Source organism: Siphateles boraxobius, unplaced genomic scaffold (genome assembly GCF_051911475.1).
Source record: "Siphateles boraxobius isolate OS27281-9 unplaced genomic scaffold, OSU_SipBor_1 8, whole genome shotgun sequence".
In the NCBI taxonomy this organism is placed as follows: Eukaryota; Metazoa; Chordata; class Actinopteri; order Cypriniformes; family Leuciscidae; genus Siphateles; species Siphateles boraxobius.
Window position 1 is genome coordinate 35,166,364 of NW_027509208.1, and position 121,896 is coordinate 35,288,259.

The 121,896-nt window shown below is 38.9% G+C and overlaps 4 protein-coding genes across 6 annotated transcripts; 3 read left to right on the forward strand and 1 right to left on the reverse strand.

Annotated features, from left to right (window-relative positions):
• Positions 1-56,193: 56,193 nt before the first annotated feature.
• htr1e (5-hydroxytryptamine receptor 1E) lies at positions 56,194-57,780 on the forward strand. Its single transcript, XM_077220821.1, has one exon. It carries the CDS (start codon positions 56,267-56,269, stop codon positions 57,380-57,382), a length of 1,116 nt encoding a protein of 371 aa, XP_077076936.1. The 5' UTR covers positions 56,194-56,266; the 3' UTR covers positions 57,383-57,780.
• A 3,092-nt stretch (positions 57,781-60,872) lies between these two features.
• Positions 60,873-93,035, forward strand: znf292b (zinc finger protein 292b). Of its 2 annotated transcripts, none has more exons than XM_077220284.1 (8): positions 60,873-61,069; positions 80,055-80,209; positions 80,292-80,370; positions 83,016-83,151; positions 83,262-83,464; positions 84,958-85,094; positions 85,253-85,394; positions 85,486-93,035. In XM_077220284.1, exons 1-8 carry the CDS (start codon positions 60,908-60,910, stop codon positions 92,449-92,451), a joined length of 7,980 nt encoding a protein of 2,659 aa, XP_077076399.1. In that variant the 5' UTR covers positions 60,873-60,907; the 3' UTR covers positions 92,452-93,035. The 2 variants fall into 2 exon arrangements, with proteins under 2 accessions (XP_077076399.1, XP_077076400.1); XM_077220285.1 differs by having other exon boundaries at positions 60,894-61,069; positions 84,958-85,098; positions 85,257-85,394.
• A 193-nt stretch (positions 93,036-93,228) lies between these two features.
• gjb7 (gap junction protein beta 7) lies at positions 93,229-96,387 on the reverse strand. 2 transcript variants are annotated; one of them, XM_077220286.1, is made up of 2 exons: positions 96,288-96,387; positions 93,229-95,339 (listed from the first exon to the last, which is right to left on the reverse strand). In XM_077220286.1, exon 2 carries the CDS (start codon positions 95,324-95,326, stop codon positions 94,553-94,555), a length of 774 nt encoding a protein of 257 aa, XP_077076401.1. In that variant the 5' UTR covers positions 95,327-95,339; positions 96,288-96,387; the 3' UTR covers positions 93,229-94,552. The 2 variants fall into 2 exon arrangements, with proteins under 2 accessions (XP_077076401.1, XP_077076402.1); XM_077220287.1 differs by having other exon boundaries at positions 93,229-95,333; positions 96,281-96,387.
• Positions 96,388-100,396: 4,009 nt separating this feature from the next.
• On the forward strand, positions 100,397-119,733 carry smim8 (small integral membrane protein 8). Its single transcript, XM_077220371.1, has 2 exons — positions 100,397-100,777; positions 119,181-119,733. Exons 1-2 carry the CDS (start codon positions 100,634-100,636, stop codon positions 119,337-119,339), a joined length of 303 nt encoding a protein of 100 aa, XP_077076486.1. The 5' UTR covers positions 100,397-100,633; the 3' UTR covers positions 119,340-119,733.
• Positions 119,734-121,896: the final 2,163 nt, after the last annotated feature.

Below are 121,896 nucleotides of genomic sequence, written 5' to 3' on the forward strand. Positions count from 1 at the left end.
TAACTTTGAAGCAAGACCTGCTTTGAATTGACCCTCGTTCACAAAACAGTCTGTCAGAAAATGATTCGCGCAAACATAAATGTATTTTGGAAGTTTAAATGGCGCCTTTCCTTCCTAAATAAAATCCATCCACTGTGTTTTCAGTGGCTCTGATGTCGGAAGTAAGTGAAAACTACTATGAACATTATTACATCCCACAACAGAACAATTATGTTTCTTAGGAGACATTTTCGACAAGGCAGCACAAATCGTTAGAACACCGGATGTCATTGAAACAATGGAGAATGGTGAACAGATGACTGATCAAACCACGTCGGTGGGGCTTGCTCAATTCTACGTCACACTGAGCCGAATCTTAGAACAGCTCGTTCTGAGACAGTGCTTATGATTTATTGAGATTGTAAAAAAAACACTGGGTGGATTTTTATCCTTCTAGGGTGGTTTTGCTCACATACTGCCCACACACATTTATGTTCAAACACCATGTAAAAGTGAATTTTGCATAAAAGGTGCCCTTTAAATCTTTTCCTGTTTAAAAATATAAATAAACAAATAAAAAATGGAAGAAATCTGCAATCATGGTTTCCACAAAAACATGAAGCTGTTTTCAACATTGATAATAATCATAAATGTTTCTTGAGCATCAAATCATCATATTAGAATGATTTCTGAAGGATCATGTGACACTGAAGACTGGAGTAGTGATGCTGATTAAATTCAGCTTTGATCACAGGAATAAATTACACTTTACTATATATTCACATAGAGGTATTTTAAATTATAATAATATTTCACAATATTACTGTTTTTACTGTGTTTTGGATCAAATGCAACTTTGGTGAGCAGAGGAGACACATTGAAATGGCACTGACAAAATGATTGACAGCCTAGATGTGATATTTTGGTCTCACAGCCTTTGGTCAAAATAACTGCAATCAAGCACTTCCTAAAAGCATCAAGAGAAAGCGAAGTACATCACTGAAGATCCTCCATGTTTGACTGCCTGTTCTTTTCTCTGAAAGCTTCATTTTATTTTCTGAAAACAGAGATGGTGTGGTTTACAAGTGAGCTATAATTTGGTCTCGTCTGTTCTCACAGAATTATCCCTGAAGGGTTTTGGCTTGTTCAGGTGTTTTGGCAAATTGCAGTCAGGCTTTCTTACAGGCTCCTCATAATTCATTGTAACTCTGTTTCATTGAACTGGCGCCGGATTGTGCGAGCTGAGCCTGTCGTACCTTGAGTCTGATGCTCAGCTTGAATCTGTCTGGCTATTGGCTGATATGGTTTCTCCACAATTGGATCAACAGTTTGCTGAAATCGTCCATGAAGTCTTCTCTTGCGAACACGTCCAGTGGGGTTGGCTAAGTGCCATGTAACTCAAACCTCTTGTACGTAACGTTACGTACAGTGGACACAGAAATAATAAAGTCTCTGGAGATGCACTTTTAGCCTTGAGATCGTCCATTTTTCATTATAATCTTGTGTCTGACCATCTCAGTTATTTCATTGGTTTGATTTTTCCTTCTGTCCATGTTCTTCTTGGTGTATGTACAGTGATAAAAAACAGGAGAATGAGTCATTTTCTCTGAATACCTGACTTCTATACTTCAGGCATTTTCAATTCACACTCAGTCCAAAGTAAACCAGAATAATTTGTTCGAAATCTAACTATTTTTGACTACTTCAAGAAGGAGCCAGTAATATTTTATAGGACATTTCTGTGGAATTACCTAAGATTTAACAAATTATTCAGATTTGTTCAACTGCACACTCAAGATATACATGTGGATAACAAAATATGTTTTAATTTCTGCAATTTTCTGGAAGAAATGGGGGATTATTAAAAAAGAAAAGAGGCAGGCACTTTACATAGTCCCACAACTGAGAAACAATGCTGATGTAATACACCTGTCCCGTGTGAACAGCCGTTGAGAGAGTGATGTGGTTATGAAATAAATCATCAGGAAGAGCTTCAAATCTCATTATCATCTTCAGTGATTTCTCATTATAGGGGCTTTCGCACCGGGTAGTTCTAGGAACTAGAACTATATGTAAAGGTATTAGTATTTGCCGTGTGTTTGATATCCAGTGTTGCTATCTAGCAGAAATACATAATCATAATCATCATAATCGTTTCTCTTGGTCTCCTCAAAGTTGCGTTGGATGTTCTCCTCAGTGTAAAGGTTGAGAGGCTCATCTATCACTGTTTTACATGTTCGTAGAGTTAGTTTGTGGAGTAAATATATTGGCTATAATCTGTGTTTACACATCCTTTTTCATACATTTTGTTCAAGTGTTAGAGTCACGGATTGGTAAAATAGTGAAGCGAGGATTCAAGTGCAGGAAATAGAAGGATCTTTAATTAATAATAAAAAAGGAAACAAAACTACAAACAAAAACTCCCCGTGGGGGCAAACGAGACAGACATCTGACAGTAACAGGAACCACTAGACAACGAACCAGCACAGGACTGCTAAATAGGGAAGCAAACAAAAGAGGGTAACGAGAAAAGCAGGTGATGCAAATTAATCAATAATCAGATAACAAGATAGGAGGGGCTAGACAATTGACAGGAGAGCACATGGCACAAGGAAATATATCACAAGCCATATGGTCACAACATACCAGACTATACACAAACACATGACAAACCGGGAATGTCAGAGCTCTGTCACCAAACCAAGATATAAACTAGACAAAAGTGACAGAACCCTGACAGTTAGGCCTAAAGGAGAAGTAAGGTTTAGATGTTAGAATTATGATTAGATTGAAATACAGTTTACTATATTATCTATTAAAAAATCCATCACAACATATGCCTTTATAATTTGTAAAACACTTTTTTTAAATTATAACAAATGAAATTTTTTATTATAATTATAACAAAATATTTTAAAGGGCACCTATTATGCAAAATCCACTTTTCCATGGTCTTTGAACATAAATGTGTGTTGGCAGTGTGTGAACACAACCATGGTATCATGATATAAATCCACCCACTCCTTTTATTTTAATGCCGATTAAACCAAAGCAGTCTCATTAGACATTTGATTCTCTGAGCAGTGTGATATCATCCTGCTCAAGCCCCGCCCATGGCTACTGATTGACAGGCCTGCATTACCATAGTTTCCGCCCACAGGGAGTTCTACACTATCCGCCATTTTCTCCGGCCTCCAGCAGCTGTAGCGACAACAATGTGTCGTAAGCAATCGCGCTTTTCTGTTGGTGGATGTAAGAGTGAACATAAGTCATCATTTCCTCTCATCATCCCAGCCACTGAGGATGCAGAGGATAAGTTTTATTTTTGAAGGTAATGCGCCACAAAATATACCTAAATTAATTTATGTCTGCGCAAATCATTTCACTCCAGCCTGCTCTATGAACGAGTGCCAATACAAAACAGGCTTTGCTAAAAGTTGTTACTCGAGGATGGATCAGTATCAACTGTTTGTGATCCAGATTGTAGTCTCCGGAGAGAAACTGGTCACGGCAGTAATGAAAGGGAGAGCACGCACTTTATTACATTTACATTTAGTCATTTAGCAGACGCTTTTATTCAAAGCGACTTACAACTGAGGACTAAAGCAAGCGAGTCATCGTGAAGAGGCAAGAACAACGCAAGAAGTGCTCAAAATACAAAGAGTAGCAAAAGCCAGACAAGGGAAGATTTAAAGGAGAAGGAAACATTTTTTATTTTTTTTATTTTTATTTTATTTTATGTTACTCTTCCAGTACGGAAAAGATGAGTTTTCAGTTGTCTTTTGAATGCTGTCAGGGATTCTGCATTACGGACGAGGGTGGGGAGATCATTCCACCAACATGGAACCGTGAATGAGAATGTTCTGGAGAGGGATTTAGTGCCTCACTGTGATGGTACCACGAGCCGTCGCTCCTTGACTGATCGTAGGCTTCTGGTAGGGATGTAGACTTGTAGTAGGGAGTGAAAGTAGGACGGAGCTCAGTCTGTGGTAGATCTGTAAGCAAGCGTCAGTGCCTTGAATTTGATGCGAGCAGCGAGTGGTAGCCAGTACAGGGCGATGAGGAGAGGAGTAACGTGGGCCCTTTTGGGCTCGTTGAAGAGAAGGTGGGTTGCAGCATTCTGGATCATTTGTAGAGGTTTAGTTACACATGATGGAAGTACAGCCAGAAGAGCATTGCAGTAATCAAGCCTAGAAATAACCAGGGCCTGGACGAGAAGTTGTGTTGCATGCTCAGTTAGAAAAGGCCTGATCTTCCTGATGTTATGCATTGCAAACCTGCATGATCGAGCTGTCTTTGTAATGTGGTCTGTGAAGGTCAGATGGTCATCAAATATTACTCCAACAAGATTTCTGACCGACCTTGATGGCGTGATTGAGGATGTATCTAGCTGGATAGTGAAGTCATACTGTAGAGACGGATTGGCAGGGAGGACGAGAAGCTCAGTCTTTGCCAGGTTGAGCTGCAGGTGATGTTCCTACGTCCATGCCAAGATGTCCGCCAGGCAGCTTGAGATACGTGCAGCTACTGTGAGATCATCTGGTTGAAATGAGAGGTAGAGCTGGGTGTCATCAGCATAGCAATGGTAGGAGAAACCATGTGCCTGTATGATGGGTCCCAGTAATGTGGTGTAGGAGAAGAGGAGCGGTCCAAGAACTGAACCCTGAGGAACCCCTGTGTTCAGTTGATGTGCTTTGGATACCTCGCCTCTCCATCCAACCCTGAAGGACCTACCTGTGAGATAGGACTCAAACCAGAGGAGGGAAGTTCCTTTGATGCCCAGTGATGAGAGGATGGACAGAAGGATCTGATTATTCACAGTGTCGAAGGCAGCAGAAAGATCCAGCAGAATGAGAACTGAAGATTTGGAAGCAGCTTTTGCGATCCGCAGGGCTTCTGTGACCGACAGTAGTGCAGTCTCGGTTGAATGTCCTTTCTTGAAGCCAGCTTGGTTGACATCTAGCTGGTTGGTCAGAGACAGGAAAGATGACACTTGGTTGAAAGCAACTCGTTCAAGTGTTTTCGCAATGAATGGTATGAGAGAGACAGGTCTGTAATTCTCTAAAAGTGATGTGTCTAATGTTTTTTTTTAAGCAGTGGAGTTACCCGAGCCTGCTTGAATGTTGTAGGGAAAATGCCAGTATGGAGGGATGAGTTGATGATGTGTGTGAGTGCTGGTAGAAGTGTGGGAGAGATGGCTTGTAGAAGGTGTGAGGGGATGGGGTCTAGAGGGCAGGTGGTAGGATGACTGGAGAGGAGAAGTTTAGATACTTCTTCCTCGGTTAGCGGAGAGAAGGTAAAGAGAAGTTTTCTGGTAGTGGGAGAGGATGGTTTGGGTTCCTGTGTGTGTGGAGTTGAGAACTGACTGCTGATAGTAGTTGTTTTGTTGGTGAAGAAGTTAGCAAATTCATCAGTAGTTAAAGAGGTGGTTGGTGATGGTGGAGGTGGACAGAGGAGAGAGTTGAATGTCTTGGAAAGTGTTTGTGTGTTAGAGGCGCTGTTGATCTTGTTGTGGAAATATGAAGATTTTGCAGCGTGAACATCAGCAGAAAAGGAAGAGAGCATAGATTGATACATACTCAGGTCAGACATGTCTTTTGATTTGCGCCATTTCATCTCCGTTGCCCAGAGTTTGGTTCGGTGTTCACGAAGAACCTCGGATAACCAGGGGTTAGAGGGGGTAGCGCGTGCTGGCCTGGAGGAGAGAGGGCAGATATTGTCTAAAGAAGAAGTTAAAGTGGAGCATAAAGTATCTGTTGCGGTATTCACATCCAGAGATGAGAATTGTGAGGATGAGGGAAGAGAAGATGACACAGCAGAGGAAAGATGGGAAGGAGAAAGTGAGCGCAGGTTTCGTCTGAAAGTAACTGGTATGTTGGTGGTGCATGGGTAGGGAGTTGAAGATTGAAAGTAATGAGAAAATGATCTGAAACGTGGAGAGGTTTCACCAAAATGTTATCTGTGATGCAGTTGCGTGTGTAAACCAGGTCCAGTTGGTTGCCTGATTTGTGAGTACCTGTGGTGATGAGCCATTTGAGATTGAATGAGGCTAGAAGAGAGATGAAGTCTGTTGCATACGAAATCACCAAAGACTACGAGTGGGGTGCCATCCTCAGGTAAAGAGAACAGCAGCACATCTAGCTACTCAACAAAGCTTCCCAGTTGACCTGGGGGGCGATAAATTACTACAATATGGATCCTGATGGGAGTTGTAAGTGTAATTGCATGATATTCAAACGAGTTGTTGTTGCATAGAGAAGAGAGAGTTGAGTATATCCAGTTGTTAGAAATGAGAAGACCAGTACCCCCACCCCTCCCAGGCTGGTGAGGGGTGTGGGAGAAAGAGAAGTTGTTAGAGAGAGCAGCAGGGGTTTCTGAGTCTTCAGGACGGATCCAGGTCTCAGTCAAGCCCAAGATATTAAGAGTGGAATGAGATGCAAAGGCTGGAATGAAGTCAGCTTGATTGACTGCTGACTGACAATTCCATAGACCTATAGAAAGAGAGAGAGGTGTGTGTGTGTGGATAATAGAATGGGATGCAGATTAGCAGTATTGCGCTGCCATCTGTGCGTGATGACTGCACGTTGTCGATAGACAACAGGAATGTATTGCAAGCACATATTGAGTAAGGGAAATACGATACAAGTAGGAAAGGAAAAGGGGAGAAGACGATACTTCTCGATACAATTACATTGCCGGAGTCCTTGCTCGGTGGAGTCGTCCCACCGGTGGAGTCGATGGTCTTTACCTGAGTCGGTCTTCACACGAAGAGACTGAACGCTTCCGCGACAGCGTGCACACTACATAGATATAGTAACGCCTGCGTGAGGACAGCTGTTTCGGCCCAGCAATTAACACAGCAAACGCAAATTACCCGAATAATGGGAGAAATCGAAACTAGCAGTTGGCCAGCGCTCACTTAAGTACTATAAAATTTAAACTGAAGATACTATTTAGACACGGCTGTTATATAAAGTGGGAACGCGTCTTATTAAAATACAGATTTGTGAGAAGGTAAAAAATTAAAATAACCAGAGAATCGAAAACAACCTTACCTTGTGGTAGATACTAAACTGAAACAACAGGAGAACTGGATATTCAGAAAAAACGACTTGCGCGCTCTTGTCTTGTATATAGCGGCTGTTATATAAAGTGGGAACGCGTCTAATTAAAATACAGATTTGTGAGAAGGTAAAAATTAAAATAACCAGAGAATCGAAAACAACCATTACAGTTCATAGGAGTTGTTTTATGGATATACCATAAATATCCATAAACTAATTTTTTACCAGTTTATTAAGCACCCCCTGAAAAGGTGTGTATATATTAGTTTTCTCTTAGTTGTAATTAGTGTTTTTGTGTAATTCGCTGTGTATGTTGAGTGGAAGAGAGTGTTTATGGAGAAGAGTTTAATGCGCACGTCTTCTACTGTATTTTATTCAGCTCTTACTGTGATTTTCTGGAGTGAAAACAGACAATGGAGGATCAGGCCTCTGACTTAATGTGGCTTTATGTGAGGGGCTGACACTTATTTTCGTGTTGTTTTATACGTTTATTTTGCTTTTTAATTTGACGAAACACAATAAACGCTGTCATGTTCTCTTGCGTTCGGATACAGATGAGATGCTTCTGGAGGGAATTAAACCAAGTCATTCTGATCACACACTTTGACTTCCAACATCTGAGATGCAGTGGAATGAAATTGGTCCGCTGGTAATGCCGTCCCACCGCACCACATTTCCACAATTAAACACACGTTGCCGTTGCGCTGTATAAGCTGACCTCATGTGCTGAATTCAGAGTTGTGTGACCACTGTGCATGTTCTGTGTGTCAGGATATTCATGCACACATGATGAGCAACTCCAGAAAACTACCTGACCACACAATATGGAGCCCTGGACGGAAACCATGTCACAAACTCACAGGACGCTTATGTTGAGGGATTTATTTGTTAAACATGTTTCCATCGTAGTTTATGCGCATGTCTTCTTATCAGATAAAAAGTGGATGTAATCATAGCTAATGATTTGGAGATCCATGTTAGTCTGATGGAACATTAATATGGTAAAATGAAGCTGTACCATGGTATTTTTGTAAAACATGCTGTAAAGTTCTGCAGTCTTGGACTTTAATGCAGCAGGTTTTTATCAGGTCATGTGAGCGTTTGAGGTCGTTGCAGAACATTACGGCAAGGAGCCGACAACTTGACAAATGTTTCTACAGCACTTCTGCGCTTTTGGGAGGCTGTTTCTGCAGATCACTTTTCAGGACCCCCAGGTGGGCATTGACTTTATGCTCTTTGTAAGACCAGTGTGTGTGTGTGTGTGTGTGTGTGTGTGTGTGTGTGTGTGTGTGTGTGTGTGTGTGTGTGTGTGTGTGTGTGTGTGTGTGTGTGTGTGTGTGTGTGTGTGTGTGTGTGTGTGTGTGTGTGTGTGTGAGAGAGACAGAGAGAGAGAGAGAGAGAGAGAGAGAGAGAGAGAGAGAGAGAGAGAGAGAGAGAGAGAGAGAGAGAGAGAGAGAGAGAGGATGAGCTCAAGGACAGGCTGAATCTGCTTAAAGTGGATCTCAGAACGTGGTAATTGGTTTGAAAGCATGAAAGTATTCACAGAAACTATGATTACATGTACCAATATAATCGGTTAGTAATCATCAATCAGACATTGACTAAAAACAACTTTAATGAAAACACCCAAACGGATCTGAATAAAAATGTTAAGCGATTGAAAGTTTGTGTAGACCTGAAGGAATCTGATCAACTGGGGAAAATGAAGCATGTAAATACTTGAATCTGACTATTTTCTCAGTCGTATGCAAAACAAATGTAAATTGTGCCCATGTGCAGTGCTGTGTTTCACATCTTACATTTGTGAACATGTTTATCTACATCTCATCTCTCATCAGTGGAGGTGACTGTTATGTCATGTAATGCACATATAAACCGTTATGTGAATCAGGCTGAGGCCCGAGGAGTATGTGAGCGATTGACAGAGTGTAAAGTCCTTTCCTTCGTTCAATAGATAGTATTTATTCAGCCTCAGTGCTGATGGCAGGGCTGTGTTGACAGGTTTCTTCTCTATCACGTAAAATAATTTTCTCAATGGAGAAAATTAATGTTTGATGCTCAATGGTTGCTTCATTGCAATTGTGTCTAGTTGAGTTTACCCTTGTGAAAAATAAGTCTGCCTAATTATATTGAATGATTATAACCCTCAAAAGTATGTTTTATTTGCAGATATTATAAATAAATCAAAAAGCCATTTAAGTCCATTTAAAGAAAATAAAATTTAATGAGTGTTTCTTGACACACACAGACACACACGCACACACACACTAAAAACAGCAGCCTAAATTTGTAATAATGTCGTGCTTTAAAGAAACACACTTGAGGTGTTGACTAACATAATAGACCAATTGTAAAGTACTTGAGTATAATTAAAAAAAAAATATATATATATATATAACTATATATATATATATATATATATATATATATATATATATATATATATATATATATATTAGTGTTATTCAATATTACATTTAAAGTTCATATATTTTAAATTTCAACTTTATCATTGCAAATTTGTAATTGCAATATTTCAATACATGACAAACAAGTTTCATTAGGAAAACATTGTGGTAAACAAATACCATATGGTAAACAAAGTGTATTTTAGTTTACCATAAATTCTTGTCAGTACAGGCACCACTAATTATGAAATTACATATAAAGATGTGCTTAAAGTGGGTAAAAAAATAAACTCATGTTTAACTAATAGCATTACTATAATAGTTTTCATTTAACTGTAAATAACATTCAATTCAGTGTCTGAAAACATTACATTCATCACTTAAGTATATTCTTTTAAAGTAGATTATTTCCATTATTTTTATTTACAATAAAACATGGCTATGACCGCTTCCCCCAACGGTTCCGTGTAACACTGCATAACACCTTTAGCAACCACTCTTAGCAACGTGAACTTTTGTTCTCATTGATATTGTTCATTGATACTACGTTTACAATTATCCGGATACATTTGAAAACGGCGTTTTGTTTAAAAACTTTCCCCGGTCACACTAGTATTTTCAGGCGTTTTCCAAAGGTTTCTCATCCACACTGAAACGAAAACGTATTGTGGACAAGGCCTGAAGCTTACTTTATTATGTAGAAGAGTATTGTGTGTGAGAAAGAGAGAGAGAGACAGAGTGAGCGAGTGTATTACATGCATTTAGATACAGTATTTTCAATCAGGTTGATAATAAAAAAATCTGTTTAAATGTCCGCCTGCGATATCTTGTCCTTTTAACAGTTATGAGGTTTTCCCGTGCCTGACACTGACAGATAGTCAAAGCATTTCTCCGTTGCGTCTTGTTCCCTTGTTCACAACAAGTTTCAGTCCTTTCAATATAAAAGTCTTCTCCACTGACTGACTCACTTCAAAAGACTTAAAGACATCTAGTGACAAAATAATGTAACTTATGTTGCTGTTCACGGTCAGGGACTATTGGAAGGAAGGCTTTTAGCAATTTTACCAGAGGTGGGAGCAAGTCACACATTTTCAAGTCTCAAGCAAGTCTCAAGTCGCAGTACACCAAGCAAGCAAGTCAAGTCGAGTCCTGGTAAGGGTCAAGTCAAGTCAAGTTACAATACCAAACCGAAAAAAAAGTAGAGTTTATATTGGCCTCAACCTTATTTATTTTCCCCTCAGAAATGATTACCTTTCTTATACATTTATTGTATATCGTAATATTAATAATAATCATATAATTTATTATTGCATGTCTTTACGATCAATATTTTTAATTATTATTATTAGAATAACAATTATACGAAAAATGTTGAAGAGAAAACATTTTCAGGTAAATGAACAAGTGTGATGCATTAAATATATTGGTTTTATAGTAAATGCCATATGTTTAACTTTGCTTTTATATATATATATATATATATATATATATTTTTTTTTTTTTTTTTTATGGAATATCACCGGCAGAAATTAACTTTCCCATTAAGGGCCAATATTTGACCCCTTAAATTGATTTCCTTTTGATACATTGATAACTATGTTCTAACCATTTATTTTCTAACCATGCATTTAAACTGCAATTACAACAGCATAAATAATCTTATGAGATTAATGAGATTAATTATTTGAATATAATCATTTTAATATAGAAAACATGAGATGCTAAAAAATAATAAATTATATTTTTAATTATGAAATCAAAACCGCCAGTAGGTGGCGGTAAATCTCCATCTTAATGTACGAGTCATAGAAGCATAGCATTCATTCAACTGATTCGTTCTAAATGGCAGATTCATTCTGGAACTTAGCAACTAGGTCACCGAATTCGAGGATTCGTTCAGATACACGTAACTCTTAACTCTTTTTCTGTGGCTTGTTTGAAACTATTGTCACTAGGCCCATTTTTTCCACCATATCTTGAATTTTGGGTGCATTGTATTAATTCTCTTGCCGTTTTGCCCCCCAACCCCCTGATAACATCCGACCCTGCTTCAAGTGAAACATAAAACATGACAAAACATCATTAACAGTTTTCTATGTTGTTTTTTGTCATTGGAAAGAGAGACATATTTGGCATTAAAGCACTATGATTTGAAAGAAACTGTGGCAAATGTCTGCAAATTTATGCACGTTATATACAAAACATATGCCATCATTAATTATCATTTAAATCTATTGACACCCTTAAGCTACATTTGAAAACGTAATTTTATATAAAGAGACATGCTGTTTGACCACTATTCTCTCTAGATTTACAACAAGCCATAGCTTACTTTTAGGCATGGTGAATGAAGTTCGAGGCTGTGATGGTCGTGTCCGATATCCCTTGCCAGTTATTATGCGTTCAGCAAATCTCCTTTTATGAATATGGTAAATTTTTAAGTGTTTATATCTAAAAGGAAACAATGTGCTCACCGCAATGTATGTTTTTTCCGTGCTTGTGCAGCTTCACACAATCGTGCAGAATCTGGTCACTGGTGTCAATGGTTCCGTTGCTTTCATTTTGTTCATCAATTGACATTTCAATGATTTATATAAAAATGTATACAAGTCAAGTCTCGAGTCATTCGATCTTAAGTCAAGTCCAAGTCAAGTAATTTTCTTAATTTAGTCAAGCAAGTCTCAAGTCTTTAAATTTGCTACTCGAGTCAGACTCGAATCAAGTCATGTGACCCATCTCTGGATTTTACTTCATGAAAGTTGCATTGACATATTATTTGGCTTTAATATTTGTATTGTGTGGTAACCATTTTATAAAAGGTACTCGAGGCTAGAGCTGTATGGTGAATAAGTCATGGCTAAAGTGCGTTGTTAGTCATGACACAAAGAGGAGTGCCTGCAACTTATTCATGATACAGCACTAGCCTCGAGTACCTTATTGCTTCCATAAGTGCTCTTTTTAAGAGTGTACTTCTTTTTCCTCAATGGTATTATATTGCAGAGATGTTGTAGGATATTATGACTAGCACATTTTAGACACAGTGGCGCTTTCTGAAATGTTTCTAGCAGCCCAGAGCTCCATCAGCATGAGACTTTCGGCCTTAAAGAGACTGTCAGTCAACACTGAAGAGATGAATCCCCCTGCCTGGAGACACACACAGCAGTCTGTTTCTGGGAGTCTCACTGGTAGACATCACGTTTTCCAACATGGCATTTCTGCTCCGCCGCTGCATTTAATGTCATCCTCCAGTGAAGTGTTGTGCTGGTGGCTGAACCGTGATCAGATTTGTGGTGGATGCTCATCACTCAGCAGACATACTGTACGCTGGGTTATCGATACACACAGTAATGTAATAATCAGTTGTTTAGTAAACTCTTTCATCCACACTGTCTGCCTGCAGTGATGTTAGCATGTGTGTGCGTATTATGCAATCATTTTAGACATTTCTCCATATATAGAACATTTTGGCATAATGACACATCTGGTCTGTGTTTTGCTTCATTTGGACTTTGAGTTAGTTTTGCACTGTTCCCAGTTCAGTTTCATGTGTTGTCTTTGATCATGCTAATCTGTTGCCATGGTTTTTGATTTGCTCTCATGTGTCTCACCTGTGTTAAAGTAACAACAGGTAGTTTTTTGCTCTCGGGGTCCCCCTACAGTTGGGAAACAGTATTGTCCTCTACTACTGTCGTAAACTCTGTCATCCTACATGCACGTGCATTTGTTGACAACCATGATAGCCCTGAACACTGTAGGAGGAGGTCACATGCAGGTGTTCTCGCGTGTGTGAAATGTCTTCATCCCAGGTACAGTGGCATATATTTCAGCATGTCATATGAATATAATTTCATGTGCTTTATTTTTTTTATAACGACAAATGATCGCGATGATCACTTTTACAAGCCAGCGTCATTATAGTAGCCTAGTCTATTGGTTACTGTTTTTCTGAATCTATATGGCTATTCATTCAGAATGAACTTTACTTTGCATTCTACAAGACACACGTTTGTGTGTTTACACTCAGCAGTGTTGTCTAGTTGCTAGTGATGAGCAGGAACGTGAGAAGACAGGTTCTTCTTGGAGAAAAGTCACATAATCCTTATGTGAAGAATCACATAAAAGGGCAATTACTTTGTTGATTACTCAGAACAAGCAACACATTTGAGTTCTACTTTTGTTGAGGTAACTTAGTCATGCACTGAACACAACAACCCTTCATGTTTGTAGAATCTAATCACACAGAAGTATTGCACAAGAACAACATGAGGGTGGAAATTAGTCATCCGAAAAAATTGCGACAAGAATCCCGTTTGCCTCTGTATCTAGCAATAATCGGAAATTACACAATCAAGTAACTTTACACATGTAACAAATGAGAAGCTATGAACTCAATGATAATATTATTATCTTCCTCTGTTTGTACATGTTGAGTAGACTACACTTTTTAGGTCAAACAGAACGAGAATGCTAAAAGAACGAGAATAGCATTTACTAGCTACCAGATTGATAATTCGCTACTCTACTATCATTACTTCATTCATGAAGATAAACGGAGGATAAAATAGCTTCCATAACATAATCAGGCAGCCAAAAAAACAAAGAGATAGTATGCACGCAATATACTTACTGGTCCAAAAGCATGACAGCCAAGTCAGCATCTGTCGGGAACCCCTCCTCCTCTTTCAGCTCACGCCAGCGAGAAAAAGCTGGCCCAATGTTGATCCTCGTCCTGCCTTTTATGCGATCACTTTCTCTTTTTCTCTTTTTGCTTTCCTCCGACAAAACCTTTGCTTTCTTTTTTCTCTGTGCTGCTTCGGCCATGACTGTATAAAATTTGGCTCGCACGTCCGACTTTAAGGAAGTGGGGGTGGTGGTGGAAGTGACGTATATGCCGTAAAGCAGTCGAATTATGTAGTTCTCTTTGTTCGCCGGTTACTACCAGAAACCCGAAGTTTAAAAGTACAATTAAAAACGCTACAGACCCCGTCAGGCTATGGCAGACGTGTCATTCAAACTATTGTAAGTCGATGTACCATCACAAGAGACTTGGAAATGTATTCTGAAGGTTGAAAAGTTACCTGTTGTTACTTTAATTACCTTGTTTAGTCCCAGTGTTTCCCTGTGTATTTATTGCCCTCCGTTTCAGTTGCCCTTTGCCCATTTTATCCAAAAATGAATATATCCACAACCATATAACTTTTAAATAACAATATATAGCTTAAAACAAGCTGGGCTTTTCAAATAAATAAAAAATAAATAAATAAGCTCATAACACACTATGGCTATATTTTTTTTAAGACTATGGGCCTTCTTTAAGGCATGTTTGCATTCAAAAAACAAGCTCCCGGACCTTGGATGGGCTGAGCCTGTTTCTTCTGTCTGAGATAATCGGCCCACTCTTTCAGATGGCAGAGATGTGGCCACATTCCTTTGATTCCTCTGATACCGGGCAACAATCCCATGAAGACCTCTTGTCATCAAAATGACTTTGGATGCAGTCACAAACCTACAAAATTAAACAATTGTTTACATACAATTAAATATAAAAAGTCAAAATCAATATTACACATACCTCTCTCTTAAAAACAAGGCTAGTGTCACAGTTCTGTCACCTCGGTCTGGATTTTCCCATGGGTTTGTGACAGGACTGTGACACGGCCGGTTTGTCTTGTGTTTATGTCTAGTCTGGTCCTGTGTTAGCACATGAGTGTCTTGTTGTTTCTTGTGCCATGTGCTCTCTTGTCTAATTATCAACCCCGCCCATCTTGTTATCTCCTTATTGGTAGGGATGGCTGACTTGAAACAGTCGTTCCGAAGCTTTGCGAGATCCCGAAGCGCAGATGTTTCGAAACACTGATTCGAAGCGTGATTCAAAACACCCATGTCACGTGACTATGGCCAATCGAAGCCTCGAAGTGTTTCACTAAATGTTTCATCAGGTGTGATCCGCCGAATCAGTGTTTGATTGACACGGTCGGAAACAGACCACACAATCGCACATCTGTATAAAAGTGAAATCAACGCATATTGACCTCGTGGGTTTTTGTGAGAGGAGTTTGATTTTGATTTTTCGGATTTTTGGTGATATAGTGACATTTATAGTGCGATTTGTTTAGTTATATTTAGGCTTACATTTAAATTTACACAACACATTGACTGATAGGCTAGAGACACAGAGTATACATATAGTGACACATTAATAGATACATAGATATAAATATATATAGACAGCTAGATTAATAGATAGATAGATAGATAGATAAAAGATAGCCTACATATATAAATACATAGATTATAGATACATGTCTAAATACATATATTATAGATACATATATATACATATCTAAATGATAGATTGTAGATACATATATCTAATTACATAGATAGATTAGAGATACATATCTAGATAGATTTGGATAGATAGATAAAATGGAGGCTCCCCAGAAGAGATGCCATACATCTGTGGTGTGGGAGCATTTCCATTTAGAAACCCCAAATAAAGTGAGATGTGTGTATTGTGATCGGCAGCTCGCCTACTGCAACCATATATCATCCATGATGCGCCATTTGAGGAGCACTCATCCTGCCATTTTGCAGGGTGCAGAGGATGGCATTCCCCCTGTACCTAGGCCTGCTACTGACACTGCTGGGCCATCTAAGCAAGGTATGCATAGATGTATCCATCACCATCAACATCATCACCATCACCATCACCATCACCATCAACACCAGTAGAAACACAGGGCATTTTATGGGAACTTTTTGATACTCGTATCCATCAAACCCAGATGATACACAGTGCTACAGCTGATGCCACAGTGGAAGTGAAAAAATACATCAACGATGCGTATTCGCCCAGAACTCATGATCCACTAATTTACTTGAAAGAGAGAGCTGTAATCTTTCCTCATTTGTATGTCCTAGCTAAAAAATATCTTTGCATGCCAGCAACAAGTGTCCCTTGTGAGAGGATTTTATCAAAGGCTGGAGAAATTATCTGTAAAAAAAGAAGTAGGCGAAGTCCTTCCACAGCAGAAAAATTTATATTTTTGAATAAAAATATGTAAAAAAGTGAGACATTGTGGCTTGATTTATTTTATTAATATTCATTTTGCAGGACCAAAATAACATTATGCACAGGGAGGAGCCTATAGGTTATAAGATTCACATATTAGAAAAGTACAATAATAAAAAAACACATTTTCATTGCTCGTCAAGGTTGTTTCAGATCAACACCTGCAAGTGACCACTAGGTGTCACCGTTGATACGGGTGTCGGATTGATTCGAAGCCTCGAAACAATATGGACCATTTGGTTCAACTGTTTCATTGCTTCACGAAGCCTCGATCTGCCCATCACTACTTATTGGTTTATTTCCCCCACCTGTCTGCCTTGTTACCTCTTTTGTTTGTTAGCCTATTTAATCTCCCTGTGTTTGCTGTCTTGTGCCGATTCGTTGTACATGTTACGTGTTCCAGTTTGTCTCCTCCCATTTGTTCCTCGGGTTGGAGTTTGTGTCCTCCCATTTGTTCCTGGGGTTGGAGTTTGTACCTTTCCTATTTGGCATCCGAATAAATCACTCTGCATTTGAATCCGCATCTCTTGTCTACTTCACGTGACAGCAAGAGGAGAGCATCATTAAATTAAATCGGTAAATTATTACCCTGAATTCATCCTAGGTGTATATGGCATTCTTCTTTCAGACGAATACAATCAGAGTTTTATAAAAAAAAATGTCCTGTGCGTCAAGTTCAAGTGTTACTCTTGTGGCATAAGACGACTTGTGTACGGCCGTCTGCCGGAAGCTAGTTATTTTAGTCGATCAAGTTTTAAATATGGATATTTTTCTTACACGAACGCATTGCTTTACTTCAGAAGACATTTATTAATCCGAAGACATAATTATTAATTAAAAATAATATTAATGGTGGTGGACGAAATCACCAGACTGGAGAAGGAGCGCTTCCATCTGAAGGCAATATCCCAGGGCACACAAGGAGCCTGGATGAGATGGGATGCTATCATCAACAGGCGTATTACCTGGGCGGATATCTGGAGGACACCTCAATCCAGGCTCAGTTTCCTGTTAAGGGCGACCTACGACACCCTTCCATGCCCCAGGAACCTCACACTGTGGTATGGTGAGGAAGTGGGCTGCCATCTGTGTGGGAGCGCCAAGGCAAGTCTCCGACACGCTTTGTCGGGATGCAGAGTGGCACTGACCCAGGGACGCTTCAGGTGGCGCCATGATGCAATCCTGGCGAAACTGGCCGAGATTCTGGAGGGTGGTAGGGTTGCAGCAAACCAGTCACCGGCAACAGAAGAGCATGCCCTGACAGGATTCGTAAAGCCTGGCGATATACACCTATTGCCTGCCCAGAAGAGGATCAGCATGCTCGCACCTGGTAAAGAGTGGCAGATGCTGGCAGACCTTAGGAAACAGCTGGTCTTTCCAAGAGAGATCATGACTACCACTCTACGACCAGATATAGTCATGTGGTCAACAGTGGCGAAGCGAGCCCTCCTCATCGAGCTAACCATCCCCTGGGAGGAGAATATGGCAGCAGCCCACGAAAGGAAGCATCAGAAGTACGCCGAGTTAGCAGCGGAGTGTAAAGACGCTGGCTGGAAAGCAACTGTTCACCCGGTGGAGATCGGCTGTCGAGGCTTTGTGGGTAAAGCAGTAGTCCAGCTGCTACGTGGAGTGGGCGTAACAGGTTCAAGGCTGAGGAAAGCCACGGGGGTGCTGGGAGAGGAAGCGGAGAAAGGGAGCTACTGGCTTTGGTTGAGGAGGAAAGAGATGGGGTGGGGATCATCACCCCAGTAGTGACAGCTGCAGGGGGTGGAGGGGAGACGTCCCCAGCATGCCACCGGCCCCCCCGCCTGAAGATGTACTGGTCGTGGGGGCGAAACATCTATGAACGGCGGTGTCCAGCTGATGACCCTGCAGCTGTCCCAATTGGCACCGGAGGAGGTGCGTCAGGCTTGAAAGCCAGAGCAGGTAATGCCACCTCACCTGTACAACAAACTGAATCCGCAAGAGCAGTTTCGAGCACTTTTTTAACGAATGGATGCGCTTTGACGGACTTATACCCATTAACTCCCGTTATAAAGCTTGGAAGAGCCAGGACAATTTCGGATTTGGCCAGTGACTGATTATAATTAAAGCTTTGCCCCCTTAATTGATATTAGCAGAGCAGGTGTAAAAAATTCACATTCTTAGGCCTTAATTTATCAGGCATTAGAATGTTAAATTGATTGTCAATGATTATTTTAATTATATTAATTTAATTGGATCTTTGTTATTAAAAATAAGCAAAAAAGCAAATTACAAACAATATGACAAATACTATAAGGCCTAGTCCACACGGACACGGGTATTTTTTATAACCAATAGGTTTAACCAGGAGTTTTTCCACCTGCGTTTAAAAAAAAATCCCATCCACACATGCTCGGTTTAAAAAAAATCTCTGTCTACATGAAAAAGCAAAAACCCGCTATCAAGTGCAGTTAAGAGCATGCCACACCAGCAGGCGGCGATATAACCCTAACCGAAAAGCCACGTTGGCCAATCAGAAGCCTAACAAAAAGTTATTACCGGTTCCGGTAGGCTAACAACATGGCGTACAGAGGAAAGGGAGAGTCATAAGTTTGGACTTTAAACAGCGAAGCAGCTCACTTAAAGTCAACAGCGATGTCCTCGACAAACGAAAATTCTCTCTCCATTCTTCAGCAACAACCACTTCGTTCTAAAAGCTGCCCCACCAACTAGAGGTCCGATGGGGTCTCGTCCAAAGCCGGCGGCGGGGTCTGTGTTGTGGGAGTGTTGTCATTAGCAGTGCCCTGCGTAGAATTGCATTCTGACGCCTCTGTTTCGCAATATAGTAAGAGAACTGAGCATATATCTGTATACATGTTATAAGCCCTGTTAGCACAGTTATTATCAGCAATATTTGGGCTACGTCCGCCATTGCACAGAATCATCAACAAAGCAGTCAGCGGCGCACAATCTGACGTCAAAAACAGTGGATAACGGCGCACACTCTGACGTCGCAAGGCAAAACCCCCGGTTTTACTGTATACACGACAACACTGCAACCGGCATTTCTGAAAATCCTCACCCCGGCAGGGGTTTTCAAAAATGTTCGGTTTCAGTGACCTGATACTGCGGATACTTCCGTGTGGACGAATGGCCGAACCGCGTAAAAAAAGTCACGGTTATAAAAATACCCGTGTCCGTGTGGACAAGGCCTAAGAGACAAATAAAATAAACAGTGCTTCATTTCTTTTTTGAATACTACTCTTAAATAGACCTAGTACTGTAGCTGAAAAAAATGAAGTCTTCACTCTATTAATTAACTATAGACTGATTCTTAATAAATAGATACATTTATTCAGTCAAGCATTAGGTGATTGTCTATTTTCTGTTGTTTCATTAACATTAATTACACAGAATATTAGGCTGCTGGTCCGGCCCTTTAAGACCTACACGTAGGCTACCCAATGGAACACATACGATTTATTTTTCTAAATTTTTTTAAAGACATACCTGACTGTGTTTACGTGAATACTTCCCAGGATGTACATTTTTACCTAGAATTTTGATTATTCAATCCAAATAATCCACGAAAGAGAACTGAAGTCGTGATCGCATGCTGTGTGAAAGGCGTGTGCGCGCTTCAGGTCTGAGCCCGGCAGCGCGAGCACGTCGCGTGCTTTATTTTCTCATGCATCCATGTTTCGCTGTGCGTATATATTTTACTATTCTGCTTACGTTATTTAGTGAATGAAAACAGTGGAAGCAGAGCTCTGCACACATATCCTGACTCCGCCTGTCACACATCGACGCAAATTAAAGAAATACTGCTCTTATTATTTAGAGTGCTGTCACCGGTAGGCCTACTAATAAAATTTCAAATCGTACCGATTTTAATAGCTGGGTATCGCGATACCTTTCTAGTACGGGTATATCGTGCAACACTAGTGGCCAGTGTATATTAGAGAAAAAAACATTTCATAAAGACTCAAACTCTCGACTACACTAAGTCTAGGACTATTTTAAACCATAACAGAGAAGGCAGATTTCTGTTAATCTGGTTCAAAGGGCCATTTTAGTCTAGGACTAGGCTTAATCTCTGTCCGGGAAACCGCCCCACAGTGTTTAAAATTTGGTTTTAAAGGATTAGTTCACCTCAAAATGAAAATTTCCTAATAATTTACTCACCCCAATGCCATCCAAGATATCCATGTCTTTCTTTCCCCAATAGAAGAGACATTTTTTTTTGTTGAGGAGAACATTTCTGGATTTTTCTTCGAATAATAGACTTCAATAGCACACAACGTTTTGAAGTCCAAATCAATGCAGTTTCAAATGTATTTGAAATGCTTCAACGGACTGTGCTGTCACGGTTTATAAATCCGATGTCTCTTCCTTGTCTCGTGCCTTGTTGTTTATATGTGTGTGTGTATGTGTGGTGGGCGTGGTGACTCGTTACCTTGATCAAGCAATCAGCTGCAATCACTTCTCTCCACCAGCTGCAACTCATTTCATCTCCCTTCAAATACTCACCACTTTCTCATCTCCTTTGTCATTGGAAATTTATAAAACCATCTGTGAATATAAGTTTACAACAAATACTAAAAGAAAATTCAAAAATAATGCCTGAGTGGATAATAGTTCAAAATTATGTAGCGCAGTATCAAGAAAAATAATTTATATTTACAGATGGATCAAAACAGCCAGAAACAGGCCGTACTGGTGCAGCTTTTTTTATTCCACGGTATGAAGTACCAGTTAAAAAGAGGACAACAGATTACCTGTCAGTCTACATGGTGGAGGTGGTAGCAATTTTACTGGCGTTAGGGTGGGTGGAAGGAAATAGTCAGAACCAAGGAGTTGTTATTGCTTCAGACTGTTTATCAGCATTATTAAGCATTCAATCTGGGAGAGCATCATGTAGACAAGACATCATTTATCAAAAAAATTCACATGCTCCTCATACTTCATAATAAAAAAGTAGCTGTCTCTTTCCTTTGGGTTCCTGCTCATGTAGGGGTGGAAGGAAATGAAGTTGTAGATATGCTAGCAAAAAACTCTATAAAGCATGAAAAAGTAGATGTGCACATACCAATAATTAGAGCAGAGGTTAAAACCATTATAAAACGACACTCACTTAAAATATGGCAGGAATATTGGAACACAGCGGATACAGGACATCATCAATGTTCCCTCTAATTTTTTTTTCTTTAAAACTTTCTCTAAAACTTTTTTCTATGGGGCGGACATATTTCGCCACCTGAGCAAAATTATTCTATATACCTGACCTGCACAGCATACGTAGAAACACAATGGTTTCAACATTCAGTTGTAACTTTTAACTTGAATGTGGCATTTCTATTTTATTTGACCCTTGATGTAACTTATTGGTATTAAATCATATTTTTGAAAAACAAGCAGTTAATTAAGACGTCACTAAATGAAGCACATTTTAGGTTACCTGATACTTTTTTTCACAGTGCTGTCAACTGTACAGTCTTTACCAAGAAATCCTATGAAAAATAATTTACAAAATCTTCTGCAGGACAGTTCAATTCTTTACAATAATAGAATATAGTATGAAAGAAAAGTAAGCTGTTACACTGAGATGGTTTGGGAAAAACATAAAGTGTTTTTGTACAGTCAATTAATTGTGTACATTAAAGCATTAAACCATCAAAGTTAAATGATTGTTTACTTCTTATGAATTTCCAATATTTTCTTTTTTTTCTTTAGCGTTTTATTTAACTAAATACATCATAATCGGCTAAAACGCATGCGCAGGATACTTTACTTCCTGAACAAGTGCGCACCTGAGTCCGTGTTGCTTTCACATTCACGCAAACCGCGCCACGGTTCGGGAGCAACCGAACTCAGACCACCTCCTCCAGGTAGTCTCGGGTTCGGGACCCAGTGCGCTCCCGGGTCCACATGACAGCGTTCACATTAGAGATTTTTCATGCGAACCGTGCCCCGTTCCGAACTAAACTGCCAGTGTGAAAGCCCCCTGAGTTTGCGCGGAGCAGCGTTTACTGTGAATGGAGCTGAGGTAATTAGGGGGCAAAGAACCAAAGGTGCGGAGGCACCTATTGTAATCGTTGGCGTTCTTCTTATTATTATTATTCCGCCATTGAAGTCTATGGCAGCCCATAAAAAAAAGTCACTAGTGCAAATTTGACATCTCAAAATCAATCTCTCTAGCGCCAACACCTGTCAAAATTGAACTCATATTTAGTCTTATAACTTTTGAACCATAATAGGTAGAAACAAATGTCTTTTTTCCTCTGATTCCTGAGCTCATGCCGATTCAATTAATCTTTAGCGCGTAGTCTACTTCTACGGGAGTTTGCACATCAAGTTGAAGTACAACTAGCCAGAACTGCAGTATCTCGAGGTCATGAAAAGGAAGACAATGAAAATTTAAGCTCTTATATTTTCGCATTTTGTTGCAACAATTCGGAAAGGCACAAACACGAACCATTTCTTCTTCACTTGTAAGCAACTCGTCGCATATGATCAACGCTCCTCCCACCTGGACATTGTTTACCTTCTCCGGCTTCAGCACGGGACTGCAGCGCGAGACTACAGCTTGCCGTCTAAAAGACTATTTAGGTGAGTTGAAACAATGGCTAAGTTGCTAAACCTATCTTGTTTACATGTAGGGTCCCTGTTCATGTTGGACAGACATTTTAATTGCATTTTGTGTCTGTTAAGAGGCTCAAAAACGCTCTTTATGTCCATGCCCCCATAGCTGCCGTTTTAGCTGGGTGGGAGCTCTGGGCATTCGCGGTCGCAGCTCCGAGTAGCAAGCACCAATCCGGTTCGTTTTTTTTTTCTATAGTCAGTACTCACAAAGGTCTAACGATCAAGATTAACTTAAAAATTGCCCGGAGTTCTCCTTTAACAAATGCATAGCTGTAACATTACGAAACTCAGAATTTGCCACCATCAAAATCCCCTGAAGGTATTCAAAAGATTTAGAGACAGCGTCACCTGTTGGTCAAAAGTTATAATAAAATGTACAAAAATGCTAATAACTTTTGAATAAATCAGCCTATTAAAATGTCACTGGTCTTAATAGATTCCTTGGGTCACTCCGAGAACATAGATATCAAGTTTGCCGTATTTGGCTGAACTTCCTTTCCGCTATCTTGATTTTTATTCAATAACTACTTTTTCAAACTCCTCCTAGACCGTTTGTCCGATTTTCACCAAAATCGAATCGTATCATCTCCAGACCGTGCCGACCAAAAGTTATGGATTTCGTGACGATAGACAAAACCGCTTTTGTATACCACAGCATCAAAGTTGAGGCATGCTGCCAAAATTACTATTCAGGCTTTATCTATGCAATGCTTTCACATTTTGACACCAGACTTTGTATGTGTCATTGTCACCTCACTCTGATCACATCAGTTTTGTAACTGCGCCGCCTATTGGTCGAAAGTGATAATCCATTAAATCATATTTTTAGTTACTGTATGTGATTTTTCAGCTATTTTGCCTAAATTCATCTTAAAATGTCTTTAACTGCTCCTTGCTCTAGTTGGTCTGAAAACTCCCAGCCATGTTGGCATGTCTTGTCGTCGGTTGCTTTTGCGGTTGGCCCCGGTAATTGCTGCTTGCAGCTATATTTTTAATTTGTAATCTGCATGCATGTAAATTATTAAAGCCTCATGCTTCTCTGTGGGGAAAAAAAAAACAGCGTATTTGTTTATTTAACTGAATCCCAGCCATTGTGATTTCACAGTAGCACTATGCTATATTATGATTTTAAATGGTTTTCATATATCGCGTAGCCTTAGAAAATGGTGTAATAATGTGGTGCATGGATTCTCCGTGGAACGCGCCACTTCCGGTATTATGCCGGTTACTTCACACAGGTAAATTGCAAACGGACAATCCGATGCAATCGAGGATTTGTTTTTAATTTAATACTTTAATTGACTTTAATCAAGGAATCGTGACAGCACTAATGAGGGCTATTTATACAGAGAGACGAGGAACACTTGAGAACAATCAAACAATGAACCAATGTGAACACAGGACACATGACTAGAACAACCAATCAGGACATGACGCATAGACAAGGGAAGCACATTGCAAACAGGAAGTATGACAGTGAGAATTACAAAATAAAGGACTTAATAAACATCAACCTGAACCAAAACCCAAAACCAATGTTACATTATGCCACAATGTCGCTCTGATCAATAATTTTATACAAATATTAGACTAATATGTAATACCAGCAAAATCAAAGCATGTGTTTGTGATATTTGTTTACAACAAAATTACTTGGAAAAAAAGATTTTACAACACTCACACATTTTTTTATATTTCCTCAAAACACACAGAAATACTTTAACAATATAATAAGAATTCAATTATAAAGCAACTTTCCTCATGCATAACTTCACATCTCAACTGGTGTTCACATGAATAGAAAATAATTTAACCCTCTGGGGTCCTTCATTTCAGGGTCACACTCAGGGTCTTCGGGACCAAATGGTCCGGAAGGGTTTGATTCATATTTATTAAAAGAAAATCATATATATTTTTTTTTTTTATAATTTGTTTTATAATATTTTTTCTTTTCTTTTTTGGTGTTTTGAGATAATTTAAGATTTATAATTAATATTTATGCAATAAATATGACCCATTTTCCCCCCATTTTCCCCCCATTGAATATAATAGAAAATAAAAAAATATTTTTTTTTATTTTTTTTTAAAGCTGTATTTCATTTTAGAGTCAAGCCTAGACCTCATTAAAGCAATTTTTGAAATTAGATGGATGCCATCTGGTGGACAAACTGAGCATTTTAAAAATGCAAAACCCATATGTAATCTGAATTTATTCGTTTGTTTATGTATAAAAGTGTGTGTGTGTGTGTGTGTGTGTGTGTGTGTGTGTGTGTGTGTGTGTGTGTGTGTGTGTGTGTGTGTGTGTGTGTGTGTGTGTGTGTGTGTGTGTGTGTGTGTGTGTGTGTGTGTGTGTGGATATGTCTGTTTTGCACTCTTGATGTTTTATAGATTCACCCCTTCACTGTTGTGTGCTTTTTTTCTGGATCGTGGCTGATTTGTAGATTGTACGCACAAAAAAACTCTGTATTGTCACATTTTTGCCAATTTCCCATTCATTTCCTATGGCGGGACCATTTGGTCCCGAAGGCCCTGAGTGTGACAATTTTTTTTACAACCACTTAGACTATTCAAATCCTGTCCCCAATTTTTTGGGGTGTTCATATACCAAGTACCAACAAAGTCACCAAATTTCGGACCATTCCGATGAAGCTATGATTTTACACATTTTTTTATTTAAATTCTTCGGGACCATTTGGTCCGAAGAACCCCAAGTTGATATAGTGTGATATACTGTAGACATCTGTCAGTCAATATTTATTTTGTTTCCAGGCAGAACGGCTGCGCGCAGGTCAGCTGAATGAAGAGAGACTTGAGTACAGTGTTTTGCTGATTATTTTTCGTAATGAACATGCACTGTACAACTGTTTCTCTCGCAATGAAAGCAAATTTCAATCAAAGAGAGCATTTAAATGGCAAATAAATCAAGTCATGACAAACTTTCTTTATGAACTTGTATCTTCTTATACTGTATATTTGAGGAGATGTTATGTGTTATAGTGCAGGGCTACACTAAAAAAAGCTGATGTAGGATTTACTTTAAAACTAATTTTTCCTCAGAATTGCGTGTCAACTTCTGACTGTAAAATTCAAATGTAAAATATTGAATGAAACATGACATTTTGAAGTAGAAAGACTATACTATTCTGAAAAAGTATTTTCAGTTTCCTTTTAAAACATACTAAAATATATATATTTTTTAAATTATAACTTTAAAAAATCATTATTCACAGTGTGTGTCAGGCATGTCCAGTGACTGCTGGAGGACACTGAGGATACTCTGCTGACTAGTACTCGTGATTACAAGTAAATATAGGGATTACCTCTTTTATACACTTTTTATACATGTGTAAGAACACAAGCCCAGAAAAAGCTGCGTTTAGGTGGTCCTGAGACTCATTTGCATACATTTAAATTCCATTGGCATGGCTGGCCATTCAGAAGCCTCGGACAGCAAACGGACTGTAATCATCCTATCTAATGGGATTTCAAATTGAGATGTATCCACACCTGAGCGCTCAGTGCACTTCCTCCCGCAGCTCTCCGCGGTTTTGTGAAGGAGGCAGCTGTGCTGTTATAGACCACCGCTGTGTGCTGATGGAGGATCTGTCACTCTTATGATATAAGGAGTCGTGGCAGCTTTGTGCCTGGTCTGCATCACCCTAGTACATTTCACCGTGAAGAGCCCTTAATGTGTACTACAGATGAAATTATGATTAATCACAGATCAGATGAAAGATGTTCAAGCACTAACACGGGCCATGCAGACTCATTTATATCGGCTGTTCGTGACAGTGCCATTAAATGATCACTGGGCTGCAGATGAAGCTGGTTATTTTGTCATTTACTCATTGTGTGCCACAGGTACAGGAGACATTTTTCATTACAGAAATAGTTCTGTCCTCATTTTCTTACTCTCTTGTATGCTGTTAGTTTCTTGGTGGATCACAAAATTAGGGTTTTGAAGAACTTAATGTGATGCATATTTGTCAGTCATACATGAATGAAACAGGCTTGTTCTCTTTAAATACGGTTCCCTTTGCATTGCATATTTCTGACGTGTATGGGGAAACTGGCGAAAGCACAAAAGAGCAGCAATGTTTGATGCAAAATGTTGCACCACGATTGTAGCTCGGACAAGCTCACAGAGTGCATCGCTTGCCTGGGACGCGTCCACGCCGTGGCTGCAGTCACTGAGACGAGCTGCTAGCTTGATCGCAGCGAAAGCTTTGCAGACCTGTTGCAAACCTGGCCTGTCAAACTGAATCCGCTCTCCATACGATGGTGGTCCTTCAAGTGTTTCAAGCCAAACTCCTCCACACTATGGATGAGTCCAGCTCAGAGCCTGCTGCTTTCAAGGAGCTGCACTGCGCAACCAACATTGGTCTGTGCATTACTAAGGGGGCTTTCACACTGGCAGTTTAGTTCGGAACGGGGCACAGTTCGCATGAAAAATCGCTAATGTGAACGCTGTCATGCGGACCCGGGTGCGCACTGGGGTACCGAACCTGAGACTACCTGGAGGAGGTGGTCTGAGTTCGGTTGCACTCGAACCATGCCGCGGTTCGCGTGAATGTGAAAGCAACAAAGACCTTCACAGCAACACCTTCATTGTAAAAAACAATCGTAAAAAAATGGTCAAATGACTGGCAGCTACGGCTGCCAAACAAAAACCATAAAATTAAAGTAAAATATGCTGATTTAAATAAACCGAAAAAACACAGTTATTTTACAGGTATTTCCTGCATTATTATGATCAAATACCTTCATTGTAAAAAAATTGTAAAAAAGGGTCAAATGACTGGCAGCTGCGGCTGCCAAACAAAAACCATAAAATTAAAGTAAAATATGCTAATTTAAATAAAGTGTAAAAAACTTTAAAATAAATTTGATGTCACCATGATTGGGATCAGTGTCTTCTTTAGTTGGGGTCATGACCCTTGAGATTTAACTTATGCTTTTCTCTGGCTGCTTTAACTGTGTATTTGATACACGTTTGTCATAAATGCTGGAGAAAATATCAGATGATCTCGATCATTAATTGATGATGTTATAGTCATCATATGATGATCTGATTCACTGATATGACAGTCAAATCTCTGTATATGATATATTAGATTACAGAGTATGTAGGTGGAATTTAGCTTTATACAAAGTCTTTAATTAATGTCATAATTTTTCTATATTCCCTTGAATATTGTGGTATCAGTATTATAACCTGCATTTAAAAAAAAATATATATATATATATACTACACACAAAAAAGTTTTGTCGTTTTTTTAGTTGTATAGAAACATCAAGAATCAACATATGAATCTCAACAATGGTGACAACCAGAAAAGTTTTTTTTTTTCATTGTCACCATTGTTGTGATTCATACGCTGATTCTTGATGTCTGAGTGAGTCTATATAATCCTGTCAAATATTTTCTGTATAATGACTTCATAAAATCTGAATATCACAGCACTGTAGAATGTTTCATAAAAGCTTTGTCATGCAAAATGAATAACTAATATTTAATGACATAATCACATATTATACTTCAGATGGTATCAATGCAGCCGGACTCTACATGATGACTATTCTCACTACGAAGTGACCAACATTATCTGATCCGAGTTTCTCTGAGACTCTTACCATAACAAATATGCATCAGAGACACACAGTTAATGCAGCCAGAGAAACATTAAAGTTCAACACTAAAAGTTCAAGAGCCCAACTAAAGCAAATACTGATCTCCATCATGGTGACATCAAACTTTATTCTTTTCAATAAAGCTTTAACTTCTAAACCTCTGTTAATTCTCAATAATAATGTTAGTATGAAAGAAATAAAGTCTGGATTGTAATAAGTGAAGATGCTGCGATCCTGAGAGATCTGGTAGTGTTTAATGTTCTGTTGGGGTTTAAAGTGTTTCTGTATGGTGTGTTTCGTGTGCCACCATTGTGTTGAAGCGTAGAGCCTGAGCTTCAGTCCAGGATGAGCAAATAAACACTGTTGAAATGCTGCATGTTTCTTTATTTAAGTGACAGTAACTGTGCAGTTGCTGATGTAGTGACGTATATAGTCAAAGCAAATCATGCATGTAATTAACTGCATGTTTTTCAGTAAATAAATCAGAAAATAAATGTGAAATAACTGTTTTAACTGTGTGTTTTAACTGTGTGTTTCTGTTAAAAAAGATTAATGAAGATTTCTGTAAAAGTATTTTGCACTTATTTAAATTAGGATATTTTACATTAATTTTATGGTTTTTGTATGGCAGTCGTTGCTGACAGTCATTTGACAGTTTTTTTATGGGATTTTTTTACAATGAAGGTGTTTGATTGTAATAATTCAGGAAATAGTTGTAAAATAACAGTGTTTTTCTGTAAAAAAAAAAAGGAAAATTTCTGTAAAAGTTTTTTGCATTTCATTTAAATTACGATATTTTACTTTATTTTTACGGTTTTTGTTTGGCAGCCGCAGCTGCCAGTCATTGACCGTTTTTTTACGATTTTTTTTTTTTTTACAGTGTATATACTTTGAACGTGGACAGAGGGTGTCCGCCATCCAACAGCTCCTGAAGAAAAGAGAGAATGGAAGCGATCTGGCTTACAGACCCCATATCTTGTGAGATCGCTTCCATTCTCTCTTTTCTTCAGGAGCTGTTGGACGGCGGACACCCTCTGTCCACGTTCAAAGTATATACGGCAGCTATCGAGGCGTACCACACCCCCATAGCTGGCCAGTCGATTAGTGAACATGACCTGATGGTTGAATTTCTCAGAGGGGTCAGTAGGTTAAACCCACCTCGTCCCAACACAGTCCCTTCCTGGGACCTGTCCATTGTCCTGAGGGCACTCATTCAGAGGGCACTCACTCGTTTGAGCCGCTCACGACAGCCGACCTTCGGCCTCTCTCTCTAAAGACTGTAATCCTGCTGGCTCTGGCATCAGCCAAGCGAATTGGTGACCTGCAGGTTCTCTCAGTGGCCTCTTCCTGCCTTGAGTTTGGCTTAATGACAGTAAAGTGGTCCTTAAACTCGGACGAGGCTGTGTGACTAAGCTGCTCTCCACTCAAGGCACAGGTTATTTAACTCTCTGCTCACCCCTCTGCTGAGGGTAAACAGACACCACATCCACTCTGCCCGGTATAGGCACTGCAAAAAAATGCTTTTTTTTATTCAGTATTTTTTTTCTTCTTTCCAGTCCAAATATCTAAAAATTCTTAAAGGAAATTTAAGTTTCACAAAATTTTCGCCCATGATTTACCCTGAAGCCATCCTAGTTGTGTATGACATTCTTCTTTCAGACGAATACAATCGGAGTTATATTAAAAAATTTCCTGGCTCTTCCAAGCTTTATAATGGGAGTTAATGGGTATATTTTTTTGGAAGTCCATCAAAGTGCATCCATCCATTATAAAAGTGCTCAAAACGGCTCTGGTTGGTTAATAAAGGCCTTCTGAAGTAAAGCGATACGTTTGTGTAAGAAAAATATCCATATTTAAAACTTTATCGACTAAAATAACTAGCTTCCGGCAAACGGCCGTACACAAGTCGACCTGTGAGTTTTTGCTTAAAACCAGCTAATTATCTGCCAATGGGGTAAGAAAAATAACCTTAATTCAAACGATAAACAAGATTATTTTTCTTACCCCATTGGCAGATCATTTTTCTTGTTTTAAGCAAAAACTCACTTCATTTTACATTTTCCCCCTCGGAGAAAGGCCTAATATCTTATAGCATTTTATTACTTTAGTAAATTATTCTTGATTTAAGAATTTAGATATTTGGACTGGAAACAAGACAAAAATATTGAGTATAAAAGCATTTTTTGCACTGGGCCCTTGGGGTGTACATTGACCTATCTAGCCAATTCAAGCAATCGGAGCAGCTGTTTGTGTGTTTCAGAGGTAAAGGGCTGCCAGTCACGAAGCAGAGACTGTTCCACTGGATAGTGGATGTGATAGAGTTATCCTACAAGTTTCTGGACTTGCAGTGCCCTATTGGGGTGAAGGCCAACTTGGGCATGGTCTAGCAGAATATCCATGGCTGACATCTGTGCAGCAGCTGGTTGGTCCTCGCCATCCACCTTTATCAGGTTCTACAACCTGGACATCCCAGCCCTTCAGGCATAGGTTCTGTGTGCCTAAATCAGTCACTGTCCTAAAAGGTTTTTTCTAAAGTTCTAAAGTTTTTTCTATCCACAGGTCCGGTTCTGTACCCGAGCCTGCCATTTCTGGGCATTTTAAGTCCTTGACACTAGTAGCCTGCCTGGGGTCCTCCTCACTGTATGCCCCATGCTACAGCTTCACAGGACGGCTTACCTTCTGCTCTAGTAGCACTGTGTTTGCAGTGTGTTCCCCATACATGTCAAAACTGATGCAGTGCGAAGTGAACCGTATTGAAAGGGACTAAGGGTGCTTTCACCCTGGGCTCGTTTGCTGCGGTCCAAGCCCGAGTGCAATTGTACAAAATGTGTATGGTGAAATTAAGTTTCACCTATATTGACCTATATTAAGTAACATTTTTACGTATCTAAAAAATTTATTAAACTTTTTACTTTCTATAAATGTTTTGTCTTTGGGAAAATAAATCTTTTTGATTAATATTACATCAAAATATAAGATTTGATCCAAACCATAAGTATAATTTGATAAAAACTCACAAATTTGTCTGTAGCATATTCAAATATTTTTCTTTATAAGCTGGTACGAAGAAAAAAAAATTCAATGCATAGAGTAAATATTTGTTGTTAATAGGTATATTTAAAATGTTTTGCATTTTTTCATTAATTTAAATGTTTAAATGGAATGTTGTGTTGTGTTAAGAACATGATGATCTCCGATTTGTTCTAAAGTAGAAATGTTGCCATTTAAAAAAATGAATGAAGTAAAATTGTGGGAAATGTTTTGAATCTTGTCTCAAGAATCAGCGCAGCTTATTTTTGTCATCTTCAAACAGTGAACTCTTTTCTATTTTGAATACTAAATAGCTCTCCATCTTTCACATTCTTCTGATTTAATGCTTTAATGACGGACATGTTTGAAGCTTTCACTTGAATCACGTTGTGATTTCTCACACCTTTCATGCAGTGGACTAGGATGTAATGTGGTTAGTAAAGAAACTTTATGACACTGGGTTTTTCTAGCTCTCTCAGACCCTTGGGATTCTCATGCTATGGGAAGAGAGTCCTTCACATCAATCTGAACACTTTCACATGACACTGGTCCTGAACAAGAGACTAAATCCATCAAGCCGAGTTCCTCAGTGACAGGAGAAGATTTAGTGCTGTGCCATCCGTGAAGATGACCGGGGTTTGCAGAGGAGCTTGGCATTATAAAGTGCTGTGGCCAGCATATCGTCTGCGATGTGTAATCTAATGTAGCCATTGCTGAATAATTCATGTGTCTCCAGAGCTCTGAGCACCTGGCCCTAATTCATGATCTACTGTCCGTGTGCTGATCATACGCAACACTTTGATCAGTGACTAATGTAATCTTCCCTTAAATAGAGCACTGAATACTCAATGTGCCCACAGCAGATGGTGTCAATAGCAGGCTAGTTTAGCTATGTTTGTGCTAGTTTACAAGTCTGTACTGATGTTCGTCATTAGAGCTCTGCTGCTGTCCATAATCATCACAAAACAATCGTATTATGAGATCTCCATTACATCCTAGACTGCGTCTGAAAGCTTAGGCAGCTGACTCACTTGTGAGTTATTATATGAATATCATACATTACAAGACAGGGTTTGAAATTAACTTTCACTCACCTGCCAATTTGGCTACTGATTCTTTGGTTACCAGCCATTCAGAATTTTTTCTAACCAAACAACTAGTCAAAACAACCCCGGAAATAAACCAGATAATCAAAATCACTTCTTGAATTTAATTTCAAACTCTAATTACAGAGAAAAAACATAATAATTAGCTTTTCAAATGCAAATTAAGCACTCAAGTGCACAGATAAAGTTTGCTGCAGCACACTGGCAAAAGTATATTGATTATGAATGTGTCAGAAAAAATTACATTTGAAAAAACAAAAGCACTGCTTCAGGAAACAAAATGATCTGACTCTGATCATTCGAAGTGACAGACTGGGTAGTTCAAGTTTACTTTTCCTCCTACTCTCAGAATAAAAGAGGTGTTGCCACTCTTATAAATAAACATCTGCCTTTTATTCTGGAACATAAAGAATCAGATCCCGAAGGGAGATTTATTTTGATTACAGGCTCAATTTTCAAACATCATATAACTATTTTCAGTGTTTATGCGCTAAAACTATGATTCACCACTTTTATATCACGGATGATTTTATTGTTTAATTATATCATTGTAAAGGCTTGGGTTTTCTGGCTGGTGACTTTAATTGCATAATGAAAGCTTCTCTAGACAAATCTTCCTCTACAAATGTCTCAAATTTATAGAGAACCTAGATGATCTGGGGTTTAAGCAGGGATACAGGCTTTATAGATAAATGGTGGCAGTTGAATCCTAAACTGAGTGACTACACGTTTTACACCCGCTTAATTGTGCACATTTCACCTATTTTTTTATTCCTAAACAATTTGTGCATGCAGTTCAGCCTTGCCAAATTGAATCTATCGTTTTATCAGATCATGCACTAGTGCATTTGCAGATTGTTTGTACTTTCAGCATTCCTAGAACTCCAAATTTAAAAGGTTTAATACGTCTCTTCTAAATAATGATCCTGTTTTCTCTTTCGTCATAGACATTTTATCACAATTTTGGCTCAATAACAGAGACTCCCCTGTGTCTTCAGCTATGATATGGGATACAGCTATAGCCCCGTTATGTGGTCAAGATAGCAATAGGAAAAATCTTGTAAAGTTATTAGGCTAGAGCAAATACACAATCAATTCCCTAGTTTCAAATCTAAAAACGTGGGTGAATGCAACATTGAATATGGATCACACTTGCCATATTCAAAAGCTATTGCTTTTCACCAAACAAAAATATTACGAATTTGGTAACAAGTCCAGTCGTTTGCTTGCTCACCAACTAAAGAATCACAATAAGGATTGTTCAATTAATACGATACGGAATGCAGGTGGTGACATCTCAAGCGATCCCTTGATTATAAATATTTTTTTCAGAGATTTTTATAAATCTCTTTATAGCTCAGAAGCGATGGATTTGAATATTGCTGCCTATCTAAATTATATTTCATTACATTGTATTACAAGAGGAGGATCAGCCTTGCTTAAATGTAGAATTTACAATGGAGGTTTGGGCGGCAATTCACACCAAGCCGAACGGGAAGTGTCCAGGCCCAGATGGTTTTCCATTGTAATTTTTATAAAACATTCTGTCCGAAAATCCATCTAATTCTTATGCCTGCTATTAATAACATTTGGAAAGGCAATATCCATCCTTCCTGGAGACACCCCAGATGGCACGATGACATTGATACAATGTTGACTCAGTGTTGATGCGTCAACGCTATTTGCATTGAATTAACGTCACAAAGTGATGTTGCTTTAGTATCACTCTTGCTCCCTCAGTTAATGGTGAAGCAATGTTGAGATTCCAACCAAAAATCAATGGTAATAGTATTGATTCAACATTACAAAGTGATATTTTATCAACATCACTTTTGCACCCTCAGTTAACGTTGAAATAATGTTGAGATTTCAACCAAAAATCAACGGTAATAATATTGATTCAACATTACAAAGTTATCAACATCACTTTTGCACCCTCAGTTAATGTTGAACAAAAAAGTCAATGGTAATGCTATTGGATCAACATTACACTATGATGTTGAATCTACATCACTGCTGTTGAATCAGCTCTAAAATTAACAAAAACAATCTTTGGTTATATGGTTTGATCAATGTTACAATGCGATGTTGATTCTAAATACATTTTGTTGAAACACTGAAAATACAACTGAAAAGGAATGTCAAACAATGTTGCCATCCGATGTACCAAGTTAATGTTGAAACAACATTAACATTTCAACTACACTTCAATGGTGCGTCAACAAATTCCTGACCATTTCAAAATTTGGTGAAAACCTTTGACACCTTTCCAGCAGTTGAGTCAATTTAATTTATTCAATCAATCAATGAAAAAAATATATTAAAATATTATTCTTTAAAAAAGACAGGGGGAGAAATAGGACAAAAGCATTTCAATCTTTAAAAATAAAATTGGCTTCAGAAGTCTGAAGTCCAACGGTTCAGGTTTTTAAAAATCTGTCTTGCATCAGACTACTGCCTCTTTTCCTTTGGGTTCTCTGAAATCTGAAAAAGAAAGCATGATGTTACTCAAAAATTAGTCAATTCAGTTATCATACATATAGTCACATTCAAGAATGTTAATATACTAAACACAATACGGTTTACTTTTTAAAAAAAATGTTGCTGAACACAAAATATTCCATCTACGATTATAGTATTGTTAAATTCTGTTTATTTAATTTATTTTTCTAAAATCTATTAATGCTTCAAAGGAATAGTTCAGCCCGTAATGAAAATTCTGTCATCATTTACTCACCCTCAAGTTGTTCAAACCCTGTATGAGTTTCTTTCTTCTGTTGAACACAAAATAAGATATTTTAAAGAATGTTGGTAACCAGAAAGTTGATGGTGGCCATTGATTTCCATTGTAGGACAAAAATACCATTGAAGTCAATGGCTACCATCAACCAAATCATGTCTGGTTACCGACATCCTTCACTCTATCTTCTTTTGTGTGCCGCAGAAGAAAGACATTCATACATGTTTGAAACAACTTGAGGGTAAATAAATGTACAATTTATTCATAATTTTCATTTAAGGCTGAACTATCCCTTTAAAGCTGCAGATTCACCTTATGTAGACCTTAATTTCTTTAAATATCACAAAATAGCCATGCAAGTCTCTTTCTTAATAAACACAAGATGTTATTTGTTATAGTGTTTCAGTGGAAACAAGCTAAACTGAATGGAAATCAGTTACATTTCTTAAATTGAATACAGATTTAGGAATATGGATGGTTACCTGATTAAGCAGTGATAAGTCTCAGGATATTATCAAGTCCCAGGTCAGGTGATTATGCTGTCGACAACAACTCAGTGTATAATCAATGTCAGCATTGTCAGGAGGGTGCTTCTCTATTTTTTATTGTCCATCTTCATCTGCCTTCATTCCTACTAAAGGAGCAATGTGCTCTGCTCGCAAGCACTGACAGATACAAGACATGGGCTATGTTTGCATTGTCACATTCTTGCTCATGTTCATGTCTCCTGCACTTCAAGGAATCTGTTAAATAATGTTAGAACTGTATTCAGGAAATTCCTAATAAACTTTACTAAAGCAAGAGGCATCTTTTAAGAATGTACAAAAATAGATGCTTTATTCAAACTGTTTAATACATTTTTAATGCATCTAATTACAGTGAGTAACAACGCAAATAAGCACGCAAAAATTCAAATTCAAATTCAAAAAACTTTATTATCTATCAACCAGTGATAGAAATTTGTCTTTGGTTAAAAAGGCTCACATACACAATACACTCATACTCTCATTACAATTTAAAATTGTTACAAGGTAAAAAGTAGGCCTGCCTTCCACTATGTAATCAATAAAGGCTCAAGCCCAATACACTAATGATACTTTTTAGTCTTATTTAAAATGGAAAATAAAAGAGTTCCTGTACGCTTTCTTTTTGGCCAAATGAGCTCTAAAGCGGCAACGTGATGGCAGTAACTGAAACGAGCTGTACAAAGGATGAGAGGGGTCAGTAACGATAGTGTCTTCCTCTTTACTGCACAATTATAGAGGTCTACTAGTTGAATCTGCGGGGCCCCAATAATTTTTGATGCTTGTTTGATTACCCTGGATAATTTGTCCTTATCTTTAGCAGAAACAAAATTAAACCAGGATACCATATTAAAAGTCATAACTGATTCAACAAGAGAGTGATACACTGTTATCGTGATATTTTGTCTAACATTAAAACCTTTCAAACTTCTCAAGAGAAATAACCGCTGCTGAGATTTCTTATAGACAATATTCACATGTTGAGAAAAGGATAGATGCCTATCAACCATACATTCTTACATGTTGGGGTCTATCTTTTAAAAAGTCCTTAATCCATAGGACAAGAGTTGAATTAACTTGTAGTCTGTGCAGGCAGTTCAATAATAGACAAAAGGAACAGAGAAATAAGGTAGATGCACCATTGTTTGAAACTGTGCTAGAGAAGTCATGTAAGTATGTCAGGTGCTTCAACAAACAAGAGGTCTGTATAGGATGCGCCTATGTTTTCTCTCTAATGAGGAAGCACTAGACTACAGAGAAGTGCACATGCAAAACCAAAATGGGTGTTTACCAATCATTGGCCAATGTCAAACTACAATAAATGTTTTTCAACCATTTTTCAACAGACTTGCTAAAATCTTGAAGGCGCACCCCTAAACCAAGTCCCAAGTGGATTAGAGCAAATCGGGTAAAGCGGTTGAAAATGACCATTGTGGTTTGAAAACGCCCCACTAATTGAGAAACACCCACTAGTGTTCTGCAGAGATACATGCCTGAATGATCTTGTGCTCATCAACTACAAATCACTGTTAGTTCAATGTCACTGTCTCCACCCATGTTTGCTGTTGGCTTTCTTTAAAATTTCAATGCTGATCCAACACACTTTAAACATTGAAATGTCAATCTCAACCAAAATGATGGTTTGGATCAAAACCCAACATTGTATCAATGTCACCATGCTATCTGGGGCACCAGTCTATCTTGCTGAGTTGGTGCATTCACGCAACTCTTCGCGACCACTCAGATCGGGACATGTAGGAATGTTGTCCATACCGAGTTCCAGATGGAAACACCATGGTGATGGAGCTTTTTCTATTGCTGGTCCAACACTCTGGAACAAGTTCCCTGTAGCCATCCCAATAGCACCATCTCTTTTTGTTTTTAAATCTATCCATAGATCCTATTTTCTTCAACATATGTTGTTAGTCTAAAATATATTATGTAGTTGTATTTTATCCCTTTGTAAATTTGTTATGTACAGCACTTTGGTCAACTCATGGTTGTTTTTAAATGTGCTTTATAAATAAAGAAAAGAAAAGATGATTTCTGAATCTTTGTAGTGATTTGAACAAATCAGAGATGAGTTTCACATTTTCTCAGAGTCTCTTTTTAGGGAGAATAAATTCCGTTTAAATTGATCAGAATTGGAAGAAGCCATGATTTCAGCTAAATCTCTCAAAGGGATTATTTCCCAGTTTTATGCCCCATTGGTATATTATGATTCTTCAGGTTATGATTATTTGAAGCCGTTGTGGGAATGGGATCTGGGAGTATCATTCAGTTCAGTAGACTGGACTTAGATTTCTAATGGCATTTTTCCAAAATGTATTTCAATTTCTCTACATGAACAAAATTTCAATTTTTTTCACAGGATTTACTTTACACCTGTACACCTCCATAGAATGAACTCTAATTGTTCGAACCATTTTTTCATTTATTTTGGTCCGGTGATCACATTCAGCCGTTCTGGAAAGAGGTTCGATCCGGGAGATAATTGGAAAACATTTTATTTCATCCCCTCCACTTTATCTGTTGAACCATAATCATAAAGAATTTTTCGACCCGGATACCATGTCTTTATTTACAATCCTTTTATTTCTGGCTAAAAAACTGCTCTGCACCCCAGTTTCCATCGGTTACCATGTGGATCTCAGTTATTAGCCTTTTTTCCTCTGGAGAATCTAACCTGATATTGAAGTCAGCACATTTAAGAGACTATAGAAACCTGTGCATTATTTTCTACAGAAACTCTGACCACCTGTTTCAAGAGGACTATGGGTTTTTACTCCGTTTTTATTTATTTTTATTTGTATGTCATGTTTCTGAATAATTTATGCAGGAAGAAATGTATACTTTTTTTTATATGTAATTGTTTTATCTCAGCGCTTTGGGTTTGTTTGTCTGTCTCTTCTTTGATGTTATTGTAAAAATCTATTATAAAAAAAATAAACCTGATAAACACAGTTAAGTTAATCAGAGCTAATAAAAAATGCCATTGATTTTTAAACCCAATAAACTGAACAGAAGGAGAATCTGATATCAGTCACTTTTGCACTTTTACTCCATCTAAGTTACACTGTAAAATGTGTTAACCTGCATTTGTTACCTTAAAGAGAGTTTTTACTTGATTTAATTGAGTTATTTGGTTTGTATAAATGGATGTATATCGATTGATCTATCAATATTGAATAATACTTTTGACTGAATACAACCATTTAATTGTAATGTTATAATTTTTAGGTTATTATTTTTTCAGTTTAGTTTCCTGATGATTCACAGTGTTATAATGACAGGCCACTTTATAAAACCACTGTCTTTAAGTGAGTTTGTCATTTAAAACAACACTAGTGTGTGTTCAAAGCTTTCCCAAACCATTTGAGATTTACAAACGGGGTGAGCTTTACAAAACCTGTTAAGAACCTTGTCATATTTCACCCCAAAATGAAAAGAAAGATATGAGAAATTATATTTTCCTTATAGAAAATGAATCATCATGATTTGTTGTATTGAATTTGATAAAGAAATGTTCAAATAATTTAAATAAATGAAAATGAGCAGTAACATGACATTCAATATATTATAGGAATGCCAATTTAATGAGTAGCCTATGATTCATTTTCTATTTCTATTTTGAGGTGAAATAAACCGCTATATCATCACACCCTTACTTCATTTGCAGTGTGCATAAAGTGAGTGGTGCTCATGAATGTGTAGACATGATAGTGTTTTTGTCTCTGTCCCCACCAAGTGGATGAATGAAGAACCTCCAGATATGGATCTTCTTCATCTTTCCTGAGACAATCTGAGATGTGAAAGCATCATCATGATGTCTTGAGGTTACGACCCCAGCGCGTCACTGAGTTTCCAAAGCTCATTCCCACTGTCATCGCGCCACTGTGAAGCCAGACACAACAAACAAAGCGGCGTTTGCTAGACGAGGCCATGACAAATGAAGATGTTAGAGACGATGAAAAGGCTTAATGCGTCTGAAATCACGTTTCAAAAGCAGAAGCCAAGGTTTTAGAGATGTACTCTCTGTGTTCATGTTGGAATCTTTTATTTTGTTTTGTTTTTTAACAAAAAAGTTGATTCAGTCAAGTGGTATGTTTCAATCATGTACAAAGTAATAAAATATTTTCCCTTTACCTTGATCTTGATCTCTGTCATTATTTCAAAAAAAGTTTATAAAAAAAAAATCATGATTCAAATATTCTTTAGACATTTTTTCTTCAAGCCCAAAATCAAAACTGAAAACATACAGTATCACAAATGTATTCAAGTAGTTGTCTGTATAAATAGCATTTTATTTTATTTTATTTTATTTTATTTTTTAAATATTTTTTTTAACATTTTTAATGTGAATAGCAATGGGAAGAGCATCCGTACAGAAACCTTTTTCTTTCACTTAAAACTGTAACACTCATACAAAGTCCGATCTTATGGGCTTGACATACTCAGACCACTTTGTCCAGATTTTGTAAAACATGTCTCTTTGATTCCTGAGAGTGAATGAAAGCTTTTCCATACTATAGATTTCCTGGATTATGTTGACCCACTCTTCGATGGTCGGAAGGTCTGGTTTTAACCATTTCCTGGTTATGGCTTTTTTACTCGCTGCTAGTAGTATCCAAAGCAACCTCTTGTCCTTATTTCTCCAGTTATTAACATCAGCAATGCCCAAATACACAATTTCAAAATTGCAAGGTAATTTACTACCAAATACACTCACCTAAGGATTATTAGGCACACCTGTTCAATTTCTCATTAATGCAATTATCTAATCAACCAATCACATGGCAGTTGCTTCAATGCATTTAGGGGTGTGGTGCTGGTCAAGACAAACTCCTGAACTCCAAACTGAATGTCAGAATGGGAAAGAAAGGTGATTTAAGCAATTTTGAGCGTGGCATGGTTGTTGGTGCCAGACGGGCCGGTCTGAGTATTTCACAATCTGCTCAGTTACTGGGATTTTCACGCACAACCATTTCTAGGGTTTACAAAGTATGGTGTGATGGTTTTCCACTTCACTTCGTTTCAATTTACTCCGTTGTCGCGTCTGGGGTGTTCCTCCGGAATGTGCGAAGCTTATCTTTGTAGCTGATGTCTCGAGTGGGGTCGCGTGTAACGTTAGCCTTCTTGGCGCGCCGATTCACTCGGGTCCAGGACAGCTGTTTTATCCGCTCAGCCAATGACGCTGGTGGCGGTGCTGGCATTGTTGTGACCACGTAGCCTCTTTTCACAAGGTCTTTGGCTGCTTCAGTTGGTAAATAATTTATTCCGGTTCCATCTTGGTGCATCACGCGTAGTCTAGTGGGGAATAGCGTTTGAAACTCACATTATTAGCTTTCAGAACCTTCCGGATATCGACATACTCCTTCCGTTTAGAGATGATGGATGGCGGATAATCATGATCGAGGTTTACATGATTGTCTTTCCACTTGAATTCTCTTGTCTGCCACGCTTTATGCAGTAGCACCTCCTTCACCTTAAAGCTCAAAAACTTGACCACAATAGAGCAAGGCGGTGCACCAGCTGCCAGCTGACGGCCTAGTGAGCGATGTGCCCTCTGAATTTGCAAATCAGGCACTTCATCAGACAGTTGAAGGCCCTCGCGAAGAAGTTTGTCCACAAAAGACAGCATGTTAACGGAGTCTTTTTCGGTCTCTTCGGCTACCCCATAAATCCTTAGATTATCGCGTCTGCTATGGCTCTCCATTTCTGTTAGCTTCTCATCTAACCTCATGTGTAGCTTTAGCATCTCCAATGCTGCATGATCTGAGGTTTGTATCCGTTCTTCTGCTTTTTTGATCCGGTTTTCGGCCTCTCCCAATCTGTTGTTGAGACCCGATATGTCACTTCTTAGTTCCTCAAAATGCTGTCTATTCTCCTGGCGGAATTGTCTCAGTTCTTGCAGAATCTCTGCTTCCGTCATCTTCTGCTAACTTAATTGCTAATAGAGCTAGTTAGCCTTGACCGTCGAGGATAAAACAGTATTTCACTCCTCAAGCCGCCTCAGAAACAAATTAAATGTTTAAATCTTGCCCCATTCTTTAAGTTAAATTCTTAATATATCTTCGATATAAAAGGGGCTTTTGGTCGAATTTCGCGGTTCCTATCGGGACCTCTCTACTGTGCAACCGTCATGGCTGATGTTCCAACTGGAAGCCATGAATAGCATTTTAATATGTTTTGAATAAATGTATTTAAAGATAAGGCACAATATGTATTTTTTTCGCCGCTAGGGGTCGCTAACCTCTTCAGAACAATAGCAAAGGCGTAGGTTGATGACGCATAAGCGATATTATTGAACTTGTAGTCATGCTGATGGATCTAATAATGTTTATGGATGAGTGAATACATGGATGTTTTTAACATGACTGTGGTGTGAAGCAGGACACGATTGCTAATGTGAGACAGATCTCAGCACCACACGCGAGTACCGCGGATATAAATGAATAAGGACATTTCATTCTACCGAGCTACACACAAGTGCTGAATTGATACTCACAGGTCAGTTTATTAGACTAATGAAGCTTGTGAGGAAACGCAGCGCTGTTTCACTTGGTCTACACTATCACACTAAACTGCATTTGAGTGTGTTGAAACTTATAACGTTATTCTATGTGTTAGTTTGTTGGCTGTATGAGACTAGCAGTAAGATAGATCAACATTTGAATAATATACTGATCATATTCTAAGATTGCATCATGTTGAGCTATATAACATTGATTAGTTTTAGTCTAATAAAGTACATGCAAGAGCTGTGTCTGTCAAGTCGAAGTTTATCGCAGATGCTAGCTCTCGGCATCTCGAAAACGCCACGCTGATATTGATCCTTGTTTTACTTCTCCTTTTGTCCCAAAGTCTGCTTGCCATGGTCCATAATGTTTGAACGAAAACAACAACAGCTAGATGTTACGCAGTTATCCATGTCTGTCATAGTACAAGCGGAAACCAGCGATAACGCAGATATTACGGGCACTATTTAAAATTATGAATTTCTCTGCATTCTTGGAAACATTTAGGATAATGTAAGTACACAATTGAATGAAATACATAACACTGTGCAAGTGGTTTTTGGATATTTTAATACAAAAATCTTACATATTGTGCCTTTAAATGAATCCAGACCCACATACCAGTCAGCTTATATGGAACTGCAGTTTCTGCACTGTAAAGATGATTTTAGGTTAGACACAATCCAATCCAAACCTTGGAAAATAAATGGGAAAAGATAAAAAATGGGAGACGAGCAAATTAATTTGAATTAAATTCCAAGTTATGAATGTCATATCATGTCTTAAGGATGCGTATGTCTTGTTGGGTCTGAATCAGGGTATTATATTTAAATAAAACGAAAACTAAAACCATAGAAAAAAACATATTCGTAATACGAATTGAAATAAATGTCAACTGAAATAAAATAGTAAAAAAAATTCTTTACTGTCATATATATAGTTTTTATTAATTTTTATTTCAGTTTTATTTATTTTAGTACATCCATTCAAACTAAATGAAAAACGAGAAATGTTGCTTTGGCAACTATTTGAAAATAATAAAAAAAAGTTATTTTATTTCAAGCATTTAAAATGTTTTTTTTTTTATGGTTTCGTTTTAGTTAACTAACCCCGAAATGTAATTCATTACATATCAAACACTTGTCTTTATTTTTTCATGTGTGAAATGGAATAAACGCCAGTGAAAGTTATGCAGTGCATATTTAAATCATTACTGAAGCGTATGTTCCAGCAGGGCAGTGTGTCCTGGGATCTGTACTGGCTGTCCTAGTTCTCATGCGTTTCACCTACGGGCTTCACTTCTGGACGTGTGGACAGATGTGTGTGACGACAGCGCTTTAGAAAGATCCCAACAACTGCATGTAATGAGTCAGCCTACGCAAACACGGCTTGCGCGGAAAGGTGGATGAACTGCTTGTGAAGAGCGTGATTGTGTTATTGTGAGGCTTGAACCTCTTCTCTGACCTCTAGTGACCGACACACCTGTCAATCAAACCTGTGAAATCACAGGCTACTGTTGTGTGATTGCTCATTCATTACTGTGATTGCACTGGCACCCGAAGGAGACACCTAAAACACTGTGTTTGTGTGTGAGAGTGAACATGGAAGGAAATACACAGTCCCGGGGAAGGACTGGGTGAGTTTATTAACACTCTCTTAGTTATTAATTCTTTAATGCTGCTGGTTTTATGAATGCTAGTTAGCGAACTACACGTTATCCCTCACATAATGTGGTGCTGGCCATTAATATACATGCTCATAATGCTGTAGTGTTATTGGCCAACACTGTTATTGGCCATCAGTTGACTTGCTGGACACTGGAACATCTAATGTCCACTTTCAATTGAAGTGACATGAAAGTAAACACAAAAACATATATTATCCAGACAGGAGAAAAAAAAGTATGTACAATAGCAGGTAATTATTTGCTAATTAACTATTTTATTTGAGACAATTGACAAACAATTGACATTGTGTGTGTGTGTGTGTGTGTGTGTGTGTGTGTGTGTGTGTGTGTGTGTGTGTGTGTGTGTGTGTGTGTGTGTGTGTGTGTGTGTGTGTGTGTGTGTGTGTGTGTGTGTGTGTGTGTGTGTGTGTGTGTGTGTGTGTGTGTGTGTGTGTGTGTGTTGGACAGATGATTTAATGAAGAGATTCAGTTACAGGATCAGTTCTTGGTCCGGTGTTGTCAGGGATGGGCAGTATTTCAGATACAGTACATGTATTTAAAATACATATTTGAAATACAAAATACTACTTTGTATTTTAAAGACTTTAGTGGGTAGGATTTATTGGCACATTAGAGCAATAAAGAAACATGGACGAAAGAGTAATAAAGAGCAAGATGTACTTGATGTTAAAAAGAGTTATTAAAAGTGCAATATGTCACCAAAGAGAACTCAAATCCAGTATTCGCACACTGACAGCTAAATGGTCAAATACTCTCAAAAATGTTAAAATCTCAGGTGAACACAGTCAGTTTATGTCTTGAGTGAAGGTACACAGTTGGGAGAATCAGATGTGTATCAGTATATTGGATCAGCGCATAAGCTCTTAAAGGGGTGGTTCAGGATTTTGGACATCGGACCTCATTTCCAAGTTAGCCTGGGTGTTATTTATCAGTGGAGACAGTTTTCAAAAATGTTCATCCAGTCCTTCCAGTTGCATAGTTTGCCGGTGCTAGCGCGTGCTAGCGCGAGTCAACAGTATCTGCTAGCCTGCCATTAAAAACAGTTTTACCCACTCCACAGTACACCAAAAGCAAATAAATTATAACGCCAGACTATCGATGTAAATGTCTGTTGAGAGAATAATGTTAGAAATCAAACTACGGTACTCTTGCATCTCAAAGATCGCATTACATTTACAGGAACTAGTTTCTCAGCAGCGGCGGAATTTTACTTTGCTCCGTTTAGTATACTGCGCCGAAAAGAAAACACAGAACAGAAGCCAGACATCCCAAGTCTCCCAGAAGTTCCGGGAGTCTCCCGCGTATTGATAGTGGCTCCCTGATGCCCGCAAATTAGTTCAAATCTCCCGGAATCTAGAGCTTGCGAGCTCCAAACCGTGTAGCGCGCTCACGGCAGAGAGGGAGGGAGCGAGAGACCTTGCGTGTGTGTGCAAATGTGAGTATGTGCCTCATGAAGCGTATGTAAACCCCACCCCCCCCGTCAAAAAAACCGAACAATCACACCCCCTAAACCCTGTCTGGCGTTATAACTTATTTGCTTTTGGTGTAATGTGGAGTGGGTAAAACTGTTTTTATTGGCAGGTTAGCAGATACAGTTGACTCGAGCTAGCCTAGCACCGGCGAACTATGCAATTGGAAGGACTGGATGAAAATTTTTGAAAACTGTCTCCACTGATAAATAACACCCAGGCTAACTTGGAAATGAGGTCCGATGTCCAAAAACTTGAGCCACCCCTGAGTTCACCGTCCCACAGGTAGGACGTTTGCCACTATATATTTAAAACAATAATATCTTAGTAAAAACCTAAAGTAATATTGACAAACTATATATCATTTGAAAGCTTAAAATCTCTAGTTTCCATATTTGGTGGCTGTTTTCTAAAATAAATTACAGAGGAGCAGTAATTTATCAATTTGCAACAAGAATATTTCATATTCATTAGGTTTATAGGCCTTTATTTTGAAATAGCAATGAACATGAAAAATCATGAAAGATTGGTAGAAAACTCAGTTTGTTTTCATGCCAAGAGTTCAAAAGATAACACCAATTCCATTTTATGAGAAAAAAAAGGTCTGAAAATGTTTTAAATATAAAGAAAAATTTATGGATTATCCATTTGTGATGAGGCTGCGAGTTATAACGCACATATATTATTGAGGACCAAACCTGCAGAAATTAAAAATGAATAAATTAATAAATAAATTAAAACAAATAAATATGCTAATAAATGTAAAAATAAATAAATACATGACTATTAATACTTTTATTTCCTTATTTATGTATAATTATATGTTTTCCTCTTTTATTTATTTTTCATTTATTTATTCTTACATTTATTTATTCTTACATTTATTTATTTTCAATTTTATTTATTTTCATATTTATTTATGTATATATGTATTTATGTCTACATTTATTTATTTATGCATTTATTTATTTATACATTTATTTATTTATATATTTATTGATCTGTATGCTAATGAGGGGGGGCGTGTTTTACCTAAGACATAGCAATCGATCTCAGAGTGGCAGTGTAGAAGCATTGAGGCCACAGTGACACCTTGTGGTGTGACCAAACAATACGCAAGAGGTTTGTGGACGTGACTTTACAGGGCACACAGGAAATAAATGACTTAGAGATGGGCAATATGGCCAAAATCTTATATCATGGTTTAAGTCCTTTAATATGCCTTAACTATATGTAGCTTTTTTGCGGACATGGCCGTAAAACATCAGCCGGTCAGGATTTCTAAAATGTCTGGGCACACATGAACAGAATCTGCAGATAACAGACACTTTGACAAGGAAGCGCATCAAATTATCCACTATTACCTACATTTTATGACATAAGGCCTACATGGTAGATCCGTACACAGAAGCTAACTGCATTTTTAATGTATCTTCCAAAAACAATGTTGACAGCAACAAATTGTTCCATAAATAGGTGATTTCCGCTATAAATTGATTTCCTGGGGCATTTTTTAAAACCTTATTATAGGCTATATGAATCATTATGTAGCCTATATGTTCTTAACTTTAACTGATCAATTCAGTTAATAAGGCACTACTATAGGGCTGTCACCAGTACAATAAAAAAAGGTTCAACAAAATCCATCTTCGCACTGCAGATGTAGCCTACATGCCGACGCTGACTCTAAATGGCATTAGATATTATTTACACAGACTGTTAATGCAGAGGAGCCATGGATGCATTTACACTGCAATTATAATTGCGTAAATAATGTTATGATATTCTTTTTTAAATATAACATTTTGAATATTGAAATATGAAATGAAAGAATCGATGAAATTATACGTTTAAGTACGAAACTAAAACAGCCAGTAGGTGGTGCCAAACCACCGTCTTAACGGGTGACTTCAATCATTGATTCAGACGATTCGTTCAAATAGGCTAGGATTCGTTCAGTAAGAAAACACCACGTGTTGCTTAGAGGCGCAGCGGTTCTGTGGAGTTTGGAACTTTTTTTCTTTTTCTGAAGAAACAGCAAAAAAAGAAAAAAAGAAAGAACAAGTATTGTTCAACACACTTCCCGTGTGGTAGTATCATAGTATCATATTATGTTATATGATAAAATTATAATAACATTATCACATACATAGGCTTTTTTACACCATTTTTAATTGGGGCATTTATTTATTAATTTTGTTGTTTGCGAGGTGGCGGAAGAACGTTTTTTTTTGTTCGTTTTTGAGAAATAAGCCAATATATTGGCATTTAAAATAGGCATTGAACAAACAATAGGCTATTAACAATTTACAATTCTCAAAAGGCAGACCTAGTTGAAAATTACAATAAATAACAGCAATGAAGTCTCAAATCATATTTACAACCATGAAAGGCAAGGAAGATAAAATAAATAAATGAATTAAAAATATTATAATTGAAATAATTGAAAGAACAACATTTAAATAGCAAAGTAAGTTATTGCAAAGTAAGTTATCCATGTCCGGAAATAAAGAGTAGGCCTATGTATTGTTAACCTATATAGCTACATACAGTTAGGGCATATTAAAGGACTTAAACCATGATATAAGATTTTGGCCATATTGCCCATCTCTAAGTCATTTATTTCCTGTGACCTGTAAAGTCACCACAAACCACTTGCGTATTGTTTGGTCACACCACAAGGTGTCACTGTGGCCTCAATGCTTCTACACTGCCACTCTGAGATCGATTGATATGTCTTAGGTAAAACACGCCCCCCCCCCCCCCCCCCCTCATTAGAATACAGAGCAATAAATGTATAAATAAATAAATGCATAAATGTATAAATAAAAAAAAATACATGTAAATGTAGACATAAATACATATAAACATAAATAAATGTGAAATAAATAAAATTGAAAATAAATGCATAAATAAATAAATGAAAAAATAAATAAATGTGGAAAAAAATATAATAATACATAAATAAGGAAATAAAAGTATAAATAGTCATTTATTTATTTATTTTTACATTTATTCACATATTTATTTGTTCATTTATTCATTTATTTATTTATTCATTTATTCATTTAATTTCTGCAGGTTTGGTCCTCCATAATAAACCTCCATTTATTAGAGGTTGAATTCAAATCAAATACTGCCAAACCACCCATACTACTTCTGAATAGGATGTCTACTTCATAAATTGTATGAAAATTATTGAAATACATGGTTCAGATCACTCAAAACATATATGAAAATGGAGGCGCCCTTATATGGGCAGTAAAATATATTTTGTAATATATATATATTGTATATAAAATATTAATAATTATATTTTACATTGCACAATTTCATAAATTCAGACTTATATAACTTTTTTTTCTGTTGTTATATGACCAACCATAGGTCTATATTCCAAAGCATTCTTGAATTACAACCATTTTGGTTTGGATAGTGATTTTTATGTCTATGCGAAAAAGGGGGGGGGGGGGGGGGTTTGACAGTGACAGCAGCCTAATATTCCTGCTGCCGTCTGTCATTAATGTTAATCTACTGTAACAGCAAAAGACAGAGAGACAATCACTCACTGCTCTCGACTGAATACCTCTTGTAGCTTTAATAAATATCAGTGTACATTTAATTCATACAGTGTTGATTATGTGTTTTGTTTTATTTTTAAATATCATTAATTTATTCAATTTCTGTATTATTTCTTACTTCTGTAAGGTAAACCTATACCTGGAAAAAATTAGCACTCTTTATTTAATTTGTATTTTGTTCTATTGTATTTATTTCTCCCATAGCTTGTCATTTGTTTCTTTATTTTATTACGTACTGTTTGCTTGTATTCAATAATAGATTGAGAACTTTTTACTTACTTTAACTAGCCGAGTATTCGTTTTTGCTGTGGTATCGAAACTGGTATTGAGAAGAGTGAAATTTCACTCTTCATGTCTAAAATGTTGGTATTGTAAAAATCTTATTTCCAGACAAAACTATCAAAACTATATAATGATATATTATTATTATTATTGTCATTAGAATTGGGTCATATCACCCATCCCTACTACTTACTATATAGCAAGAAAAGTTCCCACATTTTTACACATGATTTATTTAGTAGAGTTCGCCACACGCAACAGACTGCAGTGTAACCTGGTCAGTTCAGAAATGACATCTTAAACCCAGTCAGTGAAATGAAAAACAAACGTTTCTAAGCAGTTGTAGACACAAACATATTCTTTGCATTCATAACAGATCCAGATTCATTTCAGCCTGATATAGTGATTGTTCACTGAATGGTCAATTTCACATGTATTTTGTGTATGTTCAAAATCCAAAATACTGTATTTAAATACATTTTATTTTGATACATTTCAACTGAGGTAGCCTATTTTTTGTTTTTATTTGAAATATATTTTCATTTATTAATGCCCTCTGGGTGTTGTTTTCCCTGTACATGCCTTCTCTGGCCTCTATCTTTTTTATTAATATACTTAGATGAATGATAAATCTTTTTACTGATGCTGCCAACACCCAAATTTACCTTCCCTTAACCCTTTAGAAAATGAATCTAAAATAGGTAATTTCTTTAACTGTAAAATCCGAACACAATGTGATATTTTCAAGTGCAAGGTGTCCTTTTTTCTTTTCTTTTTTTTTTGTGTGAAAAAAATACAGTTAATGACCATTACTGTGTGTGGTGAGTTTAGCAAAAAATGACTTTAGATAAACATCATTTGTGTTTAATTTTTTAATATATATTTTTTTATTGATGAATTTTCTTTCTTCTTCTGTGGTCCAGTATGGCAGCCACAGCACAGTTGAAAGGGTTGTTTGAGAGGCGCCCTCTACTGTACATACGTGAATTTGCATTTCCTTCAGCCTGAGGCTTATTATTTCACTTCTGCTGAAAACTTTAATTTTGTTTTATTATTTTGTTATTAAAAAAACAAACAAGCAAAAGTAGTGAGAAAAGGTAACATAACACATTACTGTCTATAAAAAGTAATTATGTAATGCAATTAGTTACTTCATTAGGGAGTAACACAATATTGTATCACAATACTTTTAAAAGTAACTTTCCTCAACACTGGGTACAAAATCAGCTGCTAGACTTCTTAAAGACCCCTGTGGTGAAAATCAAGTTTTTAATGTTGTTTATATGTGTATGTGGTGTTTTTAATATGCTTTAAGACAAACCATGAGTACATTCATAAGTCAACACCATTGCTGAGTATTTTCCCCTTAAAACCAAAGATCGGAGTTGTTCTCTACGTCAAAAAATATGTTGCAACCAATCACGGGGGGCAAGGCTTCAGCATATCATCACATACCATGTTATGAAGAAATATATGCCTTTCTCCACTGAGTTGTTCAAAGTATTTCTAAGGATGCTGATGATGTTTAGAAGGCAGCTGACTCTGAGATGGCCAACAGGAGCATGGTTTGTGTAACATTAGCAACACATTATTAGCTTCAGTCTTTGCTTACGCAGCGCTCCATTGTCACGTGACAGAGAGCTGACCACTGCGCGAATTTTAAAAGGCTGAATAAGAGAGATGAAACGAGGTTTTTCCTGCATTATATATTTTTTTGCCGACCGCCAAAGCCTTATTTGCTCGGTGAGTGATAGATGACTGACTGCTGCGCTTGAGATAGGGCTCATTACTGAAAGAACGAGCATAGAAAGAGAGAGAGAGCCGGTCGCGCGCGCACTCTCACAGTCTTCAAACTGTCTTGCTCTCCCTGCCTTGCGCATATTAAAGCAACACTATGTAACATTTCTTACCTTAAAATAATGTTTCCAAAATCTTATCAGTGGTTCATCAAGTCGTAACAGGGTGAAAGGCACTTCTGCCATAGCCTGACGGGGTCTGTATCGGTTTTACTGGCACTACAGAACTTCGGGGTTCGGGTAGTAACCCGACCACAAAAAGAACTACAAAATTCAACTGCTTAACGTCAAGCGCTACAATAGTCATTATTTCGTTTTTCTTCGTTTCTGATGTCGCAATACATCATCCTTTCATGAACTCATGTAACATACTCTACATTGTCTGTGGACATCATTCATTCTAAAGCCGGTGCTGGATAAACAGCGAGCGTGCGTGCGACGGTAGGCTAAATTATTTACGACAGCGGTAATGGACAATTTCGTTTCCAACCAGTAGGGCGACCGTAGAGGAAAAGTTCCATGGTGTTGCTTTAATCGAAATCAATTGAGAATTTACACGATGGTAAAAGGTAAGAAGACCGAAGTTTCCAGGGAGCATTCGGAGATTTTTCTCCTGAATTACTGCAGGGTGTGAATTGTGCAAAAAAAATAAAAAAAATAATGTTGCCTTATCTTCTCTGAAAAGTGTCCCGCACATTCAGCTGACATAAACCACAATTTCAATAAACTAAACAAACTATCCATGCAGTGATTAAATGTTTTCAGTGTTGACACAAATCTTGTGCGATGTCCTAAACTTCCGGGATAATCACACAACAATGCGTGCCGTAGCCCACACGTCCGCTAATGACACGTGCGATTCGCGAACTAACAACTCCTTTGAACTGATTCCTGAATGGTTAAAACAACTGATCTGTCCAAGACTGAACTCACGAGACGTCTGAATCGGTGTATAACAAATCGGTAACACTTTACAATAAAGTTCAATTTATTAAACTCTAGTTAACTACATTAGTTAACAGTAACTATTAATAAACTGCATTTCTACAGCATTAATCTTTGTTAATGTTAATTTAATCATTAATAGTAGACTTATTGAAATCAAAAGATGTATTTGTTAACATCAGTTAGCCTATTGCACTGTGAAGTAACATTGACAAACAATGAACAGCTGTATTTTTTTATTAACTAAGATTAACAAAGATTAATAAATACAGTATCAAATGTATTGCTCATGGTTCATGTTAGTTAGCCTAATGCATTAACTAATGTTATCAAATCAAACCACATTTACTCAGAACACCTGAGAATGTAAGTGTGCACACCCCATTTATTTTTAGTAAGAGTGGTTATGAAGATTAAACCTTAATAAACTACGGTATTTGCAGGTTATTTATATGACAATGTGAAGAAAACTTACCCAAAAAAAAAACTTGGCAAGAAAGGATGACAGTGTCCATCGGCCAGTACATTTTAAGTGCGAGAGCTTGGTTAAACAAGGAGAGAGTGCCAACACAAAAAAATGCAGGGGACAAGTGTGTGGAAAACAAATCAGGATCGATTATTAAGGCTTTTAATAACCAGAATGCTGCCGGTCGGTCCACTCTACTGGCAGAGCAAACGTCAAATTTGGTGGGTGCTCCTAAATTTTTGCTGGTGCTCCTAACTTTTTGAAGTTGGGAGCACCAGTGCTACCAAGTAAAAAATTATTTCGAGCCCTGTATTACACAAATGTGTGTTGATGCATGTGTTTCTTTGTGTTTATTTGTGCTCTCTTCCTTCTGTAAAGCATTTCTTTTCCCTCTAAATGACTGCATTAAAATAAATGTGTTCGGGCTTGAGACACAAATCCCGCATTAAATCCCTTCATTCATTCTGTGCTGTTTGTACCCAATGGCCTGTAGGTCAGAGCCGCTGTGAGGAAAGCAAATCCAAGCAGAGCCATACATTTATTTGCCATCAATACTGAACACTGAGAGGACATGGACAAACCAACAATATCTCAATATCTCTTTCACAAAACCACTTCTTCACAGATCAGTGATTTTTAGTTGAAAACCGCTGCTTCATAAAACCATCACAACACCCTGACAAAGCACAGATTAATTCATCATCATATTAGAGGTGCAGTAATTGATTTCTGAGAAATGCTGCTGAACGTGGATCAAGTAGCCAACAGGTTGCTCCCACATGACGTCACGCTGTGGCCTGAAATGCAGATGGAGGGCAGGAAGCAATTTACTACATAGTAAAGCACTATCACAAACTCAAAAAGCCTTTGTTTTGCATAATTTACCGTTGCTCAAATCGATCAAACCGAGAAACCACAAGTAGCTTTTATAGTTTACGTAATGTTTTTTTTTTTTACTTTAAAAGTTGTCGCCTTTAATGGCGTTTTGTGTCTGCTGAAACTGAAATTAATATGGATACCTGCTTATCTTTTAACTTGGTTAAATATTCACATTCTTCATGGTATCGTTTGCAGTGAAGAGAAGCTATTTTATCGCATTGTATGATCACTTGGTGTTTTCACTGAAGTTTTGTTGAATTCTGTCCACAAACTTGATCTGGTTACCATGCCACAAGTGTCCTGCTTCACCCAGTATAGTAAAAATATCCAAATAAAAAATGTGTTCAACAAGCTGATTGAAGTCGATCCATTTCTTTGCTAGAAAGGTGAAATGTAACTGAAGTTTTATTGTTGTCTTTGTATATTCACTTTCCCATATGGCCACGGAGGAGAATCGGAGAGGGTAATGTTCAGCGGACACAGACAAACGGGGGGAGAAAATGACAACCAAAATCGAATCCATAGAATCTTGTGAAAGGTTTTGAAGTAGCTGCGTGCAAGTTCTGCTAATTCATAAACCAAAACCAAACAAATTAAACCAAACAAAATACAAAACTTTCAAAAACACTCAGCAATGTGATTATTTTTTTAAGTGAGTAACACTGAGGAACACTGGTTAACACTGAGGAACACTGAGTAACACTGAGTAACACTGAGTAACACTGAGTAACACCGAGGTACACTGAGGAACACTGAGGAACACTGGGTAACACTGAGGTACACTGGGTAACACTGGGTAACACTGAGGTACACTGGGTAACACTGAGTAACACTGGGTAACACTGAGGTACACTGAGTAACACTGGGTAACACCGAGGTACACTGGGTAACACTGGGTAACACTGAGGTACACTGGGTAACACTGAGTAACACTGGGTAACACTGAGGTACACTGAGTAACACTGGGTAACACCGAGGTACACTGGGGAACACTGGGTAAAATTGAGTAACACTGGGTAACACTGAGGAACACTGGGTAACACTGAGGTACACTGGGTAACACTGAGGTACACTGATGTACACTGAGTAACACTGGGTAACACTGAGGTACACTGAGTAACACTGGGTAACACTGAGTAACACTGAGGAACACTGGATAACACTGAGTAATACTGGGTAACACTGAGTAACACTGATTAACACTGGGTAACTGGGTAACACTGAGGAACACTGAGTAACACTGAGGTACACTGAGTAACTCTGGGTAACACTGAGTAACACTGGGGTACACTGGATAACACTGGGTAACACTGAGTAACACTGATTAACACTGGGTAACTGGGTAACACTGAGGAACACTGAGTAACACTGATTAACACTGGGTAACTGGGTAACACTGAGGTACACTGAGTAACTCTGGGTAACACTGAGTAACACTGGGGTACACTGGATAACACTGGGTAACACTGGGTAACACTGAGTAACACTGACTAACAATGATTAACAATGATTAACACTGGGTAACACTGAGTAACACTGACTAACAATGATTAACAATGATTAACACTGGATAACACTGGGTAACACTGAGTAACACTGATTAACACTGGGTAACTGGGTAACACTGAGGAACACTGAGTAACACTGATTAACACTGGGTAACTGGGTAACACTGAGGTACACTGAGTAACTCTGGGTAACACTGAGTAACACTGGGGTACACTGGATAACACTGGGTAACACTGAGTAACACTGACTAACAATGATTAACAATGATTAACACTGGGTAACACTGAGTAACACTGATTAACCATGATTAACAATGATTAACACCTGGTAACAATGGGTAACACTGATTAATACTGATTAACACTGATTTACACTGATTAACACCGTGTAACACTGAGTAACAATGGGTTTGAGTGTCATTGTTTGTCTGGAGCTGCTGTGCTGTTGGCAACTAATAAACAAATTCTTGTTTGTAATTACTATTGTGTACTGTACGTTCATTTCTGCTATGATAAACAGAAATCCACTCTTAGATTGCGAGTGTAACGGAGGCCAGCTAGTGAGAGTCACGCTGACGACTGCTAGGGACGGGGTTTAGTGTCATTGCTTTTGCACTCGCCTGGCATGCCGGGGGAGCGGTGTTTCGAGAACTATTCAGAGCAGGGCGGTTAGGATTGGAGGTGGAGTTTTGGAGGCAGAGCAATGAAGAGAGGGGTGTGTTTGTTTGGGTTGATTGTATCAACCTAAATATCAACAATGTCCAACAGTGTTTTTTAAAAATAGCTTACCCCACCTTTAAGATCAAATGGTTGATCGGATGGTTAGAGTGGACAGATAAAGTGTCATTGATATATAAGACACTTGTTAACTCATCATCTGTCTGTGTGTTTGACAGGCTGTCGCTGATCCAGAGCAGGAGTCTTCGGGGCTTTAGTCCTGGAACGGAGCCAGTGGGATTCTCCAGCTGACGGATGGAGATGGAGCGATACCTGGGAGAAACCACTGGTGCTTCGGCCAATAGCACCAACAGCACGGCCACACCAGGAGCGGCGTTCCCCGTGGAGGTGCTCTCGCAGCGGTTAGCCGTGGTGGCTCTGCTAGCCCTGCTGACGCTGCTGACAGCCCTGGTGAACGGCGCGGTCATCGCCGCCATCTGCACCACCAAGAAGCTCCACCTCCCTGCAAACTACCTGATCTGCTCGCTGGCCGTCACAGACCTGCTGGTGGCTGTGCTGGTGATGCCCATCAGCATCTTGTACATCACGGTGGAGGTGTGGCTGCTGGGGCCGTTCGTGTGCGAGGCCTGGCTGAGCGTGGACATGACCTGCTGCACCTGCTCCATCCTGCACCTGTGCGTGATTGCACTGGACCGCTACTGGGCCATCACTAAAGCCATCGAGTACGCCCGCAAGAGGACGGCCCGGCGCGCCGCCGCCATGGTGGCCACCGTCTGGCTGATCTCCATCTTCATCTCCATCCCGCCGCTGTTCTGGAGGCAGCGCGGCGACGGCTCGCAGCAGTGCATCATCGAGCACGACCACGTGGGCTACACCATCTACTCCACCTTCGGCGCTTTCTACATCCCCATGACTCTGATCCTCATCCTGTACTCGCGTATCTACAGCGCCGCTAAGATGCTGTACCAGAAGCGCGGCTCCTCACGGCACCTCAGCAGCCGCAGCACCGACAGCCAGAACTCGGTGACCCACTGCCGGGTCACGCACGCCTTCTGTGTCTCGGATGTGTCCAGCTCCGATCCCACCGCGGAGAACACCGTCCGCGCGCCGTCATTCGACACGGAGGCGCCGGACCTGGACGAAAGGAACCAGATCTGCACGTCTCGAGAGAGGAAGGCGGCGCGGATCCTGGGCCTGATCCTGGGAGCCTTCATCCTGTGCTGGCTGCCTTTCTTCCTGAAGGAGCTGCTGGTGGGGCTGATGCTGCTGAAGCCCTCGCCGCAGGTGTCCGACGCCCTCACCTGGCTGGGCTACGTCAACTCCCTCATCAACCCACTGCTCTACACCAGCTTCAACGAGGACTTCAAGCAGGCCTTCAAGAGGCTGATCCGGCGCAAGGAGCACACATAGACAGCTGCCTAACTGCGATCAGAGCGTTCTAGAAAGTTGGATTCATATGTCTAAACGGCCAGCTGGAGTAGGGAAAGCACACATGATGCACTGTCCTTGGTAAGAGCGGAATATAGTTTTTTAATAAAATCCAATGAAAAAACACCGTCTGCTTTTCTAGCACATCATCATTTGATTCCTCAGCAACGGCTTAAAAAGCACAATAGTTTGGGTTAGGCTATTTCCTGTTCAACTTACTTCCTACTTAAACTGGAGTTTGGACGGGACACATCCAAAGGGCTTGTTCTGTGTTTTTGTATGTAACTAATAGACTCCAGGTCATTATTTCATTCTCATTCTTGGCATTTGATTGGTCAAATCTGTGTAGTGCAACATGAGTCATCAACATTATAATCTGTTTCCAGGTGGAGAAAGACAAATAAAAATGCTTGTAATACTAGTTCACTGTTAATCAAACTTTTTTTTTAAGTTGATGAACTTTTAGTTTAATATTTGGATTGCATGCAAAGTTTCCAGGTCTGTGTATCAGATCTAGCGTACCATATGCCACTCCCCTACCTGAAACACATATATTACAGTCACTGGGATGTGTTATACACTATTTAAACTAGAAATATATATATAATAGTTATCATAAAATATAATTTATACAATACATCAAACCTTTAACCCACAGGAAAACAATCAACCCCAATTTTTTAATTATACCTCAAACACTACAACATTATTGCACTCAAAATCATGTATCTCGTAGTGCATTGCCTCAAACTCATTAGAGTAACACTAACTCAGGCAACTCAAGGTCATGTCTTCAACTCAACAATGCTTTCTTAGGGATGGGATTCAGTTCCCATCATGCACCCCGGCTGAAATGTATAATAATTGATTTTATTGTTTATTAACTTTATTTTTGTTAACTATATTGCAATAGTGTTGTTGACATTGGCTTTTCAGAGTGACCAAACCAACATTTGAGATGAAACTGGTCTGCTGGTGGATCTGCTGAGGCAAAGTCACATGAGTTTTGTTTTTTTTATGTGCATTAAGAGATTTTTTTGGTAAATGTGCATCATAGTTTATGCACATGTAATCTTATTGGATAAAAATTGAGCTAAAGCCTGGATTTTTATATCTACACTGCCGGTCAAAAGTTTGGAATAATTATGTTTTTGCTCACCAAGGTTGCATTTATTTGATCAAAAATACAGTAAAAAATGTAAATATTATTAACATTTTGTGGAATGTATTTTTCAGGATTCTTTGATTAATATAAAGTTCAAAATACATCATTTATTCATTCATTTATTCAAAATAGAATAATTTAACAATATACATTTCTTTACTGTCAATTTTGATCAATTTAATGCATTTAATGCAAGGCGAACTGCACAGTTTGCCCGAAAAGCATTTTAAGTTTCTCACGGTGGTCTGTGCTGCTAAAGGGCATGTATAAACCTACTGAATTTGGGTAAAATATTAATATAGGCCTATCTATTCATATAATATTCCATACATTATCAGAGCTTGGTAGACAGATAATTATTATATTTTTTAGACATTATTAGATCATTAATTAACATTATAAATTATGTTATTTAGATTGGTATTAAGATTGAATCTTAGGCAGCACAACTGTTTTCAACATTGATAATAATCATAAATGTTTCTTGAGCATCAATCATCATATTAGAATGATTTCTGAAGGATCGTGTGACACTGAAGACTGGAGTAATGATGCTGAAAATTCAGCTTTGATCACAGGAATAAATTAACTTATATTATATATTACTATAACTATATATTCACATAGAAAGCATGCTGTTTAACATTGGAATAATATTTCACTGCTTTTACTGTATTTCTGATCAAATAAATTCAGCCTTGGTGAGACTCTTTCAGAAACATTAAAACATTGTACTATAGAGATGTTCAAATCTAACACACAGACAACGCCACAACATTATCATTTAGATTTTTATGATTCTTTAAAGAACTCCATTTACATGCATATCTAAACACTTTAGCTGAAATACCAAGTATTAATGCATTATTTAGTAATTTCAATACAACCCTGCATATTTCAAAAGCAAAAGCATAAGTTATGGCTGATCAATCTGACTATGCAGAATATGTCCATGTCCATGATATGTGGCCTAATATATTGAATAAAACAAAGCTAGAAATCACATTAGATAGTTTTCTTTTACCATAAGTGGACATAGAGGTGAATCTGAAATCATTTCTCTACTCATGTTGATTTCTACATTAAACTGATCATTTATGCAGAAGTATTCTTTATTCAGAAATATTCAAGGTATTTTTTTTTATTTCTCTTAAATAAAGCATGTCGGGGATATTGTGTTCATTGATCATCCATCCTGTTTGTCAGGGTAAAATCACTTTAACTAACAGAAAACAGACCGTAGTGACACCATCTTTCTTCCAGGAAGTTGCATAATTTTTCATGTACACAAACATCAGTAAGTATTTCCCTGTGTTTTATGAATTTTGTGCTTCGTGGTTCGAGTCAAATGCTTCATCCTATTTGATTTTAAAAAATCAAATCAGTTTGATCATATCAAAATGCCATAACCGGGCGATACTAATAAAGATACTGAAAAGTGTTTTCAGTGGTAAATGAGTGATACATACAATCAAAGGTCAAATGATGTGGTTGAAATGGAAAAAAAGAGACACTTTTACCAGTCATAAAGTAGTTTGTACTCCTTATGATGAACTGCTTTCTTCCTACACATAATGATCTTATTCATGTACACACACACACACACACACACACACACACACACACACACACACACACACACACACACACACACACACCTGATGACATGCTTTAAGAGATTTATGAAAACTTGTGTCCTTGATGTGCACATTGAAAGCAGACAGTAAGCAGATTTGAATAGCAGTGTGAGTTTCAGATCAGATCAGATGAGCTGCTGTGACTGTGAGTTTCTCATCTGTCAGAGTTTTTTTTTAAACTCTGTCTTTTAATTTTTTAGCCTTTTAATGCTGTAGGAAACAGTTGATCTAAAGAAAATAGCTACACTTTTAAGTGTTACAGTGGTCTGTCTGTCTGTCCTTGATGAAAGATATACTGTAGGCTACTTCATACAGTACTGGACACTGACTGGCTTATACATTTGCAGCGCTTTATAAACAAAACGCTGCATAAAAGAGAATTGCTTATTATTGTTTGGCATTCTGAACCCAATTCATAAACAGGACCTTTAAAACCACATAGCCTATTATGGAGGGAAATAAAAATAGATAAAATAAAATCATCAACAAATCATAATACATGGCGAGCTATACTTTGATATTCTATATACTTCACCTGAACAATAATATTTATTGGAATCGAATATTATCCACAGAAATGTACGCGTAAGAGAAATCTTTGCCCCGAGCAAGCGCAGGTCACGTGACCCAGCCAGTACGTCAGCACGCACAATGATTTGGCGTCACGTGACGCGCTGTGCGTACGCGGCGGAATTGGAAGTGAAGATGGCGGACGAAGAGGCCGAGCAGGACCGCGGCGAGCGGAACGACGCTTCCAGCGCTCTGAACGCGCTCGCAACGCGCCTAGAGGACGCCGCAGCGGCCCTGAGGAGCAGCCAGGAGTCTCCGGCTGAGCGCGCGTCGCAGTACTGCTTTGAATTCTGTCAGGTGAGCGCGCATTCACAGCAGTGTCCAGCTCACTCATAAACACAGGCATCCCGCGGAGGAGAAGTGCTGCTTCAGTGTGTGTTCGACGAGCGTACACACTGCCCTGCTGTCCTAACGCGTTTATAGAGGGTCGTTGTGTTATTCCGCGTCGTTGTTGTGTCCGAATCAGTGAGTGTGTGTATCAGACGCAGGACTGTAAACAAGCACGCAGCGCGCGCGCGCACAACTGCACAACCACCATCACCACCATCATCATCATCATCATCATCAATAACAGCATTATAACCCATCATATACTGCACAATACTCTCATAATCCTACACTAGTCCTGCACAACATCATATGTCACACCCAGGACATCATCATTATAATATATTACTAACCTCACAGTCTCTCAATGCTAATCACTGCTAAACAACAGACCCTCTCTACACTTACAGCGTTACATCATCATCAGGATCTGTAATGATGTGCATTGATTATAACATCAACATTGTAATTTGATTTGTAATCTCGCTGCACATCACTAATAATAATAATCTGTCAATCTATAATTATATGCGGTGAGTGGCAGATTATGTATTGCAGGAACATCATAATGTGAGCAACATAATCGATTAATTACTAGCTGCACATCATAATCATCATCATCTACCTTGTTGTCATAACGTAAGAAAATACATGCAGTTTGCCTGTAAATCTCTTTTTCTTAACTCAAGTCACCAACCACTGGTGGAGGAGATTCCTCTCTTCTATGTACAGCGCTTTGATTGGCGAGAAAAAGCGCTATATAAATGTAATGAATTATTATTATAAGTCTTAAGTTATACTCCATAATGTTGCTCATGTTGTCTTAACTCAGGGGAAGTGTGTAGTGCTGATTAAAACTGATGCTTCTAGACTAAAACCAGTTTAACACCAGCCCGACACTCTTTACCCATCCAATCCCGTTATCTAGATCAGTGTATAACGTCTATATCCGATGATCACCCGTTATGTGTTCAACACTATCACTGCTGCATTATACAATCCGCACATTCTGATAAGTTCTATGATTAGCCATACAGTAATTATGATTATTCACTTACGGTGTAAACTCAAGCTTCATTTATTCATGTTTAACTTGTGATCGCAGTGAAATGGGACTGTATGATGTCCTTTGAGGCTTTGAAAATATTAATATTCAAACACTTAAAATGTATAACTTTAGTCTTGGTCAGTAAGCGTTTGCTGCTGCTCCAGACTCAGTGTTTTAAGGCCTGATGCTACAATAGGGTTTAAAAACTAAGTTATTACCATATTCCCCAGATGATTGATTACATTAAGAGTTGCATACATGATGCATGATATAATTAAATATGCACTTAAGTGCACACATTTCCAGAACAGAAATCTGAACATTGCATAAAATCAGGTTTGAAATATTTGTTGCCATATTAGAGTCAACTGTTTTTACAGTGTTGCAGTGTTTTTCCTGTACTGTAGTGTCTTCACACACACACACACACACACACACACACACACACACACACACACACACACACACACACACACACACACACACACACACACAGACACACCCGGAGAGCACATTACACTTCTCTCATGGAGACAGTACTGGTGTGATTCTGCTTCAGAAATGCAGTGTATGCTTGTCTCTCTGAGGTCTCCATCCCCCGGTGATGACCTTTTACCTTTAGGCTCTGGTTATGCTCTCGATGAGACGCACGTGTGTGTGTGTGTGTGTGGAGAAGACACTGGTGTTCATTGTGTAGTGTTAACGTGTAGCAGCAGTGGTTTATTGCACCGTGTTAGTTGTAAATAGTTTATATCAGTGTAGCAGTGTGTCAAAACAGCACAAGCGCTCAGGGTCGTCTACGGTGATGATCTTTCAGAGCTATATCTATAATATTTTCATCTAGAGCCAAACGTGCTTCATTCAAGCCCTCTCTGGCTTGCACACTCTGCTGTCTCCCGATTAAGACATAATACGGCGCATTAAGATCTACAGATGATGCGGTTATTTTAACAACAGGAGCAGAAACACGGCGAGCAGCAAAACACTGTTTAACTAAACCAGGTTTGAGACGAGTTAATATGTGGCATTTTTTTCATGCATTTAGCATTATAAGTCTGCATATGAAGAGCATTTCACAACAAACTAATGTTCAAATTTGAAAAATTATTTAGAGATGGTAAGGAAAGACAAAAAAACGTCGCAATTATAGTTGACTTTGTTTGGTGCTGGTGATGAGTTTAGATTACCGGTATGTACTAGGGGTGGTTAATCTGTCTGATTTCCCGATTCGATTCGATTACGATTATTGAAGTCCCGATTCGATTACAGTAAATTTTCGATTATTAACGATTCTCGATTAGCGATTATTGATTTTCCATTTCACAACAGTAAACGAAAATACACTACAAAGTGATTGCAGTATTAAAAAAAGTCAGCTGCTGAATTACTTAACTCTTTTATTGAGTAACAACAACTCAAAGCACTTTCTGTGTCGTGTAGTTATAACTTCAGAATTATTTGTATTTAGCTTATGTTCTGTACAACACAGAAATGAATACATCACATTGTGTTGTGACTCATCAAGTTGAACTAAACAATAACAAATAAATGAAAGGCTTATTTCCTTTAGGAAGTAGATCAGAACCAACATACTGTAGAAATTGGACAATTTTCTTCTAGAAAGACAAGGTGTTGTTCAGGTGGAGGAAGACTGTAGGTTGCAGTCGAAACATATCAAGGTAAAGAAAAGGTTTTCTCTCCACCTGAACACCTTTCTAGAAGAAAATTGTCCAATTTAATCTTCAAGAAGACAAAATGAACATTTTTGAACAACTTACTGTAACTTCAGTAACACCTATAGGCCTGTCATGATAACAAATCTTGCTGGGCGATAAATTGTCCAAGAAATAATTGCGATAAGCGATAATATTGATAATAAAGTCGTTCCATTTTCTTCTAAAATAATGATAATGGCATAATAATGAAGGTACACCTTTTCAAAGATCAATAAACTTTTATTTCTAAAGACTATTTAAATGATCAAAACAACCAAAAACAATAAAAGCAATGGACTCTGTCTCTGTTAACAAAAAATGCACTTACCAATATGTGATTTCTGTTCACACTGAGAATCATATCATGTACTGTGTGAGCATGCGTCTCAGATGAGTGTGTGTGTGTGTGTGTGTGTGTGTGTGTGTGTGTGTGTGTGTGTGTGTGTGTGTGCTCGCGTCTCATATGAGTATGTGCACGGAGAGTTTGTGTGTGTTCCGTCTCATTGAGTTTGTGCGCGAGTTTGTGTGTGTGTGTGTGTGTGCTCGCGTCTCATATGAGTATGTGCACGGAGAGTTTGTGTGTGTTCCGTCTCATTGAGTTTGAGCGCGAGTTTGTGTGTGTGTGTGCTCGGGTCAGTATGTGCGTGGAGAGTTTATGTGCGCGCGCGCGTCTCATATGAGTGTGTGCGCGCATGTCTCATATGTGCGTGGAGAGTTTGTGTGTGCCACGCGTGTCTCATATGAGTAGGCTATGTGCGTGGAGAGTTTATGTGCGCGCGCGCGTCTCATATGAGTGTGTGCGCGCATGTCTCATATATGCGTGGAGAGTTTGTATGTGCGCGCATCTCGTGTGTGTAGAGTTTGCGTGTATGTGCGTGAGCGACTTTAGGTGTGTCGTTGTGCATTTCATATGTATTTGTTTGAGCATTCAGCAGTATACATGTATGTTTGACTACTTAATATATGTGTATGCAAGTGTTTCATATATGTGTGCGTGAATCAAGTTTGATATAAGCCCTAAACGGCGCCTCATATGAGGGTAAGAGAGCGCGCGCGAGAGAGAGAGGAACGAGCGAGAGGTAGTGCTTGCGCTACGGCGCTCTGCAATCAAATACGATTGTAAATAGGCTCAAACAGGCTTTTACACACCTGCTCTAACTCGCTCTGGCTGGTTACACCATAGACAGTGCGTTACACGCGCTTGCTAACTGGAACGGGGCGCGTTCGTGACGTTCAACTTCCGGTATAATTTTTTTTACAAAATAAAAGAATGCAATTTTTTTTTAAATAAATAAAAAATCGATTTTTGAAGATTTAATAATCGATTCATACTCGTCGATAACATATTCGCGATTAATCAATAATCGATTTTTTTCACCACCCCTAGTATGTACATTGTTTATTTTTAGTAGTTTATTACTTTGAAGCAAAGTATTTTAGTATAATTAGGGTGACCAGATTTCTCAGAGTGGAATACGGGACAGACACAGAACCCACAGACCCACAACACCTACTGCACACATACAAGTATTTACACTTAATAATATTGTTAGCTATGTAAAAAAATAAATGTAGACTTACATAAAATTGCAGATCAGTGGGAACAAGATGGTTCAACAGCATCATTCACTGTTGCTGTTTTGTATTTTTCACTGGAACCAATTTTTGCCAGCGTGCGCTTGTCTTTTAAGAGTTTATCATAAAATGCGGAGCAGTCCAGTCCGAAATTAATTCGTACGAAAAGCATTGCCTTCATTGTTGTTACACTCAGTCGAGATTTTTCATCCGTCCATGATGCATTCATTAACGAGAACACACGCTCCACAGGTGCAGATGTACCAGGCAGGCATAAAACAAACTCCACAGCCAAAGATAAGACTCCAAAGTTGAGTGACTTGCTCCCCATCTCACTAAACACGTCTGTCCATCTATCAGACACATCCACCTTGTTTTTGTTCCACTCAGTGATGTGACAAGTGACAATGTTTTTAGCACAGGCACAAAACTCCTTGAGCTCCCTTACGCGCACTGTATAGATATGAAAGTATTTATATACCTTCACAGCAAAACACTCCAAATCAATTGGTAAGCAATCCACTGCTGTTTGCAGGGTATTGTGGATGATGTGTGCATTACAGCCAATGCCCAGAATATCCCTTCCTAGCTGCATTTGCAGCTTTCTCCAGATATTGCCTTTACCAGCTCTTTTAACACCACCAAAGTTTGTGTTAGTGTTATCAGCACAAAGTGCAACTATTTTCTGATCAAGGCCATGTTTTTCAATGACATGGGAAATGTAGGCAGTTTGCAAATCAGATGTCTCACCTGGCAGAGATGAAAATTCAATTATCTTGACCTTTACACCCTCTAGTGGCTTGAAGTATCGCACAAGCACAGGAAACAATTTAAAGGGACACTCCACCCATTTGCATTAAGAGGTCCATTGTTAGACAACCAGTCATACTATTGAATGGTCGTGCAACATTCTTTCATTTTCCCCTGAGACGAGAGAAATCTACTATTTACCTTTTTCACTTCCTCCTACAATGACGCAAAAATCGTCATTTGACGTCATTGTAGGAGGAAGTGTAAAAAGGGGGGATTTCTGTATAGACTACAAGCACAAATTCCCACCCTTTCAAACCCGCCCATAGGGGGTTGTGCCTAATGCGCTAACAGAGCTATCACAGATCAGTGGGTGGGACTTCACTTGCAGATACTGAAAGCAATATCAGCCATCTTGTTTATAAGCTAAGCTAACAAGCGCTGTGGATATAGGAAGTTACGACAATGACGGAAGAAACTAAACATGATATGGAATAGAGGATTTTGAAATTCTGCTGCTCGAATCCGCTGTTCGTGGCTATCTTTACGAGCCGCAATATAGTGAAGAGCAGCTGAGGCTGATGGAGGATCAGGAGGCGGCTGCCTGTCGCGGACGAGGAGCCCGGACTGGGTCGAGCTGAGGCGGGCTGCTGGTGCGTGTGCTCTCGCAGTGCGCTACGGACACAGATAGAGTCCGTCTGCTGCAGAGAATTTCAACGATCGCAATTTCTCCTGGACGAAATCTCTGAATCAGACGACCACACGGACGTTTGTGTTGTGATGTGAACCATCCTAGTTTCGCCTGACTGAACATCCAGGTATCATGCAATAATTCACCATATAGAAAGAAATACAAACGAGTAATTCACTAATGAGTTTGCCAATGTAACGGGGTTCATTGTTGTGGGAAGAAGGAGGCTGGAACCGGCGAACATTTGAACGTTTTAATAGTAAAATAAACAAATACAAAACAAAAGTATAAGCCAGCTGGCCACACACAACAGAAACAAAACATAAAATCAGGCCTGTTCCTTTTGTGCTTCCGCTCCTCCGTGAGAGATATGAGACCGCTGCACAGGTGTCATTCATTATCACTCGCGTCGTCCTCTCACGTCCCTCGCCCTCGTCCTGCTCGCCACAGCCAACTAACTAGACATTTTTTGTGAAATGAATTTCAAACTCATTTGGCAGCTAGCCTTCTTGTAGACGGAAGAGTTTTTTCTCTGATGTTTGCGCTATTCTGGATTAGTGGGAGTGGCTTGCGGAGCTGCATTGTGGGAGTTGTTGTCTTACATACAATGCGCCCCCAAAGTTATTTTCTGTCTTTTCTCGGTCAAGAGGGCACCAAATTCAAAATTTCTTTTACATTTCGACTACATATATAACCCACTTTCAATAAAGATTAATGTTGAAATGGGTGGAGTGACCCTTTAATGTCTTTGTGGTTGGATGCATCCACAGTTAATGTGACACAGGAGCACTTGTCCAAATCATGCTGAACTTCTTCCTCTGACAAAGGACCAAGAACGTTGCATATTATAGCCTCAGATTTAGTGCGAGCAGAAGAAAATTTCGGATCATACAATTTCTTGATCAATTTTGCAGTGCAGTCAGCTGACCGAAAACTATGGCCATGAATAACAGAATGCTATGCAAAAAGTCCTTCACTTGTATGCACTTTATCAGATTCGCAACTTTGCTTCACAAAAAATTTGCTGACACTTGGAGTAGCACACTTACTTTTAGCAGCGTCCATGTGCTTTTTTGTGTGCATATGCTGCGTAATGTCGGCTCGGCCTCCGTGAGCAATGGAAAAGCGAGCCCCGCAAATGTCGCATCTTAATTTACTTGCCTCTGATAGTGACTCTCTTTTGAGAAATTTAAACTCTTTTTGAAGATCCTCATTAAATGTACATGTACGCTTCTTTGACATCTTTGCACCTGAGTCAAGCTTATCCGTGTGCTCTCGTCTCGTATACACTTAACTGTGACGTCGGATTCCGCCTTCACTAACTGCAAGTTGATTGAGTGAATTGTGATTGGATGGAATTGTCCTTCTGCCTTCTCTTATTGGATGGAAAAATGTTTTCTCTATGAGGAAAATATATGAGGTGATTTGCTAGTTTTATTATTAGGCTATTTCGAAGAGTACTCGCGCTATCACTCAGGAAAAAATAAAATAAAAAACCTAAAATATTAACGATGAAATACGGGACAAAACATGATTTTTTCATAATAAGTCGGGACACTAAAATTAGAGTTGAAATACGGGACTGTCCCGGGAAAAACGGGACGTCTGGTCACCCTAAGTGTAATAGTACTCTATTAAAAATGCAAAAAGAAAATAATAGCCTGATAAAACATCTCTTCTTACCTTTTTTATGTTCATATCCAATTGGAAAAAAAAAAAAAATTTGTAAATAAAATGTTTTAGATATCACTGCTTGTTTTCTATCTTTTTTTATTTTTTATTTTTTTATTTTACAAAGTATGAAATGTATAGGCCTAACTGTTCCAAAAGTATTGTCCGTACCTCCGCTGCGAAGAAATATAGAGACTCTGGCAGCTTTAGTTGCACACTGCTGGTTTAATATGGTGCATGTGGGTGAATGGTTCCACACCAGTGGGTGATAGAGGATCCTGTATCATCGAGAGTCAGAGATATCGCCCAAAGCTGAGGCCGTTGCATATGATTTCAACACCATGTTTGGCTCGCTCCCATGAATTTTTTTTATTAATTACATTATTATTATTAATATGATTATTAATAAACTAATTACATTTTAATTTGCCCAGCTATTAGCCTAATTCATTATAACATCAGCACATAGCCCAACCAGCACACGCATGTGAGAGTTTTAAACATTAAAACTATTTTCTCAGAAGAGTAGTTATCACGTCTGTAATTTCAGAGCTATATCCACTCGAGTCTTGATATGACCCATGAACACAGCGTCACCATTACACTGTAGCATTTAATTTGCTTTGCGTAGCATATAATCATACCATATTAATAGTACTGCTACTACTAAATACTAATAATAATACAATAACAAATTGCTATTACTTACTATTATAGTTAAAATTATAGGCTATAATAAGTCTAATAGGTCCGAAAACGCAATAATTCAACAATTCAAATTAAAATCATCTTTATTTCTAACAACTTCTCCAGAAGAACATCACCATATTGCACAAAGTAGGCATTCAGATTAGATTTCTGGTTAAAGGTTGTATCAGCGATTGTGGGTGAAGTCACTTCTGTTTGTGTTTGAAGCGAGATCCCAAACAAACAAATTTAGCTCGCCCCTCCCTCAACGAATTCCAATTCGTCAGAATCAACTCGCTCACTAGCATGCCAATCTCACACACAAAATCCCTCCCTACAATCTGATATTCGCTAGAGCTATTCAAGTTTAGTCGAGCTTCACTCATATTTTTTTAAGAATTATATTTTCACACACAGTTCACATACAAAAAAGTCATCACTAGCAGCTACTCACCTGTCCAAAAGAAACAGTGCAACCTCGGCGTCCGGTTTAAAAATTTTCTCTCCACCGTTTAAAAGCCTTCCCGATTATTATTTGTTTCTTTGACGAAAAACGAGGGTATTCCCTCGCCCTAATCCTCCTTCTCTTTTTGGGGATTGCCTCTTCCATGTTAAATGTATCTGGTCCGTTGATAACATAGGGTTGATAGACGCTGCCTTATTCTTCAGCTCCGACTTCGCGTGCAGGCGCCGTGCACGAGCGCAAAAACAAACAACACCCGCCCTTGTCGGTGATTGGTTAGAACACTGTTTATTTTGATTTTGAGTGGTGGTTGTACCCATTTGTTTTGTTTGCAGATCTCAGAGCCTAGGCTGCCTACAGAGACTTGGTTTTTTGACAGCCTGCTTATGGGGCGGGTAGCTAGCGGATCGTTAGGAAAGATTAGATGAATGTGATAATTTTTGTTTGGGCCTGAAATCGCTGATACAACCTTTAAAGTGCAGTAAAATACTTTAATGTCACAGTCAATGTAGTATTATTAGGAACACCATACTAATACTGTGTTTGACCCCCTTTCGCCTTCAGAACTGCCTTAATTCTACGTGGCATTGATTCAACAAGGTGCTGAAAGCATTCTTTAGAAATGTTGGCCCATATTGATAGGATAGCATCTTGCAGTTGATGTAGATGTGTGGGATGCACATCCGGGCACGAAGCTCCCGTTCCACCACATCCCAAAGATGCTCTATTGGGTTGAGATCTGGTGACTGTGGGGGCCATTTTAGTACAGTGAACTCATTGTCATGTTAAAGAAACCAATTTGAAATGATTTGAGCTTTGTGACATGGTGCATTATCCCGCTGGAAGAAGCCATCAGAGGATGGGTACATGGTAACCATAAAGGGATGGACATGGTCAGAAACAATGCTCAGGCAGGCCGTGGCATTTAAACGATGCCCAATTGGCACTAAGGGGCCTAAAGTGTGCCAAGAAAACATCCCCCACACCATTACACCAACACCACCAGCCTGCACAGTGGTAACAAGGCATGTTGGATCCATGTTCTCATTCTGTTTACGCCAAATTCTGACTCTACCATCTGAATGTCTCAACAGAAATCGAGACTCATCAGATCAGGCAACATTTTGAGTCTTCAACTGTCCAATTTTGGTGAGCTCTTGCAAATTGTAGCCTCTTTTTCCTATTTGTAGTGGAGATGAGTGGTACCCGGTGGGGTCTTCTGCTGTTGTAGCCCATCCGCCTCAAGGTTGTGCGTGTTGTGGCTTCACAAATGCTTTGCTGCATACCTCGGTTGTAACGAGTGGTTATTTCAGTCAAAGTTGATCTTCTATCAGCTTGAATCAGTCGGCCCATTCTCCTCTGACCTCTAGCATCAACAAGGCATTTTCGCCCACAGGACTGCCGCATACTGGATGTTTTTCCCTTTTCACAACATTCTTTGTAAACCCTAGAAATGGTTGTGCGTGAAAATCCCAGTAACTGAGAAGATTGTGAAATACTCAGACCGGCCCGTCTGGCACCAACAACCATGCCACGTTCAAAATTGCTTATCACCTTTCTTTCCCATTCTGACATTCAGTTTGGAGTTCAGGAGATTGTCTTGACCAGGACCACGCCCCTAAATGCATTGAATCAACTGCCATGTGATTGGTTGATTAGATAATTGCATTAATGAGAAATTGAACAGGTGTTCCTAATAATCCTTTAGGTGAGTGTATATATGTAGTGTGTCAGTAGGAAATTTTAGTTTACATTTCCACACATTCCTGTTGCCATTAAGTGTAATAACCCAGTGAGACTCGAGTCTGACAGCAGCCAGTCTGATCTGATCCATCATCACCGAGTCTGTCAGTGAGACATGAAGAAACTGACAGAATAAACCCAGAAGAACAGCGCTTGAACAAACCTTCCTGCAAAGCTACTGTACTGAGAGAAATTATAGGCACTTGTGTAAAAGTGCAGTAAAGTGAGGATGCTCTTAAAAATAGTGTCATAAATAGATTTGATTTATCAAGTAACTTGCTAACTAAATCAAACCAATATTTGGTGTGACCACCGTTTGTGTTTGAAACAGCTTTTCCTCATTTATATAGTGCTTTTAACAATGTAGATTGTTTCAAAGCAGCTTTACAGAGATAAAGATATAATTTAAGGTAACAGAGATTGGTTTGGTTTTATAGTGGCTCTTGAAAAATGTTTTTTCCAGCTAAAGTTAGTTTTGATTGATTCACTTCCATCTAAATGATAGTTTGTTATTAAATTAGGGGCCGCTAAGACGACACCGTTCTCTCTAAACAGACTTTAAACGTGAACCTGTGATAGACGCTGATGGCGTTCACATGCGCATTAAGAATTGATTCTATAGTTATGTGCGTTTGAATATATGTGCGCAGGTTTATAATTCCTTACAAACCATGCCTAAACAAACTACTTGTCTATAAATTTTGATGCAGAATTCTTATTTTATCTTATCACTTTGGGTAGGTACGCGAACCGAAAAATTCCACAACTCTTTATCTGTAGAGTGGTATAGGGATCCTCCATAGGGAGAGGCTAGTTGGCACTTCAGCACTGCATTGTCATCAGGTCCAGGTGAAAGTCCTTCGTCAGATCTGGAAACGGCCTGGATCCGGCAGGCTGCGGGAAAACCTCGGGATAAACAAAGACACTAAAATTAGCGTAGATGCCATTCTTCTTATGATGTAACGAGTACATCAGGATTTGAGGGAAGTGTTCCCAGTTCCGGCTGACCTAATCTAAGCAGCCTAATATTAAATTATAGAAGTCTATAGAGTGTTATGTGAATGCTAGGTCAAAGAGATGTGTTTTTAGTCTAGCTTTGAACTGACAGACTGTGTCTGCTTCCCGGACAATGTTAGGAAGATTTTTCCAAAGTTTTGGTGCTAAATAGGAAAAGGATCTACCGCCAGCAGTCGATTTAGATATTCTAGGTATTATCAACTGGCCGGAGTTTTGAGATCGCAATAGACGTGAAGGACTATAATGCGTTAAGAGCTCGCTCAAGTACTGCGGAGCTAAACCATTTAGTGCTTTGTAAGTAATCAGCAATATTTTAAAATTTATACGATGTTTAATAGGGAGCCAATGCAGTGTTGACAGAACCGGGCTAATATGGTCGTACTTCCTGGTTCTGGTAAGAACTCTAGCGGCTGCGTTTTGGACTAGCTGTAGTTTGTTTATTAAGCGTGCAGGGCAACCACCCAGTAGAGCATTACAATAATCTAGCCTTGATGTCATGAACGCATGAACTAGTTGTTCCGCATTTGTCAATGAGAGCATATGACGTAATTTAGATATATTTTTAAGATGGAAAAATGCGGTTTTACAGACACTAGACACATGACTTTCAAATGAAAGATTGGTATCAAAGAGCACAACCAGGTTCCTAACTGACGGCGAAGACTTAACAGAGCAGCCATCAAGTGTTAGACGGTATTCTAGGTTATTACGTGTGGAAGTTTTTTTTCCAATAATTAGAATCTCCGTTTTTTCAGAATTTAGTAGTAGGAAATTACTAGTCATCCAATTTTTAATATCAACTATGCATTCCGATAATTTTGTGAATTGTCCATGTACACTTGTTCATAGATTTGCAGGAAGGTTTCTTCAAGCGTTGTTCTTCTGGGTTTATTCAGTTTCTTCATGTATCACTGACAGACTCGATGACGGTGAGATCAGATCAGACCTGCTGCTGTCAGACTCCTGTTTACACAAATATCACTGGATTATTACAATTAACGGCAACAGGAATGTGTGGAAACTCTTTCCGTATGACATACACGCATGTATTTGACTCGGCTCGTTGTAGATGTACAACAGTAATTGATTTCCATTATAATAGACAGGCTGTGAAACCAGTTAGCCAAAAAAAAATAGGCTGTAGTAAACACAAAACAACAATGAAAGAGCAAAATATTTAAATGACAACCTCAAATGTTCTTGAATAAACTTATTCCCACCCAAACACAAGGCCAGAAACCAGAGAAGCTGGTTTCTTCTCTCAGGCTAGTGAAGGTTGCCATTAAGAGAAAGTGGTTTCCGTTTTATTTTTTCCACCATCCCAGTGTCTTGTCATGGTGTGTGTGGATTGTGGTCATAGAGGCTTCACTGTGCCAGAAGTGTGCCGGTGTTTGGTCCTCTTCATCTCCTCTGCTCTGAGGCGCACAGGCTTGAGGCTCCTGGTGTTCTCAAAAGTACCGAGTTTGGTACCAAGTCGATACTGAAATTTTAAAAATGTGTGGCTTTGAGCGCTGTTGAGCAGAATCGTAAACTCCTCTGATTGGCCAATGTGTTTACGCGCTCATCGGATATGTCTGTGATCGGCTTCAATGATCAGCGCACGGGAGTGTTAGAAAGCACTAGCAGGACCGGTCCGCTGATAGACGCCTGGTTTCATACGCTCTTGCAGGGCTTGAATTTCGGTGCGGGTATTGCGCATCATTTTAATCATTCCCGCAGGTCTTGCGTTTATAATGCGGGAAATTCATTCAAATCTAGCATGTGGACCTAGGTTATATGAGTAAATTTAACAGATTATAAGATCAAATCAGTCATTTTAATACTTTCTGCAAGACGCAATTTCACAAACAGCGTGAGTAATTCATACAATGCCGCGTCTTCTCTGTCTCTCAAAATGGGTTGCACAAGGCAAGCCAATCGCGCTGCAGGCAGTGATTCTAGACTCACGCGTTTCAGGAGTCGGGACATTTGATGGAAATGTCACTTGCACAATCGGGCCATTGCGTCTTCACTAAGGTTTATAATTTTGTACGTCTTTTTAAGTCTTACCTTTTTAAACATTCAAGCGATTTTAAACCGCATAAGAAACAGCTTGTGAGTAACAAAAGTTCTATTTCGCAAATTATAGCGCTTTAACGGTAAAAGCACACAACATTGTCTAAATTCCGGTCTTGGGGAGAATCCTCTTAAATAAAAATAATACAAAAAGAAAATGCATGTGATACTATTAGGGCTGTAACAACGAATCGATTAAATCGATTAAAACCGATTATTAAAATAGTTGGCAACGAATTTCATTATCGATTCGTTGTGTCGCGCGACTATCAATAAGTCGCGGAGATGTTTGAGTATAAAAAAATGTGTTCAGCGCGGTGCAGAGCTATGAGGCGCCGGACTGGACGCTGCGCGCGAGAGAGACCGGGTGTGTCAGCGCGCAAGCGACAGTGTGCGAAAGATACCGAGTATGTCTGCGCGCGAGAGATACCGAGTGTGTCTGCGTGCGAGAGATACCGAGTGTGTGTCTGCGCGCGAGAGATACCGAGTGTGTCTGCGTGCGAGAGATACCGAGTGTGTCAGCGCGCGAGCGACAGTGTGCAAAAGATACCGAGTGTGTCACCGCGCGAGCGACAGTGTGCAAAAGATACCGAGTGTGTCTGCGCGCGAGAGAGACCGAGTGTGTTTGTGCGCGAGAGAGACAGAGTGTGTCGGCGCACGAGCAACAGTGTGCAAAAGATACCGAGTGTGTCTGCGCGCGAGAGAGACCGATTGTGTCCGAGCATTAGTAAATTGGTACATGGGAATGCAATTATTAAGAGGCATGGAAGTTCGATAAATGGACAACAATAAATAAAACCAATTAAATTTTTACCACTGAATAAGCAGACTGTGATTTCAATCAGATAGACAGAAGATGAAAACACTTTCTTGTCTGTCCCAAGTACCACTACAAGAGGAATATTTTTTCCACAATTTGCAGCACTGAATTTTTCATTCTAAATGACTCCGAGAAACTTCACTATATGCTCCGAATGGATGAGCTGCAAAATAGGCCTTACACACCATATGAGGTGGTCAATCCATTGTATTTATATTTTGTATACATTGTATTTATAATTAATATTAGGATAGACTAGAGATATTATCTTCTGTTGTAATTATTATTGTTGCTATTATTATTACCTATTATCCCACTGCACGAGACTTGTCTTTTGTGTGCATGTGCTTGTCAAATAATGTCAAACATTTTGTTAAAGATTACAACATATTTGACAAAAAACAAAACACACAAGTTTGTGAGTGTGTGCTTCTGTGAGTGTGAGAGTTTGTGAGTGTGTGCGTCTGTGAGTGTGAGAGTTTGTGAGTGTGTGCGTCTGTGAGTGTGTGAGTTTGTGAGTGTGTGCGTCTGTGAGTGTGAGCGTCTGTGAGTGTGAGCGTCTGTGAGTGTGAGAGTTTGTGAGTGTGTGCGTTTGTTAGTGTGTGCGTCTGTGAGTGTGTGCATCTGTGAGTGTGTGCGTCTGTGAGTGTGAGAGTTTGAGTGTGTGCGTCTGTGAGTGTGAGTTTGTGAGTGTGTGCGTCTGTGAGTGTGAGAGTCTGTGAGTGTGCGTCTGTGAGTGTGAATGTTTGTGAATGTGTGCGTCTGTGAGTGTGTGCATCTGTGAGTGTGTGCGTCTGTGAGTGTGAGAGTTTGAGTGTGTGCGTCTGTGAGTGTGAGTTTGTGAGTGTGTGCGTCTGTGAGTGTGAGAGTCTGTGAGTGTGCGTCTGTGAGTGTGAGAGTTTGTGAATGTGTGCGTCTGTGAGTGTGAGAGTTTGTGAGTGTGTGCGTCTGTGAGTGTGAGAGTTTGTGAGTGTGTGCGTCTGTGAGTGTGTGCATCTGTGAGTGTGTGCGTCTGTGAGTGTGAGAGTTTGAGTGTGTGCTTCTGTGAGTGTGAGTTTGTGAGTTTGTGAGTGTGTGCGTCTGTGAGTGTGAGAGTCTGTGAGTGTGTGCGTCTGTGAGTGTGCGTCTGTGAGTTTGAGAGTTTGTGAATGTGTGCGTCTGTGAGTGTGAGAGTTTGTGAGTGTGTGCGTCTGTGACTGTGAGACTTTGTGAGTGTGTGCGTCTGTGAGTGTAGTGTAGAGAACAAGTTCTGACGTTCAAACAAATCATTTTAAAATCAAATGATTTATTGTTCTAACAGCTCAGGTCCCTTTTAACAAAAATATACATCTTTTTGTTCACTATTATAGTTAATTCAATAATTAACTAATCGATTAATCGAAAAAATAACCGACAGATTAATCGATTATTAAAATAATCGTTAGTTTCAGCCCTAGACACTATAATGAAAACAGTATGGGCCGTTCACGTTACGTCTTTTGCGCGCTCATCCTTTACTGAAACGTCTGAAAGAACATGGCAAATGATTGCTTAGCAACAGGGAGCCCTATTTAAAAGAGGAGAAAGTGGCGCGGACTGCGTTTTTCACGCAACATGTGAACGGCCCCTTAATGGATCCGTGCACTAGCTCTTAAAGTGAGAGTAGCCTAAAATGTGTCTGTCATTATTGTATATAAAACAACAAAAGATAGCATTAATTGTAAGGAATCAGGATTTATAGCCTATGTATTCAAATTATACAGGACTAAAAGACTATTCCGTGTTATTTTACATTTGATTACTTTTTTCCGTTTCTGTAGTATTTCTGAATAGTAGTGTTAGACCTAAACTTTTCTCTTTATTTCATGTATTTATTTGTGCTACTTTTTTTTCCAATTTAATTCAAAGATTGAAATCAAGCTTCCTTTTGTTGTGTAAACTAAAAAAATTACCCCATTGTAAAAACACAAATACAATGAGTGAGCAAACATTTAGCTAAATGTATTTTTTTTTTTAATTGTCAAAAATAACTGTCAAAAATAAACGAGTGTTTCAGGAGTGTTTTCAGTCTGGTATTGGCATCAGGGTCAATTATGTGACATTTGTTTTTGATCTTACCATTATTCAAATACACACATGTAATTCACACATTCAGTGACTTGAGCTCAGTGTGTGTTGCTGCCGTGGTTTATTCAGATTCTTTCGCTGTTCTATTGTCTAACTTTATTTATTATGTCTTCTGATTCTGGTGACATTGTCTTTTCACTCTATAAGACCACTAAGTAATGCAATATGTACATAAGTATGTCATATTTTTACAATTTCAGTTTCAGCTTGGTACCTTTGAAAAAGACACGTGTGAATGTAATAACTGCATGAGCTGAAGAGTGAATAAACACCTGCTGAAACTGAAGCCTGTTCGATATGACGCATCCTATGTGAGATTAATCGTATATCCTAGATAAAAAACATTAATGTAATATTGCAACTTGTCTCTGCACAAAAGTGAAAGTGGCACGTTATGGAAAAGGACGCCAAAGGAAAATTCAACGCAAATGCAAGTGAACTTGAACTAGGTTTAGTGCTACCAAGAAAGTGTTACTCCAGTTGTGGATGTGCTTGTCCCTTAACAACGCACTGAAACTAAAGCACAAACAATTCACATTCGAGAGCGTTCTCATTATAATGTTATATGTAAATGGCAGATTGGCGCTGCACAACTTGCACTTAACTATTTTTTTTATCTACTTTATCAAATTATTCCAGACATCCCTGTGCGTTTCGAAGCCATGGCATGAGAAGCGCTTTGCTAGTGTGTTTGGAACTCTACTAAATGCATAATTTATGAGGTTAATCAGATATACAACATAAAAATACTATTACATTTACACTGCCAATCAAAAGTTTGGGATCAGTTAGATTTTTTATGTTTTTAAAAGAAGTCTCTTCTGCTCACCAAGGTTGCATTTATTTGATAAAGAAATTAATAATATAATATTGTGAAATATTATTACAATTTGTGAATATAAAGTAAAATGTAATTTATTCCTGTGATCAAAGCTGAATTTTCAGCATCATAACTCCAGTCTTCAGTGTCACATGATCCTTCAGAAATCTTTCTAATATGATGATTTGCTGGCAAAGAAACTTGAATCAGTGTTGAAAACAGTTGTGTACTTTTTTTTCAGGATCCTTTGATGAATACAACGTCCAAAAGAACAGCATTTATCTGAAATTGAAAGCTTTTGTAACATTAAACACTACCTTCTACTATTTTGAGCATCAAATCATCAAATTAGAAGGATTTCTGAAGGATCATGTGACATTGAAAACTGGAGTAATGATGCTGAAAATTCAGCTTTGATCACAGGAATAAATTATAATTTTAAAATATATTCAAATAGAAAACAAAATTTTATTCAATAAATTCAGCCTTGGTGAGCATAAGAGACTTCTTTTAAAAATAAAAATCTTCCCATCCCAAACTTTTGAACGGTAGTGTATATCTGCAGAAAATGACATGAAGAGGACAAAAGAGTGTATTTCTTTAAAGTCACAGCGATCGGCGCCGTCATGTCTGAGTACTCGTGCAAGTAAAAATGAGCAAAAATGCCTAATTCTGTTGTAATGACTGATGTCTCTGTGCCTGTGACACTGCAAAGTCTGATGGGTAACGGCTGGAAAACGGTTTAAGCTCTTATAATGATGGACGAGGAATAGGGATTGGCATTTTTGCAATATGACCAAAATATGACCAATATTTTACTTGACTATATCATGATATTTATTGTTATCATGATGTTATTTTAATTTTGTATTAAAAATGATAACAAAGAAGCAAACTTCAAACACTAGGATTAATACAATAGAACAAGCATACAAAGTAAATCATTTTTATTTTTATTTTAACTCTTTTATGTCATAGCTGCCCCGAAAGCTAAAAGCAGTTAAAATCAGGTGCGTAAAAACAAAACAAAAAATAACAGTGGTGCACAATCCAACAAACTTAGTAATGGAGCTGCCAATGACTCTGATTGCTTAGACTTCAAAAACGGAAGGGAAGGGAAAAATAATGTATAAAAGGCGAATATGTTTGTTTCAAATAACCCATAGTCTGTAATGTCAGTGTTTGCTGCTAAAGCTGAACAGTGAACGAACACCTGTCAGCTGAAGTGTGTTTCTCAAGCGCTTCATACCAGATCAATCAGATACATGCAACATCACTGTGACATCAGCTGGTGTAATGGCCGTTACATAGTCAACGTGAGCGACACGCTCACTTTCATAGTCTAAACAGTGGACGCAAGCAGACGAAAGCGTCAAGGGCGATGCGTGAAATGCAATACACCGCTCACGCAACAGGGGATAGTAGAGTCGGGTGATATTAGAAATAATATAATATAATATAGTAGAAAATGGCACAGGTAATTACAAAAAGTGGTGTGTATGTCCCTCTTTTCGCTTTCCCTCTCCCTCTCTCTTTTATCCCTCTCTCTCTCCTGACGTATTTCCTGCAGCCTATCGAGGAGCGTAACATAATATACTTGAATTAATGTACAATACTTGCAATGTCGCCCCCACTGACAATGCATAGTATTGCGTGCATCGGTGCATCGCGTATCAAAAACTAGGACGACACATTTGGCTACGCATCGACGCATAATGGTGGCCGTAGCGATGCGTATGCGTACCGATGCGTTGACTATGTAACAGCCCTAAGTGTGGTGTGTGGTGTGTGCAGGCGCTGGTGGAGTACGCCGGGCTGTGGCGGGTGGAGGAGGAGCCGCTGCCCGTGCTGGAGGTGTACATCAGGGCTCTGCTGAGCTTCGCACAGGTGTGCCCGCATCTCTCGGCCCACTGTGAGAAGGTGCCCGTCGTGCTGGAGAGGCTCTCACTGTAAGTCTGCTCTCCGCTCTCTGTATTGATGCTCATGTGTTACTTGAGTTTATTCTGTGAGTTTCTGTTTTTTCTTCTGTAGGAGTTGTGCAGAGTTGCTGATTTCCATGCCCAGGAATATCCCAGATGCACTGTGGGACAGGTTCAGGTCATCTGTCCAGGTATATTCACCAGGCTGAAGTTCTTAGGCTACGTTCAGACTGTCAGTCCAAATCTTATTTTTGTGCATATATGATTGAAATCTGATCAGAGTTAGCGAATGTGAACAAGAAAATGCGATTTTTACAAAGCCGTTCCAAACTACATCCGTATGTGATTTGAAATCCTATTCGAAAAGGATATCCGTTCTGGAAATTCGTTTGTATGACTGCTCTGATCAGATTTCGGGTGGTTTATGTGACTCTCACGCCACGTAAAACATAAATGTCGTTTTGTTATAGACATTATGTAGCCCCGCCCCTTTTTGAGCACTGCACTCTTTGTCTTTTGTCTTTCGGTCTGTATTTTCACAGCAATCCTGCGTATTTATGAATGAACGGTTTGTTTTAAAATCTTCCCGGTCTACTGACATCTGTTAAGACATCTGCTTTAAACATTACAATCCTCATGAAAACTTTCATTAACATTACATTAAGTAAATCCAGTTCTCCAGCTAATTACTCCTGGACAGCGATGCCATGGAAATATACAGAGCGACCGCAAAAACGGAAGTTCAAAGACAATATTCTAAAGATGCTGCGCCCTCATTTCTCTGGCACATAAGGTCTATAGGAAACATGTTGAAAGTCGCTGCAGAAACAATGCTGTGTTGTTGCAAAGTGCCGGACGAGCAGAAAATGACAATACCAGGGTGTCCGCGTGTCCTTAAAAAGTCTTAAAGTCTTAAATTAGATTTTAAAAATGTAAGGCCTTAAAAAGTCTTATTTTTACTTATGAAAGGTCTTAACTTTTCGATGGCTATTTGACTTCTAAATGTTTTCCAAATTAAAACTATCTAATTAGCGTACTTTTTTATTTATTCATTCTTTGTGGATTTGCTTGTTCACGTGACATTTCGCGTCACATTCGCCCCAGCATTACGTCTGTCTCCTGCACGCGAAACAGCAGGAGAGGAGAAGAAAGCTGGTTAATTTCAGTTAAATTGTAAGTTCATTCTTTATGTGTGTAGTGGTGTGCGATGTGTATTGTCTATTATGATATTGTAATCATTGTTTTACTTTAACGTTAACTATGTACGAGGGCGCACTGCGAGCTAGACGTATAAAGTTTTTGTATTTTATCATATGTTGTTATCATACAATATTACATCAGCAAGAGGGCTGTTTTCCCGTGCACAATAGCAAATATTATATATATTTTATATAACAGTTAACTTAAATTAACATTGTGATTTACATTTTATAAACAATATTGTCAATATTATTTGTTTTCCCTTTATTTTGCTGACGAGAATTTCAAAATGAAACCGTAGCAGAGTCTTAATGCAAAAGACAGCGATGATTTCTTGACTGAAATCCGCGTTTTGAATGAATCATTTTAACGATTCAATGAACAATCACTTGCACTTCCTGAATGAATCAGCCGTTTGAACAAATCGGTTGGTAGAATTTATGACTCCCTGAGACTTGCCGCCACCTACTGGCGGGTTTAGTTTCACATTTAAAGTACCCTGTAATTAAAATGTTACAATTAGAAATCAGTTAATATTTAAATATTGAATTAAGAATTGAAAGAATTGAATATCTCATAGCTTTATTTATGCAATTGTAAATGGAGTGTAAATATATTAATGCCAGTTCTGATGCTGCTGCTGTGTCTCCTCTGCACTGCAAAGATGGATTTTGATTCAATGATTTAATTTAACTGGTAACAGTGCCATTGTGTTATTATTCTAATTTAATTTAATTTGAATGTTAGAATTTGACATAAAAGGTGATGCATACCTCTAAGTAAAAAAAGAAAGTCCATATATGGGTGAAAATGCCCCTGGAACTCAATTTAAGGTTGCAAATATTGTCCTTTAATAAAAAATGTTAATTTCTTTCACTGCTGTGAACTGACCAGTGCATAGAATATGAAAAATATATGTATCTTTGTGAGTCAGCGGTCAACAACAGGCCTAAACCAGCCATGGTACCAGTACATAAACACAATATAAATATCATCTAATTATCAACAAAACTTTGAAAATATTGAGACATATTTTTGTCAATATTGCGCACACCTAATGTAAGGTATTAATTTTGATTTCTTCAGGTCTTAAAAAGGTCTTAAAAAGCCTTAAATTTGACTTTAAAAAGTGTGCAGATAGCCTGAATACAACGGAGACATGTTAGACAACAGCAGGAAAAAAGCTCCAAATCCCAGCCTCCGGTTCTGCCGCTGCCTCAGAAGACACAGTCCAGCGCACGGCTACACATTTCTATGTTGTAAAGTTTAAATAAGACAACATCTGTATTGCAAACCCCTCCATGTTGCGGTTGTTGTTGTATTTGGCGTATTCCTACCAACGCAACGTCATTGCCATAGAACCCAATGTAGATATTCCGTAAAACGAAAGAGCTGCATGGACACACAAACCGGATCTGAACAGTTGCGATACACAGTGTGAACATAAATCATTTTAGATCAGATTCCAATCGGATACACAAATAATCGGATTTGGACTGACGGTGTGAACGTAGCCTTAGTTACTAGTATTCGCATTGATCAGCTTTGTCGTCTACTACAGTAAAGAACAAAACTTGATAGACAACAACAAATAAGTTTACTAATGTTTATTTTGTGTGCTGTCATGCCTGTGTAGATCGCCCATCCTCTTGTGCAAGAGAAGGGAATCAGTCATCTCGTCATTCTCTCCACCATCGCACGAGAGCAAGGGGTCTGGACCAATCCTACGCTGCAGGCCATTCTCACTAGTGATGCGCCACCGCCAGAGACAGGTGACAACCCATAAACTGGTGTTTCTCTATTTCGTCAAATAAGACCCGACTACAATCAACCTGTCGATCTGTATTACACAAGCATTGAAAAGTTTTTATTTTCTGTGTAGTGCAAGAGTTCCTCGCCCTGGAAGGACCAACACTTCTGAGGATGCGAGTGAAGCACCTGATCAAAGAGAGCTGTGTCGATCAGGCTGCGTCGCTGGCCAAGGCCTGTGCCGAGCTCTCGGAGTTTGAGGAGAAGGGACACTTTAAGCAGATGTACCTGGTGTGTCTGTGCACTGTTGCTCCGCAGGAACTCATAATGGAAGAGGTAAGATAGTGGACTGTTTACTGAGAATATACTTCTATTTCTGCATCTTACCACTCCTGTTCAGATTTAACAGTTAGGAAAGTATTCAAGTATCAAGCCAAAGCTTAAATAAAGTTGAACTGCATTAAAGTGTCAATTAGGGCTGACAAATAAAATCTTGAATATTCGTTGAATTAAAAAACAACTACTACACATTCGAATGCAAAAACTTTTGGTGTGTCAAGAGGAGCACGGGACATGATAACGTATCTGACGCGTTTTGTTTGTGTTAGCTTATCTAGGGCCCTATGAAATCCGTTTTATTTTTTCTCAAATTCAGTTTTATTTTTTTTCAAATTCCATTTTTTGGGATTTATTTTTTAGCCCTTTATGATTTTTCGGATTTGCTTGTTTTCTTTTCACTTCTAAGCAGTATTGACCGTTAAATTCAGTTACACAAACTCACAATTCAGCTTTTTTATTTAAACTCTTAATATATTCAGCAAAGTACATTCAAAATTCTCCAAAATTAAGCCAAACCTTCAACAAATCTCTGGCCAAAAATAACAGTAACATGAAGGTAACAGTTACAAGGTAGGATTGATGAATATTAAATCAAAGATTAAATGCAGACATGCTGCAGGGAGACAGAAACATTGAAACAACAATATGTGCCTGACAGAAAGCCAACACAATGACATTAAAACCACTTTTCCTAAAGTAAAAAATTCTTTATAACTACTTGCATACATCATTTATTCTTTCAAGCAGACATATTAACAAACATATTACGGAAATCATAGGGCCCTACTTATCCAGTACAGCGCGGTGCGGCTGTGTTGTTAATCTGAAAAATGGCGGGAAAAGGCTTCCTCCTGGCGAAAACCCTCTCAGTTGGTGACAAAAATCGTGCAATGACATACTTGACCATACCTGCACATCGGTCAGAACTGAGCGCGTGTTTTCATCAGCTAGAGCAAAAAGCGCTCAGCACTCGCTACAGATCAAGTTGACTGTGTTGACCATTTGCTGTTTTTGACAAACAATATTTAGATGTGTAGTGAGTAGAAGTGGATTGATTCTGATTGGCAGTTTGCCATTTTGTATTCATGTAGTTCATTACGCTGTATGTTGAAGTGTTCCTTAATGTTCACATTAAGGAAATTGTTTTATTTCAGAACAATTGTTTTAAAAGTAAGTGATTTAATTTAAAGAAAGATGTGATGCCTTGATTTGGTTTATATATTGCGCTTGCTTGCGCCCTCTTGTGGGCATAGGAAACTACAGTACTGTTTTCCTCTAAATTTAAGTATTGCCTTTAGAATTCGAATATAATTTGAGTTTTGCTAATATTTAAGAGAAATTCGAATTTAGCTTTACAGCCATTTTGCAGGCCTAGTGTGAATTCAAATTTGAACTTGATTGTTGCCATAAGGCCTTTGGAAGTCGAATTTCATAATACAGAGGACAAATTATAGGGTTTACATCTGCAATTTCTTTCCCTTACTTTTCAGCTCTCAAAAGTGGACTGTCGTGATGCTCTAGAGATGATTTGTAACCTTGAGGCAGATGGTGACGAGAAAGCTGCATTTACATTGTGCTCTGGTTTTTTGACCCGTCAGATTCTACAGGAAGATACCTACTGTGCTTGGCAAGTCACATGTTTCCAATGCTTGTAAAATCTGTGTAAAGTTGGGAAATGAAAAATAAGAATTTGCTGCAACTACAATAAATATTTTTAAAAAGGCCTTTTAATTTAAAGTGTGCTATTTCTAAATAATTTGAGGGATGTTGTGTAATCTTTGGCAGGGAGTTGACTCTGTTCTGGGGAAAACTGCTCAAACGATTAGAGCCTTCAGATCAAGGCTTTTTGGACCGATGTCGTCAGATGTCATTTCTGTCTAAAACTGTATTCCACCTACTCTTCTTCATCAAAGTCATCCAGTCAGAGGTGAGCCTGTTCTTTTTCTTGCCTTCATGCTGTTAATTTTATATGAGATCAAATGTCTTGAGTACTAAATACTCCTTTTCCAAATGAATAGATGGACAAAGTTGGACTTTCAACTTGTGTTGAGATCTGCATACGAGCTCTGCGATTGGAATCGTGCGAAGGGAACACCAAGGCCACTGTCTGCAAAACCATTTCTTGCCTCTTACCCTCTGACCTGGAGGTCAAAAGGGCCTGCCAACTGACAGAGTTTCTCCTGGAGCCAACCGTGGACTCTTACTATGCAGTGGAAACTCTTTACAATGAGCCAGACCAGAAGCTAGATGAGGAAGACCTACCGGTATCGAACTCGCTGCGCTGTGAGCTCCTTTTAGTCCTCAAAACCCTGTGGCCTTTTGATCCCGAGTACTGGAACTGGAAGGCATTAAAACGCCACTGTTTGGGTCTAATGGGGGAGGAGGCCTCAATTGTGTCCTCCATTGATGAACTGAATGACGGTGACCCTGAGGACTTAGGGGAAGAGACCAGCATCTTTAGTGAGGAGTTCAAGGATGTCTCACAGCGCTTTCTGGATACAACTATTGAACTAAGTGAAATGGAAGATCAAAAGCAGAAGAACAGAGAGTTGAAAAAGTTGAGAGAAAAAGGGTTCGTCTCAGCTAGGTTTAGAAACTGGCAGGCTTACATGCAGTACTGTGTTTTATGCGATAAGGAGTTTCTTGGTCATCGAATAGTGCGTCATGCGCAGACTCACTTCAAAGATGGATCCTACAGCTGCCCAATATGTTTAGAGACCTTTGAAACAAAAGAGACTCTTGAACCACATGTTGCATCGCATGTTAAACTTTCTTGCAAAGAGCGCCTCGCTGCAATGAAGACTAGCAAGCAATTATCTAACCCCAAAACGGCTGCTCCTGTCATAGCTGCCCTGAAAGCTAAAAGCAGTGAAAATCAGGTGCGTAAAAACAAAACAAAAAACAACAGTGGTGCGCAATCCAACAAACTTAGTAATGGAGCTGCCAATGACTCTGATTGCTTAGACTTCAAAAACAGTTGTGAAGGGACTATTTGTCCAGTCCAAAGCTGCAGGAGGGGATTTAAATATTTCCGAAATCTTGTTGCCCATGTGAAAGATCATGGCGACAACGAGGAAGCGAAGTGCTTCCTTGAAATGCAGAACACAAAAGTGGTGTGCCAGTATTGCCGTCGTCAGTTTGTCAGTGTTGATCACTTAAATGATCACCTACAGGTGCACTGTGGCACCAAACCATACATTTGCATACAGCTTAATTGCAAAGCCAACTTTGACTCCAATGCAGAACTTATCGTACATAAGAAAGACCACCCAGTCTTCAAAGCTAAGTGTATGTTTCCAGGTTGCGGCAAGATTTTTCATGAAGCCTACAAACTGTATGACCATGAGGCACAGCATTACAGAACATTTACCTGCAAATCACCAGACTGTGGTAAAGTGTTTCATTCACAGACAGAGTTAGATCTCCATGCTGAGGGCCATGTCGTAAAAGTGGAAGTCCAAGGCACTGACAGTCAGAGTATTCAACCAGAAGAACTTCATCCAGACCACTCCATTCAAATAGATCAGAACTCTGCTCAGCCTGGCTCTCTCTCAGTCTCCCATTTCAATGACAACAGTACAGGGTCTCAAGAGGATCGTCCATCTGGCATGGGGATAAAGCACTCTGTTGAAAATATGTTAAGTAGCGATTTTACAGTTTCCACTCAAGAGGGTGTCCATTCTGGGACAAGTAAACCTGAACAACATCCCATCCAACAGCAAATCCCTCAGATCAATGACCACCTGGGCCAGTCAGCTGTGGGCACTCAAGTGTCTTGCTTAATTCAGCATAGACCGGAGGAATCTCTTTTGGAGGCCTTGATGAGTGATTCAGATCCAATGCCGTCTACATCTTCATACCAGAGTGTATTAGAGGACTTTCTGCCTGTCCCACCAACTGATGGTCAGCTGCAGACACCTGATTCAGGTACTACTCCATTATACAACAATAACAATGGAGTATTTCGTCAGTACAGTCCTAATCCTTTAGCTCCAGTTCAAACATCATATCAGAGCCTGTGTAGTAGCAACATGGCCTCTCCAGCACAGACTTCCCACAATACAGCACCACTTGTTTCTTTGGGTCAGATGCTTCCTCCTGTTTCTCAGACACTTCCTCTACAAATGGCTTCCGGGCCAAATAATGGACAAGTATTGGAGAACAAATCGGTAAAACCAGTAGATATGAATGTTGTCCAAGTAGTGAAAAACAAAGAGAGACACAAATGTCCCTATGAAACATGTACTCGAGACTATAGCTCTTACAGAAGTGTTACTAAGCACATGAGGGCTGTTCATTCTGAATTTTACACGCAGTGGAAACTAGCAAAGAAGAACAATGTTGCAGTCCAATCTACGCATAGATCTGTTCCTGTTAACGAAAGCCTCAATTCAGTTGTGAATCCACAAGACCAGCTGGGCCAAAGAGTTGCCTGCCCTGGTGTTCAGACACAGAATCCCCTCAGCCAGCATCCTCCCTACCCAACCAACTGCTCAGTTGCCCCACAGAACCCCAACTATCCTTCGGTTTCCTCTCAAGTCACTGCTTCCCCAGGGCATATCCGTACCAATGAAATGGACAATATATTAGATCCCATTGTTCTCTCTCAGCTTGGAAATGGTACAAATCAGTCTCAAATGGCAGCAGACAACTTGTGGGACCCCAGGAACAATTCAATACTCCAACAGCAGATATGTAATTCTCAATCAATGACCCAAAACATGAACGCACTTTCTAGCAGTCAATTTACTCGCATGAATGCAGCTTCTAGTGAGGACGCACAGAAGAGAAGTATGAGCTATACTACACTTCAACCGCAGAATAATACTAATGTTTACCCACCACCAGCTCAAGCAGACAGCGTTCAAAAACTCAATGGCACTTCAGGTGAAAGTATACATTCAGTCAGCAATCTCAGTCCACCGCAGCAAATGATGGGCCTTAATGTAGTGGTAGCCCTTAATTCTGTAGTAGAGAAAAATCTGGAGTCTGCTCAAATGTCTGTCTTGCCTTCTTTCAGTGACCGTTTGAACAATTCAGTTTCTAAAGATTCTTCAGCAGATTACACACGGCAAACAAATGATAATTTCTCTGCAGTAACTAATAGTCAGTGTGTGGTGAAGTTGGAGAGAGATACAGCTTTAGGTTTACCACTTCAGATCAATGAAACTCCCCCATCAAATAGCAGTTCTCCAAGTTGTCAGAATAACAGTGGAAATGTGTCCAGTGATAAAGGCAGCAAAAAAGTTAAACGAAGCAAAAGAACAAAATGGCCTGCAATTATTAAAGATGGCAAGTTCATTTGCTGCAGGTGTTATAGAGAATTCCCGAGTCCTAAATCTCTGGGAGGGCATTTGTCAAAACGGGCTCATTGCAAACCATTTGATGAAGCTGACTTGACAGCAGACCTCCCCAGCTCATTTCTTGATCTTCTTAACTCGCCTCATCCAACACCATCTTCATATGTGAACCTGCCACAGAATAAGGGCCCTCTTGATCCAAAACTATACCCAAATGTCACTTTTCCCCAAGCCAATGGGACCTATAACAGCAATGACAAACAGATGGGGGGAGTGTTCAAGCAAAGCCCGTCAAATTTTTGTGCGAGTTCTGGACAAGAACAGCAGATGGTTCCAAACCCCTGTGGTCCATATGCTCAAAGCAGTCGTATGTCTGAAACTAGTGTCATACAGCATACTGGTAGTGTCAAACATCAGCTTCGAGCGAGTTATTCTGAGATATCTAACCCACTGTTTAGTGGTGATGTCAGTGATCCTCTTCTTTCTCAATTGTTGGCTGATGACCAGTCTACATCCAGCCTGAATAGCGGTTCATCAGATCATGTCAGTCAAATTCTACAAGTTGAAACTTTAAACAAAATGAAAGACATCAAGGAAAGAACAACCGACAGTGCAAGTGACTTGTCAAATGATGGACTTCTGGTAGCCATGGCAAGTCTTGCTCAAAACTTGGTGTCTGAAAAGAGTGTCAAAGAAAGACTACGTGAACAGATATTGGCTGGAGACCTTTACAAAAAAAGCAGCTTGCCTCGTGGATCAAGTGTTGACAGTTCCTACTCACAAATGTCTGTAGCAAGTCCTGACATTGGGGATCCACCACATGCCTCAAACTTGATTGAGAATGCACCTCAAAGTGAGCTGCAACCTGTGGGAGAAACAATCAAAGTCCCTATCGAGGCAGTTTCACAATTGGGTGACATGAGGCCAAATGATGGTTTAATTCACACAGTTTCGTCTGTGCCTTCAGGAAGTGGGGTCAATGATCAGTCCAACAACATGCCCATAACCGAAGTGGATGAAGTGTTGGAACTCCAAAAAGCTCTTGAGAATCTTGACCTAGACAGAGAAATCAGTGAGGTTACCAAAACTGTACCTGTTCCTGCAGTGAGTGAAGCACAGCCTAATAAGCCACAACCAGAGCCTAATGATTTACCCAAGGAGATACCAATTTATGTGAAACCATTTGTATGTGACACAAATGGTTGTAATTACAGTTGCATGACGAAAGATGCTCTTTTTAAACACCTTGTGAAGATCCACAATTACACTGATAAAATGTTAACTCAAATGAAAGACCAGTTTAATGTTGCCCCTTTCGGGTGTCAAAAATGTTCCAAGGCCTTCACACGGAACTCCAATCTCAAAGCCCATTATGTGTCAGTTCATAACTTTTCACAGGAAGAAATAAAGAGGATGAAAATTAGGCCTAAGCCCAATCACAGACTCCTGGATAGTGATGCAGGAAGCCCTTGTCCAGTGCCAGAAATCCCCAATCCAGTTAAAAACACTCCACGTGTGGATGCACGCAAACAGCAGAAAGATGCTAAATGTACATCAGGCTCCAAGAGAGAAGATAATGTAAAAAAATCACGTTGCATCACTCCATCGCTAGTTCAGAAATCTTCTTTTGTGCCTCAAGGCAAAAGTCCTGCATTGGGAGTGGGAAAACATACAGTAACTCCGCAAACTCAGATTGCTGTTCAGCCTTCGGTGATTGTGTCTGGCTGTTCTTCAGGGACTCCAAGAATGGATCAGAACGCAAATGGATGGTTTTCCACAAAGTTTTCTGTTTTTGGTCAAACCAATGTGTCACCACTAAAAGAGATACTGCCCATAGCTCCTTTTACCCAGAATCCTTGTGCACCAGTACAGACATTAAATCAGTCATTGGACAAAAGGCCCAAACCTAGCAAGCCTCGAGTGGCAAAGCCAAAAGAATCACCCAAAAAAACGAAAGAGAAAAAAGCAGAAATCGATGACGTTTTTAGTCCTTATAGACCTTATCGTTGTGTTCACCAGGGCTGTGTGGCAGCTTTTACAATCCAACAGAATTTGATCCTGCATTATAAAGCTGTGCATCAGTCTGCTTTGCCTAAATTTGAGGTCAACAGTCAAGATGAACAGAATGAAGAGGAGGTCGAGGACAGGGATGTAAATGAGGAGAGTGAAGACAAGTTGGACGCGGACATAAAGGAAGTGGATGAGTTCAGGTGTCAAGTCAAAGACTGTTCTCGCATTTTTCAGTCAGTCACAGACTTGCTCCAGCACTACCTTCAGCTCCACAAATTAACCCTTGAGAAAGCAGGTGCCAGGATGTGCAGTATTAACCTGGGCAGGTTTCAATGTGATCAGCCAAACTGCTCAGAGACCTTCACTGCTTTCTGGAAATATATCGGCCATGTCGACAAAGAGCATAAAGAAACCAATCCCTCAAAAGTTGAGCCCGTAGAAGGGATGTTCAGATGTCAGGTGGAAGGATGTGAATGCGCTTATAGCACACGGTCAAATCTACTGCGGCACACTATGAAGAAACACCAAGACGTGTACAAACGGCTGCTCATGAACCCACGAGAAGGCGGGAGTGGGGTTAAACTTGGTCGTCCCAGGAAGTATGAAAAGATTGAAGTTGTCGAGAAGGAAAACAGAGAGACTAACAAGAAACCCATTAAGAAGGTAGCTATTAAGAAGGTAGCTCTTAAAAAGAGAAAAGCTAATAAAAACAATTGGACCAAGTATGGGAAACCCATTTTAAAAACACAGGAAGAAGCCTCTGGCATGTGCACCAAACGCCTACAACTGCAGTACGCTTGTATGATAAAGGGTTGCGAAACGGTGACCAGTTCTGAGCGAAATATAATGAAACATTATCTTCAGCATGGGCTCCCAAAACAGTACCTGGAAGAGCAGAGGAGCAACTTTATTTACTGTAAAAAGATACCCCGGTCCAGGTACAAGCGCATCGCTTCCCGAAGTGATGACACGGATAAATCGGAGGAAAGCTCCATTGAGACGACTGAGAACGACGTCGCTGAGCCCGGCCAGAGTGAGTCCGAGTTCTCGAAGCCCACGTCTGAGAAAGAAAGCACAGAGGACGTTGATCTGTCTGACAGCAAGCCTTCTACTGACACATGCTCAGAGATATCGGTGGTGGTCAAACGACGGAGGGGGCGTCCGCGCAAGATCGACTGTGTAAAGAAAAAGTCATTCGGACCTAAAAGGGTGACGAGACTGAGGACTGCAAGGAGTTGTGCTGTCAACTATGTGGACTTGAACACCGATTCCATGTCCTCCAGCGCTACCATGACACAGGAAGACGTCTCTGGTCAAAATACACTGCTGAGTTCATTCAAACCCATTGGATTTGAGGTGTCCTTTCTTCAGTTTCTCCAGGAAACAAAGACATCCCATAAGAGAAAGGCAACGGTACCGCTGAATGGAAGTGCACACAAAAGACTGCAGACTGCTTTCCACCTAAAGACTGCGACAGTCGTGTGCAAACGATCTGAGGCACAATTGCACTCGAGAGATGTCCTTAAACTTGTTGAATTTAAAAATCCCCAAAAGTTGACCTCACTCAGCAATGTCACATTTGAGGTGCAAAAAGTTTTTTCTGATGTCCTTGAAATTCTTCTTAAGCAGCTTCATGAAATGCGACCCACAGTGATCCTTGAAAAAGACAACTAGTGTACAGACCCTCATGTCATGTTGTCTGAACTCAGGATAAAAGTGATTGTGAACTTGCTGCAAGCCAGTTCGTTCGTTTTAACTGGACATTTATCTCTATTCAGACGTGAATGCTGAATGATTGTTGCTTGTCAAGGAGCTGTGGGGATGTTCTATGATCTGAAAAACACTACACCCACTATCTTATAGGTCCCTAGTGCGATGTTTATTACTTAACAAAACTGTGTAAGTTTAAGCTCACTTTATAGTTGCAGTAGATGATGAAATACCTCTAAAGCATGTTTGTCCTTATGAAGCTGTTCAGCACATTTCTGTTGCCTTTGGAGTCTTTTTTTATTTTCTTTTTGAGTATTGTATAGACTCGTACTTTTTAATATTCCATTGGACTCTTTTCTATCCAGCTGAAAGTGAATCATTATCAATTCTGATGTTATGTAGTGCTGTGTATAATTCGTAACTGTTTTGGTCCTTGTAAATCGGAAATTTGTCAATAATGTTGTGTGTGGCGCTTTGATCAACTACTGCCACCAGCAGTCTGTATGTTAATCAATAGCAACCAATTTAATACAGCTTGCATTTTGTTACTCCGTGTTGGTCTCATCCTTAAAGGCAAAGTCATATGATTTTGAACTGTGATATTCTTATAAGAGATTAGGTGGTTTATGTCCAATATAATGCTGCGTTTTCTTGAATACATGGTTATGCAGAGTTACAGGGACATTGTGACGTAAACATGGTTTTTAGAGGTTATTCCCCTCAAGTTAAACAGCTTAAACATGTTAAACAGTGTTTTATTGAAATTCTAGGCAAATATGATTAGCTCCATACAAAAGCCATTCATTATGTCATATAAACAGACATTGTTTATAATACATTGATAGATGAATAGATTTTAGAGTCTGACACAAGGGTGAATGAGACTAGGGATGTCCCGATATGAAAATTTTGTCCGATAACTGATACTTATTTATATTTGAAAGCCGATAACCGATATATGGCTGATAAATCTAAATCCAAATTTTTATATATTTTGAGTGCCTGATTATTAAAAAAAACTCATGTCCCAATCACACAAATATAAAGATAATTTTAAAGATAAATAAGCTCATAATTTTATGTAGCCTATATGACAGACTTGCGCTGCACGCTGTACTTAACTGTATTTTCCTTTTCAAAGTGATTCCAATCATATTTCAAGCAATTCAAAAACATGATGGCTAAGAAAATAATCCATTATTTATAGGCTTTAATACATCGGCCAAATTTTCTTATCAGTCCAATAACGATAACATTACAAATGATCATATATCGTCCTATACCAATATAGTGGGTGTCTGGCGGATAAATCGTGCATACCTAAATAAGACCCTTTTGTATACATCAGTTCATATCTAGTGGTTATTGCTTTTAGAGTTGTGGAGTCATTTACTTTTTTTCCTCCTTCGTTTTCAAGCCACTCATTTTCCCACTGACACACTAATCCACCATGGTTATCTGACAAGGATGTTTATTTTACACATGAAAAAGAAACAGTACTCAGATAAGTGCAGTCTAATCCAGTGGTTCTGGGTTTGCATTAGACATTACCACAATTGTTTATCATACAAAAATAAATATGTTAAAATAGTAGTCAACATTTGAAGTGGATCAAAAAAGTTAATCAAAGTTGTCCTAAGACAAGAACGGGTATTGTTTAAAATTCATATATAACTTTGATGAAAGGTTTTTATCCACTTGAAATGTTGACTGTATTACCATGAGCTTTACAGCTGCAACAATATATTAAATTATTTGATTCTCAACACAAAACACTGTTGTTGAGAAACTTCAAATGAGCCTGTATTTAATGGCATCTAGGTTGTATGTTCTTTGACCTTGGTTTGTGAGAATGAGGGCATGTTGACTTTTGTCTAATTTGCCTAGATTCTACTCAAATGACACAATGTATACAGTACAACAAAAGATAGGGAAGTGCTCACTCTTCCCCTTTAATAGTGCATTCTGTCATAGCTACTCATGACTGGTAAGTTATTTGCATTTGAGCCCACAGTGGAAAAGCACAGGTTTGTTCTGCATGAGCAAGTCCAACAGCCCCAAGAGTTCAGGCAGCAGCGAGCGTGAGGCTTTCCTGCCCAGCCGGTGCAAAAGGAAGGCCGTCCTCCTTGGACACAGACAGAAGCTGTGGCGAGCCGAGCGTGAGTGTGGAGGGAGGCCGGACCCCCCGCACCGGAGCGTATCTCTTGCTGAAGCACTTCCAGCACTGTTTGGACACGATATACACCATCTCCACCACATTCAGCACAATGCACAGTATGGATGTGCAGCCCATGATGTAGAGGAAGATCATCTTCTCCGTGGCCTTGGCGATGTAGCAGTCAACGGTGTTGGGGCAGGGGCTCTCCTCACACTGGAGCAGCCGGGGTACGTGGAAGCCGCTGTACAGCAAGTAGAAGGCCAGCAGAGTGGCCACCTCGAAGGTTGTTTTGAGGACCAGACTCATGATGTAGGTGAAGAGCAGTCCTCCGTCGATGCTGCCTTTGTCCCGGTACAGCCTCCTCTTGTGCTTGCTCTCTCGGTGCTCCCTGTACGCCACGTGCAGAGCCACGAGCAGTGACGGCGTGGACACCATGATCAGCTGGATGGCCCACAGGCGCACCTGAGAGATGGGGAAGAAGTGGTCGAAGCAGACCTGCTCACAGCCCGGCTGCTGCGTGTTGCACACAAAGTCCTTGAACTCGTCCTTCCACACCTGCTCGGCGGCGGCCACGAACACCAGGATGCGAAACACGAAGAGGATAGAGAGCCACACCCGTCCCACCACCGTCGAGTACTTGTTCACTCCGCTCAGCACATTCTCTAGGAATCCCCAGTTCATGTTTCATGTGCCTCTGTGGAGTCAGAAGGGAACTCAGTTAAACGCCTTCCGGTCGTCATATACACTCTATGAGTAACGGTTCTTTAGTGGCATAGTGGTTCCATGAAGAACTTCCATGGAACTATTCTGCTGCAAAAGATGATTAATCGATGGCTCCATGAAGAACCTTTAACTTCCTTGGAACATTTTGGTTTCTCAGAAGGTTCTTTATAGTGAAAAAATATGATTAAAATAGTTATTTTAAGAACTTAAAACTGAAAAGTTCTTTGGGAAACCAAAAAAAAATGGTTCTTTAATGGCTAATCAGGAAAAAACTATGTGTATTGGTATCAATGGTTCCATGAAGAACCTTTAGCTTCCATGGAACATTTCCATTGCTCCTTTAGATTATTAAATCAGGTTTTTATTTTACTGAACTGTTCAGCCAGAAATTTTTCTTCTATGTCATTGCTGTGAAACCCTCCTCTTTGAACCTTTATTTTTAAGAGTGAAAAATTAACACGCGGAGCGTTTAATGCCACATTTGCTTTCGAGAGCAAGAGCAGTGGCTCTCGTCGACAGATATCAAGTTATACTTGTTGTCCAAATTTGTTCAGAGCAGAACATTCTAGAACAAATGATGCCAGTAACATTAAAGAGTGTTTTTTTTAAAGTGACCTGGTCTTTAGCAATGTTCTCAAAATGTTTGCACAAAAAACATTATATACCTACTTATTTATATATATCTTAAATGTTACTTGTTTCAGAGAACATTCAAAAGTAGCGTTCCTGTTTACAGAATGATAAAAGCAATGTTCCTGTAGCGTTCTCATAACCAAGAGAGAAAAATGGACATTTAGAGAACATGCAGAAATAACATGTTTCAGAATCAGAATTATTTCACCAAGTGTTCTCAAACGTGTAAAATACTTCTCTTAACAAAGGGCAAATTACATTTTTAAACTGATAAGGAAGTTCTTACCTTTGATGTAGTGTGATCCCCTTGTGCCGCCCGTTGTCTGTGAATGTGCGAGTGCTATTTGATAGTCAAACACACCTGCCGTCGGAGCCCCACCTGTTTGGTAACTATAGGCTTGTTCGACTTGAACCGGCGCTGCGCAGACCGATCGGTTGATGACATCAAAGTACCGCGAGAGCGATTCAAAAGCATAAGGAGCCGTCTGCTCTCTAATCGCTCTCGCGGCACTCTGATGTCATCAACCGATCGGTCTGTGCAGCGCCGGTTCAAGTCGAACAAGCCTGCCGACTCTGAAGTCATGAAACGCTCTACCAGCTGTTGAGCGTCCAATCAGAGGGCTGAGCTGCGGTGAGATGCTGAGCCTCATGACCTGCAATGTGTTTGCAGTGTAAACAGCTTTGAGTGCAGTGAAAACTGCTCAGACGTGTTCCTGACCATCTCCGGGGCCTCTTCAGTCCACAGCAGAGACTCTACACACCTGAGCTCATAAACAATCAAGAGGGAACACACGTACTGACGTTCCTGTAACAGCATCTTCCTGCATCTGCAGACACTCAAAGGCTGCGGTGGATATTGCATCAAAAATGCTTCAAAATAAATCATTGATGTTTTAGTGTCATATTGTTTTCTGAGGCAGGGGTGTAAAATGAACAGAGAAAAGTTAGGTTAGAGTTAAAGTACAGATACTATGTCAAATTTTTACTAATATTTTAAGTACACCTGAAAAATACACATTTAATTGTTCTGAAGTATCTAAAAAATTTAGTTGTAACATGTAGTTGTAAAGTTATTGATAGTCAGTGGAATGTCTAAAGTGGACCAACACAATAAAGAGTTAGCAAATTTTGGAAAGAATTCCTTTTCAAAATAATCAAGGACAGCAGATTTTAAACTGAAATATTATAGTGATTTGACATTTGAATATAGTGGTTTTTAGACTAATAATTTCTACTTAGAACTTTTAGGTCTACATTGACTGACCATACATAGATTGTAATGTAACTGAGGAACTGTAGAAGTATTAATTTTTAACAGAACTCAAGTACAGATTCCCTTTAGTAGTGAAGTAGCATTACAGGTCTGTGTCTGATGTGTGTGTGGTCAGTGTGTGTAATGATCTGATGAGTGTCCATCTGAGTGTGTCTGTCAGTGTGTAATGATCTGATGAGTGTCCATCTGAGTGTGTGTGTCAGTGTGTAATGATCTGATGAGTGTCCATCTGAGTGTGTGTGTCAGTGTGTAATGATCTGATGAGTGTCCATCTGAGTGTGTGTGTGTGAGAGAAGGCCTTGTTCCATAGATGTTGTTCCTGAACATACAGTGAATAAAGTGAAGTGTATTCCAGCGTGTGTGTGTGTGTGTGTGTGTGTGTGTGTGTGTGTGTGTGTGTGTGTGTGTGTGTGTGTGTGTGTGTGTGTGTGTGTGTGTGTGTGTGTGTGTGTGTGTGTGTGTGTGTGTGTGTGTGTGTGTGTGTGAGTGTGTGTGAGAAGTGTGAAGTGAGCTGTATGTTCATCTTTAACAGCCAGCCCTGATGCAGAGTAACGCGACCAGGAACACATGCAGTTTTAATGACACACCCTGGGCTGTGTGAGCATAAATAACTGATGACCCCAGATTTCCAGGGCCCTGTGGGGTGTGACCGTCACTGGAGCCATGTGTACATTGGCTCCACAGGGGCCCATAGGCCCAGTTAGAGGCTCATATTATGGGCTCACTTGGGTCCCAAATGCGTGCTAATGATGGGGCCGAGGTGGGCTACACAGTAAACCCTAATCAACCCTCATCAAATGTCAGAGTACATTTCTATAGAAGGATGGATGGATGGATGGATAAGTTTGATCAACTTTTTGTACATATTTTTAGGTTTTTGTTTGAAATAGTGCATGTATGTTTTGAGCCATATGGGTTACTTTACCCCCACACACACTCAGATGCGTAATGGTAATTCAAATAAAATAGATTAAGGTCATAGTCAGAAAGCCCCAAGTTTTAATACAATCTGTATATATTTTAAGGTTCTGAAATCACTCGTAGACACTGAAAGGTCAAAAAGGTCAAGCTGTCTGCCATAGACAGAAGAACGAACCAGACGGTGAAACTATAATTGTGAGTATGTATAATATACTCTGCAAAAAATGCTTTTCTAACTTAGTATTTTTGTCTTGTTTCCAGTCCAAATATCAAACATTTCTTAAATCAAGACCCATTTACTAAAGTAGAAAAATGACATAAGGATCTGGGGAAGGATCATATTTTCTGGGGAAATAAATAAAAATTAAGTGAGTTTTTGCTTAAAATAAGAAAAACTATCTGCCAATAGGGTAAGAAAAATAATCTTGTTTCTGTTTGAATTAAGATTATTTTTCTTACCCCATTGCCAGATAATTTAGCTTTTTTTAAGCATCAAATCACTTAATTTTGATTAATTCCTCCGGAAAACAGGACATAATATCTGATGTCATTTTACTCTTCTAGTAAATACATCTTGATTTAATTTTTTTTAGATATTTGGAATGGAAACAAGACAAAAATACTGAGTAAGAAAAGTATTTTTTGCAGTGTAATATTTAGTAATTTGTCATGTGGTTATGTATAATATCTTATAATGTTTATATATTTATTATTTCCGTGTCCAGAGTGTATGGGAGTGTGCTTTTTAGCCCCGGGATATTTTATAAAGGGCTGTTTTGGCTGGGGTAAGGTCAGAGTACATATTGGATGGATGGATGGATAGATAAATGGATAGATACATGCGTTTGATCAACTGTTTGTGCATATTTGTATTGTTTTGTATGAAAAAGTGAATGTTTATAGGCCTAGATGGATGTAGTTGGGGCCCATGGGGGATCACACTGTACACACAAATGGCCCCTTTATTCGGCTGGACAAAGTGCAAAAAGCACCCCAGGTTCATTTTGCGCCGGAGTTCTCCTTTAATTCGTGTTCCTGCTCTTATTATGAATTATCAGAGAAATTAATGTTTGTCTACATAATCCCTCATCAGAGATGTCATCAGTCTGTCCTGTTATACAGCGACACGCTCATGTACATCATTCATATTCAGATTTAAGTATTAGGATAAACCTATTGAGAGGATATTTATCACGATCACTACATTGTGAAGGAAATACAACAATACATAAAGACAACAAACAAACAATAAGAACAAGGTAAAAACCCCACAGACGTTAATAAAAACATTGCAGCAGCGTTTTGTGATAAATTAACATTAATAATGATTGCTCAGTAACACATGATAAACTCTCGGACTGAATCTGCTTAAACACACAGTGAGGAAATCAATCTAATGTCAACAGGAAAAATAATCAACTCTATGGGGCTTTACACATAAAAGCTCTTTTGTCCCTTGATTCCTCGGCTTGAGGGACAAATATAGCAGACAGTGCAAGTAGCCTATTGTTGCAAATAAAGAGGAAAAATCAAAAGAATGCATTGAAATATATACTAAAACTTGATACATACATACATATATATATATATATATATATATATATATATATATATATATATATAGAGAGAGAGAGAGAGAGAGAGAGAGAGAGAGAGAGAGAGAGAGAGAGACTATTATCTGTTGAGCAGATCACATCTGATTGTGATCAGTTTCATCTTAACTATTGCTTCTCAGATCAGTTTGCCCTGAACTGTGTCAGACTATATAAAATGTCTATATAAATATTTTTTCTTAAGGGCTTAATGCAGGGGGGTTCAATATTATAGATCCACAGACCCTCAAATATGATCACCCTCACGCGAGGGACCCCGTTCTAACATGTAAAATGCAGCTATATATTTTCATGTATAAGGACATTACATCATTATATCATTGTATTAATACAATATATCATTAAATAATCTTATCATAAGTCATTTATTTTTCTTTTTAGGGTGGAGGGTGGAGTGGGAACAATATTTTCCCCACTATTCTCCTAAACAGATTTTTTTAAAATACAAAATCCCTTCACACTTATCGACACCAGAGGACGCTGTGGTTTCTTTCGTCTTCCTGTCGGTCAAAATACCGTGTGATCTTGAACCTCAATGTCATGCGGATAATTCATTCATGAAGGACACAGAATGACAGATTATTAGGGTAGCCTATAGGAGATATAACAAGTTAAAGGATCGAGGGCGATAGGAAGAAAGGCGTTAGATGGAGCCATAGGATTGAGCAGATAGTGCGTGAGGGAGGAACGGTGGCTTAAACACAGAACAGCAGGGGGCGATAATGCGACAGATTTGCCGTAAGACCTCGGAGAAGAAGAAGTGTTATTATCGTTCAGCGTGTGTTTGACTGTGATTTCTGCGCTCCGCTCGGCAGCTGAGAAGAGATGGTGACCCCCCCGCAGGACAGCAGCGGCAGCGGGGGAGCAGGCGCTCAGCAGCCGGACAGCAGCTACAGGAGCCCCGGCCTCCGCGGCCTCACCACCACCTCTCTGTTCCGCGCCGTAAACCCCGAGCTCTTCATCAGGCCGGCGAGTGACCATACACCCGTCTCTGATACACATATAACGTTACTGTACATATACTGCACACACAGTCAGGGCTTTACTTACGGCTGCTTAACCCGTCTCTAATGCACATAAGTTATATTGCACAGTCAGGGCTTTACTTACTGCTGCTTCACAAGTTTCTAATGCACATAATATGGAAGTAAAATAACGACAAATGTTTTTGAAACAAAAAAGCTTGTTGAATTGCACTACTTGGAAAAAATATCCATTGCATTAACCCTGCTTGCATTTTAATTCATTGTATTTTTAGGGCTTGCCTTTTTATGGGCTGAAATTCAACATGGTTGTATATTTAAGCTGTGAATATTTCAATTCTAAACATTTCACACACGTTTTCATTAATACAAATATAAATAATCCATATTCACAGAAATCTCAGATTTGAATGTAGATTTTGCTAGTTCAACATGGGTTATAGGTCCAAAGTGGAATGAACAAGTACTTATGTCCTTTCGATTTCTTACAGGTTGAGTTGTGGTTGCCCATAACCCGCTAGGGGACATTCTAAAACGCTTAACGTGAAAAACGCTTAACGTGGCTTACTGCCCTAAGACAGTGATATTAAAAGACCAAACTCAGTACACATCATATTAATAAACCATACTATGTATAAAAAAAGAAGATGAGTCCAAAATATGAACGCAACGCGTTTATTTACACGTTAAGCATTTTCTTCCCATAGAAAACCGTTAAGAAAAAGCTTAAAGTGGCTTACTGTACTAAGACAGTGATATTGAAAGACCAAACTCAGTACACATCATATTAATAAACAAATAAAAGTGTGAGTATGCTATCTTCAGCTCAAACGGATTTAGGCAGCATGCCTCAAATCCTGGATGCTGAGTGAGGCACGTCACATCTGGTCGTGGGGTGAGCTCCTCGACCAGCGACCAAAACGCACTCACTTCCCTACAGCACAAGCTTTCCAATGCAGTTTCCATGGGACGACACCGCCCACACAAGCACCTGACAAACACAGTGACAGACACATGTGTGTGAGTGTGTGTGTGTGTGTGAGAGAGAGAGAGAGAGAGAGAGAGAGAGAGATTTTGGTTGGGTGCAGTGCTTTAAGTGGCCCAAAAGAGGTGCCGGTACTCTATTATTATTTTTATATATATATATATATATATATATATATATATATATATATATATATATATATATATATTTACAGTCAACAGACGACCTTATAAAAAATAATTTAATTGTGGATTTTGTTGAGCTAAAAAGAGCTACTGAACATAAATAAAATGTGCAAAAGGGTATTGAAAACATTTTGAACAATATGTAGGCTACATAAAATAAATTATAAAACATAATAACCATAGAACAGTAGAACAGAAACATGAGTCTTACTATGGTTCATTCATTTCTTTACCCGTTTCACACACCCTCTCCGGACCACGTTGAGGTGACACCATGATTGACACATGGACACTTATAATCGGATTGACGGCTCGATCGGACTATAAAACCTTCATGTAAACACCTTAATCGATCCGATTGAGCTCGATCCGAATGACATTTCGATCGGATTGAAAGGGGTGGTTTATCCCTTATGTAATCCGATCGAGAGAACATGTAAACATTGAAAACTGAAACTGAAAGGACTGCACATGTGCAATGACGTTAAATAAACATAATGAGTATAACGCGCGGAACGAGCTGTTTTTCCTGTTGAATAAAGTGTCATATTAATAAGCATCCCGTCATTCTAAAATTCTCATTTTACTCGCGCGTATGTGAAGTGAAGCAGGACATCGTCCCACCAGTCCTTGTTGTTGATTCTCATCCACAGACGCCTGGTTTTGGCCGCGGGGAGGAGCATTTTTACTTTGTGATCAGCACGGCAAAATGGTTAATATGCTCTAAATTATGACCAGAGACGAATTAATATAAGGTCTGCTGTTTAAAACAAATAAAGAACCAATAGAGGAGAATATTTATGCGCAAACAGCGGGAAACTCTGTATATTCGTGCAGTTTGTGCATTTCAAAAAATCAGATCCGATTTGAAACTTGTGACATATAAACGCGCACATCAACCTGATTACTTTATTTATCATTCATGTAAACACCTTGTTCAGATTCCTCAATCGTATTGATTTCATTCCGATTGTGTCCATGTAAACGTAGCTACTGACAGCGGCAAAAGCGACGCATGCTCTTTTCACTTGTAAAACTCAAGGGTGTATGGGTAATGTAGTCTCTGCTCTCGGTGGGACGAATTAGGAAGCGTGCATTGTGAAGGGCGCTCTGAAAAGCGACAGCGCAGCCAAAGGATTAAAACAGATGTGCAAATGAGCGTACCGGTACGCTAAAAGCACGTTCTGGGCGCACGGAGAGGTGGCGGTACGCTCAAGAGCTATATTTGGAAGTGGCGGTACTGTGTACCTGCGCATACCGGCCCACTTAAAGCACTGGTTGGGTGACAGTTGTAGGTTACAGTTTGACAAGAGTTTTGAGTGTGACAGAAGCACAATGTTGTGTTTTATTGCGAGTGTACACAAATATAAGTAAACACTTTGCAGTTTGAAGACGATATCCTGTATGAACAAAATGACGATGTTTTTATGTTTCCACTGTTCGATCGTGCCCGCGCCTCTCTCTCTCTCTCTCTCACACTCACACTCACACACACACACACAATACGAATACATGTATAATTCCACCCCTAATAGCTAGCATGATGCTTTCTATTTCTAGATGACAAAGACAAACTTTACCAATACTACGACACTATGACAAAGGTTACCGGTACTTATCTGAACTAACGTCATGATCATATACTGCCACTAGATATAAAGAAAACGTTGATTTTTCACTCTGTGCTATTCAATGACCGTAAAAAATATATATGTGTCGTTATTGTGCACTGCTGCTCCTAAGTTAAAACGGCTTGCCATAGCTTGTAGACTAGCTCCAGTGTTCATTTCTGCGTTGCTAAATGATAGCAACTCACCAGGACACTTCACCAACTCTCCACTCATTCTCCTCGGACCATGCATTCAATTGGCTTTGACGGCCATCAGTTCTTGGCAATTCCTCATCTGCCCTCTCACGTCTGGCAGGTTCAAAATTATACGGCTGTGGGCCATCATACATGTTAGTTCTTCTTGCCAACTCTTCCTTATCCCAGTAAGTCGCCATAGTTCTAATACTAGGCTGAGGCACCCTTTCCTCCGCTTCTCCCCGACGTGACGTCATCACAGAGTTGCGTAAAAAAAAAATTATACCAGAAACGTAAAAAAATTGTCTTTAAGACCATTTTTGAGACATTTAAAAAATGATACACATATCTTGAGTGATTTATGTACCCATTAATCAACAGTGGTGGTTAACCTGCAACATGGCCTTTAACGTGGCTTACTGTACTAAGAAAGTGATATTAAAAGACCAGAATCTTGAGATGAGCGCAGAATCTTATTTTTTTATACATAGTATGGTTTATTAATATGATGTGTACTGAGTTTGGTCTTTCAATATCACTGTCTTAGTACAGTAAGCCACGTTAAGCGTTTTAGAATGTCCCCACGCTAGCATTCTGCTAATGGACTTTGATTGGTCAGTGAAGGACTGATTACGTCCAGAGATACCGCTTGATGGCATCCGAAGTATTTTCGGCGTGGTCTTTTGAAACAACAAAACAAAAACTCTTCTAGCACGTGTATTTACCTGTGTCAGCGGTGTTGTCGATGCCTAGAGAGAAAAGAAAGTGCAGAGCGCGAAAGCACCAAAGTGACTGAAGGATTGCCGTAAAGCAGCTCTCTGGTCGTACGATGTGTATGACATCATTGCCATTTTAAAAGACTTTAAAAAATCTAACACCCAGTAATCTGTAATTTATTTGCATCCCCTTTCGAAAACAACATTCAAATTACTAGACAAAAAATTATATCCTGAGAAAAGTGGATTTTTAGGGGTATATCTCCATAGACCTCCATTCATTCTGCACTCGTCCTGTGAGCGCCCTCATATGGAGCCAGAGTGGAACTGCAACCAGTTCAGAACCCGGAAGTTTACTGCCAGTGAAACTTCTCCCCGTATGTGCTACTGTAAAAAATAAAGTGGGTGCAACTTCCGGTCAGGCGGCGGAAGTAGCATACCAATGGTATTTTGTGTGCTATTTAGTGAAGAAGCTAGGTGTTTGCTTTTTTTTCGGATCTTTTTTTACTATTTAAACTATTTAAAACTATTTTACTATTTAAAAGTCGGAAACCTTTATGAGAGATGTCGTCACGGAGCTCATGGTGCTAATTCAGTTGGCAATTTTATTATAGCCTTCAATTACCCCAGTATATAAACATCTCCATGTTTCGGTGCTGATGCAGACGTGTTCATGTAACATGTAAGGGTGGCGCTGCCAATAAAACACATAAAAGCTGTCACAAAGAACCGGCAAAAGTAATGATTATGAATATGTAAAATATAGCAATGATACATTTTAATTAGGCTATTTATTAATAAACAAGTGTTTTCTGTGTCGATGCTGACTCGCGATCTTCACAGTAGTGAACGCGCCGGAGAAAAATGCACATTTCATACGGATTACATAGTTTTCTTTCGTTTTGAATTGTTCCGTTTAAGACATTTCAAGCGTTCTAGATAATATATATATTTCTCAGGTCTGTAAGGCAAGTAGACTATGCTGAGTTTCGGTTCATTTATGGAGATATATCCAGCTGCAGACCCGCAGCACCACCAGTTTCAGAACCCCAGCGCCAGAACCGGAAGTGAGGGAGGGGCGGAATTATTATTATTGCATTGTAGTTATTTTTGCAAGAATGTAAGGACAAAATGGGCCTGAGAGTGAGTTCCTCATTTGATACATTGTAAGTTAATTTTATACAGGATTGTTGTGATAAAATGGGCCTAGGGGTGAATTGGTCATTTGTTGTATACATTTTTATTGTTTCTTTTAAAACAATGCTGAATTTTCTCTCTCTTTTTTAGATTTTTGACATTATTATTTTACATAAAGAAAAATGCATGCTGCACATGTTCTTGTGAAATAAAGTATATTTTATATAAAATGCCCATACGTTTTTTTTTGTGCTGTGCGTTAAACGCGTTATTAACGGCGTTAACGCAAACACATTTTAACGGCGTCAATTTTTTTTATCGCAAATTAACGCTCTTTTTGGCCAAGCAAACTTTGTATTTTTATCAAATGCTGTTGCAACAACTAGTAACGTTAGAACAACTACAACATCACACCGGATAGCTAGACCGGAAACAAAACAACAGGCTATACTTGTTTGGGCTTGCGCGCCGGCCAAAGAGTAGTAGGCTAACGTTACGTTTTGAGTGGATGGCGCGAGCGCGAGACGCCGATCTAGAGACGTGCACTCTCAACGCAATAGAGTGCGGCGCGGGACTAGATTTGATGGTCGAGTGCGAGGGCGGGCTCGAGCGGTAATGCACTCACTCTGTGTGCGGATACGGGAGAATAAAAAGATTCGCGGGACTCCCGCAAACTAGAAATATCTATGAATAAAACATAAAAACTAATACATTTTTATTCATATTTTGCAGAAAAGCAACAAGAACAACTAAAACTAAATAGAAACAATTTACAGGCCAGAGTTTCTTTTTATAACATGTTTGCAGCGTTGAGGGATGTAGCCAATCACAGACATATGTGTTGATTTCTTGAACGCAATGGCCAATCAGAAGCATTTAAAATAGACTCCCCTCACCGCTCAAAACTGACTTTTTGTTCAGTGCTGAATTCAGTATACTGGCAAATCCTCAAATTATAACAAACAAAGTGTATATATTATGAAAGATGCATTGTGCAGTCAGCTTCATTGATAATAACAGCTTTTTAGGAATTATTAAGGGAGCACACTTTGCGCGCATTCAGTAATGCCAAACCATGCACTCAGTAGCCTGCTTGCTTTTATGTTATAACAGTGGTTTGTGTGTTAATGCTTTAATAACAAATAATTTATCAGGAGCATTTATGCTGATGTGTATGGTGGCGACACGTAGGTGAAAGTATTTGGAGGTAGCCTACAAAAAAAGAGTCTATTTGCGGGCGGGAGCGGGACAAAAATGTTGCGGGCGGGAGAAAGTAACATAGAAAGTAGTTGAGAACGTCAGTTATAACGACCCACGTATTAAAAAAATGGACGGGTTTAAATCGGGCTCGGGCTCATAATTACAGTTTATGTGTCGGGCCGGGCTCGGACACAATGCGCACGGGCTCGGGTCGGGCTTGATTTTTTGGGCCCGATCTAAGCTCTACAATGGATGACTTCAGACAGAAGCACATGGATACCACAGCTAAGAACAAACTTACTGCTGATCCACTTTTCCATGTTGATAAGAGCATTAAAATTAGAAAAAATAATGAGACAAATAGAAATCAAGGGACATTTAGAATAGATAAAAATGTGCGATTAATCGCGAGTTAACTATGGCATTAATGCGATTAATCGCGATTAAATATTTTAATCGTTTGACAGCACTAGTTTTTTTTTATTAAACAATCAAAACCAGGCATTGCAAATTCATGTTAACAATACATACCTTCAATATCACAACAATTTAAATTTTTTGTAAACACAATAAATAAATAAATAAATAGAAAATAAAATATCACAGAGGTCTAATTAGTTATCAAATTGTATATAATTTTGAAAACCTCCAAGGCTTGTCTTGTTTTTATATCTTTCAAAGCTTTCTTATACAGAGTTAACTCCTTCATAAAAACCAAAAACAAAGGTCTTACCTTCATAAATCTACACTTATGTATAAACTGCTTAGCTAAAACAATTAAACTGTTATACATTAAAATGCCCATAATTTTCAAGCATTATTTTTCACCATCATGATCAGGAAGTAACTCTCATAATACAATGAAACGGATAACTATATACAATTATATTACACAAAATCAATGTTTTAAAATGCTTATTGTACTGTTCCTTAATGTATGATTATAACATGCGTATAAAGTTTGACGTTTCGTGTGTAATAAAAGTATGTTGTTTCGTGTCTAAGCAAATTACGCTCCAAAACGTTAGGTGGCGTTACTCGGTTTAGAAGGTAAGCTCCGCCCCTCCCTTCCGGTCCTGGCGCTGGTGTTAGAACGTAAGCTCCGCCCCTTACTTCCGGTTCTGGTGCTGGGGTTCTGAAACTGGTGGTGCTGCGGGTCTGCAGCTGGATACTATAGGATTTATGAGACGAGCTGCAGTTCAGGCGCCGGCGCCTCCGTGTGGTGATATTATTGTCTGCTATATTTACTTATTATCCAGGTAATTTGTTGATGAAACGTTGATTAAAATGAAGATACAATTAATACAAAAACAAAATTAACTTTAAAGAAAGTCTTAGTGCTTTCTGTTTGAGGTCTGTAAAAGTTTTAAAGCAGTCTTTTAGTAGGCTAACGCTTTCAGGGAACTTTCACGTCCGTAACATTGTTTTTTCCTCATAAATGCGAACACGAAAAATAAAATAAAATGAATATTTTATTTTCTGTGGAGAGCGAACCCTTCTTCATCCAGTGAGTAGTATTACTTTAGGTTAGCGCAGTGTAATTCACACATTTCACAGAATTACAAAAAAAAAATTGCCACCTAAAAATGTAAGATTTTTTTGTGTCACGTCCGTTACGGACGTGTGTATTTCCCTCATATTAAATATAAAATGCATGTGTTATATTTTTCTAATGTCTGGACTCCTTTATTAATGGAGTATGATATATAAACAAAAGTTTTATTATATTAAATGCATTTTTTGTGGTATTGTATTGTATAATGTTAACTTCAAATAATAGGCTAGCCTACTAATAGTACTTTAAAGATATGCTATAGCCTATTGGATCTGGACGGGAAGGATGAAATTCTGCCTTCACACACCGCGACACAGGTTCGTGTATCGATTTCGGTTTTATATCGCGTATGTTACAGCATATTTAACATGATTCTTTTTTATTATTATTTAGGAACAAACGAGGGTCTCTGTTTAAGAAACGCCGGCTCGCAGCGGCAGGTTCCAGAGCACCGCAGCTTATCTTCAAGTTTAGCCTAACCGAACGTCCAGTTTAACTGCCACAAGTTGATCTTCTAGTAATAAAGAATTCATCGTGGAAAAACACGCTGTATTTTTGTATTTTTATTGCATTTTTAATTTATAAAAAGTTAAATAATAATAAATTTTAATATAAATATTAGTTTAGCCTAGTCGATCGTTAATTCTCCCGACGATCGACTAAGAACGTAATCGAATGCCCATCCCTAGTAGCCTAAGTTACTGCTATTTCACCCTTTTTAATTTCGTTGAGGTTATGTCCCCACATCGTTAGCAAGTTTGGATCACTAACGTTACATCTTGAATGACTATCAACTGTTGAATGAATGAACGAGTGTCACGTCTCGCTTGTTTACTTCGAACCGGAAGACGCGTCCACTTTTGACGCAAGGCCTCATGGGACGTAGGAAACTTGTGGATAGAGCAACGGGTGAGAGAGTCATTCATAAGGGCGATTATATAATTAGGGGTACATTTCAGATCAACAAAAAAGTGAAGAAATCAGTGTGCTTTTCTGCAAAATAATATAGTTGTTTCCATAATATAACCCCATATTGTTCTAAATTCATTAGTTGCCAAGCTTAAGCTCGAATTACTTTTTAAATATTTAAATGAAAATAAATATTCGAATCATTGTTTTGTCAACTTACAGACGGTGTCATAGAAGACATAAATTAAGTAACGTTACTACATATTATGATAAAACATTTGTTTGAACTGGCCACTGGCCAATGATGTCTGAGTTTTGCCAAGAAATTTGCCAAGAAATTTCAGGCAGGTCTTCACTGTTATTCTTCTGTGTGGGTGCTGTTGCCTGAACCTCAAAGGTAAACGTTTTGGTGTCATCACATTGACACTCCAAGTTCTGTCTCGTTGAGCAAAGGCAGCTCACATCTCGGTAACTGATTTTTCTTGGGGTAACTGTTACCACTTGGTGAATGCGCATGGTTGATGGTACCACCGGGAGACTATTTTTACTGAGGTCTGTGCATCCACCAGTGCATTGACGAAGAGCTCGGCATTTGGGATGTCTTTCCCATGGCTGACAAGTCAGTCAGCAGTCCTTTTGGGGAGGCCTCCAACTCCATCTGGAGCACCCTTGCCGTGGCTCCCCTCAAAAAAGTTCCAGGTGCCTGCTTGGAACCCATATTGCTGCAGCTTTAGGGTTCTGCCGATAGACGATAGTATCGTGTATCGACGATAGTCTGAGATTTCGCCGATGGCAGATGCCTTTGACGATATCAATACGATATTGGCTCGTTTTACCATGAACATATTAAATTATTATTATTATTATTATTATTATAAAGCTAGTATTGGTATTAAATTAATATTAGGAACTACAATTAATTTGCCTTGCCTAAATTCATAACGACATCACTTGCCTAAAACTTGCGACAACACCGACACACGCGTATGAGGACTCCTCTAAGAAAATGTTTTTAAAACCGAATAAAAAACTAGGCCTACATCCCACATCAACAATGAATTGCAAGGTGATCCATTTAAAAACAATACAATTACTAAATATTAATAATAATAATATCACTAAAATTATATAGGCCAGTCTTTAGTTCACAAACACAGCACAACTCTGCCATCTGTGAAAATCAAAAGCAGCTTCAAACACTTGTTTAACAAGAAAAATTCTTGTAATTTTTTCACTGTCATCATATAGGTCCACAAGAGAAATACTAAGCCAGTAAATTAAGATAGTCGCTACAGCCTACCGTTATATCCCATCGTCGACTCTGAGAGAACGCGGCGTTAATGCAGCGACAACCGAAAGCTCAGTCCGTTTCTACTTTCACTTTGTTAATGAGCGCGTTTACAGGCACGTTCTTAACCCGATTATTCTGAATAAACTGACAATGCATGTGGTCATGTAAACGCATTAACCTGTTTTCCTTTATCGGAGTCAAGTCATAAGTTTAAGTATAAACCGATGGACTTAGCGAGATTTCTGCCCCTTACTCTGATTTCTCCCGGCATTAACACCCGCGTTCTTCGGGCTTATTGAAGTGCGCATATGTGAAGTGCATCCAGACAGAGAGAGCACTGGTAGGAGGACATATATCGAAAACTCCGACTCTTTCTTGACCTTAGAAATTATTAAAACGTGTTTTCATCTCGTGCAGAAGTACAGTCAAAATGCTGCATCTGTAACGGCATGAGAGGATAATGTGTGTCCGTAAATTTCCTTCTGACATGTTGAAATACTCTGAGTCAGATACAAAAATGATTAGGATCTTTTTTTTACCTCACTATACCGGGAAATAACCTGATCTGGCCTAGTAATAAACACTCCACCTTTGCTAGCAAAATAGAAAAATATTCTCGTATAAAATGAAGTAATAAAACAAGCAAATTAATGAGTAAATCAAGTTAATAATCAAATAAGTAAGCCCCGCCCCCTCACGTCACGATAATATCGTGTATCGCCGATCTCAAAGGCTGACGATAGGACGGTATGAAAATGGAGCATATCGCCCAACACTATGCAGCTTAGTGCAAAACAGATAGAAATTGCCTTTTTGCCTGTATTGTGTGCATTGCCCATCGCTGAAGAAATGCACCACAGTCACATTGGGATAGGAAGACTTGACCAGATTGAGGATTGGGGAAAGATGGGTCCATATGGCTGCTGGGCCTTTCTCTTTTGAGGAGCTGATTGTGCAAAAGCACACATGTTCTTCCACTCCACCAACATGTAGAACTCCAGTGTGAAGTGTTGGCTGCTGCTGGTTCGAAGCGAAGTGTACAGCTTGTATTTCAGAGGAGTACTTACAAGCATAGTTTTCTGAGAAATCTACATGAATTAAGCACTGATGATCTTTCATACTTCTCCTTAGTTCCTGGTGGTAGGTGAATTGCCGTTTTATGTTAAAACGTAAGAATTTCTTAAGTTGGCACTGGAAGAGCTCTTGCAGGTTCTCCAAAGTCGTCTCCGTCGTCTTTTTCACTGTTGTTTTGACAGACACTTTCTCCTTTTCACTGTGACCTTCCTTGTTCTTTTTCTCTCTGAGAACATTCTCTGTTGTCCACTGTGTGAAAAAAACTTGCTTGCAAAAAAACTCAGAATATGAGCGTAACGCGCAAATATTCGCGCTGAGCGATTCCCAGTGAAAAATCGGCATTAAGTTGGTTTAACACTGTATATTTGATATATGCACATTTATGGACCTCTCTAAAGTTACATACGACATTGGTACACACGTTTCTAACTTCTGGTGTAGAATAAATGATTTACATTCATAAAACCAACTGTAAATTGTTCATGTAGGTTTCAGGCATGATAAACACTTTTTAGATAGGCCTAGTTGATATTAAAATTAATATGAGGTCATGCGGTAGGCCTACTGAAAAAATAGCAATATTTATACATGATTTGACAGTTTATTTTATTAAATATCAAAAATCTAAAAGGCATTCATTCATTGCTTTGCATCATGCCTGAAACCTACATGAACACTTTACAGTTGGTTTTATGTCTAAGTCATTCTCTTCTAATGCTATTGAAGTTAGAAACGTATGTACAAATGTCGTATATAACTTTAGAGACAGTCCCTAAATGTGTGTATATTGAATATACAGTGTCAAGCCAACTTTATCCCAGTATTTCACTGGTAATCGCTCAGCGTGAAATTTTGCACGTTACGTTTATATTTTGAGTCCACTTGCCTTTTCCTATATCTAGTATAGTCTACATCCCCAATAAGGTGTGAGTTTGGTCTTTTATCACTGTATTAGTCCATTAAGCGTTAAAGTAACACTATGTAGTTTTTCAACCTTCATAATATATTTCCAAGACCCTTGTGGTGGTACCAATAGGTTAAATGACACGTCTGCCGTAGCCTGACGTGGTCTTTATCACTTTTACTGGCACTATGTAACTTCGGGTTTCGGGTAGTAATCGGAGCACAAAAAAAACTACAAAATTCTACTGCTTTCATAAAATCATGCATCATACTCTACCTTGTCTGCGGCCATTGTTGATTCAAAAGCCAGTGCTGGATAAACATCGAGCGTGCGCGTGCGACAGTAGGCTGCGGTAGGCTAAATTATTTACGACAGCGGTAATGGACAATTCCCCTTCCAACCTGTAGGGCGACCGCAGAGGAAAAGTTCCTTGGTGTTGCTTTAAAGCAACACGCACACGCTCGCTGTTAATCTGAAAGGTAAATATGGATTATTTAATTTTTTTTTAATAAAAACTTGTGTGAAATGTTTTGAATTGAAATATTCACAGTTTAAATATACAACCGGGTTGAATTTCAGCCCATAAAAATGCAAGCAGGGTTAATGCAATGCATATTTTTCAAGTAGTGCAATTCAACAAGCTTTTTTGTTTCAAAAACATTTGTCATTATTTTAGTTCCATACACATATACTGCACAGTCAGGGCTTTACTTACTGCTGCTTCATACAGTCATTCACTGCGACACAGGATACCAGAGAAATGCACACATGCTTCTCAAAATCATGACAGACAGAGTGCAAAGTTATGACAAGTCGTTTTTATGAGGTGGAAAGTCAAGATTATGAGATTAAGAAGTAGAAATAATAACAGTAAATCGAAATTATAGATTTTAAAGATGAAATTATGATATTCAAATATGACAAAAAAGTAGGACAGTCATTGTATTGACTCTTTAATTTTTTATAATTTCGGCTTTTTATCATACTTTCTATTATGTCATAATAATGACTTAGTAGGCTATGTCACAATTTCGACTTTTATCATACTTTTCAATTTTTAATTATAATGTTTTTAATTTTTATTGCTAAAACTACACTAAAGCTTATGGACATGGTTTGTTCATTTTACCTTTTGTTTTGATTTAAAAATGTAATTAAACTTTTTTGATGAATTTTAAAGACTGAAAGGCTGAGACAAATATTAAACACAATCTACTTAAAAGATATTCAGGAACTAAAATAAATGAAAACATGAAACAAAAGTTCCCAAGACATTTTAATGTGAATGTTCTAATGAAAAATAGAAAAATGAACCTGTAATATAAATCAGTTGTAGAAACACCCATAAATATAATCTTAAAGGACTATCCTGTAGTTATTGTGATTAGTTATGGTCAAGTTAATCAATGATCTGATGATGTTGTGTAACAGTGACGTAGAGACGCTCACAGTGATCTGATGATGTCGTGTAACAGTGATCTGATGATGTTGTGTAACGGTGATCTAATGATGTTGTGTAACGGTGATCTGATGGGATGCTCATTACGGTTAATTTTCCCGACCGACAACCGCCGTTATCGGAGTATTAACCGTTAACTGATAAGATTATAATATTGAATTGGCATTAAATAAAAATAAAATTGACGAGCGTCTGTGACCCGTTAAAAATACTACAACAAAAAATTCACAGGTTTATTTTAACGTGCAAACCGCAGCATACAGAACAGATCAACAAAAGAACCTGGATTCACATCACATTTTCATTAACCTGCAGCATTTCTGACAGTGACAACAGAGAAAAACATAAAATAGGCCTACACTAAATATATTTTTTTTAGACAATGTAGACTCAGCTGGTCTCTGATGTTGTGTAACACTGATTTGATGATATCGTGTAACAGTGACATAGAGACGCTCACAGTGATCTGATGTCGTGTAACCATGACATTGAGATGCTCACAGTGATCTGATGTCGTGTAACAGTGACGTTGAGACGCTCACAGTGATGTCGTGTAACAGTGACGTAGAGGCGCTCACAGTGATCTGATGATGTTGTGTAACAGTGACGTAGAGACGCTCACAGTGATCTGATGATGTCGTGTAATGGTAATCTGATGATGTCGTGTAACGGTAATCTGATTATGTCTTGTAACGGTGATCTGATGATGTGGTGTAACAGTGATCTGATGATGTGGTGTAACGGTAATCTGATAATGTCGTGTAACAGTGACGTAGAGACGCTCACAGAGATGTCGTGTAACAGTGATCTGATGATGTCGTGTAACGGTCATCTGATGATGTTGTGTAACAGTGATCTGATGATTTGGTGTAACGGTGATTTGATGATGTCGTGTAGCGGTGATCTGATGATGTGGTGTAACGGTGATCTGATGATGTGGTGTAACGGTGATCTGATGATGTGGTGTAACAGTGACCTGATGATTTCGTGTAACGGTGATCTGATGATGTCGTGTCACGGTGATGTGTAACAGTGATCTAATGATGTGGTGTAACAGTGATCTGATGATTTCGTGTAACGGTGATCTGATGATGTCGTGTCACGGTGATTTGTCAAGGTATTTATTTGAAAAAGTGGCTACACTAACGAAAAAGAAAGATCAAGCCCAGAAGTTTCCAAGAAACACAGCAGTAATGACTTTATGAACTTCTTCACTTATAAGATTGATAATATTAGGGACAAAATTATAACTATGCAACCGTCTACTACAGCATCACATAGGGCTGGACAATAATTCAATATCAATATATATCGCGATATTTTTTTTTTCGATAACGGTGATATGATTTTTAAACACATTTTCGATATTTCAATATACATAGCAGCATTTGTCACTGACTGACGTTAGGCGCGCAGCCGTCAGAAAGAGCAGAACACAATTGGCTACTTTCCTGATGACGTACACCATAGACATGCAGCCACTGCTCAGAGCAGCGGATCTCCAACGCGGCAAGTTTCAGCCACAGAATGAGCGCCCCTGACCGCAATGCAAATGTGACTGAACCAGCTTCCACAAGTGAGGAGAAAGCAGACGAAATAGTTGATAAGAGAGGAAAGACTAATTCAGTGGTATAAATTCAGTGGTGTTTCGGTGTTTCAGCGTGCTGCAAAATGTGCCGGAGTGTGACTGCGCAAACACATGCACACGACGCGCAGAATCCAGTTCTCTTTCTTTAGCGCTTGAATAATAACACACACATTTATCCCAAAATGTCTGTTTTGTCAATTGTATCCTCACAAGAACAGTCTAAATGAGTTAAATAAAATCTTAAATGAAAGTTAAGAGTAGCCTAAATGAGAAAATTAAATGCGTAAGATCCTCTCATCAGCGACAGATCTTAAAGGGACAGCAGCCAATTCTGTCTGTCAGTTAAGTTAACCAAAGAACAAAGGGGAACAGAGCAAATTACTCACTGATCTTGTCTAAAGAACGTGTTTAGCTTTAATAAGGATTAATCTATATTTAATTTATAATTTATGCAGTTCAGACTATTTGATAACCTTATTCAATTTCTGTATATTTCAGTTTTATTTACACACAAAACATTAATGGTGAACATTTTTGACTTTATAAAATGATTATCTCAAGTCTTGAAAAAAGTAAGACATATTTTTGTTATACACAGTTTAGAAGCCTACTTTTATTTTTGGCAGAATTTATCATTATAATCAACTTAATTATTTCCTGGATTTTGTAACACCATAGTCCCTAAATTTATGTAAATGCAGGAAATGGGATTTAAATCGGGAAAAAAATCCCCCATTTTGTGTATCAAATGTTGCACAAATGTTATGGCAAATGTAAATTTAAAAACAGAAATGCATTGCCATTTTACATATTACATTGTCATTTTGCATATTACATTTCAAACTGAATATTGCTACCCATATGCTTTCATAGTCTTGTAGCAGGTATTGAGAAGAGAATATTATTGTTATGATGGGTTATTTCATTGCTTCATGTAGTTTGTTATGGTGCAGTAGCGAAAGACTCCAGCAGATTTCATAGATTTGGCAAATTCATTTTTCAGAAGATTGTAGGAACAGACATCTGTTATGGGCGTTCTTGGCAGTTTTTCTGAGGCTTTTATATTGTTCATATCGATATCAGAATTATATCGTATCGACCGAAATTAAGAAATATATCGTGATATAAAATTTGGCCATATCGTCCAGCCCTAGCATCACATTAAGGAGTGCATTATAGTCTCCCTGAGGTAAAATTTGATTCATTTGTTGCCATAGGAGAGGAAGAATTTTGCAAACTCGTTAATTCATCTAAATCGACAACATGTATGTTAGACCCTATACTGACTAAACTACTGAAAGAGATGCTTCCAGAAGTCATAGATCCTCTTCTTAACATCATTAATTCGTCTTTGTCTCTAGGATACGTACCAAAAACCTTTAAGCTGACTATGATTAAACCGCTTGTTAAAAAAACGCAACTTGATCCTACAGAATTAGTCAATTACAGGCCGATCTCAAATCTACTTTTCTGACAAAGATACTAGAAAAGGCAGTATCCTCACAACTGTGTTCCTTTCTTGAAAGAAATGGTATCTGCGAGGATTTCCAGTCAGGATTTAGACCGCACCATAGCACTGAGACAGCTCTCATTAGAGTCACAAATGATTTGCTCTTATCATCCGATTGTGGTTGTATCTCTCTATTAGTGTTACTTGATCTTAGTGCTGCATTTGACACCATTGACCACAACATTCTCTTAAATAGACTAGAAAACTATGTTGGCATTAGTGGAATTGCATTAGCATGGTTTAAATCATATTTATCTGACCGCTATCAGTTTGTAGCAGTAAATGAAGAGATGTCTTATTGATCACAAGTTCAGTATGGTGTACCACAAGGCTCAGTACTAGGACCGCTGCTGTTCACTCTGTACATGCTACCTTTAGGAGATATCATTAGGAAAAATGGAATTAGCTTTCACTGTTATGCTGATGATTCTCAGCTCTATATTTCTTCCAAACCTAACGAAACTCACCAATTCACAAAATTGTGGAATGCATAGTTGATATAAAAAATCGGATGACTAGTAATTTCCTACTACTAAATTCTGACAAAACAGAGATTCTAATTATTGGACAAAAAACTTCCACACGCAATAACCTAGAATACCATCTAACACTTGATGGCTGCTCTGTCAAGTCTTCGTCGTCAGTTTGGAACCTGGGTGTGCTCTTTGATACCAATCTTTCATTTGAAAGTCACGTGTCTAGTGTCTGTAAAACCGCATCTTAAAAATATATCTAAATTACGTCATATGCTCTCATTGACAAATGCGGAACAACTAGTTCATGCGTTCATGACATCAAGGCTAGATTATTGTAATGCTCTACTGGGTGGTTGCCCTGCACGCTTAATAAACAAACTACAGCTAGTTCAAAACGCAGCCGCTAGAGTTCTTACCAGAACCAGGAAGTACGACCATATTAGCCCGGTTCTGTCAACACTGCATTGGCTCCCTATTAAACATCGTATACATTTTAAAATATTGCTGATTACTTACAAAGCACTAAATGGTTTAGCTCCCCAGTACTTGAGTGAGCTCTTAACGCATTATAGTCCTTCACGTCTATTGCGATCTCAAAGTTCTGGCCAGTTGATTATACCTAGAATATATAAATCGACTGCTGGCGGTAGATCCTTTTCCTATTTAGCACCAAAACTTTGGAAAAATCTTCCTAACATTGTCCGGGAAGCAGACACAGTTTGTCAGTTCAAAGCTAGACTAAAAACACATCTCTTTGACCTAGCATTCACATAACACTCTATAGACTTCTATAATTCAATATTAGGCTGCTTAGATTAGGTCAGCCGGAACTGGGAACACTTCCCTTAAATCCTGATGTACTCGTTACATCATAAGAAGAATGGCATCTACGCTAATTTTAGTGTCTTTGTTTATCCCGAGGTTTTCCCGCAGCCTGCCGGATCCAGGCCGTTTCCAGATCTGACGAAGGACTTTCGCCTGGACCCGATGACAATGCAGTGCTGAAGTGCCAACTAGCCTCTCCCTATGGAGGATCCGTATACCACTCTACAGATAAAGCGTTGTAGAATTTTTCGGTTCGCGTACCTACCCAAAGTGATAAGATAAAATAAAAATTCTGCATCAAAATTTATAGACAAGACAAGTAGTTTGTTTAGGCATGGTTTGTAAGGAATTACAAACCTGCGCACATATATTCAAACGCACATAACTATAGAATCAATTCTTAATGCGCATGTGAACGCCATCAGCGTCTATCACAGGTTCCCGTTTAAAGTCTGTTTAGAGAGAACGGTGTCGTCTTAGCGGCCCCTAATTTAATTAACAAATGATCATTTAGACGGAAGTGAATCAATCAAAACTAACTTTAGCTGGAAAAAACATTTTTCAAGAACCACTATAAAACCAAACCAATCTCTGTTACCTTAAATTATATGTTTATCTCTGTAAAGCTGCTTTGAAACAATCTACATTGTTAAAAGCGCTATATAAATGAGGATGACTTGACTGACTAACGGTGATCTGATGATGTGTTGTAACAGTGATCTGATGATGTGGTGTAACAGTGTTCTCTGCTGTTCTTCCTCTCTCCTGCAGAATAAGGCGGTGATGGCCGTGGGTCTGCTGAGCCTCACGCTGTGTGTCGGGTACATCGGGTATCTGCACGCCATCAGAGAGAGTGACCAGACGTTGTACGAGGCCGTGGACAGCGACGGAGAGAGATACATGAGAAGGAAGACCTCCAGATGGGACTGACCTTCATCATCTTCATCACTGCACCTCACACACATCAACCAGGAATAATTTATAAACAAGAACTGGACATGTCAGTATAGTGAAAGTCTTGTTCTCTTCCTCTGTTTTATGAAGTGTGTGTGTGTGTGTGTGTGTGTGTGTGTGTTTAATTACATTCAGCTGATAAACGGGTCATATAGTTATAATTTTTCCTTAGTGAAACTGGCTTTAAACATGATTTTCAAATATGAACGTGTTAAGGCATTTTTTTTAAATTGTGTAGTAGAGGTAACGGACAGAAAAGAAGCTTCACTGTTATAAGCCTGTTCTATATCTGTATCAGCCTCTTCTGTTCAACACTCAGACGAGAAGATTGTTCAATAAAATATTTTGGGAGACTTTGTGACTGAGCAAATCTTTAGTTGAGCTCCATTAGCGTGTGTGTGAGAGAGAGAGTGTTAGTGTGTGTGTGTGTGTGTGTGTGTGTGTGTGTGTGTGTGTGTGTGTGTGTGTGTGTGTGTGAGAGTCTATATGTGTGAGAGAGAGAGAGAGAGTGTGTGTGTGTGATTGAGAGAGAGTCACTATATCAGTGCTGCTGCTTCTATCTTCAGTATGGTAGCCTAGCCTACTGATGCTCACGGTCACGTGATCAAACCTCAGGTCGTGTGTGATTAAACAGACTAGGCTGTTACTTCACTAAAGCTTTCTTCAGACTGTCCGTCCTAATCTGATTTCTGTGCCTATCCATTTAGAGACCGATTGTAATCAGCAAATCCTATTTTTACCTATTTGTTTCATATGGATGTTGTGAATAAAGGTAATAAAAAAAGGTAATTGTGACATTTTATCTCGCAACTGCAAGTTTATATCGCACAACTCTTACATTATAACTTACCACAAAAACTGCCAAAAATAAATGGTATATGAAACTTGCCAAGGCAGACTGCCAGCCAGCCACTGACAGGTCACGTGACATGCCAGTGGCGGCTTCTGCCAGCCAGCTGAAGATTGAAACCCTACTCTGAGTGACTCAGTTAGCCTTGGCAAGTTTCAGAAACCATTTATTTTTGGCAGTTTTTGTGTTCCTCCCTCTCTTGTTCATTTAATAGGCTATACATCTGTTGATATGATTGTTCTTTTGTATGATTGCTGTTTTGGGGTCGTTATCCCAATAGGCTTTATGCACAGCTTCACTACTTCCTGAACTTCAGCCAGTCCTTTGTTTCCTGTCTGTCATTATTGGACAAACTGATTAGTCCAGGTGTGCCTGATTATTGTTACTGAGGCCAGGCACACCTGAATTAATCAGTTTGTCCAATAATGACAGACAGGAAACAAAGGGCTGGCTGAAGTTCAGGAAGTAGTGAAGCTGTGCATAAAGCCAATTAAAGCAGTCAAATGGCCCTGATCATGACTGGTTGCTTACTGACGCTTTGCTGGCCGCTCAATCCAACCAGCCGCTGTTGAACTGAGTATAACTCTGTGATTTTACAGTTTAAGTTGGCTTTCTTCTATTGAATTATTAAAAAGCATAGCTGTATTTTGTCCTGTTGTCGCAGAAAATGCTCAAAGCAATGACAAAGATTCATGTTATTGGGATTAATTCACGTTTTAATAGGTTACTCTGTATCTACATTATTACAATATTTTTTACACAGCGATAAAAATCGTCACAACTAGTGGCAGTATCCATACAAATTAGATGAATTTCCTTAGAATGAGAGGCAGGCAACAGTAACAAAAGTAAGCAACTAGTTGTGATCACGGCCATTTGACTGCTTTAATTGGGATACAATTCTCTAAAACGACAATCATACAAAAGAATAGATTCGTGAGATTATATTCATAAAAAGAAAACCATGTATTTCCTTGTAGCAAGAGTGACAGACAATGCATTCCCTTTCGAGAGGTCTCTCGTATTGCGTAAGTTTGCTTACGCTATGGGAAAACTCCTTTTCTCGAGAATATTGAAGCCAAATTTTTTAAGCGAACCTATGGCTAGTCGGCTAAGATGCGCGAACCAATCTGGTTACTTCGAGCCAGAGTGCATCAGAGCCCGCCAGTATGTGCATGGCTTATAGCTATATAAGCCCCCATTTTTACCATAGAACTCAGATTTAACCTCCTTCACAAGCTCCACTTTGCTGACCTCCGGTTGAAAAGCCTTCAACGTTGCCGTCGAAAAGCCTTTAGCGGAACAAGCACCTGCTAAGCAGTTCTGAGGACGCCGGCTTCTTGGTTTTCACTGGACGCCATCTTCAGCCCGCTGTTCTGCTGTGCCATCCGGCCTGCATATATCCTTTTAAAGCAAACTTAATGTGTTCGCCGCTGCGACTCACTATCTAAAAGAGCAATTTTCTAGGCGTTGTTTCAAATGCCTCGTGCAGAGGCCTTCTCGTTGGCGTGGATCGTCAAATTTTGTGCGCTTCATGTCTGGGCCGTGAATACGTGGAAGCTGCACTCTCTAAGGGCGGCTGCCCGGAGTGCGATGAGAAGGCGCTTGCCACCCTGCGGGCTCGACAGGCCAGCTTCGCAGACGACGACTCCGCGCCTTCCGCTTTTCCTTTGCTCAGGCCGC

What these genes read in the sequence shown, in the direction of transcription:
- htr1e (XM_077220821.1), top strand. Translation starts at nt 56,267, where the DNA reads ATGGAGATGGAGCGATACCTGGGAGAAACCACTGGTGCTTCGGCCAAT.
- gjb7 (XM_077220286.1), bottom strand. Translation starts at nt 95,326, where the DNA reads ATGAACTGGGGATTCCTAGAGAATGTGCTGAGCGGAGTGAACAAGTAC.
- smim8 (XM_077220371.1), top strand. Translation starts at nt 100,634, where the DNA reads ATGGTGACCCCCCCGCAGGACAGCAGCGGCAGCGGGGGAGCAGGCGCT. An exon ending in CCGAGCTCTTCATCAGGCCG is followed by an intron (nt 100,778 to 119,180) that starts GCGAGTGACCAT and finishes TCTCTCCTGCAG; the next exon opens with AATAAGGCGGTGATGGCCGT.
- znf292b (XM_077220284.1), top strand. Translation starts at nt 60,908, where the DNA reads ATGGCGGACGAAGAGGCCGAGCAGGACCGCGGCGAGCGGAACGACGCT. An exon ending in ACTGCTTTGAATTCTGTCAG is followed by an intron (nt 61,070 to 80,054) that starts GTGAGCGCGCAT and finishes TGGTGTGTGCAG; the next exon opens with GCGCTGGTGGAGTACGCCGG. An exon ending in GGTTCAGGTCATCTGTCCAG is followed by an intron (nt 80,371 to 83,015) that starts GTATATTCACCA and finishes ATGCCTGTGTAG; the next exon opens with ATCGCCCATCCTCTTGTGCA.